At 40.0% G+C, this 121,896-nt stretch overlaps 1 protein-coding gene and 1 long non-coding RNA gene across 3 annotated transcripts; one reads left to right on the top strand and one right to left on the bottom strand.

Moving 5' to 3' along the window:
• Nucleotides 1-36,029: 36,029 nt before the first annotated feature.
• Nucleotides 36,030-120,107, bottom strand: LOC141549182 (uncharacterized). 2 transcript variants are annotated; one of them, XR_012484275.1, is made up of 3 exons: nt 119,935-120,107; nt 40,176-40,302; nt 36,030-38,695 (listed from the first exon to the last, which is right to left on the bottom strand). It is a non-coding gene; the product is annotated as an uncharacterized LOC141549182 (long non-coding RNA). The 2 variants fall into 2 exon arrangements; XR_012484276.1 differs by having other exon boundaries at nt 40,172-40,302.
• Nucleotides 41,363-44,638, top strand: LOC141548367 (CCR4-NOT transcription complex subunit 7-like). The gene is made up of 2 exons (XM_074277223.1): nt 41,363-42,672; nt 43,075-44,638. Exons 1-2 carry the CDS (start codon nt 41,387-41,389, stop codon nt 43,133-43,135), a joined length of 1,347 nt encoding a protein of 448 aa, XP_074133324.1. The 5' UTR covers nt 41,363-41,386; the 3' UTR covers nt 43,136-44,638.
• Nucleotides 120,108-121,896: the final 1,789 nt, after the last annotated feature.

Here is a 121,896-nt window from a genome sequence, read left to right on the forward strand (position 1 = left end):
CCCATATGCAAACATGCATCTAAAACAGTATTAATATGGCTGATATATAAAGTTCTCTTTTGATTGAATCTTTAAGTTTGACTTGTCTAATATAAAAATTACTAGCTGTAATTTTTTAAAATTTTACTCCCCTTTCTTATTGTAGTGTTTATGTATATCTCTTATTTCCTGTCCCTACTAATTCTTTTACTTCAATTCTGCTCCTTAACTTGCCTTGCTATTACTTGACATACTTCCACCCATAGAGCTCTCTTTTATCTTCCCTCCTTTATTTCCCTTTTAATCCCATTCCCATTAATCTACATATCTTATCCCATTTCTGTTAATCTAAACATCCTTCTATACCCCTCATTTTATGTGACCCTTTCCCCCCTCTTTGTCCCTTTCCCTGTAATTGGCACACCTTGTCCCACTACCATATCTCTACACACAAATGAGACCTTTTCTTAGACAATTTTGCTTTTTAGAATAAGATCATATTCAACTCAGTCCTAACCTTTCTTTGGAGCTACTCAATTACTGATTTCAATCTTAAACATATGGTATGCATTGGATTCCATGTAGAAAACACAATTTGTCCATGTTGAGTTCCTTGAAATTATTCTGTGATATTGGCTCTTCCTTAATAGGTATGGAGCGATTTATTGTCATTAAAGGTTATAGCATAGCCTTTGAGTAACATCTCATAGTCAAAATTACTGAAGAATATTATTTAGCAAAGTCTTCCAATGACATCTAGTGGCCCCAAACCATAACAAGGCAGATATTTCCTTTTTTGTCTGTGACCTTGTCCAGTTTCTGGTTTATACTCTGACTCATTCCAAGCTTTATTTTTATTGCATTTTATCCTTCCTGGTTAAAGGAGGAATAACAGAGTCAAACTGAAATCCCAAACTGATGAAATGAAGCAAGTATATGAATTCCTTCAGGCCTTCAATGAAACAAAAAATTTTCACTACATCATCAACCTTAAAGTTTCATGACACTCAGTCCTATGAAAGGTTCTTTGATACTGAATGCCATCATAGCAGTGGAAACAGCATTTAGCTACAAATCCTTTTAGGCAGCTAGATGATACTGCTGTGGTCAGAGTCCTAGCTTGGAGTAGGGAAGAAATGAGTTCACATTTAGCCTCAGACACTTCCTAGCTGTGTGACCCTGGCCAAGTTACTTCATCCTGTTTGCCTCAGTTTCTTCATCTGTAAAATGAGCTGGAGAAGGAAATGGCAAAGCACTACAGTATCTTTGCCAAGAAAATCCCACAGACAGTATCGGTGAGCTATGATCTACAGAGTCACAAAAAGTCAGATATAAATAAACAACAACAACAACAAATTCATTTACTCTCTGATTCTGCATAATCCAAAGTTATGGTTTTTGTTTTTGTGTTTATTCTTACTAGCCCTGGTCAACTGGACAAATATTCATCTGCATTCACCATTAGTAACATTTCAAGTATTTGATATTTATTTCATGTATTTCCTTCAAATCTAAGAGCAACCATTTTTTTAAGTGCATTTTCTCCAAGTTTGGTTCTAATAGAGGGACAACATTAACACTTTACATGGTTAATATATTCACTATAAGGCAACAGATTGTCCCCTCTGTTAATGAAGTTAGTCCCCTAACAGTTCACTTTCACTTCTTTTCAATCTCTCCCTGTCTAGTGGGTCATTTCTACTCTCTACAAACATGGCCATGACTCCCTCATCCTGAAAAATCCTCAGTTGTTCTTTCTATCCCTGCTCTTATCCTGTATTTCCTTTGCCCTTTGTGGCTAAACCTTTTCATTAAAAAGGCCATCTATGATAGGAGTCTCTTCCATAGGTGCCTCCACTTTCTCTCCTCTCTTTCTTTCCTTAATGTCTTACAAGTTAGCTTCCTGTCTTATCATTCTAAAGAAATTTCTCTCTCCACAGTTACTATGATTTCTTAGTTCCTGTGAGTAAATTTTATGACATTATTTGGACCTAGTCCTGATTGGCTGAGAAACCAGTCCTGTTGCTAAGAGATTGGATTTGTTTAATACTTTCCTCAGGACCTAGGTTATGCTGACCACAGACCCAGTCAGATCCGAATAGTAACGTAAGGAGTTTTCTCCAACTATACATCTCGAGCAACCCATGTGTCTTAGCTGGAAACTGCCTCCATGCTTGCCAGTTAGTAACTGCTTCTTTATTTCTTTGATTCTAATATAATATGTAACTTACAGACATTGGGGAGGGAAGTGGTTGCTTCTTTTTTGGATCTTCCCTCAGCTGGACCACTTAATGAATTTCTTTCTAAATTATTTCACTTTTTATGTTTTGCTCTTAGTCTACCAATGTAATGGTATCAGAACCATCTCTAATGGTTGACCTCAGAGATGGGATTCAACCTAGATGGGGTCATTTTTCATTCTGATGACCAGGTGAGTGCCCCTGTGGTTTGGGTGGAATTCAGTTGTTGCCCCTGGCCCAAGACTGGGTCTTAAGACTGAAGTCAGTCTTTTTCTCTTCAGAAAACTAGGGGGCTGTGTATCATCTTCACTTAGAGATTTATTCAAGTAAGGTTAGAACTAACAGCCACCTTTATGGGTAAATAAATGAGTTGTCCTTTTGAACAGATTAACCAAAAGCTGGGGAAATGGGATGGAGGGCAAAAGGGGTTCTATCATATGTTAATTTAGCCAGTCCTCCAGAACATCTTTCTTTTTTTCTCTCTCTCCTCTCCTTTTCCTTCTTTTCCTCTCGTGACTATTAGAAAAGAAACCAAATTCCTGGTCTTTGACTATATATTGGCAGCAGAAAAACACAAGAATTGTCAATTGACACATGTAACTTGCTAGAAGGAAATCCTTTACCTGTTTAGTTGTTTAAGTGAACACGAAGAACAGGTTGGTCCCCTAACTTCAGCCTTACGCTGAAGGTCAACCCTTTATTAAGGAGGAAGTTTGAATGTGTACTAGTCAAAATGAACTGTTGAACAGAGTTGAGCCATTCATGGGCCTAATACTCCTACCCTTACCCCAACAGTAAGGAAACCTTTTTCTCCTCTTCTACCTTTCCTACACACTTCTTAGGATGTCTTCTATCATGTCAAGTGATTGTAGATTTTATTACCTTGAAAGCTTTCTAAGGGAGCAATATAGTCAGGTATAGAGACTGCTGTGTCAAAAAAAATGCATCTAAGAAGTTTAGAATGCTGAGAAAGATTAGTGAAGTTTTATATCTGAAATTTTTTCTAGATTTCTGTAATCTGATGCTAAACTTTATGTTCTAATAAGCAGAGACCTATTTCTACTTCAGACTTGCAGCAGATGATAAGATTTTTAAAAAGAAAAACAAGCATATTAAGATATTTTCTCTCATTTCAACTATTAAAGTAACAGAGAGAAGTAAGGAAAATAATACTTTTCCTGTTTTTATAGAAATTTATGGCAATATAAACTAATCTGATGCTAATATTATAATTAAATGTAATATTTTACTATAAATTTCCACATTATGTTATGAAGAGTTTTATAAATGCTAAATGTTTTAAGAAGAAAGAAAATATGAGAGTGAAAAATCTTTGGAAAGGAGCCAACTACTTTGGAAAGTAATGGGTTCTATAATTTGAGGTGTTGGCAGCTAAAAATCTTTGGGAAAATTAAGGTTTTGAATGATACTATTTGTGATTATGTCTAAATTGGACTGAGTTGGTCCTCACACTAAATTGTACTATGATCCCCTTTCAAGTGAGATAGTTGTAATGTTTAATTCTCTCCTCATCAGGCCTCAATGGAAAATACACTTGATATTTGGCATTAAGACGATGTACTTAGAATCTGCATGATAAGAATGAAAAGTATGATTACTCTAGTCAGGTCTTTTGAATGTAATTAGTATAGAATGCCAAATTGATGGATGGATAAAGTGATTTTCTATGTAGATGATTAAGACATACATTCAAGTAAACTGATATTATTTGATTGGCAAAAGTTTTGTGATAGTTTTTAAAATCTACAATATTGTGTTTCTGTTACCCTTCTAATTTTTCTTGTATTGGGATGGGGGGGGGAATCATTGTGTAAGAAATGTTGTTAATTTGAAAAATTCCATAGAGGGTGATAAAATTATATCATTGTAAAAGTAACTCCTCTTTTGATAAAGACTTGCCATTATGCTTTAAAAATCTGTTGAATATGTAATTGGGCATTTTTTGCTTAAAAACTAATAATAATAATAATGTCTTAGATTACGGGAAAGTACCACAGACTTTGTAAATATCTGAGAAATTTTTGGGGGACTTGCCAGATTTCAATACTTCGGGATCTTCAGTTTTACTAACTGTGAGAGAAATTGCTGAAAGAATGTTGTGCTGTTATTATGTACAATGTATTCCTGATTCTGCTTGTTTCCCTCAGCCATGTTCATGTAAATCTTTCCAGGCCTTTCTATAATCAGCTTGTTCACCATTTTTTATACCTACATGTATCACAGCTTGTTCAGCCATTCCCCAAATAATGGGCATCCAGTCCTTTTCCAATTCTTTGCCATCACAAAAAGAGCTGCTACAAACATTTTTGCACATGTGGGTCCTTTTCCCTCCTTTATGGTTTCCTTGGGATACAGACCCAGTAATGGCACTGCTGGGTCAAAGGTATGAGAGACAGACAGAGAAGAGAGAGACAAAGACAGTGTGTGTGTGTGTGTGTGTGTGTGTGTGTGTGTGTGTGTGTGTGGCAGAGACAGAGATAGACACAGAGAGACAGAAAAAAACAGAGACACACAGAGAGAGACATAAACAGAGACACAGAGAGATAAAGACAGCGAGTATTCATTCCCTCAAAAAAAAAAAGAATGTTGTAAAATTCTAAAATAATGAACTGGTTTAATGAAAAACTAGGATCTCCTACAGCTTACAGATTTATTTTATTAAAAAAAAAATGACTCATTGGGCAGCTAGGTGGCGCAGTGGATAGAGCACCAGCCCTGAAGTCAGGAGGACCCGAGTTCAAATCTGATCTCAGACATTTAACACTTCCTAGCTGTGTGACCCTGGGCAAGTCACTTAACCCCAGCCTCAGGGGGGGAATAAAAAAGAAAATAAAAAGGAAAAAAAAAAAAGAAAAATGACTCATCAACTAAATTGGTCATTGCTTAAGAAAATTTGGAAGCACATCTGAAATAGCAAAATTACATCTTTGAGCCAACTTAGTATTGACAGATTGCAGATTAAAAGATTCTATTTGGCGTTGAGAATTAATATACAATATTTCAGATATGGACATCTGTCAGACAAGCCTTATAATAGTCTTTTTTTTTCTGATTTCTGAGTAAACTATCATGTATGTATTGTATGTGTGTAATCATAGAATGCTATTATTTTCTTAATTCCTAATGATTGATTTCTGCTCCATGATGGATTCAAACAAGAAAGGATGAATAAGATAAGGTTTGTATGGGTTTATTATGAACTGTTATTGCAACAACACGGGCATAATAATAATAATAATAATAATAATAATAATAATAATAATAGTTATACCTAAGCTATGATTAGTGATTTAAAGTAAAATATCTTGATACTCTAATCTAATATTGTCCTTTATTTTGATCTCAGGTATGATTGTTTGAATTGTTGTTAAATTAATAATCCACCATTGAAGGGAAAAGTTAGTTGCTGCCCAAAGGATGTGCAATCTGAAAACTACTACAGGTGGATGTCTGTACCTGGAAAGGTAAGATCCTCTCAACTCAGTTTCCCCATGGTGTTCTTTCCTTTCTGAATAGGAAATTTCCCCACCTGGTTAATTCTGAATTTGTGCTGCATGATTGGCTATTTGAAAATAAAGGTTAACCATGGTTTTTACCTACAATTAAATGAAACTGAGGAGGCCTTATGCTTATGGCTGGTCAGTGTGTGTCTTTAAAGGAACAGTCTTGTCCTTTTTTTTTTTTTCTTTCACGGAAAAATTTTAAAACAAGGAGGCAAGGTAAAATGTAAATGTCTCTATATAGGATGACTTGTGTTGTTGCAATACTCAAATCTCTCAGTTCCTATATAGGACACAAGTGTAAAAGAGTTTCTTATTTTTAATTTTATTATGCTGACTTTGTCTTCACTAATAACTATGTATTCATTTGGTGTTTAAAGTATCTCATTCTTTCTGGGTGATTTTAAAATAACATATCCTCAAAGGGAGGATAAAAATGTGTTGTAATAATTTTAATAAGAAAAAGCAACAAGATTAGATTGTTTTCTCTAAGAATTAAGACATATTATGATTGGCTTTCAAATGTTTCTGTTAAGAACAATGAAAAAAAGGACAAGTATGAGGATATCTTATGAGGATATCTCCATCAAGTTTGAACTGGTTTTCATCACATGAATTAGTTCTTGAAAACCAAATTTAAGAGGAACACACTTCCACAATTGCTGTGGGAATATGGGCTATTCCAAACTTTCCAAAGGGAAACTGTTTTCCCAGTATCAAATATACATGAGACAGCTAAGATCCAAGATGAAATAAATTGATTCAATGGGGTTTAATCTGTAACTTGACTTAGATTACTGCTACAGAATCTGTTTAACTAGGTTTGTTTCCTTAGGAGATATATGATGTTTAATGACATCAAAAGAAGCATAGGACTGTGAATAAAGAAAAAACACAAAATTTTTGTGATTCTTATATTCATATATATTCTTTCAATATCCGAGAAATGTCCTTGTATTGTAGGGCACTTGTTTCCTGGTACAAGTTCAAGTCTCCTGAGTTATAGTCCCTGATGTATACCCAATTTGATCCCTTTGATCATAAATTGCTACCAATCTGGTCACTATCACTTCTTAAAATAATTCTATCATTGACCTCCTTACTTTCCTTGACTTTCCATCAAGCAAGATATATGATATCTCTTGACATTGGAAATTTTCACTGACTGCCTTGCCATACAGAAACTATTTCCACCTGGCCCCCATCTTCATCAGTAACTTTCTTGACTTCTTTCAAGTCTCAACTAAACCCTTATCTTTTATAAGGGCATTTCCTGATTCTCTTCAATGTTATTGCTTTTCCTTTGTTGATTATCTCTGACTTATCCTGCATCTATCTTATTGTACATAGCTATTTGACATCATTTCCCCCATTAGACTGTGAGCTTATTGAGAATAAAAACTGTCTTTTGCCTTTCCTTATATCCTCAGTGTTTATAGCACAGTACCTGGCACATAGCAGATGCTTAGGATAAATGCTTATAGCCTAAAAAAGTCTGCCTTCAAGAACCTTAATCTAAGGAGGGTGAGAACAAGAATATCAAGGCAAATGAAGCTGGGAACCAATAGGATCTTTTTTTTCCCAGCAAGGTAATTGGGATTAAGTGACTTTTCCAGGGTCACATAGATAATAAGTACTAAATGTCTAAGACTGGATTTGAACCCAGATCCTCCTGACTTCAGGAGGGCCAATGCGTTATCCACTATGCCATGGAGCTGCCCCTGAACCAGTATAATTCAAAGTAAGACTCAAACCAGATTATCCACTCCAATTCACTCCAAGCCATCCTCCATTAAGCTATCATAATGATTTTCCTAATAATGTTATTATTATATTCATATATTATATAATTATATATATATATTAATAATTCCAATAATGTTACCTACCTACTCAATAAACTCTAGTGACTCCCTATTGCTTTCATGATTAAAAATAAAATGTTCTGTTTGGCATTTAAAGCCCTTCATAACCTAACACAATACTATCTTTCTAGTCTTTTTACACCTTACTTCCTCACACTCTTTTCATCCAATGACACTGACTTCCTGGAAGTTCCACAGCATCATCTCCCACCATCTCCCACCATCTCTCAGCACCAGACATTTTCTTTAAGTGGCCTCCATTCTTGGAACTTTCCTTCTCTACTTATACTACTGACCTTTCTGGCTTTCTTTAAATTTCAACTAAAATTCCTTTTTTTATTGGAAGTCTTCCCCAAGCCCTCTTAATTCTAGTGCCTTCAGGCTGTTCATTATTTCCTATTTATTCTGCATATAGTTCATCTCTCTATATATTTGTTTGCATGTTGTCTCTCCCATTAATTCATAAACTCCTTGAAAGCATGGGCTGTCTTTTGTCTCTTTTTGTTAGAACAATAACTGACACATAGTACATACTTAAGAAATATTTCTTGACTGATTGCTTGATACTAGCTCAATGGTGTCTCCACTGCTGCATAGTTTCATCCTATATCAGAAGACCTGATACGATAGATAAATTAAGAGGTTAGTTTGATATTGACAAAGTAGTCTATAGTGTTATTTATGCTGAAGGAATGCATTACTTATTTTACTTTATAAATCCAGGATTTCATTTGCTTTTATTCTAACCGGGACAGAGCAAATATCCAAAAGAAGTACAGTTTAGAATGAGTCGGAGGGTAATGCTAGAATTTGGAAACAAGATGGAAAGAAAAAAAAATATCATCCCTACTATCATTTTTGGCTATTACATGGCACCAAAACCTATGTTTTTAAATATCTTTTTAAAAATACTAAATGTAGCCAAAATACTATACAATATTCTTCAATCCCTTTAGACTACTAGATAGTGACAAAAGATTGAAATGTGTGCATATATATATATATATATATATATATATATATATATATATACATACAAACATAAATACACGATATAAAATATTCTTCAATATTTTGACCACCAAAAGACTGTTATATACATTCTTGAATTTCATTTTTAACTATGGATTGGAACTGAAAGACCACTATAATCTTCAATGGCGACACATTGGTCAAGAAACATTTATAAGCCAACTACTATGATCAGATCCTGCTCTAGGTACTGACAATTCAAAAACAAAAAGGCAACATTCCCTGCCCTCTAGGAAAGTACATCCTACTGGTTCAACCTGTACAAAGTGGCATAAAGAAATGGAATGATAATAATTTGAGTAGGTAGTTCTAACAACTAGAGGTCTAAGAAAAGGTTTCTTGTAGGCCATGGATTTTGAGTTGAGCTTTGAAATAATGAGGGTGTATAAGAGGCAGATATGAGAAGAGAGTGCATTCCAATTTTAGAGCACAGACTATGTAAGAACATGTAGGTGATAAGTCATATATGAAAAAAGGAAAATTTGTCTCATCTGTATATGAAAAGGCATAATATATAATAAGTCTGGAAAATTAAGTTTGAATGAAGGTATGAAAGGCTTTAAATATCAAACAGAGGAGTTAGGATTTGATCTTAGAGATGCTAGGGAGCCACTAGAATTTATTGAACAGGGTCAGACATAAATCTTATAAATAACCTTTTTGTAGTAAAGTGGATGGTGGATTGGAGAGGGGAGATACTTCAGTCAGGGAGAACAATTCAACTTTTGCAATATTGCAAGAGAGAAGCGATAAGACTGTGTGAATAGAGAGAAGGGAATGGATAAAGGAAATATTTGAGATAATAATCACAAGACTTAGCAAGTGATTAGACATAGGAGCTATGGGAGAGTATAATGGAATAGCTATAAAACCGAGAAGGCATTTAAGTTCTTACACATAAAGGAGAGTTAGAAAGGAGTGGGAGGTGGGGGTGGTTTAAAGCTAGGGGCCCCCATGCCATTCAAAATAACTACAAAATACACAAAATATTTGGAGATCAAGCTATTGAAGCACATAAAATATGTGCATGGGATCAATCACTAAATAAAGAAATAAAGAACGACTTAAATAGCTAAAGGAATATTCAGTGAGCATGTCCTGTCCAGCGGGACAAAAACATAGTCCTAGAAGAGAAGAATAGGAAACGGGGGGACAAGAGATGCGAAGAATGGAGACAAGACAGGCTTTCTGATCAAGTGTCGTTTATTGTAGGGATAAGCATAAACTTATATAGGGTAAAATGGAGCAAGAAACAAAGGCCATAAATCCACAGAAAGTTCTTGTGACAGGAGTTATTCCAGAATGTAACTTGTGTGGAGACAGAATTCTTGACCCAGGGATGGTAAAAATATAACCTTTGCCCCAGGTATAAATTGTGTGGAGACAGGCTTCTTTACCCTAGGTGGGTATTTGCCTAGGAAATCAGCTCAATGATGGCTCCCCACATGAGCACAAGTAGGTCCTGCCATTATAATAAAATGACAATATTGCCAAAGTTGATTTACAGTTTTAATGCTATATCAATAAAATTATCAAGGGATTTTATATCAAATTCTATAAAATAATAATCATTTCAGTAGAAACCAGACTGAGAGTAATTGACAGGCCTCAAACCCATCAGTGAGTTGGGAGTAGCAATTAGGAGATAATGAAGACATGAAAGAAAGGCCCCATGGGGCCAGAACCCATCTGGGAATAATTTCTAAGGATCATTACCAGGCCCCATGTGAAGAAGGAACTGAGCAACAATATTTGTGCATTTGCTCTTGAAAGAGATCTTGGGGCAGCTAGGTGGCGCAGTGGATAGAGCACCAGCCCTGAAGTCAGGAGGACCTGAGTTTAAATGTGGCCTTAGACACTTAACACTTCCTAGCTGTGTGACTCTGGGCAAGTCACTTAACCCAATTGCCAAAAAAAACAAATAAATAAATAAATAAATAAAAATTTAAAAAAAGAAAGAAAGAAAAAGAAAAAGTAAAGAAAGAGATATTGCCAACTTTCTTGGAGAGAAGAGTAAAGAAATGAAAATGCTCCTCTTCAAGTCCCTGCCATCAAAGCAGTGTCAAAGCAGAGAAATCACAGAAGCCTCAAATGTCAGACCTGGAAAGGCCCGAGAGTCAGTCTCAAACTGAGACACAATGAATCCTCTCTAGGATAGCCCTGATATAAGGCCATCCGCTCTCTGCTTGTGGTCCTTTAGTAATGGGAAACTCACCAACTCCCAACTTAGGTCATTCCACTTTGGAAAACTCAGTTTATCAATATGTTGAGACAAACCTGAATTCCTGTAATCAGTCCTCTAATCCCTCAATCCCAGAAGCATTTGCGAAACACCTACTGTGTTCCAGGCGCTTTGTCTCTCCCTTTGATTCTAGTATCATTCTGAAGCCCCACAAAGTCTGATCCCGTCGCCCTTTGGCAGACCTTCAGGTCGGGGAGAACAGCTCTCCCTGCCCCTGCTGCTTCTCTTCTCAGAGGGAAAGGCAGCCCCTGAGATTCAGGGAATTTGGAGGCGGAGGGTCCCCTTAAACCAGACGGGCCTAGGGAGGGAGGTTCAGTGGGGTGCCCACAGTCCCCCAGAAAGTGGGGACTCAATGTGATTGCACATCGGGGCTCCTTCCACCCCATGATCCTCCTCCTTCCATCCGTTCCTCCTGGGTGGGGGTTTCAGGCCCCTCACCCTCCGTGCCCGTCCCCGTCCCTCCTATTGTGGATCCCAGAAATGGGCACGGCATTCTAGGCGTGGTCTGGCCAGGACCACAGGGGTTTACGGTTATTCCGGGCATGGTAATTTTATCCAGCCCTGGGATTTCACTAGTGGGAGGGGGCCCTCCAGCTTGTCCTGCTGCTCATGTCAATCAGCCAGGGAGTAGGGAGTTGCCTGGGACACAGAGGGGTCACCATTTACTCACAGTGACATGGCCAAGCCAGCAGGTAAGACACGGAACCAGGTCTCCCTGACTCCAAGACCGGACCTCTATTGTGTACCCCGGACTCCGTGGTGTGCTTGCATTCATGCAACTCGAAATCACCCTAGCTAAGTCACCTGCCTGGCTAGGCACAGAGCCCTGGACAAACAGACACAGATACACACCTCCTCCCATCCCAAAAAGGCAGGGGAAAGAAGAGTCAGAATCCCTCTCCCTAATCTTCACTGGGCCTATGACTGCCCCTTTCCCAATCCCAGTTCCTCCCTCAACAGGAACTCCTTTAAGCAGAGTCCTTGATACAGGCCATGTGCTAGAGCCACACATCTCCACCCATATCAGATTAAAATATCATTGGGAAATGTTTTCCCAAGTCAATTAAAATACAGTACAGGATAGATGTTCATTTGTTGTTTTGTAAATCAATCAACGGCCCACAGGGCCACTTATCTGAGTGTGATCCCACTGGACCTAAGCCAGTCCAGTCACAAGTCTGGTGCCAGAGATATTTAAGTCATCCATAGAAATAGAGAGTTACAAAGGAAGACACATGTGACAGTGGAAAGAACACTGGATTCAGAAGCTTTGGGTTCAAATTGTGAGGTCATCTACTTACATCCAAGATGTATGATCTTTGCTAAATCATTTCTCTACCCTGGGCCTCAGTTTTCTCAACTGTAACCAGACAGTGGACTAAAAGGTGCAGGGCCTTACTGATTGTGAGACTGTGGAAAGATCATTTCACCTCTTTACGCCTCATTGACATCTACTACTTGGGATGCAACACTTGCATCCCTCCTTTCTCTTTACTGGCCACACAGAAGCAAAATGACCTGTAATCAATAACGTGGGCTTGGCTAGCTACTGTCTATCTTTGTGAAACTCCTGATGTGGACTTTTAGACTTGCTTTCCACTTTTATATAGCACCTGCTGTGTGCCAGGCATTGTGTAAAGTACTTTACAAATATGAGGATACTGAAACAACCAGGTCAAGGGACTTGTCCAGAGTCATACGACAACTGAGTATCTAAGGTTATATTTGAACTCTGGTCTTCCTGACTTCATGCCCCATGCACTAAGTAGCTACCCCATAAAAGCAAACAACCAAAAGGTCTGGTTTGCCGCCCTCCTTCACTCTATCTCCGGTTACTTCAGGATAGACTGAAAACTGAATTTGGGGAAATTCTCTAAGCAGCTGGGCCTCTTCCCCAGGAGGAGTCCCAGGAATGCCCCATTCCTGGATACAAGAGGGGGAAAGAACCCTAGCCTGCTCTCTATTTCCTAGAAAAAGTTTGGATAAGAAATAAGGTTTATCCTGAACAAAGCTTCTTAAACTGTGGGTTGTGACCCCATATAGGGTTATATGGGGATCATGAAATTATGATTTATTATCAGTAAATTTTAGTTTGTATGTCTCTTTTATATATCCACATACCTGGGGTTGTGTAAAAATTTATTGCGCAAAAAGGGGTTGTGAATGAAAAAAAAAAGCTTAAGATGTCTTCATCTAGAGGAGAAAGAACATGGAGAGATTCTGAGGCAGACAAATGAGAGTACTAGAAGAGAAGAGAGAAGTGCTAGGAGACAAAGGCTTTCTTCCTCAGTCTGGACTCTCTTCTCTCCTTGCTCCTTACCTCTTACTTCCCACCTCCAGAATCATAAATACTTTCTTATACACACACACACACACATATCATGATGCTCTATAAAATATTTGGGAGCATATCTACCAAGATTTATCTATAGACTATATGAATCTAACAATAAAACACTCTTTGCATAAATAAAGACATGTCTAAATTTTAATTGTCTATGATTAGGTTGAGCCAATATAATAAAAATTATAATACTATCTAAATTAATTTACTTACCTAATAGTGTGCCAATCAAGAACTATTTTATAGAGCTAGAAAATATAATAATGAAATTCAGATAAACAAAAGGCCAAGAATCTTAAAGGTAATAAATGAAAAAAAATTGGAAGGAAGGGGGACCAGGAGTATCTCAAAATGTACTACAAAACAGTAATTATTAATATGATTTGATATTGGTTAAAATAGAGAGCAATCACTAGAACACGTTCGATACATTATATATAGAAGCAAACAATCAATCACACAGTGTTTAATAAACCTGAAGACCCCAGTTAGTGGGGGAAGGATTCACTACTTGACAAAAACTGCTGAGAAAACTAGCTAGCAGTCTGACAAAAATAGGTTAGGACCTAACACCAGATACCAAAATAAGCTCCAAATGGATATGTTCCATAAATATAAAAAGTCCCATCATAAACAAATTGGGAAAGCAAGGAAGAAATTACCTTTCAGATCCATGGATGGAGAAGACTTCCTAACTAAAAAGTAATAAGTAAGACCCAAAGATATAACATGAATAATTTTATAATATAAAATCAAACAATTTTTGTACAAACAAATCTAATGTAGTTAAAATTAGAAAGGAAACAACCAGACAAAATATTTTTGCAGCAAATTTCACTGAAAAAGGTCTCATATCCAGCATATATAAGAAACGGATACAAATTTATAACAGCAAGAACCATTTCCCAATAGATAAATGGTTAAAGGATAAAAATAGGCAGTTTTTAAGGTACGAAATTAAAAGTATCAACATCCATATTAAAAATGTTCTAAATTCTTAATCATTAAAGAAATGTAAATTAAAACAACTTGAAGTTTCAACCTATTCCCATCAGATTGGAAAATGTGACAAGAGAGGAAAAAGTTGGAGGAACTGTGGAAAAGAGGCACACTTTGGTGGAGATGCAAATTGGTCCAGCTATTCTGGAAGGCAATTTAGAATTATTCCTTTCCAAATTATTAAACTGTGACCCAACTATGTCAGTAATAGGCAAATACTCCAAAGAGACCAAGGACAGTAGAAAAGGACTTATGTATACAAAAACATTTATTACAGCTTATTTCATAATAATAAAGAACTGGAAACTAAGGGGATGTTCTTCTATTGGGGAATGGCTAAACAAATACTATTATGTGAATGTAACGAAATATTACTGTCCATTAGACATTAGTCATTAGAAATGACTATATGGGCAGTTTCAGAGAAAAATGGAAAGACTCATGAATTGATGCACAACAAAGTGAATGGAACCAGGAAAACAGTATATATACAATGACAGCAATGTTAGAGAGAAAAACTTCAAAAGACTTTAAAACTGGTCAAAGCAATGAAAAAACGACAAAATAAGTCATCTTCAGAAGACTGAACATGAAACAAACCACTCACCTCCTGCCAGAGACATGATGAACGTAAACTGCAGAGAGAGAGACAGAGAGAGAGAGAGAGAGAGAGAGAGAGAGAGAGAGAGAGAGAGAGAGAGACAAAGAGAGAGAGAGACAGAGAGAGAGAGAGAGAGAGAGAGAGAGAGAGAGAGAGAGAGAGAGAGAGAGAGAGAAAGAGAGAGAGAGAGAGATAGAAAGAGAGAGAGAGAGAGAGAGAGAGAGAGAGAGAGAGAGAGAGAGAGAGAGAGAGAGAGAGAGAGAAAGTTCTAGGCATGGTAAATATTGAAATTTGTTTTGCTGAAATATGCATGCTCATGGTGAGTGTTTTTTGTTGTTATTCAATATGATGGTGAGGATGTAATGTGAAGGGTAAATTATAAATGCATGTAAAATTAATTTTTTTTTTTTAATTGTTGAAAAAAAGTATAAAGGCTAGCCAATCCAAGGGAAGTGTTCTAGTGTTTGGGCAGATGGCTCCATCCACATCTGGACACTAACAAGTAGGCTCTGAATGGGGAGGAGCAACAATAGTTGCCTTTAGTATTCTTCTTCAGCTAAAGTAAGAAGGTTGTTCAGAGCTGGCCAGAATCATTTTTTGGAGGCCAGGCCATGGCTTAAGAAAGGACTGATGGGAAAAATTGTTCCCAGCCTATGCCCTCTAAGGAGAACTCATTCTCTTATTCTGCCATGAAATTGAAGACTTGATCCCTGCATCCCCTGGAAACTTTAAGTCATTGGGTTGTAGTGTTATCCATTGTTGTTGCCAAAGGCTGTCATAGGAGGGTGACCCTTAGTCAGAGGCTCCTTTTGAAATTAACAGTGCAGATGCCTTCAAAGACCTTTCTAGTCTCTGATCCATTGTCCCCTGCTCCCAAATAATCTGGAAACTTAAGTATTTAAAAATCCATTCCCACCTCCACTAGCAGACATCAACTTCCCAGATAAGCAAATAGGCTCACAAACTCAAAACACAAGCAGTTTTATTTAGAAGTGAATGAACAAACGAACAAATGAATGAATTAACAAGTGAAATGAATGGATGAATGACTAAACAAATAAGTATATAAAGAAATGAACAAACAAATAAATGAGCATTTGCTAAATGCTTGCTAGGTGCCAAGAACCATGTTAAAGTTGCAGTTACAATTAGTGCTCTCAAGGAGTTCCCACTCTAAATGGGGATCACAATGTACACAGAACCCACAGGTTGGATGGAAAGGCCAGAGCTACTAAGAGTGCCAATGGTAGAGCAAATGTCAAGGCCCTCTAGAACATATCAGGGAGCCTTCCCCTGCAGGTTGGGGGTGTGTAGGGAATGCCTCCATCACTCCCACCATCAAGAAAGATCTCCACCTTCTAATAGGCATAAGGGTCAGAATGGAGCAGGATTCGGGCTCCCTCCATCAGGGCTGGGGCATGGGAGCCCTGGCAGAAAGGTCACCTTGCTGGGCACCAGCGGCCATACAGGGCACACAGACGAGCAGTTATTGCCAGGGAGCTCTTTCCCTCCTTCCTCCTCCTTCCCAGCTCTCCCCCACCCACTAATTCTCCAGCCTCCATGGTTTATAGCACTGTCCGAGGTAGGGCTCTGGAAGGGCCAGGTGATGCTTCCCAACATTGGCCCTTCTGTGCACAGCCTGTGTCAGTGGAGGGCGGCTTCCTTCCTGAGCCTCTTACCAGCTGACATCAGTCACCGCCCCACCCCCATCACTGCACCTGGTCACCAACCTCTGCAATGCTTCCTGAAGGTCTCTTCAGCTCTCAGAAGTAATAATTATCCACTGCTGTTCCTGTTTACTCGCCACCACTGCTCTGTATCCTTCTTCACTTCTTCTTAGTAGATAGCTTCCACCATGGGGAAGACAAGACAATAATTATCCATTTTGCAGGAGAAAAAAGGAGGGGTGGGCCTGAGTCATGTGGTGGGGAGATGCAGTACATATTAGTTCTATCTCATAGCTTGTGGGTATTAACAAATTAAAAGCAATGACTTGAGGTCATGATAGTGGTCAGTGACTCTGACCTTAGTTCCTTAAAGTAGAACCCCCCTGGCATTCTCTTATCCAATAGAGTCAATGGGGCTCCTTGGTACTAACTCTGCTTTTGAGTTTGTTCATCTTGTTTTATTCTTTCTATACCCAAGAACAAATGTTTCCCAAATAGGAACCTGTGGCCTGATTCCCAAGGGGTATGTGATCAACCACTAGCCCTCCACACAACAGCCAATCATGTGCACTGTCTCCAACAAAATCATTCCCATCCAATACACCCGCACTCCCCAATTCCATTCCTCCCTCTGTGCTGTATAAGTTTCTCCCAATCTTTCCCTTTTGAGCCAGGTAGCAGTTGTGCAAGTACCATTGGGAAAATACCCTCCTTCTCTCATTCAGGCCTCCTTTTCTCCACTCACAAAGCATCGGAGAACCTGTCTGGTATCGGCCCATCTCTTACCTTTTGCCCGGAATATTGCTGTAGCTTTCTGGTTGATCTCCCTGCCTCCATTCTTTTCCCACAGCTGCCAATGGGACTTTCCTTTGCATAGGTCTGACCAAGTCACTTCCTTCCTCATTCAACTCCAATAACTCCCTATTCACAGTAGGATCAAATAACTTTGATCTTTATCTTATTTTTAATAGATAATCCTTTCTATCTATCAAATAGCTTTGATCTTTATCTCATTTTTAATAGATAATCCTTTCTATTTTTGTGTAAGCTTTATAATGAACACATTTAATATGTGTATATAATCTATAAATAAGAGAACACACACAAATATATGAAAGGAGCTATCAAAAAAGGTTTTAGAATCTGCCCTAGAATCTTGAATAGTCAAGAAAATGCTTTTTCGGTAATGCCCTCAATACTGGCTGATGACTGGGCTTTGGATGAGACTAGGACTCTTGTAGGGCTTCTTCCTCACCAGCCAGCCCTGGCCTTGGAATGAGTCAGTCTTGTTTCTTTCTCCTCCTGTCTCACCTCTGCCCAGTAAGGAAGAAACTGGACAAATAGACGGACAGAGACTAGGAAATTTCCCGTTAATTATAGCCCTAGCAACAACTAAGATGAGTTTAGTACCTGTCTGTACCTGACTATTCAAATATTTTCCTCAATGTTCTCATCTGCAGGAAATTGAATTTTCTCATTAGAATTCCCTTTTTACCCATAATCACTATGTCCAATTGTGACATATAGGTGGGAAGAGAGATATTCTATCTATCAATAGAACATTAATTGAATGTTGGCTAGTAGTCCGGCATCATGGTATGTTCTGGAAAAGGCAAAAACATTCCCTACCCTCAAGGAGTTCATATTCTAATTGAAGAGATAAAATGCAAATAATCAAGTACTTATGATTCTTATAATGTAAATTGGAGATAACCTCAGAAAGCAAGCCCAGTCCCTCTGGGGGACTGAGAAAAAAAGTTTCTTGAAGGTGGCATTTCATCAGGGACTTGAAAGATAGCTGAGAAGCCAGGAGACCGAGGTAAGGAGTGAAGACATTTCAAAAGTAAGGGAGAAAGCCAGTGAAAATGAAGGGAATTGTGACATGGAGTGTCTTGTGCAAGCAACAACAAGGACAGTTTCACTGAATAATACAATAAGGGAATAAATAAATAATTAAAGGAATAAAATGAAGTAAAAAAACAACAAGGAGCAGTGAGGTTGTGCAGGGCTTTAAAAACTAAACCGAAAACATTATAGTTGATATTGGAGGTAATAGATTTCCCTGAAGATTATTTAGTACATTGTGAGTCATGAATTTTAGGAAGGTCACTTAAGTAGTTGGGTAAAGGATGGATTAGAAGGGGGATAGACTTGAGGTAGAAAGATTAACCAAAAGGCTATGTCAATAGAGTGAGGAAGACAGGAGCAGTCTGCTAAAGAAGATATGGGACCCTAAACTAATCTATTTATTTAGTGCTATACCAATCAGACTCCCAAGAAACTATTTTAATGACCTAGAAAAAATAACAACAGAATTCATATGGAACAGCAAAAGGTCGAGAATTCCAAGGGAAGTAATGAAAAAAAAATTAAATGAAGGTGGCCTAGCTGTACCTGATCTAGAACTATATTATAAAGCAACAGTCACCAAAACCATTTGGTATTGGCTAAGAAATAGACTAGTTGATCAGTGGAATAAGTTAGGTTCACAGGGCAAGATAGTGAATAAAAATAGCAATCTAGTGTTTGACAAACCCAAACATCCCAACTTTTGGGATAAGAATTCATTATTTGACAAAAACTGCTGGGAAAACTGGAAATTAGTATGGCAGAAACTAGGCATGGACCCACATTTAACACCACATACTAAGATAAGATCAAAATGGGTCCAAGATTTAGGCATAAAGAACGAAATCATAAATAAATTGGAGAAACATGGGATGGTTTACCTCTCAGACTTGTGGAGGAGGAAGGAGTTTGTGTCCAAGGGAGAACTAGAGACCATTATTGATCACAAAATAGAACATTTTGATTACACCAAATTAAAAAGTTGCTGCACAAACAAAACTAATGCAAACAAGATTAGAAGGGAAGTAACAAATTGGGAAAACATTTTTTACAGTTAAAGGTTCTGATAAAGGCCTCATCTCCAAAATATACAGAGAATTGACTTTAATTTATAAGAAATCAAGCCATTCTCCAATTGATAAGTGGTCAAAGGATATGAACAGACAGTTTTCAGATGATGAAATTGAAACTATTTCCACTCATATGAAAGAGTGTTCCAAATCACTATTGATCAGAGAAATGCAAATGAAGACAACTCTGAGATATCATTACAGACCTGTCAGATTGGCTAAGATGACAGGAACAAATAACGATGAATGTTGGAGGGGCTGTGGGAAAACTGGGACACTGATGCATTGTTGGTGGAGTTGTGAAAGAATCCAACCATTCTGGAGAGCAATCTGGAATTATGCCCAAAAAGTTATCAAAATGTGCATACCCTTTGACCCAGCCATACTACTACTGGGCTTATACCCCAAGGAACTACTAAAGAGTGGAAAGGGACCTGTATGTGCCAAAATGTTTGTGGCAGCCCTTTTCATAGTGGCTAGAAGCTGGAAAATGAATGGATGTCCATCAATTGGAGAATGGTTGGGTAAATTATGGTATATGAATGTTATGGAATATTATCGTTCTGTAAGAAATGACCAACAGGATGAATACAGAGAGGCCTGGAGAGACTTACATCAACTGATGAGGAGTGAAATGAGCAGAACTAGGAGATCATTACACACTTCAACAATGATACTGTACGAGGATGTATGCTGATGGAAGTGGATATCTTCCACATAGAGAAGAGCTAATCCAATTCCAATTGATCAATGATGGACAGAATCAGCTACATCCAGAAAAGGAACACTGGGAAATGAGTATAAACTGTGAGCACTGTTTTGTTTAGTTTTGTTTTTCTTCCCAGATTATTTTTAGCTTCCGAATACAATTCTTCCTTAGCAACAACAACAACAACAACAAAATTCGGTTCTGCACATATATATTGTATCTAGGATACACTATAAGATATTTAATATGTATGGGAATGCCTGCCATCTAGGGGAGGGGGTGGATGGAAGGAGGGGGAAAATTTGGAACAGAAGGGAGTGCAAGGGATAATGTTGTATTAAAAAATTACCTATGAATATGTACTGTCAAAGAAAACGTTATAATTATAAAAATTAATAAAAAATAAAGAAGATATGGGAATATATGATCATTTGTACCTGTAGAGGCATTTGGCTTGGCAAGGAGAAGCGTCACCTCTTGATGTGAGATGTGGATGAAGGAATTATGGGAAGGATGCATCTGAAGAGTGTGAGCTGAGAGGGAAGGGAGAAGAAGAAGCTCTTAATGAATGGCTTCAATTTTTTTTTCAGCAAAAAATGAAACAAAATTCTCAGCTAAGAGGGTTTTGAAATGGGGCATCATGAGAGATTTAGAAAGGTTGGGGGAAGCCATGGGAGGATGAATGAAAAAGTTGGGAAATCCACAATGCTGAGTGGGACAGTGAATTGATTAAGAAGTGGTTACAAAGACTGCCTGGCTATAGGGAGGGCCCGGTCGAGATTATATACATAAATTTGTAGTGCAGCTAGTGAACACGGTGCTTCATCTTTGGTCAGCAGTACAAGAAGGCAGTGGATAGTGGGAGTAACTCAGTGTTGGGGTTTACAGGGCACAATTAATAACAAAGAAGGGAAAATGACCTAATATTGCCAGATAAGAGAGTTAAATTGGTTCACTCACCAAGTGATCAAGATGTCAAGGGAAACACTGTAACAGCCAGTGTAAGGGTGATGTTCTGAGAAGGAACTAAGAGGTGGAGGGCTGGAAAATCAATATAGGTCATATAGCTGAGGAAAACACAGAATAATAAAAAATTATGATCAAATAAGGGGATTTCAGAAATCATGAAGATGGAACAGTTGGGGTTACCATTCTAGCTGACATGGGGTGTAGGAATAGGTCCTGGGAGATGGATAAATTAAAAGACTGGGTTTGAAAAGTTGTTTGAAAGAATCTTGATATATATGTTAAAGTCCCCTGGGTGTGTTTGTGTGTGTGTGAGAGAGACAGAGACACAGAGAGAGCTTAACACTGAAATCATTGAAAAAGGAAAAAAGGAGGAAGAAGAATTCCTGGAGTTTGTCTTGATTTAATGACAAATAGGGACTGAATCTCCTCCAAGGAGGAAAGGATACTGAGTGCTGGTGGTAGAGGGAGAGTCTGTAAGTGGCAGTGCAAAGCAAATGAGCATTTGGACCCCTCCACCAGGACCAGTGATGGGGGGGGAGCAGGAAGGGTGGATTCTGAGAGAAGGTGCAGCCAGCGGTGGAAAAGGGTGGCCGGCAATGGTGTGTCATCAGGAGGGAGCCAGGTCTCTGTCAGTGCACGATGGTGGAAGAAATGGGGAAGGAAAAATTTAAAGAGAAAAGCCAGTTTCTTAGTTGTGGAGCTGGTATTGTAGAGGGCACTCGTGGAGAGGGTGGGCAGATCTAGAGCAGGATGTTGTAGGGACCAAGTGGTAGGGATGAAGAATGGGGTTTGTACAAGGTCATCCCCAGGATGGGGAAGACTATGATGGGGTGTGTGTCCTAACCATGGAGGGAAAACTTCACCCAGCTTATCAGTGCTTGGAGAGGAGTGCACTGAGGGAAGAAGCTGAAGAGATGGCTCAGGGCTCTCCTTCAATGTCCAACCTAGTGGTAGGTGCTGGTGGTGAGTGCTCAGAGGCATGGCAGGCCCACCTCACAGCAGGCTTCCTGAAGGAGTCTGAACAGGAGGCAGGACCTGGTCAGGGGAGGTGCACTGGTCTGGGGATAGCCTCCATAGCACTGGAGGAGAACCTAGGACAAAGACAAAGGGCCTAGAGAGGCCTGGATCTGCAGCTGATGAAGGGCCTCCCCACAGACAGGTGGGCTCTACCAGACCTGATGTGGTGGTGAAGGCAGAGGGCAGAGCCAGAGAAGCTGAAGCCGGGGCTCCCAGCCACGTCCCAGAGCCCACCAGCATTGGCCTGTAGTGTCCAGGCTGAAGGCAGACACATCCCTGAAAGTCTATCCTTTAGAGCAGGCCGGGCCTTCAGGCGCAGCCTCTTTGGCCATCATATCACCCCGCTGACTCTTACTCAGCCCACTGTCCATTGAGACAAGCCGTGTTTCTCCCATCTTGCATTTGTGAGCTCAGTATTTTGAATTCAAATGCCAGAATGTACATTGGTCTCCCCGACATTTGCCCTTCGTGGACACAGCCTAGTGCTCTCACTGAGCTGCCCCCTACCCATGTCCTTCTCAGGTTGATATCTGCCTTGCTTCCTGGCTACTCCCCAGCCCTCCTCTCAAAGCTGAGATAGGGAAATGCTCCTTTGTGGCAAGACCCCATGGAAGGAGGGCTTTTCTATTTTATCACAGTTTTAAATGGAGAGAAAGGAAAAAGGAGAATGAGGCACAGTGGCGAGGGATGGGAGGCCATGGACTGGGCCAAACCCATCCGACAGCAAAGAAAGACCCGTTGCTCGGGCCTGGCTCATCCTGGCCTCTAGGCTGCCCTGGAAAGTTTTGCTCTTCCAAGGCCAGACAGAGCACGAGGATCCAAGGATGAGGTTTCTCTTCACACTGAGGGGGGAGAAAAGAAAAGAAGGGAGAAAATCCAGAACCCCCCTAATTTTTTTCCCCTGGGGCTGAGGTTAAGTGACTTGCCCAGGGTCACACAGCCAGGAAGTGTTAAGTGTCTGAGGTCAGATTTGAACTCGGGTCCTCCTGAATTCAGGGCTGGTGCTCTATCCACTGCGCCACCTAGCTGCCCCCAAGAACCCAAAATTTTGAAAAAATGAATGTTAAACATTGTTTTACATATAAAGGGGGAAAAATAAAATATTAACTATATTCAAAATAACAACAAGAACAAGGGATTGCTTGGAGATGTATGGAGTTTCTTCTCTCCATGCCTTCTCCATCTGTCCATCTTCTTCCTAGGACTGACCACCTCCTCCCCCCACCGTTTTTTGATTTTTAGTGTTTTTGGATGACATTTTGCTGTTTGTGTTTATTCTTGTATAGGAAGCATTTTTCATTGGGGATGGGGCCCTCTTTTACAGGTTTTCCTGAAAGTATATCCCCTGTGGAGAGCCTGGGGGGGAGTCTTTATCCCCCCCTACTCTACTCATGGACAACTGAGTAACATCCCAGTGTTAGCATGCTTTTAACTGTTTACCCGCCTGCTTGCCTTTCTCTTTCTTTCTGGGCCCCTCTCAACACATCCCTTTCCCCACTTTTCCCTGCTTTGAGACTGGGTGGGATCTAAGGGCTGGACATCTTGCTCAGGTGCTGCTGCCATAAATGGCTTAAAGTTGTATTGCTGTCACCTTTGCTGAGTCCAAAAGAGATTAACTCTCTTCAAAGTGAGATACTTTTCTACAGCCAGGATTTCTGGTAAAGGTCTCATTTCTAAAATATATAAAGAGCAGTGTCAAATTTATAAGAAATCAAGTCATTCCCCAATTGATAAATGGTCAAAGGATACGAAAAGGCAATTTTCAGATGATGAAATGAAAGCCATTTCTATGAAAAAGTGCTCAGACAGAGCACGAGGATCCAAGGGTGAGGTTTCTCTTCACAATGAGGGGGGAGAAAAGAAAAGGAGAGAGAAAATCCAGAAACCCCCCAATTATTGATTAGAGAAATGCAAATTAAAACAACTCTGAGGTACCACCTCACACCTCTCAGATTGGCAACGATGACAGGAAAGGATAACGATAAATGCGGGAGGGGATGTGGGAAAAGCCGGACATTAATGTATTCATTGTTGGTGGAGCTGTGAAATGATCCAACCATTCTGGAGGGCAATCTGGAATTATGCCAAAGGGCCATCAAACTGAGCATGCCCTTTGACCCAGCAGTGCCATTGCTGAGTCTGTATCCCAAGGAAATCATAAAGGAGGGAAAAGGACCCCCGTGTGCAAAAATGTTTGTAGCAGCTCTTTTTGTGGTGGCAAAGAATTGGAAAAGGACTGGATGCCCATCAGTTGGGGAATGGCTGAACAAGTTGTGGTACATGAAGGAAATGAAATACTGAAGCTGAGGGAAACAAGCAGAACCAGGAATACATTGTGCACAATAACTGCAAGAATATGTGATGATCAACTATGGAAGGCTTGATTCTTCTCAATCGTACAGTGATCCAAAGGAATCCCCATAGACTTTGGACAGAAAATGCCCTCTGCAAACAGAAAAAGATCTAAGGAGACTGAACGCAAATCAGCACATGCTATGTCCACTTCTTTTTTCTGTTTTGTTTTGTTTTTTCTCTCTCCCATGATTTTCCCATTTGCTCTGATTTTTCTCAACATAATTCATAAAACAATGTGTATTAAAAATAAATAAACTACCACAAAGGAGCATATGCTCCCCCTCAGGGAAGAAGGCTTGGCAAGATTGCTGATAAGATGCCACCCTGACCCCCTGAAGCAGAATTGGCCCTGGAGACCACCTGGTTGAAGACTCCAGAACGATATCCCTTCTCTTTTGTCCTAGGGAAGGAAGAGATGAGGAAGCAAGGAACTAAGAAGGACTTGCAGAATACTCTTACACACACACCACAGATATTGTGAACATTACTGTCCAAAGCAGGGCTTGCCCCCACCAAACATCTGACCAATGATCCTTTAATTTAGCAGTGTAAGTTTTGCCAAGGGGGAAATCTGGCACCACTGAGGCAGGTTTCTGAAAAAGGGTATACCTGGCTTTCTCCCATATGTGATCTTCTCCATTTAAAATAGTCTTTAAGCTGCTTTTCATTTGCATCCTGAGCTGAAAAGTCAAGGCTTGATCAGGGGAGTAGCATGGAGTGGGGTATATTGGGCTGGATCAGAAGGAACAAAGCTGGAAAAAGGCTTTTCCCTTTCAGTATAAAAATGAAGAACAAGATTTATGGGCCCCTTTTAAGGAAAGGGTTCAGCTACTCTGCTGAAGATAGGTTAAGTAGTTTTGATGGTGGGTTGCATCTTCAAAAGCCCTCCTTGCTGAGGTCCTTATTCTGAGATACATTAGATGCCCCTTTCCTGCCATCTGCTCCCATGCCTGGGAGAGGGGACACAAAACTGAGTTCTCACATAAATCTGAGTTGAAGCTTTTCTCTCAGTGGAAGAGAACAAGAATCCCTCCAGCCCAGTCCTGGACAAATGACTGAAGTTCCAGAGTCAGAGAAGCCGGTCTCTCTGCAGGGCAGGGGAAGGGGAAGGATCCTTTCATTTCTGTTCCCAGGAAGATTCCGGGGAAGGGTCTGCCCAAAGGGAATCACTCAAAGAGAGGTCCCTCCCCAGCATTTTCCTGCCATCCTTGGCCGACCAGTAGTTTGGGGCTGAATGTCTCCCTTTTCTCCTCCCCAATTTTCTCCTGGGCCAGAGGGGAAGCCCTCTTGGGCTCTGGCCCCGGCCCCAAGGAAGGAGCTGTCAGAATCCAACCTTGGCCATTAGGGACAGGCTAAGAGGGTGGCCCAGACCAGACAGGTCCACGGCCACGTAAGGAGATCAAGTGCTCAGAACCGTTGGCACATAGCCCATGCCAAGCTCTCAGTCCTTTTCTTCCCTCGGGCAGTGGGTGACATTTCTGCTGGCACATAGGAAGGGGTCCTGCTGTTTGCCCAGGGAGCTCCCTACTTATTCTGCTGGAGCTCCCCATTGTCCCATCTAGTGCTGAGGGGTGGGACGTGGGGGGTCACATGACATGCTCCAAGGGGCAATCTATGGGGAGCCCGGGGGACTTGGGCAAGGAGGCCAGTCTCAGAGGTACCCAGGGAAAGGAGAGCCAAGGAGCAGAAGCAACTCCCTGCCTTCCTCTCTCCCAACCCTCCATCCTGGGCCCAGGGGAGCCAAAGACTAGACCCTTTTCCCTCCCTCCTTCCACTTTTGTGTGGCAGGGAGCTTACCCCCTCCTCGTACAGGGGCCCAGGCTACAGGAGCTCAGATGCGGAGTTGGAAACTGAGGCATCCTTGAAAGGGGAAGGCAAAAGGCCCAGCGGGGAAGTGAGGCTGGGCTGGGCTGGGGTGTCATCCCTCCTGCTCCAAAGCTTCTCCCTCTACCACAGCCCCTGACCTCACAAAGTCCGCCATGGAGGCACAGTTAGAAAGGAGCCCAGAGGGAGAGAGACGGGAGCGGATGGGCACACTGGGTCCTCCCTGGGGAACCTTTGTGGGACCGCCAGCCTGTTTTACCCCCAGGAGAAATTATTGAAACTCTACATTTCAGAATTACAAGTGGTTTGTTTAAGGCTTGACATGACCAACTCCACTTGATCTGTATTTGCCATTTTGCTATGTGCAACCTCAGCATGAACTGCAGTATCAATCTAAAACAGTTGGTTTCCTTCTGTATCTTCTTTCTTCCCATTTTTGCAACAGAGACTTAGTTGTTGCAAAGAACTTTAACAGTCCAAGGACATCTGCTTCTCTTCTTTATCTTGTCCTCCTAGTGATGTATGGCTCCCTTTGATCTAATGTGAGTAGTTCTGCTAACAAGGACACAATCCTCTATCTCCCTTGGAACTAGTGATACGTGTATCCAGAGGCTCCGTACCAAACAGCTGTTTCTTTTTCCCCCTGCCCACCTAATGAACAATATATATGTATGGCTCCCTCAAACACAAATGTCTTCGTAGCTAAATTGTAAAGAGACACGTTTCCATCAACTCCTGGTGGAGCGGGTCTCATGGCGAGTGAATAAAACGACAATATCCTTGTTCTATTGGCAATGGCTTATCAATGACTCCAAGGAGAGCCCAGGCGACAATATTGTCAGTCTTCCTTCGGTTGTGTGGTCCTAGAACTATGGCCTGACTGTGTGTGCTAGAACGGAGGGTCAAAGTGGGGGAACCTGCTGCCTTCTGCTGGAGTGGAGAAAGTGAGAAGGAATCAGAATATTCTCATCATAACTAAAATAGAGAGATGACGTTTCCTCCTCCAAGGGAGCCCCAATGCTGCTGCTTCCCCATGGGATGAGAGCATCACTCCTTAAGTCTCCTGGGCCTCCCCTTGCTCCGCTAGCTCCTTCTCTCTGGGGCTGAGATATCTCCTGGGGCCGGGGCCACTTCAAACCTGGGAACTTGCAGCTCTCCTTCCTTACTCCCCCCCCCCCCCCCCAGGTCCTGCCTCGGACACGCTGACGGGCTCCTTGGGACCAGCCCTGCCCCGCCTGAACCTCCCTGCCTGCTCCCTCCTGCCTGACCTCTGAACTTGGGTCCTGGAGGGACTGACAGAGAGGAGGCCTTCCCGGCGGCCCCCTCCCCCTCCCCGGGCGGTTCCTGGCCTGGGTTTCTCAGTCCAGGGCCCCTCACTGCATCCCATCTGCCCCTTCCCCTCCTCCTCCACCCCTGAAGTGACGGGCGGCTGCCACGGAATGCCAGAACCGGGCTTTGGGTCGGGGCCTGGTTCGGCTTCCCGGCTCCGACTTTCCCCCTTTGGTAACTTGGGGAGCCCGCCGTTTCGCTTGGGCTCTCGGGGTTCCGGCCCCCCTGTCATCCCTGCCAGGATGAGGCCCGGGGGCCCCTGTGAGAGGCTGCCCCGATCCCAGGGACACCCTTGGGGCCTCTCTGGGGGGGAGCGGAGGGAGGCCCGCGAGGCTGGGGGGGGGGCTCTCTCTGCCGCGGGGAGGCGGGGGGGGGGGGGTCAGGCTGAACGAACCCCCCCCCCCATGAGGCAGCTGCCCCAGGGGGAAGCGGCGGCCCCGGGAGGAAAGGACTCGCTCTCCCGCGCTGGCCGGATGCCCACGGGCCGGATGGCGTGCGGGGGATGGCGGCTCGGGCCGGGAGGGAGCCAGGCAGCTGCAGCCCCGCCCTCCCCGGGGGTCCGGAAGACTCAGAGACCGAGGGACGGCAGCCCCCGTACCTGAAGCCCTCCCCTCCCCCCGTGTCCCACCGGCCTGGGCCGCCCCTCCCCGGGGTCGCTGCCGGCCCGGCCCCTTCTGCCCCGCAGACCCCAGCCCTTCCCAGGTTCCCCGGCGGCTCCCGCCCGCAGCCCGGGCGCGCTTCCCTTCCCGGCGCCTCCCATTGGGCTTCCTGCCCCGGGCCCGGCCCGCTGCCCAAGGAGCAGCTCCGGGGCCGCTGTGCCCGGGAGGCTCCGCCACACAAGCTCCCCTCAGGGCAAACAGCGACCGCCCGGGCCCGGACCCCCCCCAACCCCCCCCCCCCCCCCCCCCCCGGTTCTAGAATCGGCCCGGGCTTCTTTGTCCACACTGACGGCTGGAGGGACCCTAGAACCCTCTTCCTTCCCAAGAAAAAGAATGTAGCCCCCGCCCTCTTGTGAGGGGTGGATGAACTTATACAATTAGGGGAGGAAAGAAGCACAGATTTCAGAGGTGGAAGGAACCTTAGAGAGCCCTGGCTCCGGCTTTCCTCGCCTTTGGCGGACGAGGAATCTGAGCCACAGAGGGGTTCACTTATTTCCCGAGAGCCACACAGCATCGCCTGGGTGTGGCAGGATTTGAACTCAGGTCTTCTTGAGTTCACTGTAACCCTTGCACCCGGCTCCTATTAGAACCATTCTCCTATATTAAAAGAATTTTCCTCCATTCAAAGGGCACAGCGGTGCCTTTAGCAATCACAGAGTATTGGGGTGAATAATCTGAGAAGAACATTAAAATATACCCCAGTAGAAATGGAGGGGGCCTTCGAACAGATAATAAATATCCCAACTGGACAGGGGCTGAGCCCAGAGTATGTGCAATGTTAGACCTTGAGGCAACCTTGGAGTATAGAATGCCAGAGCTGGAAGGGATGTCAGGGAAAGTCAAGGACAAACAGCCCATTTTCAAGACGAAGAGACTGAAGCAAAAAGACAAGAAAGCAACTTTTTGAGCAATCCCAGCCCCAAGTTACAATCCCAGGTCCTAATGCCTGCTCTTTCCGAAGGCTTTGGGGGTTAGACAGCACTACCAGTTTCCTCTTCCAAAGGGCCAGTGCCTAAGGAGATGTGCTCCCAAGAGCCCTTTCAGGATAGCTGATCCCATTGATTCACTCTCAGTTATTTTTGTTTCTATATTTTTCTCATCTTTTCTCTAGCCAGTTGGTGATCCTTTTTTTTTATTATTAATTTTATAATTATAATTTTTTGACAGTACATATGCATGAGTAATTTTTTTTTTTTACATTATCCCTTGTATTCCCCCCCCCCTCCACTCCCTCCCTCCGATGACAGGCAATCCCATACATTTTACATGTGTTACAGTATAACCTAGATACAATACATGTGTGTAAATACCATTTTCTTGTTGCACATTAAGTATTAGATTCCGAAGGTATAAGTAACCTGGGCAGACAGATATTAGTGCTAACAATTTACATTCATTTCCCAGTGTTCCTTCTCTGGGTGTAGCTGTTTCTGTCCATCATTGATCAGCCAGTGGATGATCCTAATGGGGCTCTGGCCCCTAAGTGGATATCCCAGAGGGACCCCAACATCTGATTGATGGTTTGGTATCTGGATGGTGGGATCAGCTATCCTGAAAGGGCTCTTGGGAGCACATCTCCTTAGGCACTGGCCCTTTGGAAGAGGAAACTGGTAGTGCTGTCTAACCCCCAAAGTCTTTGGAAAGAGCAGGCATTAGGACCTGGGATTGTAACTTGGGGCTGGGATTGCTCAAAAAGTTGCTTTCTTGTCTTTTTGCTTCAGTCTCTTCGTCTTGAAAATGGGCTGTTTGTCCTTGACTTTCCCTGACATCCCTTCCAGCTCTGGTATTCTTGGAACTATCTATAATGGTCACTTTAGAGATGATAAAAGAATCTGAACTCGGAAGGACATTAGTTCTTTTTCCCCTCTGTCATATTACCAAGGGTTATAGAACTCCCAAGTCAGGGTTGGTCTCCACCACAGATAGAGCTTACAGAGACCTACAGTTCAGAGTTAAGCCTCCCCATGAAAACCACCAATCAAGTTCCAGTCCCAGTTAAGCCCACTATTTGGGTTCCAGGGACTCCCTGAGACCACCAATAAGATGCTAGAGCCCCAGTCAAATCACTGGATTCCAAGGCCCAGTGCGAACACCAACTGAATGTGAGCATCTTAGCAAGATCACTGCTTGGTTATAAGATCGAAGGCCATCAACTCCATAAAGAGGTGACTAGCCAAATCTCAGCCCTCCTATGTTGAGAGGATTCTAGCAAGATTAACTAGTGAATGTCATTATATTTTCCCCAAAACCCATCCTTTCTCCCCATTTGCTTTTTTTCTTGAGGAGAAAATTCTTTACATTCTTTAAAAATGTAGTTTGTTTCATTTTATTTTTGTTAATTAACAAGCACTTTTTGCTGCCTTTCCTAGGTGAGTAGAAATAAACATTTGAAGAATTGTGAAAATATAAACAATAAGACTTGGCAACAGATTGGATATATGGAATGGATTTCGTAATGAATCAAGGATCATACTAAGGTTGTGAAATTGGCTGACTGACTGGGAAGACAGTGGTATCATTAAGATTAATAGGGAAATTTGAAAGAGAGGAGAGTTTGGTGGGGGGAAGGGTAGGGAAGGCAATAAGTATTTATATAGCACCTACTACGTGCCAAGAATTTTTAATAATATCATCTCATTTGATGCTCACAATATCCCTTCAAGGTAGACACTATTATTATCTCTATTTTGTAGTTGAAGAAACTGAGGCAATCAGAAATTAGGCGACTTGCCCAAGATCACTTAACTTGTAAGTGTCTGAGGCCAAATTGGAATTGGGATCTTCCTGATTCTAGGCCCAGTGCTCTATCCATTGGGCCACCAGATATCTTTAAATGAGTCCTAAGCTTGAGATGCCTACCAGACATCTAGTTTAAGCTGTCCAAAAGGCATTTGGTGATAATGAGACTGAAGTCTGTGAAGGAAATTAGGGCTGGAGAAAAAAAAGTATGTGTGTGTGTGTGTGTGTGTGTGTGCATAAACACGAGCATATATAAAAACATGTGTATAAGAGCATATACACACGTGTATTTATAAACATATGTGTGCATATACATATACATGAACACGTGTAAATCTATATCACAGATCATACGTACGCACATAAATGTCTGTAAATGCACACTTGCCTAGAAATATATTACATATATAAACATGCATGTGCAATACAAACATTGATATGAGTATATACAGAAAAACATATGTGTGTATACACACGTTTTTCCTACATCCCTAATCTTTCTCACAAACTTCAGCCTCATATCACCAAATGTATACACACATATTTTATGCATGTGTATACACACATATGTTTGGAGAAGAAATGGCAAACTAATTTGCCAAGAGAACCAGTCTGAGAGGAGGAGACCCAAGAGAGAGCAGTGCCACAAAAATCTAAAGAGGAATGAATATCCTGGAAAAGAGAGTGATCAACAGAGAGGATAAAAAAGATGAAGATTAAGAAAAGACCATTAGATTTGGTGATTAAGGAATCAATTAATGACTTTGGAGATAGCACTTTTAATTGAATAGTGAGACTGGAAGCTATATACATTTTCTCTCCCATTAAAATATGAGTTCCTTGAAAGCAAGGACTTTTTTATTTGTATCCCCAGCATTTAGCACAGTGTTTTGCATACAGTAAGCCCTAAATAAGTGTATCAATCCTTCGTTTACTGAGTCTTCTCTAATAATTCTTCTCTAATAATGTCTTCTCTAATAATTTCAGCTGAGAAAGTGGGGAGTGACAGGAGATGATCCCTAGGATGGCTAGGATTTGAGATGCTGGCTAGTAGGGATGGTAGGCTCAAATGAGAATTTTAAAAGTGGATGGTGACAAGGGCATGTTTGTAGACAGTACAAAAGGAGTCAGAGTTAGGAGTCGGAGAAAGAGTGAGAATGATAGACGGGGCAATGTGCTGGAGAAGAAAGTATAGAATATAATCAAGATTTCATATAGAGAGGTTTGCCTTGGCAAAGAGAAAGGTCACTCCTTCATGTTAGACAGAAGTGATTGTGCTAGACAGATGTTAGTGTTAGACAGACAATGGTGGAATATGTCTGAGTAACATGATAGGAGGGGGAGGGAGAATGTGGGAGCTTTCAGCAAATAACCTCAAATTTTTAAATGAAATACAATATGAGGTCCTCAGCTGACAGGATGGCCACTGGAGACTTAAGTGTGTTGAAAGATATGGAATGGCTGCTGCAGTAAATGGAAGAAGGAATTTATTAGGGAAGTGTTAAAAGATTGCCTGGCTACAGAGAAAACCCAACTGAGATGATATGCCATAAATTTGTAGTGGTCACCATGGTTTCTTTTTTTCATGTTTCTTTTTAATATCCATATTTATGAATTAATTTTGTTTTCTATATCAGCTAAATTTTTTTCCCATTATCCCTCCCTTTCCTCTTTCCTAGGAAGCAATATATCAAAAATAACATTTTCAAATAATGAGAGACAAAAAAGAATTTTAAAAATTCAGCAAAATTGATCAATACACCAAAACTCTGTTGTAAACAACATAAGTGGATTCTGATTTCTAATCCATTCTGCTATCTGCTTCCATTTTAGATGAGCTCATCCCATTCACACTCATAATAATATATTTAATATATATATTATTATTATTATAGTAATTTACAATAATTACTAATTTTTCATCCATCCCATTTTCTTCTGTTTCTTCTCTCTTTCTGTTTATCCTCTCCCTGTTCAGAAGTCTATTTTGTTTTTAACCACTACTTCCTTTAATCCACCCTCCCTCTTACCATCCCTTCCCCTCTTTCTTATATCCCTCCTCTCCTATATCTTTTGGGTAAGTTTCATTTCTATACACAACTGAGGGTGCATATATATTCTCCCTTCTTTGAACCAGTTCCCATAAGTAAGGTGCAAGTATCACCCCCCTCATTTTCTCCTATTCAATAAAAGCTATTTCTTGCTTGCCTCTTTTACGTGAGATACTTTCCCCTATTTTAGCTTTCCCTTCTTCCTTCTCCCACTGCACTTTTTTCTCACCCATTCATTGTTTCAGAGATCATTCCAACATAATCAGCTCACAGCTATGCCCTCTGTGTATGTAAACTCCTTTTAACTGCTCCAATTATTTATAAAGTTCTTAGAGGTTATATGTATCATTTTTCCCATACAGGAATATAAGTACTTTAACTTTATTGAGATCCTTATGATTGCTCTTTCATGTTTACTTTTTTTTTTTGCTCCTTTATGATGGAAGCCACTAAATCTCTTGTGATCCATCACTCAGATTGGCTAAGATGACAGGAAAAGATAATGATGCAATGTTGGAGGGGATGTGGGAAAACTGGAACACTAATACATTGTTGGTGGAACTGTGAACTCCATTCTGGAGAGCGATTTGGAACTATACTCAAAAAGTTATCAAACTGTGCATACCTTTGACCCAGCAGTGTTTCTACTGAGTTTATATCCCAAAGAGATCTTAAAGGAGGGAAAGGGACCCACATGTGCAAAAATGTTTGTGGCCTCCCTTTTCGTAGTGGCAAGAAACTGGAAACTGAGTGGATGCCCATCAGTTGAAGAATGGCTACATAAATTATAGTATATCAATGTTACAGAATATTATTGGTCTATAAGAAATGACCAGCAGGAGGAATACAGAGAAGCCTAGAAAGACTTACATGAACTGATGCTGAGTGAAATGAGCAGAACCAGGAGATCATTATACATGGCAACAACAAGACTATATGATAATCAATTCTCATGGATGTGGCCCTCTTCAACAATGAGATGAACCAAATCAGTTCCATTTGTTCAGTGATGAAACCCATCTGTACCCAGAGAGAGAACTATGGGAAATGAGTGTGGACCACAACATAGCATTTTCATTCTCTCTGTTGTTATTTGCTTGCATTTTTGTTTTCTTTCTCAGGTTTTTTTTCCTTCTTGATCCGATTTTTCTTGTGCAGCAAGATAACTGTATAAATATATATACATATATTGTATTTAACATATATTTTAGCATATTTAACATGTATTGCACTACCTGCCATCTAGAGGAAGGTGTGGGGGGAAAGAGGGGAAAATTTGGAACGGAATTTTGCAAGGGTCAATGTTGAAAAATTACCCATGCATATGTTTTGTAAATAAAAAGATTTAATAAAATAAAAAAAAAACTTTACACTTTAAGTCCAGGGAGAAAAAAATATTCAGTGAAAGTCTCTCTTAGATCTCAGAGGGCCTCCTAGGCTGGCTACTGCCACATGTGCAAATGGGTGAAACTCTGTATATTCTGGTGCCCAAATACAAAGCTTGGAACTGTTCCTAACCTTCAGAAGTATAGATGGCGCTTCAGTGACTCTCATTTCAATTAGCCCCAACCAGGAACTTGGCTGACTTGTAAGCATCAAATGCAGTAATATAGAGAAACTGCTTTGTAACTGTAAAATGTTATATATAAGTGGCAGCTATTATTATTGTTGTTTTCTGCTTAGGAAATCCAGGACTACAATTCTCTGGCCAGATTCCTAAGCTGTTGTCATTAAAGTACCTTAAAAACCTAAAACCAAAATCTCGTGTGATCCTGACTGTGGCTTCATGATACTTGAATCATTTCTCTTTGGTTGCTTGAAGTATTTTCTCTTTGACCTGGGAGCTCTGGAATTTGGCTATAATATTCCTGAGAATTTTTTGGGGGGGTTTCTTTTAGGAGGCAATTGGTAGATTCTTTCAATTTCTATTTTACCCTTTGGATCTAAGATATTTGGGCAATTTTTCTTGAAAATTTCTTGAAAGATGATATCTAGGCTTTTTTTTTTTTGATGTGGCTTTTAGGTAATCTAATAATTTTTAAATTCTCTCTCCTTAATCTATTTTCCTGGTCAGTTGTTTTTGCAATGAGATACTTCTATTCTTCAAATTCTTTTGACTTTGTTTTATTATTTTTTAATGTCTCATAGAATCATTAGCTTCCACTTGCCCAATTCTATGGCATTATGCTAGAAGAATCATTTTCCACTCTTATCTTTATCTTGGAAGAGCCCCTGCTCCTCTGCAGCCCCAAGCACTAGTACTCTTCTTTGCTTTGGAGCTATCATCAGGACTCCTGATCCTTTGAAACCAACCCCCCCCCCCATCACTCCTCTCCACCCTAAAATTGTGACTCAGAACTGCAATGTGGGAAATCAACACCAGCTGTACCCAGTGCCAGTAAAGGGTACCCTAGACTCTTTTTTCTGACCAGTTGCTTAGCCCTCTTAACATGCCTTGGATGAGAGCTCCTGAAAACTGCTGTCGCTGCTTGTTGTATATGGACTCTGGAGAGGCCTCCACCCTGCTGTCACAATCTTCTCCTGCTGACCTAAGTTTTCTACGGCTGGAAAAAATGTCTCGCCCTAACATTTTGTTGGCTCTGCACTCCCAAAATTGTTTTTCATCAGCTGGGATCTTATTTATTATGTCTCAAAGCTTAAACATTGGTAAAAAAAAAGTTGGTTATTCAATTTAAATCACTGGTTTTACTTTGATATTCTTGACAAATTCAGTAATAATAATAATAATTCATTTACATAGTATTTCAAGATTAATAAAAAAACTCCTTAACAATCTCATGGGGTATGTAATACAGATATTGTTCCTTTCTTATCCAGAAGAAAGTTGAGGCTTAGGATAATATATCCTAAGATAGGATAGGATATATATAGAGAGACACACGTATATATATATATATATATATATATATATATATATATATATATATAATATATGTGATATTCATATCTATTCCCCTATCATATAAGCATGCAATTTATATATTATGCATAATGAATATTTATGTATATAGAGCATACATTTATAGTCCCCTATCGTATACATATTAATGAAAACTTATAAAACATTAATATTAATATTACTGAACAATATCTAATACATGCCTATCTTTACCTAATAATTCTCATATAGTACATAATACATATGTATATATATATATATATATATATATATATATATATATACATAAGACATAATATGTTGGTGTACAAAGACATTACATCCATGAAAGCAGATCAACAAAGCTATTTCCTCTCTTTAGGAATACCTTTATCCTCACCTCACAAGAGATCGGCAACCTGCCATCTGAAGATACATGTTCCTTCAGAGCAAGCCCATAAACTGCAGATGGACCTTAATCCCCTTGACCGTTATTGGTTGCTCCTTCGGGCCCTATCTATATAGGATAGTCTATATAGGATCAGTAGGAGAAGGACAGAGAGAGCATTCTTATTGGCAGCAGCAGAGGCAATCTGGTCAATATGTTATTATGCTACAAGATTCTCAATCTATGCAGGAAATTCCCAGTCTTAGTGTAGTCCTAAACTGCACTAAATTCTAAGGATGAGTAACTGCTGCACTCCAAAAATTAATTTGACTTATTAATTTAAAGTTGTAAAGGGTAAGCCAGTTAGAGAGGGAAGATTCTATCCATGACGATCCATATTCTCCCTCAAAAAGACCTTCCTGATAGTGTTTGATTTGGGAGTGACCACCTCTACAACAGGTGGGCTTTAGCACTGGTGCTGAAAAGCACTCTCTGATATTAATAATGTGGAAAGTAAGGGTAGGAAGTTATTCCCCACTTTCTCTGTTTCATAGCAGATTCACTGAGAACCAATTCTCTTTCAGAAGCCCTTATGCCACTAAACCTGGAAGTCAGTCTCTAAGCTAGCACCTGCATCCTTTGTCTCTAACTGGTCTTTATTAACTGCTAAGCTTTTTTTATGCATGACGTCTTTAGTAACTTCCTACTACATCCAGCACCTTGTCAGGTACAGGTAGAGTCTGCCTACACTTCATTTCAATGGACATTTATTTATTTATTTATTTACACATCTATTTATTTATTTATTTATTTATTTATTTATTTATTTATTTATTTATTTATTTATTTATTTATTCATTCATTCATTCATTCATTCATTCATTCATTCATTCATTCATTCATTCATTCATTTATTTATTTATTTATTTATTTATTTATTTATTTATTTATTTATTTATCTGTTTATTTATTTATTTATTTATTAGAGTAGGCAAGTGAGTCTGTCTTTATGGATCCCTTATTGATCATCTTGTTTTTAGTAGCAATTCCACTTAGGGTTTTCTTCTCGTTATTTGAGTTAGGGTTACAAATATTGTTAACTTTTTAGGAATCAGTCTTTCAATACCCTTTTATTCTTTAAAAATTTTAACAATAGTTTTTTTTTTTTATTTTCAAAATACATGAAAAAGATAGTTTTCAATTCAATGACTAATTAAGTTCCTGCTTTGTGAGTATTTTAAGCAAGGAGTGATAGAGATCCATAAGAGTGGATGGGTCCAGTTCCCCGTGTAGAAGATAAATACTAAGACAAAAAAGAAACAGTTCTTGCTCTCAAGGAGCTTACATTCCACCAGGGCAATTTTAAAAAGTGTATATTAACAAGTAAAGGGAACTTGGAGGAGGTTCAGGAAGGCTTCCTAGGGGAAGTAGCTAAGATACTCAACATTGAGAGGCAGAGATAAGAAAAGTTTGTTCTAGATGCCAAATTGTGGATGGACTTAAAGACCATGCAATAGCCCAACATGCTGCATTTTACAGAGGAAGAATATGGGATCCAACTAAGGCAGGGATATGCCCAAGTTACACAAGTAATAAATGGCAAAGGCAGAATGGAAAACCAGTTAATGATAATATTAGAGGGCAGAAAAGATGATGGGAATAGAAAGAAGGGGACAGATTGCAGACATGTTAAAGGGAATGAAGCAGCAGCCAGGTTGTACAGAAGATAGAGCAGTTTCAAGTGGAATCAGAAACACCTGAGTCCAAATCCTTCTTTTGATACTTGCTAGCCATGAAACTCTGGGAAAGTCACTTCTTTGTGCCTTAATTTCCTCATCTATAAAATGAGTAGCTGAATGGGTTGGTTTCTAAGATTCCAAGCCATGTTTTACTTGACTCATTCCTGCAATCAGTCTCCTGGCTTGTCCTGTTCCTTCTACTTCCTTCCCTGTTGCTTTGCCCCATGGAGAAACCTTGGTCCTATATTTTCCTTTCTCCCTCATCCTGAGTCAAAATGAGTCCACTGTTCTATTCTTGGGTGCCTTAGGAAGATAGCATTGAAATTAACAGGAAACATACTTGTGTGGGTCAAAATAGCTCAGAATACTCCCATCAGCCAGGAAGGCTTCATGGAGGAGGTAGGTCTGGATCTTGGTTTGTCTTACCTGAAGAGACAGAGAAGCAGAAACCATCCACAGGAACTTTATTGTTGTCTGATTCCTTCTCTAGGAAGGTTGTGATGCCAGAGAATAGAAGTGGCAAGATCTGAGTGGGTAATTCCTTGTCCTCTCAGGGAAGCTCTGAAATCTGCTTCCTGGGCAATCTCTGCCTGTTCTTCTCATCAGTATCTGTAAGGGAAAAAAAAACCCAGACAATTTATTTACAACAATAATAATTATTATTTTACAAATTTTTTCTCCCTATGATAGAGCCTGGAAAAGACAACAAAAGCTGAGAATAAATGGTACAAATAAAGAACAAACTGCAAACCAGCAGATGGAGCGAAAGTCCCAACCAAGGAAATATCTATAGGATTAATAGAGAGTTTATAAGGGCTTGCGGTTGTTGGTTCCATAAAGTGAGAAGGGAAACAGGTCTAGGAGGTAGAAGCTGATAGTGCAGGCTGATGGGAGGATAAAGGGAAAGCAAACATATCATGACTCCTCTGCAATATTCCAAAGGCAATTAATGGTAACCCAACTTCAGCACTGAGTCTGGAAAAAGTTCTGGGAGGACCCAGGCACTCATGAAAAGAGAATAGGGTATGTCTGACTGGCATCAAGAATGCCCGTTGGTACCAATATTTCTTCTGTGGTAGGAATGTGGAAAGCAAATGTCTTTTTTTAAATAGCAAGTTTTTTTTGTTTGTTTTTGTTTGTTTTTGTTTTGTGGTGGCAAAGAATTGGAAACTGAGGGAATGCCCATCAAATGGGAAATGGCTGGCTGAACAAGTGATAAGCAAAGTGAGCCAAACCAAGAAAATAATGTACACAGTAACACCAATTTGGTAATGGTAATCAATTGTAAAAGATCTAATAACAGTGATCAATAAAATGATACATCACAATTCCAAAGGACTCAGAATGAAAAATGCTATCCACCTCTAGATAGAAAACTGATGGATTCAGAATACAGATTAAAGTCTATTTTTTCCTTTTATTTTTCTTACTTTATTTTGGAATTTGGCTAATGCAGAAATAGGGTTTGCATAACTTCATATGTATTATGGGTATCATATTTTTCTTTCTCAAGGGGTGAAGGAAGGAGGGAAAATAACAAGAAAATTAAAAAAAAAAGAACACCCCTTGGCACCAACATATCACCTAAGGTAGGAATGTGAGTAGCAGAGAGGCTCTGGACATCACTGGTTTCAGTCATTTTAAACTTTATAAACAATGATTTTGGGAGCCAGTTACTATGCCCATTTTACAGATGAGGGGACTGAGCCTCAGGAAGATGAAGGCATTTGAATATAGTTAGGAAGTATCAGAGGTGGAATTGGAAGCAGGCTCTTCCCACTCCCAAAGTCCAGTACTCTAGGTATTTACAAAAGAATTCCAGAACTGAGATTTGGAAAGGAGTCCAGTGGCCATCTAGTCTAACCCACACAGAAAAAGGAATTCCTGATACTATAGATTTTACAAGTGACTGTGCAGCCCCTGCTGGAAAGGGGAACCCCCACTTCTAAAGCATCTAGCCCATCCCACTTTAGCTTAAATCATATTTTGCATTTTTCCAAGTGCTCCTCTCCCTTTTCCAGTCAGTCCCCCATTCCCACCACAGCTCACATTTATATAGTGCTTTGATATTTACAAATATTTTACCTACACAATCTCATTCATGCCTCTGTGGTGCAGCCCAGGGGCATGGGGGCATGATTTCTAGCATGGCCTTGGCAACAATACAGCCCCTGCAGCAGGTGTACAGCAGGTGGCAGAATCTGGTCAGTGGTTCCCTGTGGAAACAAACACTCGGTGATGTGATGTCCCCCAGGTTAATAATTGACACGATCAAGCCCTTATTGGGGAGGTTTAACTTCCTCAGGGTACTTTCCCATCCATGCCCTCTGGATCTGCGTGAGGAGGGGTACAGGAAGAGCTGTGTACTGTGATTTTCACTTTGGATTTAGGGAAGTAATCTTGTCGAGCCTGAAAAGGAGTGTGATTTGAGTATGTTTTAATTGATGGGGAATATTGATCATTAGCTCTCTTCCCATTTTAGAGGAGCTCCTTGAGAGCAGGGGCTCTTAATTCTGTACTCCCTGCCTCCTCCCCTCCCCCCTTAGCATAGTGCTTTGCACATAGTACGAGCTTCATAAATGCTTGCTTCATTCATTCTTTCATTTGTTCATTCATTCTCTCAGATTAAGGCTGGACATTACAGGACAAAATTGTCTAATAAGGGAGCCCTTTAATTCTCATGTACAGAAATTAAAAGCGGCCACTAAAAGAGTTGTGCCATTTCCCAAAGGCAATTCCCCCCCCCCCTTCCTCTCTCAACGTCTCCTCCTCCTCCTCCTCCTCCTCTACTTTTTCTTCCTTCTCGTATGTAATTTTGGGGTTAACTGGCTGCTGGTCGGCATTCTCACTCTATCCATCCATTCATTCATCTTTCCCTCTATCATCTCAGCAAAAGGCTCCGGAGCTGGGCAGCGGCGGGGAGGGGGGGCAGACCGCGGGGCGCGAGCGCGGCGGCGCGGCTCGCGGGGGACGGCGACACTGGCCGCGCAACGAAAGCACCCCCTCCCTCACGAGGGGCTGACGTTTTGCCGGGGTCTCCTAGAAACGCGCGCGCGTGTCTCCTGGTATACCATATAATAATAGCCAGCAGTTCCATCAGCATCTCGGTACACAGGCAGGCTGACGTCACCGCGCAGCTCCCTCCCCGGACTCGGACTTGGGAGAGGGGAGGGGCAGCGCCACGCGGCTCCCGTGCCCCCTTCCTTCCCCAGGCGGCCGGCTGAGGGCGTTGGGGGGGGCGACCGAACAGGGGGAGGGACGGAGAGAAGGTGGGGGGCGCAGCCACAGAAGGCCGTCTCTATGGTGAGTAGGAGGCGGGGACTGAGGAGGCGGAGAAGCGCGACCGCAGCGGCTCCGGCCCCCGGCGCAGGTACCAAAGTAAAGGCGGTCGAGAGAGGGGCTTGGAGAGGCGAATCTTTACTCGGCTCCATGAGAAGCTGCTGCAGCTCGCTAGTGTCCGACGGCTCCCCGCTACGCGCCCCGCCTCAGCCCAGCATGCCTGCAGCCCGTGCCGAGCAGAGCCCGCGGATCCGGGAAGTTTGGGCTTGCAACCTGGACGAGGAGATGAAGAAAATGCGACCCGTTATCCAGAAATACAATTACGTGGCTATGGATACGGAGTTCCCAGGTGTGGTGGCCAAACCTGTCGGAGAATTCCGAAGCTACGCCGACTACCAGTACCAACTGCTGAGGTGCAATGTGGACTGGCTGAAGATCATCCAGCTGGGGCTGACGTTCATGAACGAGCAGGGAGAGTGCCCCCCGGGAACCTCCACGTGGCAATTCAACTTTAAATTCAATCTGAAGGAGGATATGTACGCCCAAGACTCCATAGAGCTCCTGACCATGTCCGGCATCCAGTTCAAGAAACATGAAGAAGAAGGGATCGAGACCCAGTATTTTGCCGAGCTCCTGATGACATCGGGAGTGGTGCTGTGTGACGGGGTCAAGTGGCTATCCTTCCACAGCGGCTACGACTTCGGCTACTTCATCAAGATGCTCACCAACTCTCCTTTGCCCGAAGAAGCCCGCGACTTCTTCGAGATTCTCCGACTGTTCTTTCCGGTCATCTATGATATCAAGTACCTCATGAAGAGCTGCAAAAATCTCAGGGGTGGACTGCAGGAAGTGGCCACTCAGCTGGAGCTGGAGCGCATAGGCTCCCAGCACCAGGCAGGGTCCGATTCCCTACTCACAGGTATGACCTTTTTCAAAATGAGGGAAATGTTCTTTGAAGACCACATCGATGATGCCAAGTATTCTGGCTACCTGTACGGGCTCGGTTCGGGAGCTTCTCATGCCCACAGCAACGGGCACCCCGGGTTCCAGAACCGCTTCCCGGGTCCCTACCACAGCACCTACCCACCCACTGTCCCGAACAATTTCCCGAACGGCTACCCCAGCGGCTATGCCGGCGGCTTCCAGAACAACTACCCGAACGGTTATCAGCAGAGCTATCAAACTAACTTCCAAAACACCATCCAGGATATCCACAATGTCCACAATGTCCCAAATGTCCAATATGTCCAGTATGTCCAGTATGGCCAAGAACCAGAATGGACAGGAGACCAGCAAGGATTCGTGAGGTAAAATAGAAAACAGGGCTTTTTAAAAATGCCTAAACATATATAGGTTTTTATCTCCAGTTAAATCCCTTAATTAATACACACTGTTTATTTGTTTGTTTTTTAAACCCTGCCTTCTCAACCTGTTTTGTCTTTTGTCTTTCAATACTAATGATAACCATTCCTTCCTACCACAGCTCCTGATAGGTAGAAGAGTTTTCAGGTTGAATTTTGCTGTATATTAATTAATCCACCTGTTAGCAAGTATATGTGGCCAAGAGGGAAAACTCATATCTTACTCAGTCTTTTGGTAACTATATCTAGTTGGTCTTAATTTGGCCCCTGCCCCCCCTTCCTCTCAATTCCCAGATTACCAAGCACTGACTGTAATTTAATGCTTTTTTTCATTTTTGTCTCTTCCAGCATGCAAGAGATGCCAGAGTTTGAGGGTGAGGACCAGCAGTTCTACACCTATGGAGAATGAATCTGCTCACACTCCCTGTTTCACCAGAAGGTTGGAGTTTCCTTAATGTTTGCTTGAAAATTGATCATCTGCCAGTTTTACACAGCATTCCCTTGTTTTGGACCCACGGAGCAGGCTATGTTCACTGTGCTGCAAATTGTTGACTCAGTTAAGCTAACCCAAGAAGGAAAAGGAGAACTTAGTGACCGCTTTTCCTGATATTTCATCTTCTAAGCACCTCTAGTGTTCTTGGTTTTGAATTGGTATATGTATTAGGTCTGTGACTGACTAAATGTTTTAATCTACCTTTACCCCTTTCAGCAAAGTTCCCTGTAACTGGCTTTTCAAGATCTGTCAGGAGCATCAGCCTGAGCTTCTCTTGACAGCATCTTTCCTTTTATTTCCTTTTGGTCTTTTAATTCTAACATTTCTTTTTTCTCCCCCCTCCCCCTTTCAAATATAATCATGTTTACCATGTGTTTGATTTGATGATTCTGCAAGTCAACTTCATAATAGAAAGTCCAAAGAGAGCAAAGTCACCTTAGGTATATTTTATACCAAATTAAATTTGAAGAAATAAAATTGTGCTTTTGTAGTTGCTAGGAAGACAAAAGCAATTCAGTCTTGTTGTAAAACAACAAAAAAGGCCCTTAAATTACCTTGAATAATATTAGTCATCTGAGGACTATAATGATTATTTATTTTTATGTGTATATTTTTGCCATATATTTTCTATCTATTGACAGAAATAACTGTGAATTACTTTCTTAGCCATGCAGATTATGTGATCAGGTCAGAGCACATGAAGGAAGAATTTGGTCATCAGTAATAAATAATAGCCAGAAATGATGGATGGCAAGTGTGTATATGTATGTTACCTACACTTCAATCAGTATATTATCTGTTTTCCAGATGGCCGTGTCTCCCTTATCCTTCAATACTCTTTTCTCATTAAGTTTGTTAGAATCTTGACTCACTGGGAAACATGGATTGAATGAACTTCAAAGGAGTTTGGTGGTAGCGAGAGATGGCATTGGAGAGAAAGGAATATTCAAATTCCTTCACTGTGATGGAGTGGGAAGGAGAGTGGAAGTTGAGTTGGGGGGAGAGCAGGAAAATTAGTACAAGTGCAGCCACAGCCAGATCTTGGTGAGGGCAGGAAGAAAGAAGGAGCGGAAAAGGAGAAGCTGGTATCACTCCTAGTGCCCAGTCCAGTGCCATGTACAGATTTGATGAATGTATTGTTCTTAGACCCTCTAGCTTCCTTCTAGGCTCAGGCCAAGGGACATCTTCTGCAGGAGGCCTTTCCCAGCTCCCTCAGCTGCTAGTGCCTTCCCCTCGCATATTGCCTTCCATATACTCTGTCTATATATTGTTCGTGCCTAGTTATTTACAAGTTTTCTTCCCAATTAGAATGTGAGCTCCTTGAGAGCCGGGATAGTATTTTTTTGCTTTTCATTGTATCCCCAGTGCTTAGCACAGTGTTTGGCACACAGTAAGGACCTAATAAAGTTTGTTAATTGATTGCTTTGTCTAGTGTTTGTTGTGAAGTCTTCCCCTGAGATGGTTGGGTACATCCCTGGGAGATCATGTGTAGCGGGGTCAGGCTGTGGCTGTTTCCTGATGCCCCAGCTGTCCTCAGAGATGGTCAGCAGGACAGGGTCCAGTAGGAGACAGTCCCCCTGGCCCAAACCCTCATGCCCCCTGCATGTCCTAGCACTGGCTCATCAGGAGGTGGCCTGAAGGACTGGTCTGGGCTTTTCAAGCCTAAACACTGAGTTCTGCTTCTCCCTCTCTCTTCTTTTTCCTTTCTGTTCTTTCTCCTGATTCCTCTTCCTCCTTCCCCTCCTCTCCCTCTTCTTTCACCTCATTTCCTTTCTCCCTCCTCCTTCCTCATGTTTTCTTTCTACCTTTCCCTCCTCCCTATTCTCCCTTTCTTTTCTTCCTCCTCTGTCCTCCTCCTGTTTTTTTCATTGCTCTGGCTCAGGGATCCTGGTATTGGCCTGAAATCCCCTGTGCCGGCTACTGCCATAGACTTATCCCAAGTTGCTACAGAGCTGGCAGCCTGATCTCCCCTTCTGCAGAAAGGTTCCATAAGGGGAGCAATTTGACTGCTGAGCCCAGAAAGGGGAGCATCCTAACATACAATGAATGTACTTTATGGAAAGAAGTGGGTCTGGATTCCCTCCTTGGGGGACAGCAGGCCTCAGCAACAGGGACACAGAAGGGGGCCTTGGGGAAGAACTGAGGAGAAGAGCATGGACGTAGAGCACATCAAGAAAGATTTTGGTCAGACACAAGAAAGAATTGCTCACAAACTGGTTTCAGCCTCTTAAGGACTTTCACATCCCCTTAAGTTCCCTCCTCCCCACCCTACCTCACACACACACACACACACACACACACACACACACCCATCACTGAGGTAGGTGGGACAGGTATTAATATGCCCATTTTATAGAGGAAAAAAATGAGGTATAGAGAGCTGGGGTGACTTGCCCAAGATCATAGCACTAGGAAAGTGGCAGCCCCAAGTCTCAACCCCAAGTCCCCAAATCTCAGGCTCTTTCCACTCCCCCTTGTTTGTAGGATACTTGGTGGCTATTGCCTAAAAGCAAAAGTCACCCCTGCAATTCTGTGAATGAGCTGGTTCACACCAGAGCAGAAGATTGCTTGTCTTCTCTGTCTGTTGGTCTTACTACTTCCTAGTGAGCACATGCTACTTACTAGCTGTGTGACCTTAACCAAGGCTCTTCCCTCTTCAGGCCTCAGTTTCCCCCCTCTGCAATCCAAGGGTTTTCTGTCACTAGAACATTTTTTTCATAGTATTTTATTTTTCAAATATATGCAAAGATAGTTTTCAACTTTCACTTTTGTAAAACCTGTTGCTCCAAATTTGTATCCCTCTCTTCCCCTCTCTCCCCTCCTCTAGACAGCAAGCAATCTGATATAGATCAAACTTATTTCTATATTCATCATGCTGCACAAGTAAAATAGATCAAAAAGGAAAAATACATAAGAAAGAGAAAGAAACAAGCAAACAATAATTAAAACAAGCTGAAAATGCTATGCTGAGATGCACATTCAGTCTCCACAGTTTTCTCTGGATGCGGATGGCATTTGCCATCAAATCTATTGGAACTGTCTTGAATCATTTCATTTAAGGTTGAAGAGAGCCAAGTCCATCATAGCAGATTATCACAGTCTTGTTACTGTGTACAATGTTCTCTTGGGTCTACTCTAAGTTTTTCCAGGTTTTTTCTGAAATCAGCCTGATGATTGTTTCTTATAGAACAACAACATTCCATTACATTCATATGTCATAACTTATTCAGCCATTCCCCAACTGATAGACATCCACTCATTTTCCAGTTTCTTGCCCCTCCAAAAAGAGCTGCCACAAGTATTTTTGCACATGTGGGTCCTTTCTCATCCTTTATACTCTCTTTGGGATACAGACCCAGTAGGGTATGCTAGATCAAAGGGTATGCACAGTTTTATAGCCCTTTGGACATAGTTCCATATTGTTCTCCAGAATGGTTGGATCATTTCACAACTCCACCAACAGTGTATCAGTGTCCCAGTTTTCCCACATCCCCTCCAACATTTACCATTATCTCTTCCTGTCATCTTAGCCAATCTGAGAGGTGTGAAGTGATACCTCAGAATTGTCTTAGTTTGCATTTCTACACTAGAGGATTTCTATACAAGGTCCTCTGACACCCAACGCACTGCTCTTTCCATTATAGCCCAATTGTCTGTGCTGGTTTCTTTCTGCAACACTGCTTTGCCAGGATCCATGACAGCCCTTTTGATCCCTGCCCCCTCCATCCATGAGTAGATGACTCCCCTACTTTTTCTTCATGTCCCCTTATTCCACAGAATGTTCTGGTCTACCCAGCACTCAGAGCCCACCCAGGCTGACTGATCACTGATAGTTCCCACCAACTTCTCCATCCCTTTCCCTTTCCACCCAGAATCACTGGTCCCCAGCTCCCCAGGGTCCAGGCCCAATGTCTTAGAAGCTTTTATCATTCTTAGGTTCCCAAGGAGGATCATACTTTGGGACAACATCTACTCAGAGGCCAATCCTGTCCCTCAAGCTGGGCTCACCAAGAATAGAACCGTTACAAAACATACTTTTACAGAAACACATTTAGGGTATCATTGTTTTCAGTGACAGTGAATGTGGGCCGGGGCACTTCTAATACAAAAAGCATTGGGGAAGTGCTATCTGCTTCTCAGAAAATGATTTCTATTGGAGTGGCCAAGGTCTGTGTCAAGGTTTAATGTTCCATGTGTCTCCCAAGCTATGTATGACATTCTCTGACCCCAGGCCCCTCCCAGTTCTGACATTCTTTGTTGTAAGGTCCCTTGTAGCTGATTAGGGGAGAGCCTGAAACTCCTGAAACACCCTCCAGGAAAAACTACACTCCCTCCCCACTAATGCAGGTTGTCCCTTCTTTGAAACTTAAGGCAGTAGTGTCACCTTGAACAGTGGTGTCAAATAGAAACTGAGGCCACTAATGTGGACATAAGAGTCCTTGCTGCAGGCAATATTGACTTGGTGTTTAAATTGTTTTGGTCTCTGTGTTTCAGTGTCTTCTTATTTATTTTATTAAATATTTCCCAATTACATTTTAATCTCGTTCTGGCCCCGTTTTTGACACCTCTGGTCTAGAGCACAGAGAGGTTAATTGACTTGCCCAGGCTCACATTGCTAGTAAATATCCCAGGCTGGACTTGAATCCAGGTCTTCCTAGGTCTAAGGTTGGCACAGCACCCAAAATGCCAAGGCTGCCTCTCTATGATGGTCATAATCACACCAAAATAACAATAACTTGTACTTCTATCATGCTTTTAGCTTTCTAAAGCACTTGTTTCACAAAAATCCCATGAAATGGGAACTGCAAGTGACATTATACTTAATTTTAAAAATTCAACTATTTTCAATGAACTTTTTCTCTCTCCATCCTACCCTTTCCTTTCATAGTGACAAAAAAGAAAAGAAAATGCAGCAACCATCCTGTTTAAAAAAACAACAGCACCAAAAAGCATAGGAATAACAGGATCTTATTATAATATTCATTTAAAAGCAAGAGCTACCATATTCTTTCTTTTTTAAATATATTTTTTCAAAATACATGCAAAGATAGTTTTAAACATTCAACCTTGCAAAATCTTGTGTTCCATGCCCTATACCAAGATAAAGTTGAAATGGATTTATGATTTAGACATAAAGGATGATGCTATAAGCAAATTTGGAGAACAACAGATCTGTGGAGAAAGAAGGAATTTATGGCCAAAGAAGAAATAGAGTGCATTATGAAATGCAAAACGGATAATTTTTATTAAATTAAATTAAAAAGGGTTTTGTACAAACAAAACAAATGCAGCCAAGATTTGAAGAGAAGCAGAAAACAGGGAAAAGTTTACATCCAAGAGTTCTGATAAAGGTCTTATTTCTAAAATATATAAAGAATTCACTCAAATTTATAACAATATAAACCACTCTCCAACTGATAAATGGTCAAAGGATATGAACAGACAATTTTCAGATGAAGAAATTAAAACCATTTGTAGTCATACGAAAAATGCTCTAAATCACTATTGATTAAAGAAATGCAAATGAAGACAGCTCTGAAGTACCAGTATACACCTCTCAGATTGGCTAAGATGACAGGAAAAGGCAATGATAAATGTGGGAACATTGGGACATGAACACATTGTTGGTGGAATTGTGAACTGATCCAACCATTCTGGAGAGCATTTTGGAACTATGGCCAAAGGACTATCAAACTGTAAGTACCCTTTGATTCAGCGGCACCTCTACTGGGGCTATATCCCAAAGAAATCATAAAAAGGGAAAGGGACCCACATATGCAAAAATGTTTGTGACAGTCCTTTTCATAGTGGCAAGAAACTGAAAACTGAGTGGATGCCCACCAATTGGAGAATGGCTAAATAAGTTATGGTATATGATTGTTATGGAATATTATTGTTTTATAAGAAATGATTCATGGGAGATTTCATAGAGACCTGGAGAGATTTACATGAACTGATGCTAAGTGAAATGAGTAGAACCAGGAGATCTTTTATACATGGCAAAATCAAGATTATATGATGATCAATTATAAAGAATGTGGCTCTTTTTAGCAATGAGGTGATTCAAGGCAATTTCAGTAGACTTGTAATGGAGAGAGCCATCTGCATCCAGAGAGAGGACTATGAGGATTAAATATGAATCACAACATAGTATTTTCACGTTTTTTGTTGTTGTTTGCTTGCTTTTTTCCTTTCTCATTTTTTCTTTCCTCTTTGCTTTTATTTTGTGTGTGTGTGTGTGTGTGTGTGTGTGTGTGTGTGTGTGTGTGTGTATGGTGTGATAATTGTGGGGATATGTATAAAATTATTGCACATGTTTAATATAGATTGGATTACTTGCTGTCTAGGGAAGGGGGTGAGGGAAGAAACGGAGAAAAATTTGGAACACAAGTTTTCTTCAAGGGTGAATGTTGAAAACTATCTTTGCATGCATTTTGGAAATAAAAAGCTATTATTAAAAAAGAGAAGAGAAAGTATATTAGGAGAAATCAGCAATAAACATTTATTAAGTAAAAAAATTTTACCAATTTGTGTTCCAAATAAACATAGGAGGGGGTAGAGGGAAGGGAGAAAGATTTGGAACACAAGGTTTTCAAGGGTGAATGTTGAAAACTATACATGTATTTTGAAAAATAAAAGGATATTACTCTTAAAAAAACAAAATGCTGGTTTTTGCTTTTAGATGAACATTACTTATCATAGGAAAGATCCAGTTATTCTTATGCTTTTTGTTATTATTTTTCAACATGATGGTTGCTGCATCTTGTCAAAAGTGCTCTTCAGAATTTATTTAGATAATCATATGTTTTTATGTTATTAATATTCTTATTATTATGTTGAAAGGGCAGCTAGGTATTGTAGTTGACAGAACCCCAGGCATTAAGTCAGGAAGGCTTATTTTTCCTGAGTTTAAATCTGGCCTCAGACACTCCCTAGCTGGGTGATTCTCTACAAGTCACTTAACCCCATTTATCTCCATTTCCTCATCTGTAAAATTATCTGGATAAGGAAATGACAAACCACTTTAATATCTTTGTCAAAAAAAAACCACAAATGGGGTCTCAAAGAGTCAGACACCATTAAAAACAATTGAGCAATAACAATTGTTATGTTTTTAGATTAAAACATACTCCGCTTCCCCAGTATAAATCCAGCAGTTATACTGTACAAGTCTTGTGATATATTGCAATAGTGTCATAGCAAATAATTTGTTGTAAATATTTAAATTTATGTTTGAGTATGTCTATAGTTTTGTTTCTGTTTCTGACTCTTCCTGGTTTAGGTATCAAGACCATATTCATATCATGAAAGGAATTGGATAGACCTTGGACCTTGTTTTACTTGAATAGTTTATATTATTTCTTTCCCAGAAAACAGCTATTAGTTTAATGATATTTTCCTTTTAATTTTTCTTTTTCTTTTTTTCTTTTATTTATTTATTTTTTCCTGAGATAACTGGGGTTAAGTGACTTGCCCAGGGTCACACAGTTAGGAAATATTAAGTGTCTGAGATCAGATGTGAATTCAGGTCCTCCTAACTTCAGGGTTGGTGCTCTATCCATTTCGCCACCTAGCTGCCCCCTTTTACTTTTTCTTAATCTGTTTTTTTTTTGATTTTCAAAATTCATGTTTTGAAATTTGATTGGAATTTTAAAATTTGTGAGCTTTTTTAGGTGTTGTGTTAATTGCACAACCAATTAATTAATATGCTCTTTTTCTCTTTTGTAGATGAAAGTATTTAGAACTATAAGCTTTTTCTCTAAGGACTGTTTTGGTAGTATCTCAAAATTCGTCATGCTTTCTTATTAATTTCATTATCTTTAATGAATTTATTGATTATTTATCTTACTTTTACTTTGGCTCACCCATTCTTTAGGGTTAAGTTATTTGGTTTCCAACCATTTCTTCATTTTTATTCCTATTCAATCATTTCCAGAGGTCTACCACTTCCTTCCTTCCTTCCTTCCTTCCTTCCTTCCTTCCTTCCTTCCTTCCTTCCTTCCTTCCTTCCTTCCTTCCTTCCTTCCTTCCTTCCTTCCTTCCTTCTCTCCCTTTCCCTCTCTCTCCCCCTCCTTCCCTCTTTCCCTGCCCCCCTCTCTTTTTCTTTCTTAGTGAGGCAATTAGGATAAAGTGACTTGCCCAGGGTCACAATGCTATTGAATGGCAAGTGTTTGCTACTGCATTTGAACTCAGGTCCTCCTGACTCTAGGGTCTATGTTCTCTCCCATAGCAGCTCTGGACCCCGAGAGGTCTACCATTTCTAAATGATTTAACTCATCTTAAATGAACTCAGATCCTTAAATTATTTCTTTATCACTTATTGGGGGTTAGATTTCTCTAGTTTTGAAAGGGGGTACATTGAGGTCCCCCACTATTATAGTTTTACTATCTTTTTCTTATTATAACTCATTTAACTTTTCCTTTAAGCATATAGGCAATATATCAGTGCATATACATATTATTGACTATTATTCATTGTCTATAGTACATTTTAGCAAAATGTAGCTTCTTTGTTTTTTAATCAAATTTATTTTTCCAGTTTCCTCCTCTGAGATCAGTTTAAAATATATTTCTTGAAATATAATGTCTATTTAGAGTAGGAAATGAGGAAATCAAACTATCACTCTTTGCAGATAACATGATGGTATACTTAGAGGACCCCAAAGACTCTGCTAAAAAGCTATTAGAAATAATTCAGAATTTTAGCAAAGTGGCAGGATACCACATAAATCCTCAGAATTCTTATATATCACCAACAAAAATGCAACAGCAAGAGATACAAAGAGAAATTCCATTCCAAACAAATGTTGAGAGTATAAAGTATTTGGGAATCCATCTACCAAAGAATAGTCAGGAATTATATGAGAAAAATTACAAAACACTTGCCACAAAAATAAAGTCAGATTTAAATAATTGGAAAGACATTCAGTGCTCTTGGATAGGACGAGCGAATATAATAAAGATGACAATACTCCCCAAACTAATCTATTTATTTAGTGCTATACCAATCAGACTCCCAAGAAACTATTTTAATGACCTAGAAAAAATAACAACAAAATTCATATGGAAGAATAAAAGGTCGAGAATTGCAAGGGAGCTAATGAAAAAAAAAACTCAGAGGAAGGTGGTCTAAGTGTACCTGATCTAAAGCTATATTATATAGCAGCAGTCACCAAAACCATTTGGTATTGGCTAAGAAATAGACCGGTAGATCAGTGGAACAGATTAGATACAAAGGACAAAAAAGGGTACATCCATAACAATCTAATCTTTGACAAACCCAAAGATACCAACATTAGGGACAAAAATTCATTATTTGGAAGAAACTGTTGGGAAAACTGGAAATTAGTATGGCAGAAATTAGATATGGAGCCACACTTTACACCATATACCAAGATAAGATCAAAATGGGTCCATGATTTAGGCATAAAGAATGAGATCATAAATAGATTAGAGGAACAGAGAATAGTCTACCTCTCAGACCTGTGGAGGAGGAAGGAATTTATGACCAGAGGAGAATTAGAGATCATTACTGATCACAAAATAGAAGAGTTTGATTACATCAAACTAAAAAGTTTCTGTACAAACAATACTAATGCAAACAAGATTAGAAGGGAAGTAACAAATTGGGAAAATATTTTTAAAAGTAAAGGTTCTGACAAAGGTCTCATTTCCAAAATATATAGAGAACTGACCCTGATTTATAGGAAACCAAACCATTCTCCAATTGATAAATGGTCAAGGGATATGAACAGACAATTCTCAGATGATGAAACTGAAACTATTTCCACTCACATGAAAGAGTGTTCCAAATCACTACTGATCAGAGAAATGCAAATTAAGACAACTCTGAGATACCACTACACACCTGTCAGATTGGCTAAAATGACAGGAACAAATAATGATGAATGTTGGAGGGGACGTGGGAAAACTGGGACACTGATACATTGTTGGTGGAGTTGTGAAAGAATCCAACCATTCTGGAGAGCAATTTGGAACTATGCCCCAAAAATTGTCAAACTGTGCATACCCTTTGACCCAGCATTGCTGTTATTGGGATTATATCCCAAAGAAATACTAAAGAGGGGAAAGGGACCTGTATGTGCCAAAATGTTTGTGGCAGCTCTTTTTGTTGTAGCTAGAAACTGGAAGTTGAATGGATGTCCATCAGTTGGAGAATGGTTGGGTAAATTGTGGTATATGAAGGTTATGGAATATTATTGCTCTGTAAGAAATGACCAGCAGGAGGAATACAGAGAGGCTTGGAGAGACTTAAATCAACTGTTGCTGAGTGAAATGAGAAGAACCAGAAGATCACTATACACTTCAACAACAGTACTGTATGAGGATGTATTCTGATGGAAGTGGAAATCTTCAACATAAAGAAGATCCAACTCACTTCCAGTTGATCAATGATGGACAGAAATAACTACACCCAGAGAAGGAACACTGGGAAGCGAATATAAATTGTTAGCACTACTGTCTATCTACCCAGGTTACTTATACCTTCGGAAGCTAATAATTACTGTGCAACAAGAAAAAGGTATTTACACACATATATTGTATCTAGGTTATATTGTAACACATGTAAAATGTATGGGATTGCCTGTCATCAGGGGGAGGGAGTGGAAGGAGGGAGGGGATAATTTGGAAAAATGAATAAAAAAAAATAAAAAAAAAGAAATATAATGTCTATGCTATTATGTTGGACATGGTTTAAATTATCTCTTCTTGATCAGTGTGCTATGTCAGTTTTTTTTATGAGATATCTTATATATTTTTCTTTTTTATCAGAGTTTTTAACTTTGCTTTAATATTTCTTGTAGTTTCATGCAGCTGTTAACTTCTACTTAGTACATTCTAATTTTAAAGAAATCTGTAGCTTTCATAAGTTTTCATAACTCCTTTTGTTAAGCTATTAATTTTCCTTCAAAGTCTTTTTCTACATAATTTTAATTTCTTTTCCAATTCTTTCCTATAGCATTCTCATTATATTTTTAAAAAATTATTTAAATTTTAAAAATACCTGTTTCATTTCTTCTAGGAATTCTATTTGAATTAATGTCTAAGTTCTGCTTTACTTTGAAGCTTAACTTGTAAATGTTTTGGAGTCATTCTCCTCATCTGAGTTTCTGTCCTGGTCATCTCTGTCACCATAATAGACCTTAATGGTGGGATTCTTTTAGCTTCACATACCAAATTCAGATTTTGTGTTAGGTCCAGGCACTAAGTACTTCTAGAGAAGGCAATGACTGAGTTTGGCTTGTGTTTTGTTTTGTATGCTCTTGAGTCCTACTGCTGCTTTCTTGAGGTAGTCCAGTCTTCATCAAGGGCCTCTTGAGAAGCTTAGACTGGGACTTACAAACTTTGTCTAATCTACTAGGAAGTTTGAGCCTGCTCTTCTGGTCTGGGCTTTGTAAACTCCTGATCTAGGTTTAGAATTGGGGAACACAACTGTAAATTTGCCTTTTGTTGAATATGCAGGAGATTGTTGCTGACCCTGATCATTATGGGCAATCTGAAAGCAGTTTAAAGCAACTGAATTTCACTCTGTTTTGTTTTTTTTTGTTTGTTTTGTTTTGTTTTGTTTTGTTTTTTTCTGAGTTCCTTACAGTGGTCATTTAGTTTCAGGCTTGAGAATAGGCAAGGAGTAAAATCTCAGTCACCCCACTACCAAGGGTCAGACTCACACAACTAGTGCTCCCTTCTGTTCCTGCTCTTTGCCCAGTAAATTATCTTAGATCCACAAGTTTCTTGTTCCCTTGTCCAACACCCTAAGGAGTAGGTTCCTCCCTCATTCTGTACTGGATCTGTGCCCCAGCTCTAAGGTCCAAGTGACAGAGCTGCTTGTTAGCACCTGTTTCTTTTCCTTGAACAGTGTCAGGTCCCTCTGCTATATCTAGGTCCTTTTCCAGCCTTAGTGCACAGCTGTTGGCTTCAGTTCAGTTCCATGTTGGAAGACTGTGTGTGGTAGTCTCTTGTCTCCAGTGTCCACAGACCATCGTCTTCCTATCCAATTAAATACCAATCAGTGCAAGTAAGGGGTCACATTATTCAACTTCATTGTATTTTATATTGTAAATATGCAATGAAAAAATTTCAAATATGTTTTTGTCTGATTATCAACATTATATAGTAGTAAAGTAAAAGAAAAATGTATTTCAGATTTAAGTTTATCATTAAATAGTAGAGTAGTTGTAGAAAACAAAAATTTAAAAATTACTGAATGTCATATCTAAAATGCCTGCAATGATATGATAAAAACATTATTATTGCCATTTAAAATATTTTAGCAGCACAGACTAAACTTGTTTTTCTTTAAGTCTTCATATAAATATATATATGTATGTGTATATATATATATATATATATATATATATATATTTACACACACCAATATATACATACAGATGCACATGCATAATATGTCAGTAAAGGCAGAGAGCTTTATCCACATTTAAGTTCATATTTTCATGCAATTAACCAAGTATAGTTAGATGACCTGAGGGCATTATCCAAAATCAGTAATGCCTTAAATAAGATATTGTTGTCCTTGCAATATTTTTCAATAAATGAAATAAAACAACTTGAAACCTAGTCTCTGCAAAACATCTCCAATTACCCATGCTTTCCTATGTGACTTCCAAAGAATTGGAAGTGATCATGAGTATTTAAGGATTGATTTCAATTTAAAATTCCTGTCAGAATTACATCCAAATAAAAGTGTTAGGTGAATCCATACACCTTTTAAATACAAGTTGAGTTTTTTCTTTCTTAGAAATTAAAGTTCTAGAAGAAAAGAAGAAATCAAGTTTGTTCTATCCACATTAAAATTTGTTGATCAGTATATCCACCTTCTTTGAGTATTTCCTTCAAAATATCAGAATCTTTAGCTGCTGCAGCCTCACGCCTATTGCCTTTCTCTTCTTACTTTTAATTTTATATAATTTTAATACTTTTGATTTTATATAATTGGACTTGATTTTTACTGCAACCAATGCTTTCAGTAAAAGTTTCTTCACTATCCACTTAATTTATATTTGTTTTCATAGTTTAAATAATCTTGAAATTTTTGTCTGAATGTCATGTTGTCTCATTATTATCATTATCTTTAATAGAGATTTAATAAATAAATAAATACAATACTAAATTATATAATTAATATTGTATATAACAATTAAATTACATAATGTGTAAAATTAAATATAAGAGTGAATAAATTAATTAATAAATAATGAAATTACTTGCCTCAAAAATTAAATTAAAAAACCCAATCTAGCTTGTAAGTATCTTAGTAATAACTTAATTTGGGCTCATTATATAGGACATCATATGATTTTATAATTTGCTCTAAACCAAATTCGACATTATTTGAAATTGCATTAATTGCAGCCTAAATGTAAAATTTGGGCTGAAAAAATAACTTATTGTGATTATTTTTTGGATGTCCTAATCAGGATTTATTCTGGCATGATTTCTCGAGTTTTGTTGGGTTAATTGTCTTGGGGAGCTGGGCAGTACTACTTCCCCTAATTTGGCCACCATGGATATGGCCTCTATTGTATCCATTTTCCAGATAAAAAAAAAAAAAAACAAGGTTGAGAAGATTTAATGGTAACATAGCTACTAGTGTAAATGTCAGGACCTAAACCCCCAAGCCCTAACTGTTACATCCACACGTTTACTGAATTTGGAATTCTTTTTGTTTGTTTGTTTTTTGGCTTTTTTTGCTAATAAAACCAGGAATGATTAAGAAAATGAAGGAGGGGCAACTAGGTGGCAGAGTGGATAGAACACCAGCCCTGACGTCAGGAGGACCTGAGTTCCAATGTGATCTCAGACACTTAACACTTCCTAGCTGTGTGACCCTGGGCAAGTCACTTAACCCCAATTGCCTCAGTCCCCCCCCCCAAAAAAAAATTGAAGGAACTTCTGCAATCTCTTTCCCTGAAGATTTTTAAGAATCTTTTAAAAAGGTCACATATCCCACCCCAAATAAATACACACTTTTCTTTTGTCTCAACCAAAACAGTGATTCATGGAGATAGGAGAATAGAGCAGATGACTTGTAGAGGCCCCTTCTACATGTTTATCTTGGATTGAAAATTGGTCAGGAGGGGCAGGCAAGAAGGCAGCCCTGGCTCAGTGAACTGAGAACTGGAGCCTTATTGGTCCTGCTTCTTGGTGCATCCCTAAGACCATCTGTGAGTTCTGTTTCAGAGAAACTGGGCCTGAATTGTCAAAGTTTCTAAAGTGGAAGAGGGGAGGATGTAGGGCCCTAAGAAATCCCTACTCAACTTCCTCAGATCTCTCCTCTCAAGGGCATCCATCTAAAACCCATGTGTTCAGATTTAAGAAAAATTCAGGTGGCTACTTTGCAGAAAACATGGGAGGGAAGAATTAGCCAAGGCAAATAGGATCCCAGGGTAGAGATTTTTTACAATGGATAGAAACTCAATGGATCTTTCTGGTTCACAAAATCTTAATGTCTTGAATTTTGCTGAGAGTGGGCTGGGAGAGAAGGAGAAGGGATCTTAGAGATCTTCTATTCCAACTCCCACCCAGTGTAAGTAACTCCTCCAGAGCATCCCCAGTATGTTGGGGAATCTGGGGATATAGCATCCCCAGCTTGCACTTGAAGACAGTGTGTAATGGGAAACTCACTACCTCCTGAAGAAGCCTCTTTCATTTATGCCGAACTCCGATTATTTCTTATGTTGAACCAGAATCAACCTTCTTATAACTTATCATTAGCATGTGAAAGTCTTGATGACAGGGACTGGCTTTATTCCCCACATTCTGCACAATGTCTGGCACATAGTAGTCACTTTACAAATACTTGTTGATGGTAAGGAGGAAAGCAGTGGAAGGTGGGAACAATCAAGGTTGGGGTCTGGAAGGGTAAAGTCTTTGAAAGGCAAAAGTACAGAGGACTCTAGAAGACAGTGAAGAGTTTATCAAGAAGTCATGATGGGGAAGGACAAAGGATGTAGCCAGTACAAGGGGATACTGGCCTGAAAAAACTGACAGGTGATGGGACTGGTGGCCACAGTGAAGAGGAAGAAGAAGGTTTAGAGTTTCAAGGCAAGAGACGGTGGTGGAATGACAACAGAGTATGCTCAGATAAAGGAATTTCAGAGTCCGTGATCGCAGAGCAATTGTTGGTGGAACACTTGCGGGTGATGGCAAGATCAAGGGTATGACCATCTCCGTGCCCTAGTAGGGTGGCCATGGGAAACCAGTACATTGAAAAATTGGGAGGCAGCCTATGTGGTGGGATGCACTCAGTGTATTGACTTGTTTTAATGAAATTTGTTTCTTTGTTTCAAGCGAAGGAAACAGGAAAGGAAAGCAGAGAAGGATACTGTTGAGGACAAGGGAAGAAGCAACATTGTAAAAGGTAGCAAGAAAACAAGCCAAAAAAAAGGTAATTTGGAGGATGAAGTTAGGGAATTGAGGGGAATAAGGAGCAAACCCATTTTCCCAGTAAAAAAGGAGGCAAATTCATCTCCTGAGTAAAGTGGTTGGAGAGGTCTTAGGAGTTGGAGAGGAAATGAGGTTTGGAATGGGTCTCAAAAGCTGGCCAAGGAAAGAGGAAGAGATAGCAGGAAGGCCCCAAGTGAAACTGAACAGCAGAAACCTGTAATGGACCCAGCTAGCCCAGTCACCGCACTTCATTTAGAACAACTGAGAAGCTCAGGAGAATGGGGGGAGACTGGAGGAGTGGAGGGACAAGGGACAAGAGAGTCAAGAGAGGAGGAGGATCTGCAGTTCAAGTGGACAACTCTCCAGGGTCATTCCTGAAGTTTTAAAAAGTGAGTAAGTCCAGGGTCTGGGGGCTAGGAGACCAGAGAGTGGGGGGGGGGGACAGAATTGATGGTGACACGGAAGAATAAGCTAAAGACAACTGGATTCGGGGGAGATGAGAATGACAAGAGGGGGCAGGAAAAGTCACACAAAGGAGACAGGTGATGAGGGGGATGGAGAGGGAAGAGGAACAACACAGAGGGAGGAGAGGGACACTGAGAGTGGGGAAGGATAGACAGGGGTAAAAACACATGAAGAACAAGGGGAAAAACAGACAGGAGTGAGGAAGCAGATGGCACTTGGAGAAGACTGGGGTATGTATAGGAAAGAAGTATCAGAAGGGACATGGAGAGGCAATGGACGCAGGGAAAGAGGAGCAGCCAGTCAATAAGCATTTAGTAAGCTCCTGTGAGATACCAGGCACTGTGCTGATTTCAGGGGAAATGAAGATGAGAAATATAAGGTCCCTAAAGGACTTAAAGGCACTCACATTCTAATGAGTATATTATTTATTAAGAGTTTATTATTATTTATTACATGCAAACAACAGTGCATATACAAGACAAACAGGAAGTAAATTGAGAGAGATTAATTAATGTCAATGGAGAGAATTAGGAGGAGCCTATTGAAGAATATAGATACAAACAAGAACAGAAAAAGAAAGCATTTGTATAGTTGTCCCCAAGTTGAAGACATATACATAAATAATAATATAAGGGGGTTAAACTAAATGATCCCTCTCACCTCTTGACATGGAATTCTGGGACCTGGCACTCATTTCCTTCATGAATCCCAGTATCAGATTCCTTGTGATGGATTTTAGACACCCCGGATGGCAAGGACCCATCTGAGAGGGAGGTGGGATAATTTTGTTTGGGATTCTATTTAGGGTTAAGTGACTTGCCTAGGGTCACACAACTAGTAAGTGTCTGAGGCTGCATTTGAACTCAGATCTTCCTGACTCTAGGCTTGTCACTCTAGTTACTTCACTGTCAAATTGCCCTCATGTGTTTAGAAACCAGTATAATTCAAGGTAGGATTCAAATTAGATTATGCACTCCAATCCGTCCTCCATTAAGTCACTAAACTGGTTTTCCTAAAGTACAGCTTCACCTATTCAATAGTTTTTATTGGAGGCCCCCCTTTGGCCTTCCGGAAAATGGTCTTTTCCCGATCTAGAGGACCATGTGAGCAAAGGATTACAAAGCTGGGAGAAAACAAGCAGAGAGTAGATTCAGTAGATTATCCCCATCCAGGAACTAAATATATATGGACAGGGGACAAACCTTTGCTCAGGAAATGAAAGAATATTTGATGACTTAAGAGAGAGACAGTAGAAATCATTGAAAGAATCATTGAGAATCAAGGGCTTGGATTCAAATTCTGGACCTCTGAGACTTCAGGCAACTAGAAATCTTCCTAAACTTCCTCATGGATAAAGTAAGGAGAGTTGGACTACATGGCCTCAGAGATCCGTTTCTCGTTCTGACATTTTGTATTCCAATGGTCCTTCCAGCTCTGGTCTACATTAATGAATGAAGCATTTATCAAACACTTACTGTGTGCAAAGCTCAGTGCTAATCATCAGGGATACAAATACTAATATTACTAATAATACTCATACAAATAGTAATACTAAAGGAAGCCTTTCCTTGCTCTCAAGGAGCTGCCATTCTAATGCAGAAGACAACACTTATGGAAGGTTTCAGATTTAAGTGAGTTGGAAAGGCCCCATGGTCTTCAACATGTAATGGCAAGGCAGGGAGTAATGGCTTTTCCACTTATAAAACTGGTTTCTAATGTTGACCCCTTTAACGTGTCAAGGGCTTTGGGTAGAAGACCATTCTTTTCTGGTCTTTTGTAGATGTGGCTGTAGTACCTGAAGGAGCAGTTGCCAGGCTGCCTGCATCCCCACCGGAGGGGCTGCCCCAAATGATGGCTGGGACACTGCTGGCCCAAGGGTTCAGAATCCTTGAGCGTCTTCATTAGTCTATGGGAGATGGGGTGGTAGGGGCAGCAGTGGTTCTACTTGGCTGACATATAGTGCCTCCTCTCAGGGAGGGAACCCTCTCCCTCAGGGTTCCATACTTCTTCGATAGGCTGGCCTGCCTTTCCAGAAAATGGGAGTTTCTGTTAGGGCAGCTAGACCCTTCTCCACAGGAGTTGATTTCCCTGTCTGATAGCTGTTGGAGATCTGGTCTAGTTCTAGACTGGTGGCCAGGGGTGTTGCTGTTGTGTCTAGGGTTCTTGAGTTCACCAGCCTGTTGGTGGTCATTACTGCTGGGGGTATGAGGAAAGTAGGCCCTTTTCCATAATGATATCCTCCGATTAAAACCTCCCACCCCCAACCAAGGCCAAATTAAATGAGCCAAGAGGCCACCTATGCCTCTCCCCACTCCGAATGGCATCTTTACCCACTTCTGTCTCTTCTGTGCTGTGTGCTGAGTGTATGTATATATATATATATATATATATATATATATATATATATATATATGAACTGAAGGGGATAAAGAGAAAGAAACCCAAGGAAACAAGTTATTCCTTTTGTATAGGTTCTCTTCATTATTTCCGTATTTTTAAGCACATAGAGAGCTGGGCCTGGAGTCAGGAAGACCTGAGTTCAAGTCTGGCCACAGACACTAACTATAAGACTCTGCCCCCTGATTACCTTCATCCACAGGAGAAGGAAATGGTAAGCCATTGCAGTATCTTTGCCAAGAAAACCCCATGGATAGCAGTGTTGTGCTATGGTTCATGGTGACTTAGACAAAAGGAAACAACAGCAACTCCTTACTTTACTGACACTTGGAGGGAGCGGTTTTCAGTTGGGAATTTTAGGAGCAGCTCACAGCCAGATGCTGAGAGAAAATCCTGGGGCCCAGCAATACCCGCTGGAGTAAAGTGCCTTGGGTGGTGTTGGGGGGGGGGGGACAAGGGACTCCTTTCTGCTGCCGGTTCTAGAACATTGCTGGCAAGTACCCAAAGCGTGCCTGAATTCAGGACCTCTGGGAATCAGAATGCTAAAGATAGGAGACCCAAGCCTATAGGCTGTCACAGCTGGAAGGGATCTTATCTTCTATATTAGAATGGCAGCTCCTTGAGAGCAAGGAAAGGCTTCCTTTAGTATTACTATTTGTATGAGTATTAGAATTGGGAGAGGGTCTTTTTTTAAAAACCGTGTAGTTTCACTGATTATCTCAGCCCCTTCGAAAGAGGTAGTCCCCAACTTCAAAAAATGATGTGAAAGTAAAAAATGTGAGTGCTGATAAATTGAATCTATGGGAAACAGAATTTGGTTCCCCTCACTGCCACAAACTACACTTGTTCACTAGAGACTACTGAAAATACACTTTTCTGCATATAACTCTTTTTTCCCCTGAGACAATTGGGGTTAAGTGACTTGCTCTGGGTACCACAGCTAGGAAATATTAAATGTCTGAGACAAGATTTGAACTCAGGTCCTTCTGACTTCAGGGCTGGTGCTCTATCCACTGTGCCACCTAGCTGCCCCCCTGCATAGAACTCTTTTTAAAAAAATTTTTTTGCATATAACTCTTTATAAAAAAAACAATAATTCTGACAATATGTACTTTTCCTAACACAGTAACCATAAAATAGTCCATAAAAAGCAGTACACAAAATAAAGCTGGCAACATACGGAACATTTTTTCTTACCAACAATTCCTCACAATTCTATGACACTCAGAATTAGTATCTCAATAAAATAACATTGATTTCAGACAATATTCACTTTTATAACACATGAAATCTACAATATCATCTATTTTATACAATAAATAAAATTCTTAAAACTAAAACTTTTTTTTACCTGAATCTTACCTTGAACAGGTAAGAGCTTGTTATGAGGGTGTTGTACTATATGGTATATAACTAAAAACCTCTTTACCTCGGCCTCCCTCTGGAAACCAACTGAGAGATTGCTGGGACTTTATCATTTCTGTCTGAAGACCCTGAAATTGGTCTTGATACCACCTTAGAGCCCGAAGGACACCCACTGCACTTTAGGGGCATAAGTGCAACATACAATCTGAGTTTTAAAGGCAGACAATGAAATTACAAAGAATTCCCAAGGAGCTCTTTACAACTGTCAGGTGAACAATACCAGTGAAGTACCTAGAAGGATGCCAGCCACTCCAGAAACTTGTTCTCATTGTACCTCTCTTTTTTTCTCTATTGGACATAGCCACAAATTTGTAAGGCTGCCAGTGTCAAAGTGAAAATTAGGTTACTAATAAAATCGTGCCAATGCTTGAAGGTGTGGAAGTTAAATGTTCAAATATTGAAGATTGATTGTAAATACCTTGCTTAGCTAAGAATAGTTAATTGAATCAGTCAATCAATCAGAACCAAGTGTGAACAGGCGCTCTCTCTCTCTCTCTCTGTCTCTCTGTCTCTCTTTCTCTCTCTCTCTCTTCTCTCTCTCTCTCTCTGTCTCTCTCTCTCTCTTCTCTTTCTTTCTCTTCTCTCTCTCTCTTCTCTCTCTCTCTCTCTCTGTCTCTCTCTCTCTCTTCTCTCTCTTTCTCTTCTCTCTCTCTCTCTCTCTCTCTGTCTCTTCTCTCTCTGTCTCTCTCTGTCTCTCTCTCTCTTCTCTCTCTTTCTCTTCTCTCTCTCTCTCTCTCTCTCTCTCTCTCTCTCTCTCTCTCTCTCTCTCTCTCTCTCTTTCTCTTCTCCCTCTCCTCTCCCCTGCCCTCCCCTCCCCTCCCCTTCTCTCTCTCTCTCTCTCTCTCTCTCTCTCTCTCTCTCTCTCTCTCTCTCTCTCTCTCTCTCTCTCTCTTCTCCCTCTCCTCTCCTCTCCTCTCCTCTCCTCTCCTCTCCTCTCCTCTCCTCTCCTCTCCTCTCCTCTCCTCTCCTCTCCCCTCCCCTCCCCCTCCCCTCTCTCTCTCTCTCTCTCTCTCTCTCTCTCTCTCTCTCTCTCTCTCTCTCTCTCTCTGTCTCTCTCTCCACACACACACACACACACACACACACACACATATCTTCTGGACTCAATCAGAAGTACCACCTTAAGGGACTTGGTCATGTCCTTAGGAACTTGTACAAAAGAGAGGAACCATCCCAGAAAAAGATCAAGATTGCTAAGGTTAAAGGTAGAACAAAAGGAGCAGAGTCACAGAAAACTGAGTGAAGAACTAGTAGACTGGGTCAACCAGTCACAGGAAAAAGAGAAAGTAGGACTGAGCTCTGGCAGAGAAGGAAAATGTCAAAGATGGACACTGCTTCTATGAGCATCTCAGAGTAGAAGACCCAGCTAATACCACCAATTACTCAGTACTTGAGGCCAAGGAAAGTTTCAAGAAGAGGTCTTCTCCTTCCTCAGCTTTCCCTTTTAATACCTGTCTAGTAGGAGACCCTATAGCAATCTGCTGTTCAGTCACACAAAGGTGTGATGAAATTTTGCCTCAACCACAGAGGCCGGGGATTAACAGAGACAGATATAAATGTAAATTTAGGCAGAGAGCCTCACCTCCCTCATACCGTTTCACCTGAAAGAAATTCCTTAAAGCGGCAGAAGAGAGAAGCGTGAGGACTGAGGCATTCATGGCTCACTTTTAAAATGAGCTCATGATTTTAAGATGATGTCACACTTAGATAACAGATCATGGAATGTCAAGGCTGGGAACATCCTTACATCAGAGAATGTGAGATGTGGGAGGACTCAGAGATCAGAGAATATGAAATGACCCTGGAAGACAGAATGGCACTGCTCCAGAAGGACTTCTGAATATAGTTAGGTCATAGCAGATGGGTCCTGAGCAGACAGAGAGGGAGCTGGGAGGATTCTCAGAAGACTAAGCATCATTGCTGGAAGGACATTTGCTCAGCTTGTTTTAGGGATCTTTCCCATCAGGTCATCTTGGTGAAATGAGCAGCCCCACTGGGAGCGGAACTCATGGGGCAGCTAGGTGGCGCAGTGGATAGAGCACCAGCTTTGAATTCAGGAGGACCAGAGTTCAAATCTTGTCTTAGACACTTAACACTTCCTAGCTGGGTGACCCTGGACAAGTCACTTAACCCCAGTCTCAGGAAAAAAAAATGGGGGGGAGTGGAACTCAGGCCAAGTGTACAGGCATAATTCTCTAGCTCTTTGATTCACCAGTACTCATTAATACTATCCTCTTTCTCCCACTTCCCAGGACATGGGATATGTGTAGTGCAAATGAAACCTACCTTATCTTGGAATGAGCCCCTTCAAGAGATTTTTAGTCAAAAATGAATAAATACAGTTAAAATGCATTTTCCCTATTGAGGTAGCTTAGGCCCCGACCATTGTCTAACTGACTGACGCTAGTTGACTAAACTCTATTAAACAATGAAAATGACTAAAGAGGCAACTCATTTAATCAATGTAAATATGAAAGGATGAACATCTAAGCCCCAACTGCTCAACCACTGAACACCCAGCGTTGTCCACGCGAGGGGAAACAATGAGGTCTGCACCCAGTCCTTCTCCATCAGAAGGTCCAGATCAAGGTAGCCCACCCACTTTTGTTGAAGTATAATTTCACTAGAAGAATAACATAGTGTTCAGATAGGCAGCATCCGTTAATTCCAAACAATGGTTGTCATGGTGATGGATCTTTTTCCAGTTGCAAGCCCTCATCCTAGCTCATGATCAGGTCTGTGTTGTGATCCCTAGTATATGAGAAGGGTGGTGTTTGTTGTTTTGCTTTGGATTGCCGGGTTTGTAATGATATAAAATCATTTGGGGGCTAGAAAATATCAGGAAATACTCACATATGCATGTACGCACAGTCTATATCTTGAGAGACCGAGACAAGGAGAAAGAAATTAGGTTGATAGGAAGAGACAGAGACACTGAGAGACAGAGATAGGCGGAGTCAGAGAAATGGAACGAGAAATATAGAAAAAATGTAGAATTGTACGATAAGAAGATATGTAAAACACATGTATTGTATCTAGGTTATATTGTAACACATGTAAAATGTATGGGACTGCCTGTCATCGGGGGGAGGGAGTAGAGGGAGGGGGGGATAATTTGGAAAAATGAATACAAGGGATAATATTATAAAAATATATAATAAATAAATAAATAAAAAGAAAATTAAAAAATAAATTAAAAAAAAAAAAAGAAGATATGTAAAGAAACTCTTCCTACCAAACTTGCAGCAGGAATAGGAACACATATTTTATCCATCATTCCTGAGTCTCTCAAGATCTTATTGATCACTTCCTAGCTGAGTATCAGCAAGTTTGTCCTTAGCTCAAATCTCTGACTGATTTTCCCAAAACAATCTCTGTCTGAACTTTAAGGCATGTGGTGCAAATGAAGTCCACCTTATTTTGGAATGAGCTCCTCTCAGTGATTTTTTTCAAAAAAAATGAATAGATACAGTTAAAATGCATTTTTTCTCCTATTTAGGTAACGTAGCCCCCTACCATTATAAACCATTACATGTGCTTTAAGGATTACAAAGCCCCTTTTACAAATCTCCTAGGACACATGGTATTGCATACACTTTCAGATCCTATCACATTGTAGATCAGTTTCTCTTAACTACTTTTTTGGAAATGAAAGTTCTTTTGAGAGGAATATTAGCAAATGTATAGTGTAAAAACTTAAAAAAAAACAAAAAAAGAAAAGCAGTAATGGTAAAATAATAATAACGATAAGAGTACTGAAATAGTACTTTATAATTTGGGAGCACACTGGGGAGGTAAAGGGTCAAGTATTATTATGCCCATTTTCTAGATGAAGGAACTGAGCTTCAGAGAAGAGTAACATGTCTCGAGTATCTCCTTCATAGACTTCATGAAACTGTGATCTTTCTAAAACAGGTCCGACCATTTCACTATCCTCAGACCATGAATTCCAGTGGTTTCCTAACACTTGCAGAATTAAAGATAAAATTCTCTGGTGTGTAAAGAACCAGGCCCCTTTCTATCTTTTCCATCTTCTTCTATCTTCCTCCTCTCCAGATATTCTAGGATGCAGTGATACTGGCTTCCTTTCAGTTCTTCCAACAAGACCCACCATCTGCCAACTCTGGGCACTTTCACAGGCTATCCCTCCCTCATGCCTGGAATTCCCTTCCCTCCTCACCTTGGCCCTCAGTTTCTCAGGATTTTTTCCAAGTCCTTAGAGAGAGTCTCCCTTTCCGAAAGAAGCCTTTCCCAGTCTTCTTTATTGCTTCTGCCTTCTTTCTGTTGATCATATCCCATCTGTCCCAGGATAAGCTATAGACTTATTTGTAGATGGTTGTTCGTATGTTGCCTCTCTCAGTAGACTATGAGCTCCTTAAGGTCAGGAAGGTCTTGTGTCTGTATATTTCTAGTCTCAGCACAGTGCCTGGCACAAAGTAAGTCCTTGATAGGCTTCCTGAGACGGTATTAACATCAGATCACAAAACATTTAATAGAAGTGCTGGGGTTGTTCTGAGATCATAGATTGTTAAATTTGGGAGCACTCATAGATCAGAGAAGATGCAATCCCGGAAATAGGGATGTGAGAGGTGGTAGGGTCCTCAGAGAGTGCTCTTTGTCAGAGGATGTCGTTGCTTGGAGGGACTTTTGACAGTACTAAGACAAACAGAGTTGAAAGGATCCTTAAAAGACTGAATGTCATTGCTGAAAGGACACTTGCCCAGAGAGCTTGTGTTGGGGGGTCTTCCCCATTAGGGAGCAGCCCCACTGGGAGTGGACATCAGACCAAATCTATGGCATAAATCTCTATGATCTTAGATTCTTCAGAGCTAATTTCTCTTTTCCTCTGATATTTAGCATGGTCATGGATGTGCGTGTGTGGTGGAATTGAAGTCTACCTAATCCTGCCATGAGGTCCTTCTCTGATTTTTAGTAGTAATAGACAAATAAAAATATATTTTCCCTGGCCCAGGTAGCACAAACAAGCCCAGGTAAGCCCAGCAGATCTTAGTCCACTACCATTGTAGAACTGATTATTATTAACTGCTTAGGTTCATTTAGTCATTGCAAATGACTAAAGAGGTGAATCACTGGATCAAAGTAAATATCAAAGGATGAACCAGAATACAAGCCCCATTTGCTATACAGGACAACCACTGAGCCCCAGGAGATTTCATCCTTGCTTGTCCAAGCAAGGAAAAGTAATATGATGTTCTTATTTCTTCTCCAACAGAAGGTTCTGATTAAGGTAGTCCACCCACTTTTGTTAAACTATAATTGCAACAGGAAAAAATATAATGTCCATGAAGGTAGCATCAATTGATTCCAATCACCGGTTGCCAAGGTGATGGATCTGTCTCCATGGATACCTGGAAGCCTGAGTTCCAGGAACTAGCAGCTTATCAAGATTGTGTTATGATCCCCAGTACAAGAGGAAGGGAGGGCTTCTTCTCTGCTTTGCTCTAAACTTTCAAGTGAGTATGACTTAAATCATTAGGGGACCACAAAAATGTCAGAAGATATCCACACAAGCAGATAGATGTAAATACAGGCATATATATTGAGAGACAAAGTCAAAAAGACAAATGAGACAGAGAGAAATGCAGAGATACCAAGGCAGAGAAAGAGACAGGTAGAGGCAGAGCTAGTTATAGAGAAAGAGAAACATAGAAATTGCAAAATTGCATGCATGAGAAGATATAGAAAGAAGCTCTTGCTTCAAGACCTGCAGCAGAAATGGGAACAGGGGACTCTAATGGTCTCACTGATCCTCTCCTAGCTAGGTGCCAATAAGTCTATCCTTAACCAGCCAAAATATTCAATGGAACTTTTAAATTTTTCCAAAGACAGTCTTTGGATTTTATGAAGACCATCACAAGTCTTATAAGGATTACAAAGAACTTTTCACACATCACATTTAATTGTGTCATGGTATATTGTATATACCATCGGATTTAATCACACTGTGGGTTTATTTTACTTAACTTTTTTCTTTGATGAAAGTGACAATTTTGGGGGACAGAAGGGAATATCAGCAAATGACTGAAGTAAAGACATTTTCTCAAAGTAAAAGTAAAATAAAAAAGGCAGTATGTTACGGTAATGATAATGGTAATGTCATGGAGATAATACTTGATGGTTTGGGAGGAGACCAGGGAGGTAAAGAGTACAAGTACTATTGTCCCCATTTTCTAGATGGAGAAACTGAACCCTTTAGAAAGGAAATCACCTGCCTCAGTCTCTTCCACAGGTGACATTCAATAAACATATTTTGATGATGCATGTTGTACTACTATGCTGTAAGCAATGATGAGCTGAATGATTTTAGAAAAACATGGATGCTAGGTGGTACAGTAGATAGAGAACCTGCTGTGGAGTCAGGAAGACCTGAGTTCAAATATAGACTCAGACACTTATTAGCTGTGTGATCCGGGGCAAGTCATTTCACTCCAACATATAAAGATGAAATAATGAAGCATGAAATAAACAGAACCAAGACAACTTTGTATACGGTAACAGCAATATTATTCAAAGAGCAACTTTGTATGACTAAATACTTAACTACAAAGGACCTATGAAGGAAGATATTATCTACTTCCAAAGAAAGCAGTGATAAATAAATATGCATAGTACGGTTTTACATCTATATCTATATTTATTTATATATCTGTGTCAAATAGTGGCCTTCTCTAATATGGAATGAGGAGTGAGGGTGAAAGATAGTTCCAAATAAAATCTTAATAAAATTTTTAAAAAAACATATTTTTCACATTAACTCTCTCTCCAAACTAGTCAGTAAACCCCAGTGGCTCCATAATACTTCTAGGATCAAATATAAAATCCTGATTGTTGTGCAAATGGATTTTTTTCTACCTTACTGCTCTCCGGGTACTCTAGGATGCAGTGATACTGGCCACCTTTTGGTTTCTCCAACAAGACCCACCATCTGCTAACCTTGTCCCTCATGCCTGCAATTCCCTTCCCTCCTCACCTTGGCCTTCAGTTTCCCAGGATTTTTTTCAAGTCAAAGAGAAAGTCTCACTTTCCGAAAGAAGTTTTTCCTAGTTCCCCTTCTTTCCGATGATTTCATCTTATCTATTCCATACATTACTTATTTGTCGATGGTTGTTCGCATGCTGTCTCTCCCAGTAAATTGTGAACATCTTGCTTGCGAGGTCTTTCGCCTTTCTTTCTACTCTTGGCGTGTATTCCCTGTCACTGTGCTCAACACATAAGGTGCTTAATGAATGCTAATTGATAGGATATTAAACTGAGATCGCAAAACATGATTGCCGGGAATGTTATTAGAGTTTTAAAACCTGAAGCACTCATAGATCAGAGAATATGTACTGTCCGAAGTGGACCATAGGACCATAAACATGAGATGTCAGAGTTGTCGAGGTCATGTAATATCACAGAACACCAGAGTTATTAGGGTCCTCAGGCTTTGAAGAGAACTTTGCGTAGAACTTGACTTTTTAGCACTAGAAGGATCCTCAGAATTTGGAGAGAACTTGGAGGGTCCTTAGAAGACTGAAGTCATTGATGGAAGGATATGTTCCCAAGCTCACACAGCTCATACTAGGAATCTTTTCCTTTAGGAGACAGCTTATCTTAGTGGGGCCATTTTGAGTGGAACTCATACCCAGACTATTGGCGTGATTCCTTAGGATTTTTGATTTTTTAAGAGCTCATTAATCTCATCCTTTTTCCCACCACAATATCTGACCTGGGGCAGGATATAGAGTGTGTGTGATGCAAAGGAAGTCTACTTACTACTGAAGTGATGCCTTGACCATGAGTTTAGTGATAAATTAATAAAATAAAAATGAATTTTTCATTAACGAGGAAGGACACTTGAACCCATGTAAGCCTAACAGAGCTTAACCCCTGCCACTGTAGAAGTGACTGCTGCTAGCTAGTTTGGCTCAGTCACTGTAAATGATGAAAGAGGTGAATTATTCACCAATGTAAATATGAAAGGATAAACAGGCAAACTCCATCTGCCATGTAGTCCCAAAACCAAAGCCCAGGATGCTTGACCCTGACTTGTCCAAGTAACGGAAAGTAGAATGAGGTTCTTCTTTCTCCAGTAGAAGGTTCAGATCAAGGTAGTCCACCTCTATTGAAGTAGAATCTCATTAGAGAAAAAAATTGGTGTCCAGGAAGGTAACATCAGCTGATTCCAATCATTAGTTGTCATGGTGATGGGTACATCTCCATGGATACCTGGAATCCTGACTTACTGGCACTCAGGCTAGTTCCTTATCAGGCCTCCATTCTGATCCTTAGGCAAGGAGAAAGGGAGAGCTTCTCCCCTAATTTACTTTGGATTGCCAAACCGGCACCCCCTGAAATCACCAGATATTACACATTCACATATGTTCCTAAGGAATATATGGAAAGAGACAGAGAATAGATCCAGAAATAGGGACAGAGACACAGAGATAGAAAAACAGTCAGAGAGACAAGCAGAACCAGAGTCAGAGATGAGAAACAGAACAATAGACGCCAACTGTAGAACAGGTGCATAAGAATTCCCATAAAACATGCAGCTGTTGTTCCAAGACATGCACCAGGGAACAAACATGCCATCCATCATCCCAGGTATTCTGGTGACTTCACTGATCACTGCCTAGCCAGGTGCCCAAAAGACTGGCCCTGGCCCAAAGACATAAGGGAACTTTGAAGTCTGCCAGGACAGGCTCTGAACTTGAAGGAGGGCTATGTGAACCACTCCCACAAGCCCTTTAAGGACTACAGAGCACTTTTCACAGGCCTCAGTTGGTCCTCACAAGACCCCCAGGAGGTAGTTAGTGCAAGGATCATTATCTTCATTTCCCAAAGGCATCAGGAGGTCACACACTAGTAGTGAGGGCTTCATTCCACTCTTTGTCCCAGCATTCTCCTGACCTGCAGAGCATGCCTTGGGAGACTTGATTCACTCAGGCTCAGAATTCCCTTTCTGGGGCTGAGTGTCCTCACTGATGAATGGGCCCATCTTACCTAGCTAGGCCCAGACCAGGCCACGCTGCTGGCCTTGCCAGTCAGCCAGCCACCCCGGCCATGCCTTGCCAGTCAGCCAGCCACCCTGGCCATGCCTTGCCAGCCAGCCAGACACCCTGGACATGCTTTGCCAGACAGCCCGACACCCCGGCGGTGGCTTTGCCATCTGCCCATGAGCCAAAGAAGAGGCTCTCTGCCTCAGACAGCTTCATGCTTCTCTGTCATGTAATAACTAGATGTGTGACCTCAGCGCTAAGGAATGGGGGGGGGGGTTCAGACAGGCCACCTCCTCTCTGAATCTGTCTTCTCAAGTGTAAAATGGATTACTGATCCTGGCATGAACTCCCTATTGTAGGGTTGCTGAGAGGACAGGTTTAGCAACCCTGAAAGCTCCGAGATAACATCATTGAGCTCTGGAAGGCCTGAAAAGCACCTTGGGTATCTTAGGATAGAGGTGGGTTGAGGCAATCCGCCATCAACCTCTTCACCTCATTTTTCCACTCCCTGTCTTTAGTGGGGAGATCCCAAATCAATTGCTCCATCAGGTGTATGGACTAGGTCTGGCCCTCTCTTCCATTTCAGCTGGATGACACAGGAAGTCAGCCCTCTAGGGTTATGGGACTTGGTCATTCCCAGGGGGGTTGTATAAACCCCTCAGGCTACTTTGGGACCAGGAGACTGAGCCTGTGGCTGTGGGGTGGTAGAAGCCTGCAGCCACGACCTGGAGAAGGAAGCTCTTGGAGGGAGCCGTGGGTGATGGAGAGCATGGCTCTCAATCTCCTCTGAGCGGAGGATTTGGACTTTTTATTTGACATCCTCACAGTGTGCCCAGCTGGTGGAAGTGTCTGGATGAGGTCTTGAGGACAGATGGAATATTATGAGGAAAAGGGTCTACAAGGCTCCCAGCAAGGTAGCTACACTCTAATTAAAGGGGACACCCTGGGGGCTCCACAAAGATTCCCAGTAGCTGGGTGTTACCCTTTAGCCACATGTGGTTGCAAAGCGTGAGACCATTTCCTTCAGGTCTCTGTGTTACTGGTGGGAGGTTGTGTCACGGTGTCTTGAACCAACTAATTACGTCAAGTGGATGAACTGATATCAACTATGATTATGGGAGAAGCACAATGTTGGGGCTCTTGCCATTCCTTTCCCCCAACACTTCTGGACTAACTCTAGAAGAGATGGGGAGATGCAGCAGTGGCTCTCTGGGGACCTGCAATGCCAGTATGAGTGGGGATCCCGAGAGTATCTCCAGAGACTGGGCTACCTACAATGCTCATTATCTCATTATCTCATCTGATGCCTGCATTTTCCTGCCCTCCTGGCAGTAACAATTACTAGTCTGCCCTAGGCCCAACAGAGTACCTTTGACCACTGACCTTTGCAGGGTCAACTCTACCTGGCTCGCCTCCTCTGAGGCCTTCAAAGGTCTCTGGCCACGATCTCTTGAAGAGTAGTTTAATAATTTTCCTATGGATATTTTACAGATGAGGAAACTGAGGCTCAGAGAAGTTAGTTTACTAACATAGGATCACCCAGCTAGGAAGAGGCAGAAGTGGGATTAGAATCTATGCTTCTTCAGACTTCAATCTATCACTCTTTCCACTATATTTCACGGCAGTTTTGTCTTTAGTTTTAAAAAATAAAAGGCTCTTACACTGATCATTGGCTGATATTCATTCCCCAAGCAGAAGTCATTTCTGACAATGAAAATTAGTTAAGCAAAACTGTCCCCCACTCTGACCATATCTGAAAATGTGCACAGTATTCCACATCCGCCCCCTCCGTACAAAGGAGGAAGACCACATTGCCTCTTGGAGAAATAATTCAAGGATTCTCGGAGGCTCTGATGAGGATCTCCCTCACCAGGCAATCCCGTCACATCCCACAGATAGCTGTATGAGTTGATGTGGCCAAGAAATCCAGCTCATTGTGGCCAGCCTTCTGGTTGCACCTGGGCTGGTCAGAGGACCTTAAAGCTCAAAAGGACCTCAAATTGTCCATTCTACAGAGGAGGAAACTGAGGCCCAATACAGTTAAGTAACTTGTCCAAGGTACTGTCCATCAGAGGCAGCATTTGAACCCGGGACCTCTGACTCAACAGCTGCCAGGGTTCTTTCCACCATACTGTTCTCCCTCCCAGGGACAGGCCCAAGCCCAGATTTGTGCCTCAATCACAGTTTCCTCAGGGAATGTCCGAATTTGGCTTCTGCAGATCCACAAGGAAAGAGAAAAGGTACCTTAAGTTCCCTTTAGCAATCAGGTTAATAACATAACAAACATAAGACAGCCTTTATTTTTACCGGGTGGAAAATGCAAAGCACAAAGGATCTGCACTTGGGCACAATGCCTGGCACGTACCCAGCAGGCACTTCACCAATGCTTGTTTGCTTGGCTGGGCCCATAAGAATGTAGACACCTCTCTTCCCCCTCCAGTGGTCCTGTCTCCCCAGGGTCTGTCCTCGGTTTGAGGTCTCCCATCCACCAAGGAGGCAGCCTTGGGATTACCCAGAATCCCCTGCTCTCCCTCTGCCGGGGTCCACCTTCCCACGGGCTTAGATGTCCAGATTGAAGGCCCTCACCTCCACCTCCTCCCAAATGATGCTCTCACTCCCATCTCCCAGGGCTGTCGGGGGAAGCCCTTTGCAAAGCTGAAAGCTTAGAGAGACCAGAGCCATGGCCGCTCTTTGACTCTCCCGGGGTCTCTCTGTTGGCAGGATGGTGCTTGGGAGAGGCTCACGGATGGGCCTCCAGCCCCAGAAGGGAATTAAACAAGCTTCCCCTAGGGCTCAAGGTGCATTCTGCTGAGCGAGGTGCCGGCCATTCAGTGGCCAGAGGCCATCAGCTGCCCCAACAATTAATTAGCACCATGGGTTCCAATCCAACCCAAGGCCACAGATCCCCAAACATTTATTAAGCGCCCAGTTCGGTCCAGGAATTCTCCCAGATACCAGGGAGAGGAGCAATGAGGGAAACAACCCTGCTCACGAGAGCCATGAATCCTTCTGGATCTCCGGGCCTGATAAACCATATTTATAAAGGAGATAATGGGGTTCCATTATCCCACAGGGGAATTGATGAGATCATCAAATGAGATAGTATGGAAGAAGAAGAGGACCCAGAATAGACACTCACAGTTAGTGGACATGGGCTAGAAGAAAATCCCCTGAGGGAAGCAGAGAACAAATGTTCAAATAAATATGTGGAGAACTAGGAGAGAACAGTGTTGGAAAACCAGAAGAGAAGATGATATCAAAGGGTGATCCACAGTGTCAGTATCTCAAGGACATTGATGATACGAGGCTAAATTTGCTGCTTTAGAATAAAATCTCGAGATCACCCTTTCTATTACTCTCATTTTGTGCATTTCTGTGTGGCCCTCTCTGCTCATGGACTTGATTGTTGCCTGTTTTCTTAGAGACTATCTCCAATGAATTACTGGTTCTCTAATACTGTTCTGCTTCCTGAGATGCATCTGCTATTTCTTATGGTACTGGGCTTGGCTGACTTTGTGGGATACTTTTTCCCTCTCGTTCCCCCTCTGTTTTTAATTTAAAACCATCCTAATGAGATGTGCAAGACTCCAGGTAAATATATGTAACCCTGGTTAGCAATGTCATCCTTAAAGTAATTATAGAGCCTGTTATTGTCCCTTGAAGACTGAAATAAGAGACTAAATCTGCCTCTTGGCAATTTCCCCCATATCCTACCTGCTCTAAGTTTCTTCCTTTTAGGGTTAAAGAGAACAGAAGTTCCGTGCCAGGCACTAAGCTAAACACTTGGCATTTAAAAAAAGGCAAAAGATGCTCTTGCTCTAAAGGAGCTTATAGTCTACAGACAAACATCTATAGAAAACAAGACAATATACAGGATAAATTGGAGATAATCAACAAAAGAAGATGCTAGCCATAAGAGGGACTGGGAAAGGCTTCATGTAGAGGTGGAATTTTTATTGGGCTCAAGAAAATGGGATCAAGAGAATTCTAGTCATAAGGGATGGCCAGTAAAAACACTGGGAGTTAGGAGATCTCTCATCTCCTGAGTATCATATTCTTTTTTTTTTCTCTTGATTTTCTTTTCTTTTTTCTAATAAATATATTTATTTTTAATACACATTGCTTTATAAATCATGTTGGGAGAGAAAAATCAGAGCAAAGGGGAAAAACCAAGGGGGAGACAGAAAAAACAGAAAAAAGAAGTGGATCTAGCGTGTGTTGATTTACATTCAGTCTCCTTAGTTCTTTTCCTGGTTGCAGAGGGCATTTTCTGTCCAAAGTCTATTGGGATTGCTTTGGCTCACGGAATCACTGAGAAGCACCAAGTCTTCCATAGTTGATCATTGCACATTCTTGCTGTTATTGTGTATAACGTATTCCTGGTTCTGCTTGTTTTGCTCAGCATCAGTTCATGTAAATCCCTTCAGGTCTTTCTAAAATCAGCTTGTTCGTCATTTTTATAGAACAATACTATTCTATTACCTTCATATACCACAGCTTGTTCAGCCATTCCCCAATTGATGGGCATCTATGATGAGTGTCGTATTCAAGGAATTGCAAGGAGGTCAGTGTAACTGCATCTCAGAGTATGTGGGGAGGCAGCTAGGTTTAAGAAGGTTCTTAAAGTTGGAAGAGGCCAACTTATGAAAGACTTTAAAAACCAAACAGGATTTTATATTTGATCCTGGAGATGAGAAGGAGCCATTGAAGTTAACTGAATAGGTTGGTGACCTGTGGTTTAGGAAGATTATATTGACACCTTGGTAGAGTATGGAATGGAGTGAGAAGAAACTGAAGGCAGGGAAATTCATCATGAGGTTATTCCAATGGTTCAGGCATGAGGGGGTGAAGGACTATACTGGAGTTGTCTCCGTGTCAGAGAAGAGAAGAGGGGAATATAACAGAGATGCTAAGGACAGAAATGATAACACTTAACTGATAGGTGTGGGGGGAAATAATTTATATTGTTTGGGAAGAATTATTACACTGTTTAAATTCAACCTTATATGATTACAAGTTGCCCACACCCAGAATGGCATGACTTCAGTAACTCTCTACAATTGGGATTAAGTGACTTGCTCAGGGTCACACAGCTAGGAAGTATGAAGTGTAGCTGGAGATAGCTACAAAGTATTTTGGATTTCCCTAGTCCTGGATCTACCCAAATCATTCTTTGTTGGAGTTACTAAACCCAGGGGTTGTGATAGGTTCACCTAAGCTTATGTTTCAGCTTACTGTTATTTGGGTTGCACAAGGTACCCTGGTCTAAATCCTCTATAATGTAAACCTTCTAGCTCCTTTCCAGTTTTCTCTTCTCTAACAAATATCTAATACATTTCTTGTTAAAGTTATTTAAGATTTGGGGGTTTGTTCGCACAAACAACAAACCACAAGGGTTCCCTGGGTAAAACCTAAAGTCACTCTGAGACCATGGAAAGTGAATAAATCTCTGTATTCTAGCAGTGAGCATGGGTTGGACTGACCAAAATAGAAGCACAGCAAACACAGTAGGAACCTGTTGAGTTCCCTTAGGTTTAGGTTGGAAGCTGTCTAAGCCCTGATTCCAGCTATCTAGAAAATTAAGGGGGCAGCTAGGTGGCGTAGTCAATAGAGACACTTCCTACTTCCTAGCTGTGTGACCCTGAGCAAGTCACTTAATCCCAATTGCCTCAAGAAAAAAAAAGAAAGAAAAGAAAAGAAAAAGAAAAGAAAAGAAAAAAGAAAATTAAGGGCTATGCTTGGTCTTAGCACAGAAAAGAACCAGGCTGCCAATAATGCTGTTGGATTATGAATTCTTTAAGGCAGTCAAAATATATTTGAAAATGATGAAGTATTTAATTGGGTATATTTTGCTTCAAAATGGATAAAGTTTTGAAGACTTGCTATTTGGGCATTGTCACAAGATAGTAGCATCCCTGATGATACCATACTGTAAAGTTCTAAAGTAATAAAACTTTGAGAAACTAGGACCACTCCCAGCCAAAGTGGGGGAACTTAAAAGTTTGCAAATAATAAAGAGTGAGGGTTCTATCTGATATAATTTGGCTATCACTTATGAAAATTATGAAATTGTACATGTTAATAAATAATATTCACTGAAGCTACATCTTAAAGCCAATTTAGTAATGACAGACCTTTATATTCAAATTAATATTTTGCCTTCAGAGTTAATAGGCAATTCACATATCTGTTAATTTGGAGTCATTCAGTACCCAGCATTTTTCTGGGGTTTTGAGTGTTCACTATTTGGGTGAAACTCGAGAATATGATTATTTTTAAATTTATAAATGAAGGATAAATAAGATGTCTTTTATGGGCTTATTGTTAATAGTTATTGCAACATGAAAAAATAATAAGAACAGCCTCGAGTTATGATCAATGACATTTTCTATTAGTGAAATTTTGCTATTTAGGGTAAAATCTCTTGGATCTGTAATATGATATTGTTCTGAGTTTTGATTTTAGGCATGATTGTCTGAATTATTTTTAAGTCAATACTCTACCATTCAAGAGGAATGCTATATGCTGCCCAAAGGGAGTGAAATCTGAAAACTGCTACAGGTGGAGGTCTGTGCCTGGAAAAGTTAAAAGGACAATTTCATATCAACAAAAGTAGGAGCTTGACTCAGTTTATCCATTGTGCCCTTTCTTTTCTGAACAGGAAATTTTCCCACCTAATGCGCCTAGCTAGGATAGTATGTAAATAATGTGGAATTTTGCTGTATTATTGACTTTCAAATGTTTCACACAAGATATATATAGGCCTTAAGTATGTTTTAGCAATAAGTTTTCGAAACAGGATTAAGGATTTTACATGCAAAACTGCATTTAATTTTAAAAAAAATTAATGTATTTTTTTTCCTATTTTGAAATCTTTGATAACATTCAGATTCAAAAGGGCTCATTTTGCAAATCAGGCCCTCATGGAGCCTTTTAAAGATTCTGTTGATATGAGATACAGGGTTCAAAGGAAAAAGAAAGAGTAAGGAAGCGGTAGATAAAAACTGAAATTTTCAGAAGGTGAATTATAGTTCCTAATTTCACATTCTTATAACTTTAATGATAATAAAGATTAGCTCCATTAAGTTTGAGCTATTTTTAACCATATGAACTCGTTACTGGAAAAACAAACTTAGGAGGTTGAAGTAAATTATATTGAGTCTTGTTACTGGTAGATTTTTAACCTAATTGCCTTGGGAAATCTCTGCAAGTGACTTGGAACCAAAGAAGCAGATCTGCTAGGAGGGGTCATATCTGGAGCTACCCTGAGAAAAAGACTTCTTCCAGAATCATCAAAGGAAGATGCTTCCAGGGACTAGACAAAAGCACTAGAAAAATACAGATACAACTCAAAATGTGGTATCTGATTATATGGATATGGGAAGTCAGTTACCAGAAACAAGGAGACTTGATGTTATTTAATATTGATGATTATCATTTCTAATATAATAAATGTTACTTTGGCTTTTTTGTTTCATAGTGTTTATGTTTGCTTTCAGGAAGCGTATGCCCCAAATGCTATTATTTAATATTCTAGGATCAGAACCATTCCTCCTGAAACTTTTTTGGTTAACTGAGACTGTCTTTCTTCTCTTTTTAAGAACCTTCCTCAACCGAAATGTGCCTTACAGAATAACAACATCAAATCATTGATATTCCTCAAGTAGAAGCCAAAGGGAAATTTGAAGCTCCAAAAATGATTTAGTTATTTCCCTAGTTAACCATATAAGAGTTTTCTTGCCTAGATTGGTGATATGTAAATCTCCCCTCTTAGTCTGTCTATTGTGAATCCTCTAAATGTAGTTTAATCTGTAACCTGACTTAGTTTACCTATAGAAACTATCTAACAAGGTTTGTCTCTTTAAGGGATGTATGATATTTTGATATTACTTAACTCATAATGTTCAACTTTTTGACATTGTAGGAAACATGGGATTTTCTGTGATACTCATGGCCATAGCACACTTGTTTCATAAAAGTATAAGTTTAAGCTCCCCATCTTATAGTCACTAATATAGTGGCTATACGCTTATAGCTTACTCAAATTGACCCCTTTGTTCTTGTTCTTGTTCTTCTTGGTCTTCTTCTTGGTCTTCTTCTTGTTCTTCTTCTTGTTCTTGTTCTTGTTCTTCTTGTTCTTCTTGTTCTTCTTCTTCTTCTTCTTGTTCTTGTTCTTCTTCTTCTTGTTCTTCTTGTTCTTGTTCTTCTTGTTCTTGTTCTTGTTCTTGTTCTTGTTCTTGTTCTTGTTCTTGTTCTTGTTCTTGTTCTTGTTCTTCTTGTTCTTCTTCTTCTTCTTCTTCTTCTTCTTCTTCTTCTTCTTCTTCTTCTTCTTCTTCTTCTTCTTCTTCTTCTTCTTCTTCTTCTTCTTCTTCTTCTTCTTCTGGTTTAAATGCATTTTATTTTAGACAACTTACATGACATGTTTTTAAAAACAATGCCTCGATCCCTACCCTTTCTTAAATTAATTATATCAAGCTTTAGACATGATGGATAATATGAAAGATAATTCCATTGTTTTAGTGAACTCCCTTTGATTCTTTAGCCCAATCTTTCTGTTTTTGTAATTATGATCTTGCTAATATGAGAATATTAGAGAAGGAAAAGGAGATCATATGGAATTATGGATTATATGGAAAAAGAGAAAACTTGTGGAGAAAAATATTTTATTATATTATTGGGGGAAATGATTAATATAATATCATACTAATTAATAATATAATATTGTAATAACTAATGATATGTTATTATACTAATTAATATTACTAATTATACTAACTATACTAATTAATATTAATGTAACATTATTCTATATTCAACCTTATTGATTAAAGATTGTTCACACCCAGAATATCACCTGACCCTAGAAACTTTAGGAATGCTGGAGATGGTAACAAGGTGTTTTGAGTTCCCACAGGGTTGAATACACCCATGTCATTCTTGGGTTACTACACCCAGAACTTGTGACGGGTTCACCCCAGTTTGTGTTTTGGTTTACTGTAGTTCCTGTGTGAGCACTCTTGTGTAAATACTATATAATGTATACCTCCTAACTCCTGAAAGAGAGAGATATATACCTCCTTTCTGGTGCTCTCTCCTCTATGAAGTGGCCTAATAAATATCTTTCTAAAACTTTTTCAAATTTGGGGGCTTGTTCCCAAGAAAAAAGATTAGATGTGAGAGGTGAAATTGTTAGAAGTCAAAGATGACACCTAATTTCCAAGCCCAGGTGACTGGGAGAATGGAAATATTTTAGAAACAGTACAACTAGGTCCTGATTAATGTCTCCATTAATGAAGTAGTCACATATGATCAATAATTTGCATTATTGAAAGTTATTATTTTGTAAAATATTGTAATTTATTCTAGCCCAATGGAAATATGTATTATCAATCCAATGTGATTACTACACAAGTAATTACTGCACAAGATTCATTATTCTCACTAATACTAACTGGAACCTGACTGTAATCAGGAAGTTAGGAAGGGGAAAAAGATAATTAATTGTTTTGTACATGATGAGTTTGAGATTTCTGCAAAACATTTAGGTCAAAATGTCCAAAAGGCAGTTGGAGATGCCATTGGAACTGGAGGCCAAGTGAGGCTTTAGGATAGACAAATATGTCTGAAATCATCTGCATAATGAAAATAGTTTAATCCATGGGAACTGATGAAATAATCAAGGAAAATAATTTCTAGAGAAAAGAGGGTTCAGGATAAAGCTTTGGGGGACCCTCACACTAAACAACTGTGACTGGGATGAAGATCCAGCAAAGGAAACTTGAGGAGAGGTCAAAGAGGAGGAAAATAGCACTGTTACAAAAACCATAGAAAGAAGAAGGTATCAAGAAGACAATTACCAGCAGTATAAATGCTACAGAGGGATCAAGAAGGTAAAGATTGAGAAAGGGCCATTTGATTTGGCAATTAAGAGATCATCAGTGACTTTTGAAAGAGCAGTATCTTTGGATCAAGCTAAACTGCAGAATTAAGAAAAGAGTGCTAGGAAAGGAAGTAGAGGCATCCATTGTAGACAGCTTTCTCAAGGAGGTTAGCCCCCAAAAGGAGAAGAGACATGAGAAGAATGCATGGAACAAGTGATAGCTTTTTGAAAATGGGGAAGACATGGGCATGTTTGTAGGCAGTAGAGAAGTAATAAATAGAATGGGAGAGATTGAAGAGCAGCAAGAGTAGAGATGATATAGAGGGAGCAATCTGTTGAAGAAGATGGGATAGAATGAGATCACTTTTGCATATGGAGGGATTTTCCTTAACATAAAACAACCTATCAAGAAAGTTCTTGATGTGGCTCTCTTCAACAATGAGATGAACCAAATCAGTTCCAATTGTTCAATAATAAGGAGAACCAGCTACATTCAGCGAAAGAACTATGGGAAATGAGTGTAGACTACACTAGAACTTTCTTGATAGGCTGTTTTAGGCTACAAAAATACTTCTTAATATCTCTAGAGAACATCAAAAAAAGGAGTTTTCATATGCATCACAGGGTATATATGGCATAGTTTCCTCCTAAGCCATTGTGCTTCTCTATGACTCTTCTTTCAATGCCTTTCTCGGTTACCATGGATTCAATGGTCATCAGTATTCAGAAACTCTGATAGATATAGCCAGCCCCTCATTTCTTTCCTGAGCTCTGGTCACATCTCAAAATGCTGGTGGGTCACTCAAGAGAGAACATCCGACTTAATTCCTTGAAGCACCGAGGTTAAGTACTGATTTATATACTTACTAACTCTATGACCCTAGGCAAAAAAAAAAAAAAAAAAAAGATTCCTCAGTTTTCTCATCTGTAAAATGGAGAAAATAATAACATCTACATCACAGGCTTCTGTTCTGGATCCAATGAATTAGTACATGGATAGTACTTTGAAAATCTTAAAGTGCTACATATAATGTTAGCTAGCATCTACTACTACTACTATTACCACTACTACTACTACTAACTATTACTACTAGTACTAGTACTAGTACTACTACTACTACTACTACTACTACTACTACTACTACTACTGATATTTCCAGTAGGATATTCCACAATTATTCCAAACTTTATCAACATCTTTATTCCATCCCTGCTGGGGGGGTTTCTATTTCTTTTGAGGGAAACACAAGCTTTTCAGTTGCCCAGGTTCACAACCTTGGAGTCATCCTAGACTCTTCCTACTCACAACCTCTCCAAATACATTATATTACCAAGTCTCTCCACAACTTTCTACACTTTTCATCAACATTCCCTTCTCTATTTCCTCTGGGGGGGAAATCTCCCAAGGCTGCAAATTACAAGAAATAGAGTGACTAAATTTAACAACTTAATTAAAAAATAACAAGTTGTGCAAAAGATCAGAAAAAGGATCTCCAAATACAAAGGAAAGGAAATTAAAATAACACAAGACAAGTTAACACCTATCAACAAAACAGGAAGAAATGGAATAATGTTTTCCAAAGAGCAATGGAACACAAGATATGTTCAGCATGACTTATCCTGCAAATCTGAGCTTAATCATAAATGAAAAAGAGAGATTCAATAATTAAAAGGCATTTGAATTATTATAAAAAAGAAAAATTAGACGTAAAGAGGTTGTTTGCTTTTTGAACACTCTCAAAACGACAGAATTGTAGAAGGAGTGGATAGAGTTACAACAGTGAGACTAGTAAAAGATTTCTTTCTAAATGTACACAAGGAGACAAGTAATGATAGGAGACATCTAAAGATAGGTAAATGTGACACAATAAGTTCAGTGAAGGAGCATACCTGAGGAATTATGGACAGAATATGATATCTACCTATAGGTAAATCAATGTTTTTTGTGATACTACATTATAATATGGGAATGGACATTAAATGAATGTAGAAATATGTAATATGCTCAGGTCAAATTGAGGGGAAGATGACCCTTGTGGTCTTAGTAAGTAAGATAAAAGCCTGGAGGGGAATAGGTAAAGAGGAGGAGAGAAGATTGAAAAAAGTGGGGAAAGAAAAAGATCTTACTTTGGTGATGGGAGTGTGTTCCATTGATGAATACCCCTATGGGCATAGAGAGATACTCTAAAGGGAGTTGGAGACCTTTTGCTGGGTATGGTTTGGGAGATTTGTTGCTTCAAAATTTCATTCCTTGGGTATAAGGGAACTGGAACTCCTGGGGGCATAGACCATCTAGGGGAGAGGAAGGACATGGACTCAAGAGAAACATTGAAGACAATGAGGAAATAAAGGTAACAGGGAAGGGTATAGATAGGACAGGATTGCATAATCAGGGATGTGATGGGAGAGGGGCTTTACCATAGGGCAGCTATGACACCTGTAATAATGTGCATTGTTCTAGAAGTGAGGCACAATGGAATAGGGGAATCCATGGGGCAAGCTTTATAAGGCAGTAGTAGAAATTACTGAGAAGGGAGAGTCTAGAATGGATACTTTGGAAGTTTAATTGCATGAAGAATGCAGAGTTGAGAGAGAAAATAGATAATTATAGTAGTCATAAATCAGAGGCTGAAGATTTAGAAAGAAAGAGGAGATGGATAATTAAGCAAATTTAAGAATTTTGGGGGGAAAGAAGCAAAAAATAAAATTGAAAAAACTAATATAAAGGACTAGTTGAAGGTAGGAAGAGGGTAATCTATTTGGCTGAAGGAGGGGAAGAAAAAATTCTATATAACCAACTAAAAACAGGAAAGGAAAAGTAATGAATAAGCAAAACCTTGAAGGGAAAGTGGCAACAAACAAAAGGAGGGTGTCGGGTGAAGGGAAAAGAACCAGTGGAAAAAGGGTCACCTTTAAAAAGATTAAGATAAAGTAACTATCTTAATAGTACATGTTTACAGCTGAAGAGAGAGAAAAAAACTTAACATGAAAAAATCCAGTACTAGAGACAGAAGAAATATTAACTTTAAATGTTAAAATTAGTTAAATGTAAAGTTAAATGAACTTTAATAAATATTAAACAATTTAATAAAATGAAAAAGAGTGACAGATTAAATAAGCACCAAAACCCCTGCAACCTATTGCTTACAAGAAACATGTTTAAAAAACAAAGACATGCACAAAATAAAAATGAAGGAATGGAAATTTTTTTTTTGCTATATATATTAAGTCAATCAAAAAAGCAAGAGTTGGAATCATGCTATCTGACAAAGCAAAAACAAGCATTCAGGAAAAAACAAATAGCAAGGAACTACATTATACTGAAAGGAACCATAAACAATAAGCCTATATTTTCCAAAATATCTTAGCATCCAAATTTATAAAAGAAACCTAAGCTACAATAAAACATAGCTAGTAACATGATCATGACAAGAGACTTCAATACTGGTCTTTTAGTTTCAGTTAAGTTTAGTAGAAAGGTAAACAAAAGGGAAAATAGAAAATGATCAAAATTCTGGAGAATCTAAAAGTTAAAAAGATGTGTGGCATCTTCTAAATGGGATTGCAAAGGAATATATGTATTTATCAGTATACTACTGAACTGTTATAAAAACTGACCAAGTACAAGGGCATAGAGATATTGCAAATAAATTTAAAAAGACAGAAATACTTTATATATCCCTTATAGACCATATTGCAAGAAAAATAAAAATTGGTACAGGGTTCACAAATAAAAAATACAAACCCAAATAGAAACTCAGCAATGAGTACTTCAAAGAACAAATATAGAATCAATAACTATGTAAAAGAAAATGGTAATGTTGAAACAAAATACCACAAATTCTGAGACATAGCTAATGCAGTCCTCAGGGGAAAATCTATCCACAAATATACATTAACAAAAGAGAAAAAAGAGAATTAATAAACATAATTTAAAATAAAAAGCTAAAAAATAAATAATCCAAAAATAAGATGTTAAAACATTAGAGGAGAAAAATCATCTCAAACCACAACCAGAAAAATGATAAAGGTAAAAGCCAATTCTTTGAAAAGACTAATCAAATTCAAAAGCATTTAGCTAATCTTATGAGAAAGAAGAGTTAGTAGCAGACAAGGTAAAAATCTCAACAAATCCAGAAGGAATAAAAAAAGAACATATTATGAAGTTACATACTAAGAAAACTGAAAACAAAAAAGAAATGGAGAAATATATATATATATATACATATATATATATATACGTATATATATATATACATATATATATATATATATACGTATATATATATATATATATATATATATTGCTGAGGCAAATGGAGTTAAGTGATTTGACCAGGGTCACACAGCTAGGGAGTGTTAAGTGTCTGAGACCAGATTTGAATTGAGTTCCTCCTGACTTCAGGGCTGATGCTCTATCCACTGCGCCACCTAGCTGCCCCCTAGGAATATCTTTAAAGATATAGCCCAAACTATCAAATCAGAGAGCTTAAATTAGTCAATATCAAAAAATAAAGTAACTCTAGCTATAAAGAAATTGCCAAAAACAAAAGTGCCTCCTGGTCTTGATGGATTTACAGGAGAATTCCATCAAACTTTTAAAGAACAATTAATACCTATATGTGACAAATTATTTCCAAAAGCTGAGGAAGAAACCATTATCAAAATCCTTTTAGGAGACAAATATAGTACTAAAACTAGCGAAAGACAAAACACAGAAAAATTATAAGCCAATATAATTGATGGATATTGACTTAATTTTTTTTTTTTGCTTTTTGCTGAGGCAATTGGGGTTAAGTGACAGGGTCACACAGCTAGGAAGTGCTAAGTGTCTGAGATCATATTTGAACTCAGGTCCTCTTAGGGTGCTCTATCCACTGTGCCACCTAGCTGCCCCTTGACTTAAAATTTTTAAACAAAATCCTGTCAAAAAGACTAAAGTGCTTTATTGAAGGAATCATTCATTATGACCAACTGAGGTTTATATAAAGAATGCAAGGATGGATCAATATTAGCAAAATAACCAACATATAATTAGCGGTATTAAAAATCCAAAATCCAAAACCATGTGGTCATCTCAACAAGAAAAAACTTTGACAAAGTACAACATTTTATGCTAAAAACTATAAAAAGTATAGACATAGAAGTACTTTAAAAATATCATTAAAAGTATCCAAAACTAAAAACATTCATCATACATAGTAAAGATATATCAGAACCTTTCTCAGTGAATACAAGAGTGAAGCAACAATGTCTGTTCTCTTTACTATCTGATATAATTCTAGAAATACTAACAATGATAAAACAAAAAATTAACACCTTATACCATATTCCACATTAAGTTCTAAATAGGCAAGTGACCTTAATATTAGTTAGTAGTCATAGTATTAAAATTTTTTTAAGGAGAAACACAGATTATATAACTATTACAACTATGGCAAAGAGATATATTATTTTTCCTTAAATATATTTTCTTTGTTAAATATTTTATAATTTCATGTAAAATTATTTTAACATTATTTTTAAATATTGTGATTTCAAATTCTCTCCCTACTTTTCCTTTTCCCTCCTTGAGGAGTCAAGCAATTTGATACTAATTATACATGTAAAGTCATGTAAAATGTTTGCATATTAGCCATGTTGCAAAGGAAAACAGACAAAAAACAAAACAAGAAGAATAAAGTTTAAAAAAGTATGCTTCAATCTACATTTAGAGTTCATCAGTTCACTCTCTGGAAGTGGATAGCATTTTTCATCATGTGTCTTTTGGAATTGTCTTGGATAATTTGTCTTGTAGCTAAGTCTTTGACAATTGATCATCTTTACAATTGCTGTTACAATGTTCTCTTGTTCTTTTCACTTTACTTTGCATAAATTCATATAAATCTTCCCAGATTTTTCTGAAGCCATATGCCTCATCATTTCTTATACTACAATAGAATTTCATCACAATTACATATCATAAATTGTTCAGTCATTCCCCAATTGATGGGTATCCCCTCGATTTCCAATTCTTTGCCAACACAAAAAGAGTTATTTTAAATATTTTTTGTACAAACAGTTCCTTTTCCATTTTTTTTTCTATTTTTGGGGGGATACAGAACTAGTAGTGGTATTGCTGGGTCATAGAATATGCACAATTTTATAGTTCTTTGGGCATAGTTCTAAATTGTTCTCTAGAATTGTTTGACTAAGTCACAACTCCAATTTTTCCACATCCCCTCCAGCATTTTGTCATTTTCCTTTAAAATCTTGCTTATCAATTTGATAGATGTTGGGTGGTATTTCAGAACTGTTTTAATTTTCATTACTCTAATCAATCATGATTTAAAGCATTTTTTCATCTGACTCTTGATAGCTTTGTTCTCTTTTTCTTTAAAACTAATACCGGTTCACATTCTTTGATGATATTTCACCTGGGAATGGCTCTTTATTTTTATAAATTTAGCTCACTTCCCAATATATTTGAGAAATCAGACCTTGATTATCAGAGAAACTTTCTCAAAAAATTTTCCCCTAGCTACCTGTTTTACTTCTAATTTTGGTTGCATTAGGTTTGTTTGAGCAAAATCTTTTTTTATTTCATGTAATCAAAATTGTAAAGAGATGTATTCTTAACCAAACAAAAGATTACAATTACAAAATATAAAATAGATAAATTTGATTACATACAGTAAGCATTTCTGCAGAGACAACATTAAAGCACATGAGATAAGTAGGGATGTGATCAAATGGGAGAAAAGAGTTTGCATCAAATTTCTCTAAAAAAGGTTTGATATTCAAGATATATAAGTGAGTAATAAATATTTATGACTAATAGACATTCCTCAATAGTCAAAGGATATGAACAAGTCTCAAAAGGAGAATTCCAATTCACAATCTTATGAAGAATGCTCCAAATCACTAATAAGAGAAATGCAAATTGAAATGACTCTGAGGTTTCACTTCACACCCTGCAAATTTATAAAAATGATAAAAAATGATAATAAAGTTAAAAGGATTTTGGAGTGCAATAGACACATTGGACCCATTAATGCATTGTTGGTGGAACTGTGAAATAGTACAACCAGTTTAGGAAACATTTTGCTCTATTGTCTAACACAGTGACTAGAAAACACTTCATAACTTTTTACTGACTAAATGACTTATGACTTTGATGCTTTGATCTATTTGTCCACTTCTTTCCTGTCCTGGTCCTCATTCCCCCATCTATAAAAATGAATAAGAGGGGGCAGCTAGGTGGCACAGTGGATAGAGCACCAGCCCTGAATTCAGGAGGACCCGAGTTCAAATATGGTCTCAGACACTTAACACTTCCTAGCTGTGTGACCCTGGGCAAGTCACTAACCCCAGCCTCAAAAAAAAAAAAAAAAAAAAAAAGAATGAGAGTATGCTACTTCATCTCTAATCCCTCTGCTCACTCTTAATGTCTGACCCCTTGGACCAAGACTGGTAGGCCCTAGAGGTGGGTCAGTGGTGACAGAACTGTTATGTTTAGAGCTAAAGAACTTTAGCTCAAATGTAAATCCTGCTCCTTTCTAATTGTTTGACCCGGTCCTTTGTTCTTCATCGTGTAGTAGGATGAGTAGTGACTGGAGTGCATGTGCATAAGTTTCACTTCCAGCTCTGACTTTTACTAATTTGTGATCTTAGGCAAGTCATTCTCCTCCCATGGCTTCATTATTCATCTGTAAAATGAGAATAACATATTCTTTTCTATCTTTGGTCCATTGTAGGGGAAGGGGAAAGGGAGGTAGGAATGCGATTGTTTTGTAGCCCTCCCACTGTGCCTTTGACCAAGAAGTGATTTCTCCCATTTTATTCACTAAAATGAGTCTTTGAGGAATGTGCATGTCCTGGTCAGGGTATGGGTAGATTAATGAAAAAGGGGCCCTTTGTACCTGCTATTGCTTCTTTGGAGCAAGCATCATTCATTCCTCTTGGACTGTGTCACACACCCTTTCACGTTCCAGTATTCTGTGAAAGATGCTTTAGTCACCCCCTTCCCAGGGAAGTATGTTGATGACTTTCTAATTTTTCCCCCAATAATCTTAATGGAACACGTGACACATGTTGGGGCAGACTGAGCTCCCGTCCCCTCCCCTTCCTTCCTCCCTTCCTCCCTTCCTTCCTTCCTTCCTTCCTTCCTTCCTTCCTTCCTTCCTTCCTTCCTTCCTTCCTTCCTTCCTTCCTTCCTTCCTTCCTTTCTTCCTTCTTCCTTCCTCCCTTCCTCCCTTCCTTCCTCCCTTCCTCCCTTCCTTCCTTCCTTCCTTCCTTCCTTCCTTCCTTCCTTCCTTCCTTCCTTCCTTCCTTCCTTCCTTCCTTCCTTCCTTCCTTCCTTCCTTCCTTCCTTCCTTCTTTCCTTCTTTCCTTCCTTCCTACCTCCCTCCTTCCTTTCCTTTTTCCCTCCCTCTCTCCCTCCCTCTGTCTCTCTATGTTTCTTTCTTTCTTTTTCTGTTTTTTTTTTCCACAATGGAAGCAGGGAAGATGGAGAGAAAGAAAATAAATGTTTGATGATTGAAAAAATAAAATTTAATAAAAATTTTACAATTTTAAAAATTAAAATTAAGGGAAGGGTGGGGGTAATAGCCAGACACATGAGTGGGGCCCAGTAGGGCTGGGATATTCAAAGGCAAGACATGGGACAGAAAGGAGATGCCTCAAAAAGTCAATGGGATACTATACGTAGTGGGTATTGAGAGAGGCTGTTATTAGGGATGATGTTACCAGGTCAAACACACCTTAATTATTCTGTACTAATTCAATTTCAGGTTTGCTGAATGTAGACAAACCTTCTCATCACAGAAAACAAAGGAAAAGAATACCCTGATTAATGAGGTTACATTTTTTTTTTTAAAACTAGCTTAAATTGAATGTTGAAATGTTGGAGATAAAAAGGGACATTATGAATTTTTAAATTGGAAAACCCAGAGGTCACTTCATCTATTCACCTGGCTTCACAAGGCATACAATTCTGTCTTTTTTGTAGCTTTTTTATTTTCAAAACACTTGCAAAGACAATGCTCAACATTAAAAATCTCGAATTCCAATTTTTCTCTTCCTCCCGCCATCTCTAGACAGTGAACAATCTAATACATGTTAAACATATACAATTCTACCACACACACACCTCCACGCCTATTATTCTGCACAAGAAAAATCAGATCAAAAAAGGGGAAAAAATTGAGAAAGAAAACAAAAAGCAAGCAAACAGCAACAAAAAAGGTGAAAAAACTATGTTGGGATCTACATTCAGTGCCAACAGTCCTCTTTCTGGGTGCAGATGACTCTCTCCGTCCCAAGTCTATTGGAATTGTCCCAAATCACCTCAGTTATACAGTCTTTATGGTTATGGAAGAAAATGATGTCAAGTACAAGATGCCCCCTCTTAAGATTGTAGACATAAAGGGAAAAACCAGTGGGCTTAGGGAACTCATAGAAGAATTACTTTTCCAAACTCCAATAAACAAAAGAAGAAATAGCTTTAAATAGCTCAATATCAGAATAAAAAAAAACAAATTCCACCAACTTATTTTTCTTATTGTTATAGTTAACATTTCTAGTACAATATTTAGTAATGATAGTGATAATAGACAATCTTGCTGATATTTATGGAAAGGCTTCTAGTTTATTCCCTTTACAAATAATGTTTGCTCTTGGTTTTAGATAGCTACTACTTATCATTTTAAGAAAACCTCTATTTATTCCCATTCTTTCTGGTGTTTTCAAAAACTAGGTATTGTATTTTGTCAAAATCTTTTTTTTTTTAAGGAAAAAAATTGAATGAACCATAAATAAAATTTTGAAGAAAAAAATGCTCAGGATCAGCTGGATTTGCAAAATTCAAACATTCAAAGAATTGTTAATTCTAATGTTATGCAAATTGTTTTCAGTAACATGAAAAGGTATCACTGAACTAAATTGTATTAAATCTTATTACTAGAATTATCTAGGAACCTCCACAAGTGATTGGAACCAGAGAAGCAAAGCTTCAGAGCTATTCTGAGAATGATATGAATTTCAGAATGTCTAAGAAAAGATATCCAGGGACATGGAACATCTGGGACTCAAAATGTGTTAATTAAGTGGATACTGCGAATGGATTATCAGGATAAAAGGAAACTTAATACTGATGATCATTTTTCCTAGTGTTTATGTTTAAGCTCTCTTGCTTAATTTGGGGACATTTAAATTTCCCTTTTCAAAATTAGTACAACATGAGCTCTCCAAGTAATTTGATCTAAAAACTGACATATAATTTTGATTACGAATTTATGAAAAAACATAAGATTTGGCTTCATAAATAAGTGATCTATGGTGAGGAGAAAAGGTTGCCCAGACCCCCATAAATCAAAAGAGGGAAAATTAAAGGAATTAGTTCATCAAGTATTTAATTGTAGAAACTGAATGAACCACACTGACTCCATTTTATGACTCAATTCTGGACTTAGCTTAGTTTTTATTCAATTGTAAGTCTAGTCCAACTTCTTTCTTGTGAAAAAAAATTTATTCAATTGTAGGAATTGGGAGATAATCTTATTATATTCTTTGAACCTAGCCCTGTATGAGTGGGGGAAACTGAACCACTTTTTCTTGCTGCTTAGAGACCCTTAACTAAGGAAGAAGGTTATACTCACAAGAAACTCAGTCAGGTCCAAAGACTGATGCAAGTTTTTATTTTATTTTACTTTATTTTATTTTTTTACACTTGTACATCACAATCTATATGTCTTAACTAAAAACTGACCCCCATGCTGATCAAATTGTTTCCATGTTCCCTTGATTCTTTACACACCTTAGGGAGTGAGACAGACACCTCCTTTTCTGAATTCAAGGGATTGCACCTATTCATTCTCCCCACCCCCACCCCTTGAAAGATCTCTAATCTTTTATCCAATTAGAAATCAAATCACGTGGGGTTGTATTGTTTCCATTTAATTAATTGGCCTTGTTTGATGAATTGTATTTAATATACAAAAGTCTGTCTCCCCCCCTGTGTTCAAGGTCCAGACCTAAGCTGTGGAGGTCTGGTCCTGATTTATAATGCAATTGGCATGTATTGCTTAATAAATTAATATACGCAGAAGATTAAAACTTTATTTTCCTCAGTCACTTTACCTTTCACTTGTAACAGAAAGAAGGCAGCTAATTTGAAAGCAATCCCAGAGTAAATTTTTAAACAACTACACAATTTGCCATTATAGGATTTGGAACTATCCTCAAAGGGCAATTACATTGTGCATACCCTTACATCCAGCAATACCACTACTAGGTCTATATCCTAGAGAGATGAAAAAGTAGGGGAATGGACCTCTATATACAATAGTGTTTATAGCAACTTTTTGTGGTGGAAAGAATTGGAAATTGGAAGGATGCCGATCAAATGGGGAATGATTGAACAAATTGGGATGTATGAATGTAATGGGATATGATTGTGCTATGAGAAATGATGAGCAGACAGATTTCAGAAAAACCTGGAAAATTTTATATGAACTGATGCAAAATGAAGTATGCTGAGCCAAGAGAATATGGTATAGAGTAACAGCAACAACGGAGGATGATAAACTATGAATGACTTAGCTCTTCCCATCAGCAGTATTCTTACTACATCAGTAGTGTTCTTTCTAGAGCTCCCAAGTTGGGGTGCCAAAATGTACTATGCACACTAGGGTGCCAAAATATACCATCCAGACTAGCTCTCTGGAGGATCTCAGGACCAGAATGGAGGAATGATGAGGCGGGAGACTCATGAGGATGGTCAAACATGGAGTCCGTTTATTTCAAGATCTCTCAGCCCTTAAATACCTTAGTATTCACTGTAGCAAGCAGAGCATGTGCCAACTGCAGAGCCATCACATCACCACAGCACACTGCAGTGTGTTAACTATGAGCACTCTGCTATTGATATGTCAATTCTTCTCTTTACTGTAAGTATTCCTTGCTTCAAGTAGAACACACGTGGTCACCCCTTCCTTTACTTCTCAGGAAGGCCGAGAGCCCTTAGGAGAGATGGAGAGCCAAACCAGACATTGTCAGCAGGTTCCCTCTGGACTGAGGGATCTTATACCTCACCCAGAGTTCCCCCACTGTTTTCGGGCCTCTACAAACATAGTGATCTAAAACAATCCCAAAGGACTCATTTGAAAAGTGCTATTCACATCAAGGGAAGGTACTTGTGGAGTCTGAATATAAATTGAAGCCATACTATTCATTTTCTTTGTTTGTTTTTTTCCCCTGTTTGGTCTGGTTCTTAATATAACTGCACATCTATCAATTTGCTTACCATGTTATGGAGAGGGAAAGGGAAGGAGGAAGGGAGAAAATTTGTAATTCAATATTTTAACATGTATGTTAAAATTTGTATTTATGTGTCACTGGAAAAATATTATTTGAAAATAAAAAAGTATGTAGTTTATATTTTAGCATTTAGCTGAAACTTAAATAGTTGCCTCTTATTAAACCCCTTGTGATTCCCTAATTCAGAGAATTTCCCCCTCTGACCCTTTTAACTTCTCTCATCTCAGGTCAGGTTCTCAAACAAAGGTACCAGGAGAAAAATGTTGGAAAACCTGAATTGTATTCTGGTCTCAGAAATGTATTAGCTGTGTGATTTTAAGCAAGTAATTTTATCTCTGCTTGCCTCAGTTTCCTAATTTGTACAGAGGAAAATAATAATGGCACCCACCTCTCAGGGTTGTTGTAAAATTCAACTGATATAGAGATCACAAAGTGTTTAATAGTGTGACTGGCATAAAGTAAGCACTATATAAATCCTGACAAATATTATTATTATGTCTTTAATTGATATAATTGTTCTCTACTTGATAATGCTAAAGTGGATTTTAGATGTGTTTAGTTTAAAATACCAAACATGGTGAGATTAATTTTTTTTACATGGGATAAGTTGGAAATGCATTTGGCTAAACTGACATCTAACTGACTTTTAATATATTTTGTTTCATGTTTAAATATGTGCTATTGTATATGTTAATATTGTATTTCAAAATTCTCTTCCATTGTGAAATTTGGGAGATTACATCAGAAATACAGTTAGGGGGGCAGCTAGGTGGCGCAGTGGATAGAGCACCAGCCTTGAATTCAGGAGGACCCGAGTTCAAATTTGATCTCAGACACTTAACACTCCCTAGCTGTGTGACCCTGGGCAAGTCACTTAACCCCAGCCTCGAGAAAAAAAAAAAGAGAAATACAGTTAGGCAAATAACTTTTTTTAATCTAAATTCTTTATTATGTAGATTATGAATTGAAATTTTGAAAGGATGTAATAAAAATAGATATGTGAAAATTGTTAAGTATTAAATGAAGTATATTTTGTTTTAAAACAGATAATAAAATTTATTATAATAAAGAGTAAGTTTTCATTTGAAGTTTTGGCTATCAATTATAAAAATTATCAAACTATATTAGGGTGATTTAAAAATATAACTTCAATACAGAGTCAATTATCAGATATTTCCATCTGTCTGAAACCCCAGAAGGTGGTTAGTTTCAATTTATAAGTAAAGAATAAATGAATTGGGGAAACATGAATAAAGATATTCAAACTACGTTGTGATTAGTGAAATTTTGATATTTGAGGTAAAAATCCTCAGGACTATAATTTGATATTGTTTTGAGATTTGATTATTATATGGATGGTTGTGTGAATTATGATGTAATCAATAATGGAAAATGACATGTCTAAGAAATGGTAAAAGTGATCTCTATGACTGGGAAAAGTTTTGGGGCCAATCAAATAGGATTTCTTGACTCAGTTTTTCCATTATGTTTTTTCCTTCTGAATAGGAAATTCCCTCCTCTCCTCCCCTTTCCTCCTCCCACCCCTGTTTAATCCTGAGCCTTGTTTTTGATACCCTGTGACTACATGATTGATTGTGAGATATAACTCATTGCTGGAATCAAGCAGAGATAAAGGAGCTTCCCCCCTGTTATGGTATGACATTGTTAAAATTATGTCCCTTTTTTTTCTCTTGATAGCAAATTTCTATAATCAGGGCAAGTGAGTAGTAGAATTGTACTTTTATAAGTACAATACTAAATCTATTAATAAAGAGATTGATACTGAAACATCTCTGGGTTAGTATAATAAGATGCAAATATGAAAAGATTTATAATTTTAACTTGCATTTGTGGTCACATTTTATACTAGGGACTATATCTCCCAAAAGGGGAATTAGACAAGGTAATAAGACAAAGATATAGTGCAAAAGTATTTTAATTAAATAGAATAGTAAAATTTGAGAAAGAAACAGGATTAGGCTATTTTCTCTAAGAACTATATACACATTGGCTTTCAAATGCATCCACTCTGGAAATTCAGGCTTTGGATATGTTTTAGTAATAAGCTCTCTAATTTGGACTAAGGATTTCACATATAAAATTGTAATGATAACTGTAAAGAAAATGAAATGAATCCCCATTTTAAAGTATCTATTTGATCATTTTAAAAGGCAGAAGAGTTTATTTGACAGTTAAATCGTTATGAATTTTTAAGATTCTTATGTCGGGTACCGGGTATAAGTAAAGATAAAAACAGCAAATGGCATATTTAAAAACAAACAAGCAAACCAGAATTCTCTAAAGTTTTGAGTTTGGAGAACCAAATTTAGGAGATTGCACTAAATGACATTGTCTTATTTCTAGGAGAATTATCTAGGGACCTGCACAAGTGACTTGGAACCAGAGAAGCAGAGTCCCTTTCAGAGTTGTCCTGAGAATGCTGTTAGTTATTTAACACCCTACAAATCCAATTTCCAATGTATTATTTTATGGAGTAGAAAAAATAAAAATGAAATACAAGTGGAGGGACAAAAGTTCAAGAACTTCAAGTTTAATCATCTAAAAGGGTCATAAGAAGCAGTTCTATCAGTAGGAGAAACAAAAGTATGGTACAAAGTAGTAACTACTGAAATAATTTTGTACTGCTGAAAAAATGAAGGGCTTGGTCAGCAGAACAGATCAGATATACAATATACATAACCAGACACAGTGTTACAATGCTCAATTAACTCAAAGGCAAGAGTTAGTTTGTTAAAAAAAATTTTTTTTGATAAAAAGCGCTCTGAAACCTCTGAAACCTGAAAAGCTGAAATTAGTTATGGACCCAAAAATGAGAAAAACAGAACTATAAAGCCTTTTAGGTCTTAGGTTAAACTTAAACAACTTTAGGTTGACTTAAACAAGTTGTGATAAGTAACTCTCAAATCTACCTATCTTGCCCCAAATTCTCTGTTGATCCCCAATCTCTCATCACCAACTATTTTCAGACATCTCAGATTGAATTTCCAGGAAGCATTTTAACCCCAAAATGTCCAGAATGACACCCCCACACACTTTTCCTGTTACTGTAGAGGTTAACATCTTCCTTCCAGGCTCACAATTTAGGGATCCCCTCACTGTTTTTTCATTTTACTCCATTTCTAATCTGTTGCCAAAGCCTGACAATTCCACCTTTATACCTATCTCTCTAACACACTCCCTTCTCTGACAACGCCACCATTGGCTGTCACCATCACCCACCAACATTATTGCTTGCTGGTGGCTTGGTATGCCTCAAATTTCTCCCCAATCCATGTCATTCTCCATTCTGCCACTGAAGAAATTGAAAGAATTAGGACAGCAAGTAGTTAATTGTGGGAATTGTGACTTCATCTTATGCCTCAATTATGGGGCTAGTTCACTTTTCTTCCAATTCAGTTATAGGTTTAGTCTAAATTCTGTCTTGTGAGAAATCTTTATTTAATAATGGGATCTGGGGAGAAAACCTTATTCCAGGGTTTGAACCCAACCCCGTGTGATCAGGAAGCAGGACCACTGCTACCTATTGCTTAAAGACCCTTAATGGAAGAACCAGGTTATGCTGACCAGAAAGCCAGCAAACCCAATGAGTTTTCTCACAATTGTACATCTCAAGTAACCCATACATCTTCATCTAAAAACCAGCCCCATACTAATTGTTTCCAAGTTCTTTTGATTGTGTCCAGACACTTTTTTTTCTGAATTTAGGGAATTGTACCTGTTCACTCTCTTCCCAACTTGGAAAGTCCCTTATCTTAGAACCAATTAGAAATGAGATTATCTGATGTTGCATTGTTTTCTTTTCATTAATTTGCCTTGTTTGATTAATTGTTTTTAATGTAGAAAAGTCCTGTATTGGGTTCAGCCCTAAGCTGAGGAAGGGGCTTCGTCCACATTTGTTGGGCAACTGGTGTGCATTACTTAATAAATTGATATGCTCTGAAGCTCGAACTTTTGTTTTCTTCAGTCATTTCATCTTTTGCCTGCCACGCACTGAAGTAATATTCTTAAAGCGCAGGTCCAACCATGTCACCAGCTTATTCAATAAACTCCAGAAGCTTTATCCTAAGACTTAGCATAATGCCTGACACATAATAAGTGCTTAATAAATGTTCAATAATTAGTTGGTTGAAACAAGCAATAGGAAAGAACCCAAAATAAAAATGGACAATCTTGATTATGTAAAATCAAAAAAAGTTCTGCATCAGCTAATCTAATACATTTTAAATCACTGCAGTAAATTTTTCTGTTAAGTGTTCCATATCTATGATACATAAAGAATTGATTTGAATTTTTCAGAGTGAGAGCCATTCTCCAAGAGATAAAATGGTCAAATGGCACAAAGGATATATCAACAGGCAGTTTCCAAAAGAAGATATTCAAGGTATCAATAAGCATATAATACAATACTCCAAATTACTAATAATTAAAGAAATACCAATGTTTCAATTTGGGAATCAGTGATTCTGCCTCAAATTCATCAGAATAAAAAAGATGAAAAAGTGGAAATGATAAAGTTGGAGATGTAATGGGAAAATAGGGATACTAATGCACTGTTGATGGAGATGTGAATTGGTCCAACCACTCTAGAAAGCAATTTAAAACTGTCCTCCAAAGTTAATAAACTGTGCATACATTTTAACCAAACCCATAGCATTACTAGGCCTATTACAAGAGGACCCACATACAGAATTGTTTATGACAGTTTTTTTTTTTCCCAAAACTGAAAACTAAGGGAGCATCCACCTATTGGGGAATGATTAAACAAACTGTGGTGTTTAATATATTGAAATATAGTTGGCTCAATAAGATGCAAGGAAATTAATAGTTTCAGAGGAAACAGGGAAGATTTCTGATTAAATAGTAAGAAAAGTGAACAAAACTAGAACAATGTATGTGGCATTCCAGAGGGGAAAATAAGCAACTTTTAAAGATCTTAGAATTCTGATTAATGTAATGATAAACTCAACTTCAGAGGGCTACAGATGAACCATGGCACCCACCTCCTCCAAGAGAGATTATAGGCAGAAAACTCAGAACGACACGTGTATATCAGAACTTGACCAGAATAGGAATTTGTCCTACTAAATCATGTGTAACAATTTTTAGAGTTTTATCCTGTTATTGTTGCTATTGTTTTGTTTTGGAGGGAGGTGGTAACCAGAGGAAGGAATGATAAAAACTTTTGCAAAAACATCTTTTTTGTTAAAGATTTTTATTAAAAAGTGTCTTTAAAAGGCAGTTAAATCAGTTACAGTTTCAAATGAGAACTATCCTTTTTCCCTTATCAGCTATTTAAAATGGGGAGCTATAAAAAACGAGTTCCTTTCTGTATCCAGTTCCCTGATTTAGGAATGTCAAAAGAAAGGGCAAAATTCGTAAGAGATGGTTTTTTGCAGCATTAAGGACTTTAGAGCTCTGATCAATAACCAATTTCACTTAATTCTCCTTCTGACACAAAAGGGGGTATATTCTCGAGATGCAGAATAAACCATAACATTTTTAGACATGATCCATGTGGGGATTTGTAGCTGCTGAAAGTTCTGTTTTATGGTTCTTTTCTAATGGAGTTGAGTGTTGGAATGAAAGGTCAAGGGGAGATAGGAACTGCAAGAAGGAGAAAAAAAAGTGTGATTGATAGTTTTTGTTTTTTTGTTTGTTTGTTTGTTTTGTTTTGTTTTTTGTTTTTTAAGGGAGGTACAAAGCAGAGCCAGGAAAGAGCACAGACACCTTTGAAAAGTATTATTATGAACAATTATTAAAATGGATTATGGACTTGAAATAACACAAGGAAGAGGTCTGCAGGTTCATGCGTAACCCCCAATTTAAACTGCTTGATTATGTACATCGGACTGTCCCGTTTATCAGGTGTCTGCCAGGGGAGGATAGACCAAAAATCAGTATACAATTGAATGAAAGTCCCCAGAGAATGACTGGGAAGGATGGTTTCCCATACTGGCTCCACTCCTGGTTTCTCCCCCTCTCCCCCTCAGCCCCAGAGAGAAAAGGGATGAAGGGAACCATGAACTCCCTTCTTTGGGACACCTGCGGGGGTGGAAATGTATCAGAAGCTTCCTCCCCCGTCCCTCGCCAGCCAGAGGGTTGGCAGGAAGATAGATCCTAGCTGGGGGGTGAGAAGGGGAGAAAGAGTGAGAAGAACAGAACAGAGGTGTGTAGGGGAGCATGCGCGTAGATGGGGAGGGGGACACAGACACAGACACACAGAGACACACACACACACAGAGAGCTGACATATTCGCGCACGCGCACTCCCACAACCGCATACAGACGCAGGGAAAGCCGCCCATTGGACAATGGGGATCACGACCAGGGAGAGGGGGAACTACGTTTGAGAAAAGGATCTGACAAAAGTGGGGAACGAGGCATGCGCTGACAAGTCAGGAGGCTCGGTTAATCTCGGCCAATGAAAGAGAGGGACGGGGCTGACCGCCCACGTGTGGCTGGGAGGCCCTGCGACCTCTAGTGGGGATGGGCGGACCGGGCCGTAGGCCCTCACGGGATGTTCTGGGACAGAAGCAGCGTTTCCCTCCGCTCCCAGGGCAAGGGCTCGGGTCTCTCAGCCGGTAGAAAAGCCCGAGTTCCTTTCCACCAAAAAGTGGACCGACCCGGGGAAAGAGGGGAGGAAAACGGGTCCCGCGGACGCTAGAAGCACCGGAAACAGAACTTGGGGGCAGGGGCCAGTGAGGTGCGATCCGGGGGCGGAGCTCACGGCAGGATAGGGGGCGGGGCCTCGAGAGGAGGGAGGGGCCGGGACTAGATGAGGTCCAGCCGTCAGTCCGCGGCGTGTGGGGGTGGGGCTGGGGGTGTGCCCCAACTCGCGCGTGCCGGGGGGCCGGGAAAGCTGCTCCTGGGACCCCGTGCGAACCCCACCCGATAGTGAAGGGGCCGACTTTAGAATATCTGGGCAGAGTTACCTGAGAAGGGCGTTCACTTCCTGTACTCCTCCCCCCCACTGTGTAATCACAGAGAACCCGGGGCGGGGATAACGGGCAACTCGCTGACACGGTCTATCATTTCATCCAATACCATCGTGACAAGGGGGACCGCGTGCGCCCACATTTGGGGGGGACTCCTCAAAGCTCGACCTACGTGGGTACCCCTTGTCTGCCTAAGCACTTCCATCAGGAAAAGGAAAGAGCAAGAACAGACGCGGCCAAAAAACCGAACTGGCCAAGAAGCCGCTTCACAGAAGAAGTTCGGAGGATGCGCAGACTCAAAATTGAAATAGGGAAAGCGGCGGGGAGCTTCGAACAAACAAACTAGAGGGAAGTTGCCAAATCATTGGCTGCTGTGATTATTTTTGAAAAAGGAAAAGCAAATGGCAGAATCACAAATGCGAGAATAGCATGGAGGAAATGATGAGAAACTATTTTGTCCTGGTATTTGCCAACATATCTGATCATTGGATAAATATTTGGTACCAAATATAAAACACCTGCACAGAACAAAAAATAGAGCATGAAAATAGCCCAATCATAGTAAAAGAAATGAAATAAGCCATAAATGAGCTTTGGGGAGAGGGTATCAAACACTTTGGGAACTGTTAGGTGGTACAGTGGAGTCTTTCTGAGTTTCAGTCTGGCCTCAGATACTACGTGGGTGGTCCTGAACAAGGAAGGCCCTGTTTGCCTCCATTTCCTCGTGTGCAAAAGGAGAAACAGCAAACCACTCTAGTGTTTTTGCCAAGAAAACCCCAAATGGGGGTTCTTCATGAAGAGTGAGATATGACTGAAGTACAAGAAACTCTGATTTTAAATAAATTGCAAGAATAGGGAAAGAACGGGTCTTTCAAAATATATAAACCAGGGACAGAAATAAAGCAGAAAATGAAAAGCAGAATGAAGAATATCAGAATTAGTGAGCACTTTAGAACACAGAAACAAACAAACAAACAAAAAGGATCATTGGAACACAGGATTGGAGCAGACAGCGAACTAAGAACAAACTGGAGGGCCTTTAGAATCCATTTGTCACAGTCTGGAGGGGGCTTGGGACATGGATTGTCAGAACAAGAAGAGACCTTTACAAATAGAATGTCAGATTTGGGTTTGATCTTTGACTCTAGAACATTAAAAGTGGAAGAGACCTTCCAGCTTTAGTGGTCTCACTGGAAGGGATTTTAGAACATTTTATGTCAGGGCTGGGAGGGCTCTGCAAATAGAATGTCAGAGGTAGAAGGGACATTAGAACACAGAAAGTCATAACTTGGGGAGGACACTTTAGAAATAAAAATGTCCATACAGAATGTGCAAAGTGTACCAACACTAATGTTCTGTGCACAGAACAGTGTCAGAATTCAGAGGGACCTTGAAACACTGAATGTCAGAATTGGGAAGTAAAAGTGTCCCACCTAGAAAGGATATTCTGTGACCCAGTGTCATAGACTTTAGTCTGTGATCCCTTTAGGGATCTCAGAACAATATCAGAGCCGAAATGGGGAGGGAGAGTATTACAGCTTTGAGACACCCGAAGACGGAGAATATCAGAACTGAAGAGAACCTTAGAGCTTCGTCAGAGCCGGAAGGGACCTTAGGACCTAGAATGTCAGAGCTGGAAATGACCTTCAAATATCAAAGCTAGAAGAGGCCTTAGAATATAAATCAGCATGGGTGCCCATGAAGTATACACACTGCCCAGCTTCCATATAACTATTGGAACAAAATCTTCTATTTACACATAGAACAAAAAAGGATCATAAGACCCCATGAGAAGGAACAGTATGTGTCTTCTACAATAAGCATACACAAAATCAGCCACCAGCAGCATCCCTACCCTGACCACCCACCCTATTTTGTGACCAACAAGTGTAGTCTGAGGCAGCCTCCCAGTGAGGAATACATATAGTCTGTGAGACTCTCAGACCACAGAGGGGTAAGAGTGTTCTTGGAGAAAGACCCAGGGTGTTTAGCCCTCGAGGAGAGTCCCTTGGAAGCCTCTAGGAAGCCAGTGGGCCACAACCAGTACTGTGCTGTAATACTTAGACAAGGACAGCCCAAGGGCACTGAGGGTCCTAATAATTGATTCTGAGGGTCCTAATAATTGATTCTGAGAGCCCTGAAGATTAAAGATCCAAATGGGTCTAACACCAGGAAATGGAGGTCAGCACAGAACCCCAGGCAATGTTGAGACAAGACCAATACAGGAAAATAAGCCCACTCCAACATACAGCAACAGGGCAAAGGCCGTCTCTTTCTCAAAGCACCAATTTGAGGACTAAAAGTGGAGAAATGAGTATATCAAAGAAAATAACAAACAATAGCAGTATTGCACATCTCCATAACAACTACATATAGAGACACAAAGGAAAAAGTGAATTTTCCACAAAGACAGCATGAATGCCTAAAAGAAAAGAAGCAAGAGGTAAACACTGAAGTAAAATTTCTATAGGGAAAAATACAGCAAGGAGAATAGGTAATTTAGAAGACCAACATATGGACTCTGAAAACAAAATTGGAGACTCTATGAGATGGCAAGAAATTTTAGACCAAAATTAACAATTTGAAAAGTAAAAGAAATTTTACTTATATAATACCAAAACAACTGACCTGCAAAACAAGTCAAGGTGAAAATTTAAGAATCACTGGATTCGCTGAGGTACAGTAGAATTAGCAGAACCAGGCAAACACTATCTGATCAATACTGTGACCAACCATGGGTCAACCAACTAAAGAATCAGTGAGGAAGCATTTTATAGACTTCTGGTGTAAAGATAATTTTGCTGCCATAATCAATTTTATTAGTATTTACTTAACTCATGTTTTTTACTAAGTATGAATGATTGCTTTAGGGAGTTAAATAGGACAGAATGGAGTTTGAGTTAATAGGAGTTTTTTGTGTTAGAATTGAATTAGCCATTATGTATTGATGATTATATTATTTCTGTTCGATCTGGGAGCAGTAATCTTTATGTTATTATTTTTAATTTGTTGGGGTTTTATAAAGCTCACTCATAATAAGATGGGAAACATAAGTTTATATGTACTCTGATTGCTCTACCAACCTGTTCTCATCTTTCTCTCCTAAGACCTCTTATTCCCTGAGAACAACAATATTGAAATTAAGCTAATTAAAAACTCTATAATGTCCTCTTGGAGCTCAGATGAAAGGTAGAGTCAACCTATGTGGCAAACGTTATTTTTAAGAAATTGCCAACCTTCAGCAACCACTACCCTGATCAGTCAGCAGCCCTCAACATAGGGGGCAAGACCCTCCCTCCACTAGCAAAGAGATTACTACTCATGGGAGTCTCAAATTATAGTTAGTAGGTTTTTTTGATTGTTATTAGCAATAAAGAATTTTAAAATTAGCATGTGTATATTTTTTAGAAATAATACTATTGTCCATAGTATTAATAGACTACAGTATAGTGTAAACATAACTTTTACATGGACTAAAGAATGAAAAAATTCATGTGGTTCTCTTGAAATATTATTGCAGTGGTCTGAAACTAAACCCACCCAAGGTATGCCTATAACTTGTATGAGGAAGGGGAAAAAGAACTCTTATTTATATATATATATATATATATATATATATATACATATATATATATACCCATATATACACACATATATATGATACACACACACACACACACACACATATATATATATATATATATATACACATACATACATTCATATAGTCCATATAGTATCTCATTTAGGCATACCAGTAACTCACCAAAGTAGCTAATAGTTCTTAGCACTGAGGTTAGCTCCATCTTACAAGTATGGAAGCTGCAGCACAAAGAGTTGACCTTTCCTATGGTCACACAGCTAATAAGTGTCTGAGGTGGGATTCAGGCACACCTTTCTGCTGACCTCCAGGTCCAGTGTCCTTTCTGATTTCCCACACTATCTCATGAATACCAAAGCTTGTCAACATATTGTCCCAACAGTGGCAAGCCCCCTGAAGTTCAGATGCATCTGAGACTGGTAGAAAAATTAAGGAACTGTAAAAAATACCCTTACTTCTATTATTAAGAAAGGAAAAACAAGATGAATAGGATGTTGATAATTTATGGAAGATTCAGAGACTGCTCCTTGACTTTATTCCATTTTCTTTGCCCAAGAATTTGGCCTTTGGTTAGGGAAGCACAAAACAAAAACGGTCCATAAGGGGCAGCAAAGAAAGCCAAGTGAGGAGATAGGAAGTGCTGTGAGGCAGAGGCAGCAGGGCCCATAGTGGCCAGTTATTTTCCTCAGTTATTCAGACTGCTCTCATGTAATGAAAAAACTTGCAGATGTGATAGTTGAAGAGGTAAGTGACAGTGATATTGGAATACTTGTGGAGACCAGAAGAGGTATCCTAGTACTGGAGAGGACCAAAGGTTCTCCTGAATTTCCAGAAAAAGGAGATAACAGCACCTGCAAACTCCAAGCCATTGAGCATGGCTTGGATTGCTAAAAAAAATTCTAGAACAGATAACGAAATTGATGGCTATGTAAGACATTGATCTGAACCGAATTTCTGCCAGAATGCTCAAAAAGCGTCCACATGGAACCATAACAACTGGTAATTAAAAGGCAGACCTGCTTCTTTGCAGTTGATTGGGCCCTGTTGTAGGAAACTGGGGGGCAGGAGCAGCTGGGGAGCCTGAGAGTTGGGAAATGGAGTTTCATGAAGGGGCTGAGTATGCTCACAGGTCATAGGATGTTGCAAGTTTCCAAGATGACCATTATCCGGGGGACCTGGAGTACCTGAGTGAGCCCAAGCAGCTAAGAGAAGGGTGCTTGTTAGGATAACAATAGTGATAGGATATGAATGTATGATTGATATGAGGAATTCCCAGAGGAAGAAAATCCTAATCTCTAATGTTATCGACAACTTTTCAGCAATTTTATACTCTTGGAGCACTATATATATATATACATATATATACATATATATGTATATATATATATATATATATGTATATATATATATAAAATTTTTAAACAAATAAAATCGGATTTAAATAACTAGAGAGACATTTGTTCCTGAGTAGGCAGGGCCAATATAATAAAAATGACAGTTTTACCCAAACTAATTTATATTTTCAATGCTATCCCAATTAAATTAGCAAAAATTATTTTGCCAAATTAGAAAAAAAAATAACAAAATTCATTTGGAAAAAATAAAACGTAAAGAATATTAAAGGAAATAATGAGAAAAAATATAAAGGAAGAAGGTTTGCAGCACCAGATGTTAAACTGTATTATAAAGCAGTAATTATCAAAATTTTCTGGTACTGGCTAAGAAATAGAAAGGTAAATCAGTGGAATAGACAGTCAATTTATAGCAGCAAATAAACATAATAACCTTGTATTTGACAAGTGTAAAAACTTAAGATTTGGGGATAAAAATTCATTATTAGTAAAAAAAAATGGGAAAACTAGAAAGCATATGGCAGAAACTGGCATGGATCAATATCTCACATCATTTACCAAGAAAAGTTCAAAATGTATATATGGCATACATATAAAGAGAGAGTTTACAAGAAAATTAGAACATGGAATATATTACTTATAAAACTTATAGTAGGTCCACAAATTATGAATAAACAAGAGAAAGAGAGCAAAATTAGGTGTAAAAATGGATACTTTGTTTGCATTAAGTTAAAAATTTTTTAAAAATTGAGCAGATAAAAGTCTGATATCTCAAAAACATAAATATTTTATCAGATCTGTAAGAATACAAACCATTCTCCAATTGATAAATGGTTAAAGGATATGAAAAGGTGGTTTTCAAAATAATTTATAATCATATGAAAAAAAAAACCTAAATCATTGATTAGAGAAATACAGATTAAAACAACTTTGTGGTATTATTTTACACCTACCAGGTTGGCTAAAATGATAGAAGGGGAAAGTAACAAGTGTTGTAGAGGATGTAAAAAATTATTGGAACACTAATTCATTGTTGGTAGAATTGAACAATGATGTAACCATTTTGGAGAGCAAGCTATGCTTATGTTCAAAGAGTTACTAAGCTACCTATTTCCTTTGTTCCAACAATACCACTATTTGGTCTATTTCCAAAAATGATTAGGAAAAATGAAAAAATATATATGTTTTAAATTGTTTATAGCAACTCTTTGTGGTGGCAAAGAACTGGATTTCAGGAATTGCCATCAGTTGGGGAGTGTCTGAACAAGTTGTGGTACATGATTATGAAGGAAGACTACTATTTTTTAATAAATGATGAGCTCAATGATTTCAGATAAAACATGGAAAAATTTGTGTGAAATAATGAAAACTGAAATGAGTAGAAACAAGAGAACATTTATTTAAAGAATGACTTTGAATAAATAAGTTATTCTGATTATTATAAATACTCAAATTAACTATAAAGGACTTATGAAGAACAATGCTTTCTAAATTGAGAAAAGGAACAGCTGCTAAATAAAAGTATGTATAGAATAATTTTACATACATATATATTAGATACCTTATTTTGTCTAATGGTAACCATTTGTAGGTCAGAAAGTGGGGGGGAAAGAAAAAAAGAAATTTACATGATAATTCAGTTTCATATTTGAAAGGAATAGCATGTTTTGCATAGTAGATTTGCAGTAATCTTTTAAATTTTATTATACTGTTTTGAAAAAGCTTGTTTTATTACACAAAATTTTAAAATGAAAAAAATGAAGACAAATTGCTAATTATTGACACTAATGCAGTATATAACTCTGGCCACCAGGGGGCTACACTCCAACACTGAATGGAACCATGCTGAATTATACAGTTCCTTCTTGCTCCTGGACCCTAGTGGGAACTGAGAGACTGGAGATATTCTAGGCACTACTTGTCTAGAAAATCCTTCACTGACTAATCCCAAATTCTTCAAGGCAGGTGGAGCCCAAGAATCATCCATCATCAAATGGAAGCGATATATTCAGAGTTAAGCCAGGCCAGGCCCAAAGGAAGTTAGCCACCTACATGAGACCCTTGTTTAGCCTCAGGTTGCTACAGAAGTTAATCTTGGTGGACCTCCAGAGAAATCCCCCCCTTGCAACCTGGGACTCTTGGTTTGCTGAGCTCCCAGAAGTAGGAGATGCTTGGCTCTCAGATGGCACAGATTTCCTTAAACATGGTCACACTCATTGGAATATCACAGAAGTGGATAGATCAATATGAGTCCCCCACAGAATCATCTAGTCTACCTCATGGTAGAACTCCAGACAGTTCTCAACCTGCTTGACTAGTCCTCCACAAAGGATACGCTTCTCTTCACTAATTACTGTGCAATAGATAATAGTTTTGCTGTGGGGTCGGGCCAGAGACAGTTTACCAATTAAATGATCAATTGAGGAACCTTGTTGTATGGAAGTGTCTCCTCAAGTTCAATAATTGGACACTCTATATATAACTCATGTCTTTGCCCACAACAAAGGATCATTCCCAGAAGAATGAGCAAGTTGATCAGGACTGGGAAGCTCAAATATTTCCTATCATTTCCCACCTGGCTATATCATTTCAACATGTCTCTCAACAAGATAACATTCTCCCCAGCCTTCTCTTCCATTTTTTTTCCTGCTTTGTCTTTCCCCATTAGGTTGTGAGTGCCATGAGATCAGGGACTGTCTTATATCTGCAAGTTTAAGTACAGTCCTTGTACATTGTAGATACTGAATGAAAGTTTATTAAAATTTGATCCATGGCCCTCTCCAACAATGAGATGAACCAAATCAGTTCCGACAGAGCAGTAATGAACTGAACCAGCTACACTCAGGGAAAGAACTCTGGGAGATGACCACTACATGGAATTCCCAATCCCTCTAATTTTGTCCGCCTGCATTTTGGATTTCCTTCACAGGCTAATGGTACACTATTTCAAAGTCCGATTCTTTTTTTACAGCAAAATAACTGTTTGGACATGTAGACATATATTGTATTTAACTTATACTTTAACATATTTAACATATATTGGTCAACCTGCCATCTGGGGGAGTAAGTGGGTGGTAAGGAGGGGAAAATTGAAACAAAAGGTTTTGCAATTGTCAATGCTGGAAAAGTACCTGTGCATAAAATTTTTGTAAAAAGTAATTAATTAATTAAAAAAAGTTTGATCCATGGTAATGTGAAAACTATATAACATATGAGAAGCCTCCACTTAACCCATGATCACTGTGGTACCCATCCACAAAGAATATGAAACTTCTTGTCTCCAGTGACACATCCGAAACCCCCTGCTATTAAGATACCATGTGGGGTATGGCCAGCATCCTGATGGCCAATTAATAATATGAGACCAGGGTCACGATAAAGAGACCTTGGGTATATTCTGATGGCTGTGGATACCTATCCAGGTCTGAGGAGGGGTCACCACAACATTTATGGCATAATCTGTTGTTGAATACAGACAATGGCACAGTTTTCACATCAGTGGCCTCTCAGGCAATGAGAAAAACCATAAAATGTATCATGTCTATTCCATATCCCACCTCAGTTACAAGAAGTAAGGACTGTGAAATGACAGAACAATCTATTCAAATGAGCCCAAAACACAGTGGATACTAAGCAAAGCCTGAAATACTGGATCAACAGGTTTTCAAGAGCAATATTGCACTCTCAATACTGCAATTTCAAGAAACTAACAGTTGTTACCCCTCTCTTGTCTCTTTGCAAACCCTGTGTCAGAGGATAGAAAAGGAGGCAAAGATCATATAAAGCCAATACTGGAAGTCATAGTCCAGAGGATAGATGCTTCTGGTTGTATTAATATATATTCAGACATCCCTCTCTTTTCTTCCACCAAAACATGAGACATTGGGGAGTACGGATTTTTTATGTCAGGCTCCACAAATATAAGGGTGGATACTACTTTAGTACAATCACTCAAATGGGGAAAGTGTCCATTGTATTTTCTCTCCCCAGACTCAGTTATTTTTCCTCAAGTGCCTGAGGAACCTCAAGTGCAGTCAGGGGAACCCACATGGAGCAGTAATTATTTAGGAAATTATTGTTCTTGTTCATCCACTCTCAGAAGGGAGTGGACCAATATGATGGAAAGATTCAGGGTATGAGAGGTGATTCCCAAGAAGAAATTGGCTCAGGGGACAGACAATAGCTAATGAAAGAAAGAAAGAAGATATTCAGATTGGTTGGACAGGAAGCCACTGGACCCAAAACATTAGAAACAAATAAGGAATGGGAATGGGTGGGGAGGAGATTATTAATTATTCATTTGATTAGCTGATCAGTTAAAATGATTAATAATGCCTTTCTCCTACTCTTTCTCTTGATGATTTCCTTGATTTACCTGATTGATTTACCTGAACCTCATTGGTTCAACATTGGCAACTGATTGACCCAGGTGGTTGCCTTAACAGGGAAACTTGGGGTATACTGGGTTTGGGACATAGGAATACCTGATGGAAAGATACAAGGTTTTGCATTTAACTCCACCCAGAATGCTCATCTATACATACACTCACACACACACACACACACACACACACACACACACACACACTCACATACACATATATCACCCTTCCACTAGAGGAATATTTAACCTGTGGCTTATAATTCCTGAGTGAAAAATCAAACAAACAGGACTTCAGCCAACCACCTGATAGTTAGCCAACAAACCAACACCTCTGGGGTGGAAAGACCAGTTTTGGATACAGTTAGAAAATACTCTGTGCAAATGGCATCTCCAAAATATTTATCAATGTCACAGACCAACATGGACCCTTCCCTTCACTCATGTTTCTTCCTCAGTTTTGGGGAAAATTAGGACCAGAAATTAAATGCTATCCTTGAGGCTGTTGCAAACATTTCCTCTAAATTTAAAATGGCTCCTCTTATACAAGTCTGGGAGGCTTAAGGCTTATTTATTTCCAACTGTAAAAATAGCAAGTTGTTGAAATTATCCCATAAACTTTCTAGTGGTTCACAGTTCTAATTCTCCCTTCCTGACTAGGCCTTCTTGGTTAATACTGAGGGATCTCTCTGACTACAGGTCTATGTTCCCATGTGGCTCTATCCCCGGTTGAGTTGCTCTTCATCTTTCCATGTCCTCCTATCCTCTATTTGGTTATGAGAATCAACAAAACATTTTGAGCCATTCTAGTGCTGCTAAATGCGATATGCATTACAAAGAATCACCTCAAATCTACTTTTAATTTGCATGACACCAACCTCTGTGTCTCTTCCCTCCACTAGCTCTATCCCATGTTCCTCAGGGTTGAAACCCTCTCTCCAATCAGTTGCTGAGTTTTGTCTTTACCCCCTTCTCAGAGTGTCTTCTATCCATCACCTCTCTACTCATAAAACCTCATCATTGTTTCCTAGACTATTCCTATTTGATTTTCCATATCAGGTTTTCTCTCTTCTCCGAGTCATCAATAACTAAAACTCTGGTCAACCAATCTATTCAATAAACCTTAGCGGTTCCCCAATACATTTAGAATCAAATATAGACACCTCTGTCATTTAAAGCCCTTTCAACCCCATCTATATCCTACTTATATAGCCTTATTATATACTACTCAATAATTATACCATTAATCAGTGCTAAGCAATGGGGATACAAAAGAGGCAAAAGAAGTTCCTGTCCTCAAAGACCTCCCAGTCCAATGGGGGATACACACAGACAAATTATGTACAGGATAAATAGGAAATAATGAACTCAGGGAAGGAACTAGAAGGAAAAACTTCTTATAAAAGATGGGATTTTAGTTGGAAGTCAAGGAAAGCTAGAGAAGCTAGTAGACAGAGATGAAAAAGAGAGTATTCTATACATAGGAGACAGCCTGAGAAAATGCCAGGAACTGAAAGCTAAAGTGTCCTGTTTGAGGAATTGCCAGGAGGCTGGTTCAGAGATTATGGTGCAAGAAGACTGGAAAGGTAAGAAGGGGCCATTCCCCTTCAGGAACTCTGTTCAGCAAGTTTTACCTGCTTACCGTTCCTCAGATGTGACACTTAGTTTTCCCATCTACATATCATTGCAAAGGCAGTCCCTCATGACTGGTACAAAGTGGGCACTTAATAAATGTTCATCTGATGGTCAAAAGCGATGTTGTATTTTGCTGAAATATATAGCCCTCTGATTAATAAACTTATTTAACAAACTTCTGTGTGTCTCCTGTACATCTGATATCAAACAGAATCCTCTCTCTGTCACTTAAAACCCCTCAGATTTTAGTTATATCCTACCTTGTAAGCTTTATTATATACTATTCTCCTTCATGTACTTTACTGTAATTACCTACTTATTGTTCCTTACACATGACATTTAATTTCAAAATGTTCCCCATAGTGACTACTATATGCCTGGCATGTAGTAGCTTATTAATAAATGTTTATTGAATTGAATTGATTTGAAAATAAATGCATAATAAATGCTTGTTGACCAATGAATTGACATTGAGGACCATAACAATCTTTCATTGACATCTGGTGTTCAAACAGGATGCTGCAATTTAACGTTTAGGATAAAGAAAAATGTCTTTAAAGAAAAAAAAAGTGAGCATCATTTCACGACCATTTTTAGGCTGTTGGCTTGTGTCCAACTCCTATTATTAGACTCAAACACCTTCTACAATCTACTTTTATTGGATTTCAGCCTATGAGACAGTTCACTCTTGGTTAAGGGAAACATAATGGAGCTAAATAAAGCTCTGAATTTATGACAAGAATTGAGTCATAAATTCCTTCAGGGTAAATAGGAATAAGAGTAAATCATCAGTATTAAAATTATCTATGAAACTTTCTATGATATCAAAGATCACCTGATAAAAGATAAGAATTTGTAGCAGTAGAACCACTACTGAGCTGGTATCATCCTTCAATGAACCAGTTAATCAGGTAAGACATTAATGTTGCCCACCCAAAAAAGTAACATTTAAAGCCAATAAATAAAAGAATATGGGTAATCTTAGTTTTGAAGAAAATCTATGAAATACCAAAAATTTGACTAAGACTCAATCACTGTAAAAATAAGTAGGTAAGTATCTGTCCAGGTGTCCAGGGCTAGTGAAAACAAACAAAAAAGAAGAAAAAAAAAACCTCAATAGTCCTGGGAATACACAAAATCAGATAGCTTGGATTTCAATTCAGCTTCTCTACTTCCAAATCCTGAACTGTGTTCACCATTTGTTTCTTACTGTTCTCTTTCTTTCTTTCTTTCTTTCTTTCTTTCTTTCTTTCTTTCTTTCTTTCTTTCTTTCTTTCTTTCTTTCTTTCTTTCTTTCTTTCTTTCTTTCTTTCTTCCTTCCTTCCTTCCTTCCTTCCTTCCTCTCTTTTTCTTTTCTTTTCTTTATTTTGCTGAGGCAATTGGGGTTAAGTGACTTGCCCAGGGTCACACAGCTAGGAAATGTTAAGTGTTTGAGGCCAGTCAGGTCCTCCTGACTTCAGGGCTGGTGCTCTATCCACTGCACCACCTAGCTGCCCCTCTCACTGTTATTTTTCATCTGAACAAAGCCATTTCACTCTTTCCCTCCTTCTCTTCCTTCCTCCCACTCTCTCTTTTTTCAGGAAATTCCAATATGTTGTATATCTATGACCACAGTTCTTTCTCTACCCTGTCATTTCTTTAAGATCTTCAATGACTCCATGGGATCACAGGACCCTAGATGTACAGCTGATTTATCTGAGAGCACACAGCTAGTAAGTGTCTGAGGCAGAATTTGAATCTGGATTTTTCTGCCTTGAAATTCAGTGCTGTATTCCCTGCATTCAGCTGCCTTCTATTCTCTCATCTCATTAAGTTTCTCTCATCTCTCTCTAATTTCTAAGACTAAAGGTATAAGAAAAGGTTTGGGTTTTTTGATATTAAAGATTGTTAGTGATTGAAAGGAGACAGCTTTGTTCACAATGGAATATTCCCATTTAGAAAGGGATGAAGAACATGGTATCACAGCAAGAAGACTAATTTGAAGGAGCCATATTAGAAGATCAGTTCAACTACTAAGTAAAATGACTAGAGCTGTAGCTTCACTTTATCTGATTTTCTATACTCCACGATTGTTATTATTTTCTTGTTTTTAGTACTGGATACCTAGGAAAATATTCATCCGCATGTCTGAAGTTTGTTAAACTTTTATCATTTATCTTATGTATCTCCTTCAGAGATAAGATCAACCATTTTCTTGTGTCCATTTCTTCCATTTTTGGCTTTTTTTGGGAGGGTAACATTAGCACTTTACTTATTTATCATGTATATTGTATGATGTAAGACAATCTGAAGGGTTTATGGGGAGCAACACTATTCACCTCCAGAAAAAGACTAAAGAAGTGTTGGTAAACCAGTTCCTCTACTCTTGAGTCCCTCACCAACTGCACTTTCCAAGTCTCAACTTTAGATCACTTTCACTATTTATTAAGTGCCTACTACATTCCAAGTCATGCTTTAAGTTGGTCAGATTGGCACAAATCTTTCCTTACTCACATCCATTCTCTCTTCAGTTTCCAATTTTTTTCCCCTAAACCATAGGTACACTGTGTCACACACACCTACTCAATTTACCTCTATCTGTCTTTCCAAACTTCTTACTCTATCCCACTCCACTAATTATCTCCTCCCCTTCTTACTCCCCATCTTTAATCCGGTAGCACTAGTCTCCTTGCCAAAATTAGTCTTCATCATAAATCATGCTCCATATTATGCAATAAATCTAAAATGGATACATCACCCCACTTTTACAGCTCATAGCCAATGCAGATTGAAGTACTTTTCACTTTATTTTCCTTACCTTTTTTTTTTTTGCAATATGACCAATACTGAAATGTGTTTTGAATTATTTCACATATATAATTGATATCACATTGCTTATTTTCCCAATAGGAAGGGACGAGAGGAAGGGAGACAATTTGGAACTCAGGATTTTAAAAAATGTTTAAAATAAATATAGAATATATTTTAAAACCACATAGATTATAGACTAAACCTACCTTAATTCTGTTTTCATTGCTATGAAGTCTTTTGTATCAGATAACCTTTGACATAATGGAGAAATGGTTAGGTAAGATTGATGTCAACATCAACCAAGTTTGTATTTACTCTAAAGGAATTCATTACTTATTTCACTTCACAAATTCAGAACTTCATGTGGTCCTTTTCTGCCTCTTTTAACCAGGAATAACTTGTCATATGCCTTAAAAATCCAATAAGAGCATGGCTTGCAATGAGTCAGAATGTCACACTAAAAGCTGACAAGAGCAAAGTAAAAGTGTAATATTCACGTTGGCCACGAGATGGTGATCTCATTGCATAATTTATTCTTTTTTAGTCCAAAATTTCCAATAAATTGCAGTATCACTTTTGACCACTATATGTCAGTGAAAGATTGTGCTATAATTTTCACTGGCAATGAACTGGTTAATCTCTTCACCACCCCACCACCACCCCCAAAGCTAGACTCCATGGTAAACCAGTTCCTTTACCCATGAGTCCCTAGCTGACCTTCCAAGCTTCAACTTTAGATCACCCCACTATTTATCAAGTATCTACTACATGCCAAACCCTGCTTTTAGTTGCCATAGATCTTTCCCTGCTCGAGTCCTTTCTCCCTTCAGCCTCCAAAGTCCTAAACCACAAGTCCACTGTGTCACACACACCTACTCAATTAACCTCTACTTATCTTTCCAGTCTTCTTCTACTACCCCCTTCTAATTGTCTCCTCCCTTTCTAATTCCCCATCTTTAATGTAGTAGCACTCACCTCCTTGCCAAAATTAGTCTTCGACATACATCTTGAAGCACATGATGCAATGAATCTAAAATGGATACATCACCTCAGTTTTAAAGATCATAGCCAGGAAATTGGCAAAGATGACAAAAGAGAAGAATATCAATATTGAAATGACTATTGAAAGATAGGCACACTGGAGGATTTTGGAGAGAGCTGTACATTTTCCCAAAGATTTCCATTTTGAAAAGCAATATGGAATTAGACAAATAGTGACTAGCATGTCAATACCCTTTGAACTTAGAAGTTCCATTTAGGGTTAAGACTTATGTTTTGATCATTGATACACATGATTTGTGTGCTTAACACATGATTTGTACATTTAGGTTTGATGAATGAATGAATCTAGAGAGTTGTTCTTAGGCTACACCATTACAGAGGTCAATGAAAAAAATTAAGTCGTCATAATGTTTATGGAAGTTCTTTTGGTGGTAGTAAAGAATTGCAAAGTAAATTCCCATCGATTTGGGAATGGCTAACGAAATTGTGACATATAAACACAATGAAATGTGAATGTGCCATAAGGAAGGATAATTATGATGAATAAAAATATTATGGGAAGTCCTACAGGAATAAATCTAAATAATTCTGAGTAAGGTAGGTAGAGAAAAGAAAATAGTGTAAATGGAAAGAAATCCAATATAAAACAATTGAAAGTGAAAAACATAGAATTAAAAAGATCTGAACATGTCCCCTGTAAGCTGAAAACTTCTGTGGCATTGCAGAAGTGAGAGGTATGAAATTTTTTCATATGTTTTCAGTCAATTTTGCTAATTTTTCTCTCATTTTCCTATAAAAATATCATTATATACAATGGCTCTCTAAATACTTTAAGACACTACACAAATGTCAACCATTTGATGAACAGGTCTCTTAGAATGAATGACAGAAAGTGCCCAGAGGGCTCAGTTGTAAGGGAAGTCATTCATACTTTCAACAATATTCTCTCAGTGAGACCTCTTTCTGCCTTTCTTCCCTACTGAAACCCTTAGTGATTCCAAGGAACCCTAGCTCTTTTATGCAGGGTTAGCAGCTTCTGTCAAGGTGATTTTCCAACATCTCCTGGTTAAATGGAGAGGTCATGCCAGAAGAGGACCCAATCACGAAGATCACGAAGTGTGTGTGTATGTGTGAGAGAGACAGAGAGAAGCAGAGAGACAGAGAGAGAGAGAGAGAGAGAGAGAGAGAGAGAGAGAGAGAGAGAGAGAGAGAGAGACAGAGACAGAGAGACAGAGAGACAGACAGAGATAGACAGAGAGACAGAGACAGAGATAGACAGAGAGACAGACACACAGAGAGAGAGACAGACACAGAGAGAGAGAGAGAGAGAGAGAGAGAGAGAGAGAGAGACAGAGACAGAGAGAGACAGAGAGAGACAGAGACAGAGAGACAGACAGAGATAGACAGAGAGACAGACAGAGAGAGACAGAGAGACAGACACACAGAGAGAGAGACAGACACAGAGAGAGAGAGAGAGAGAGAGAGAGAGACAGAGAGACAGAGAGAGAGACAGAGACAGAGAGAGACAGAGAGACAGACAGAGACAGACAGAGAGACAGACAGAGAGAGACAGAGAGACAGACAGAGAGAGACAGAGAGACAGAGACAGAGAGAGACAGAGAGACAGACACACAGAGAGAGAGAGACAGAGAGACAGAGAGACAGAGAGAGACAGAGAGAGACAGACACACAGAGAGAGGAGAGACAGAAAGACAGAGGAACATGGAGAGACACAGAAAGAGACACAGACCATCTTCTGAAGTTCTGAAGCATGTAAGTGACCCTCGAGTCGAGCTACCAAACTCCCATCATGCTGGGGAAGGAGGATGAGTTGCTGAGAGGTGCAATGATTTGGGTCACATAGAGCTCACATTGATCGCTCACTTGTCTTAGATGCAATTAAACGGGCACCTTCTCAGTCAGGGACCCTTTTGTTTTTCAGGTTTAAACAGCTCCAGCTTTTGGCACCGGAGTGGCCCTCAGCTTTGTGCCTTGCATGGAGCTTGTGTCCCAGGAGACCCTCTGCTGGGCCTGTTGCTAAGGAGATTCCTGTCCAGGCGGGGAGGGTGGGGTGGGGGTGGGGGACTAGCCAGCCTCAGGGGCCCCTTCCAGCTCTGACTTCCTGGGATTCACCTGAAAGGGAACTTCTTCTGCTGACACTTATTCTCCCCTATGCACACAAGGATTTGAACCCAGGGAGACAGCCTTTATATCTTTTTGTACAATGTGCGCAAACACACACACACACACACACACACACACACACACACACACACACACACACACACTGTTCTGGACTCACACTCAGAGCCTGTCTTGCTTTGTAGGACCCGACAACGCGGCTCGTACTTTGCTAGCCCGGGCTTCAGCTTCCTGTTCTGAGGAGAAAGAGGACACCTAAAATGCTGTGGTCCTCATCTGCAAGGGACAGCTTGACTCACCACAGCATCCCCAGTGGGTGGTAGGAGGGTCCCGGGTGCCCCTGAAGCAGGTGAGATTGCTGCAAGAGCCGACAAAAGCTCTCACATGACGGGGGAGCTGCTGGAAAAACCTGGGCTAAGAAAGCGTCCAAACTGTGTGATGTGACACAAGCCCCAGAACCTCTTTCAGGCCAGGGCCCCTGGTAATATCAAATGGGAAGCACGCTGGCATTTGCTCTCCCACAGGGAGATGGCCCTTTGTCCCCCTTGGACACTTCCAGAAATACAAGTTGGTCTTATCCCAGAAGCGCTCCATCCTGGAGGTGAGAGAGAAAGGAGAGGGAGACAATGAAGAGGAAGCTTCAGCAAGGGCCAGGCCTGCCCAAGGAGTGAGTGCCACAGCCAATAAGAACCAAGGAATAATAATACATGGGGAGAGTGCAAGCCCTAGGAGGAGAGGCCTTCCGAGTGTGGGAAAGGAAGCCTAGAGTCTGAGCCAGCAAGAGAGGGCCAGGGGCAGGTGGGGATGGGAACAAGAGAGGGAGAAGGGATTTCTCATACCTCTCAAAGAAGGGGAGCCCGAGAGCAAAGGCCGGAGGAAAAAGCCAGGCCTGCTCCGAAAAAGCCAGGCCTGCTCCTATGGGAGACACCGGTGTGCCTCCAGACCCCCAAGATGCAAAGCCTGCGAACGTTAAATAAAGGATGTCCCTCTGAGAAGGAAAGGGCAGAAAAGAGATGCAGCAATCAGCTCAGCTTTCATTATGTTAAGCCGGCGTTTACACTCCTCTAATCCCTCAATCCCAGAAGCATTTGCGAAACACCTACTGTGTTCCAGGCGCTTTGTCTCTCCCTTTGATTCTAGTTTCATTCTGAAGCCCCACAAAGTCTGATCCCGTCGCCCTTTGGCAGACCTTCAGGTCGGGGAGAACAGCTCTCCCTGCCCCTGCTGCTTCTCTTCTCAGAGGGAAAGGCAGCCCCTGAGATTCAGGGAATTTGGAGGTGACAGGGTCCATTAAACCAGAGCAGACGGGCCTAGGGAGGGAGGTTCAGTGGTGTGCCCACAGTCCCCCAGAAAGTGGGGACTCAAAGCGAAGTCCTGATTGCACATCGGGGCTCCTTCCACCCCATGATCCTCCTCCTTCCAACCGTTCCTCCTGGGCGGGGGTTTCAGGCCCCTCACCCTCCGTGCCCGTCCCCGTCCCTCCTATTGTGGATCCCAGAAATGGGCACGGCATTCTAGGCGTGGTCTGGCCAGGACCACAGGGGTTTACGGTTATTCCGGGCATGGTCATTTTCTCCAGCCCTGGGATGAACGTACCCCAGCTTCCGTCCCTGCCTTTATTGGTACCAGCTGAAATCTCCCTGGCTGAGGCAGCTAGGTATAGCGCACTGGACACACACGCACACACGCATGCACACCCTCCTCCAGACGGACAGGCGGGGAGGAGAGGGGTCAGCGCTCCCCACCACCCAAGCAGGCGTTGGAGGCGCCCTCTGCCCCCGCGGTGCCCTTCCCCCGCCCTTGTGTTTACTTGGCCTGAGGGGTGCCAAGGGGAGCGGCGTATTGACCCCCCCCCCATCTCCATCCCCATCCCCCCAGCCGCTCCTGCCCCACTTCCCCTCGCTCCGGCCCGGGGATGCAGAAGCGGGCTGAAGGAGCCCCAGCGCAGCGGCTGCCCCGCTTACCTCCTCCGCTCCCGCGAAAGACTCGGCGGAGCCCCGGGACAAAGCAGGGGCTCTCCCCGGCTGCGGCGCGGCCCCGGAGAGGTCCGGAGGCAGGATGAGGGAGCCCGGAGCCCGGGAGGAGGGGGAGGGAACAAAGGCTGCCTGCGCCGGGCTGGGCACTTCCCTCCCGCTCTCTCTAGGACAAAGCCGCCCTCCCTCCCGCACCCACCCAGATACTCACGTGGCCGCAGCCTCTCCTCACACCGGGAGAGCCGCACACATTGTTCCAATCGCTCCCCACGCCGCGCTCGGGGACGCCGGGCGGCCGGGCTCGGCCCCTCGGGGCTCTCCTGCCCGCTCCGCCGGAGCGAGGAGCGCGCGGAGCGCGGGGCGCGGCCCCCCCCCCCCACTTGGCCCGCCCGGAGCCGCCTCTCCCCGTCCTGCCCTCGAGCTGCCGGGAGAATCGGCGTTTGACAGTCCGCTCCCCGCCCCCCGCCCCCCCCCCCCCCCCCCCCCCCCGCAGCAGCTTGAAGGCTAAAGCCCATCGATGTTACCGAGAGCTGCAGGGCTGCGGAGAGCCGCTCCACGGGGCTGCCGTCAGGAAAGCGCGAAGAGGCCCGGGGCTCTTGGCGAGCTCCCTCTGAGGGGGGGTGACAACGCTCGCGGGAGGGGCACCTGCAGGGAGGCCCGGGCCGCAAAGGGAGCGGGGCAGACCCCAGGGCCCGGGGCAGGGAGCCACCCTGCGGAGCCCGGGTCCGGAGGGGCCTGCCCCCGTCACAGGGAAGGCGTGGGGTCAGAATGGAGCAGGATTCGGGCTCCCTCCATCAGGCTGGGGCCTGGGAGCCCTGGCAGAAAGGTCACCTTGCTGGGCACCAGCGGCCATACAGGGCACACAGATGAGCAGTTATCACCAGGGAGCTCTTTCCCTCCTTCCTCCCCCTTCCCAGCTCTCCCCCACCCACGAACTCTCCAGCCTCCATGGCTTGTAGCCCTGTCCTAGGGAGGGCTCTGGGAGGTGAGGGCCGGGTGATGCTCCCCAACATCGGCCCTTGGTGCACAGCCTGTGTCAGTGGAGGGCGGCTTCCTTCCTGAGCCTCTTACCAGCTGACATCAGTCACTGCCCCCTGCCCCCACCACTGTACCTCCCTCCCTCTGCAATGTTTCCAAGGCAAGCCTCCCATGCATGCCAGGTAGACCCAGAGGCCACAGGGGCCACAGACAGAGCCCTTATTTCAGGCTTCCACCCTCCTATGCCAGACACCCAGGACAGAACAGAGACCATCCTCCCGCTCCCCCCACAGCTGACACGCCCTCTCCTCCAACAACCCACCCACGGGGAAGAACTCCTCACTGTACTCACACCCCTTTGTCCATGACTCCTGCAACCTTAGTCCTCCCTCAGATCTAGGGGATCTATCGCCCCTTGCACCTCCCAAGCAGCCTCCAATTATGAGGCTCACTGTGATTCTTGGCCTCCTCTCTCCCAGCCCCCAGACTCTGGGTCTCCTGATCACATCAGCATTTCCCACTGGGTCCAGAGGCCCAATAATTTTTATTATCAATAAATTCCAATAATTCCAATAATTATCCAATAATTTTTATTATTTTTTCCCCCCTGAGGCTGGGGTTCAGTGACTTGCCCAGTGTTAAGTGTCTGAGACCAGATTTGAACTCGGGTCCTCCTGAATTCAGGGCTGGTCCTCTATCCACTGCGCCACCTAGCTGCCCCTGGTTCTATTTTTTTTTGGATCCATCATTTAAGATTTCACTGGTACATCTCCAGTTGTGTCTGCATCTTTTATTTGTTATCCCTAACCCTGTTACTAAGTTTATGGCATTATGGCCCAAAAAGAATGCGTGAAATAAAATTAAACTGAGGTGAGGAATTCTGAGCTTTATCAATTCCTTAGCAGGGCGTGGACCTATTGACAAAAGACATCAAATGGCCACCTCAGTTAGGCCCCTGACCCAGAGGAGACAGAG

This window comes from Sminthopsis crassicaudata, chromosome X (assembly GCF_048593235.1).
Source record: "Sminthopsis crassicaudata isolate SCR6 chromosome X, ASM4859323v1, whole genome shotgun sequence".
Classification (NCBI taxonomy): Eukaryota; Metazoa; Chordata; class Mammalia; order Dasyuromorphia; family Dasyuridae; genus Sminthopsis; species Sminthopsis crassicaudata.

What these genes read in the sequence shown, in the direction of transcription:
- LOC141548367 (XM_074277223.1), top strand. Translation starts at nt 41,387, where the DNA reads ATGGTGAGTAGGAGGCGGGGACTGAGGAGGCGGAGAAGCGCGACCGCA. An exon ending in GACCAGCAAGGATTCGTGAG is followed by an intron (nt 42,673 to 43,074) that starts GTAAAATAGAAA and finishes TGTCTCTTCCAG; the next exon opens with CATGCAAGAGATGCCAGAGT.